The 144,179-nt window shown below is 31.1% G+C and overlaps 13 protein-coding genes across 22 annotated transcripts; 3 read left to right on the top strand and 10 right to left on the bottom strand.

Annotated features, from left to right (window-relative positions):
• Nucleotides 1-1,911: 1,911 nt before the first annotated feature.
• On the bottom strand, nt 1,912-3,658 carry LOC107945939 (VQ motif-containing protein 22). Its single transcript, XM_016880107.2, has one exon. The coding sequence runs from the start codon at nt 3,328-3,330 to the stop codon at nt 2,746-2,748; it is 585 nt and encodes a 194-aa protein (XP_016735596.2). The 5' UTR covers nt 3,331-3,658; the 3' UTR covers nt 1,912-2,745.
• A 22,316-nt stretch (nt 3,659-25,974) lies between these two features.
• On the top strand, nt 25,975-33,236 carry LOC107955986 (probable protein S-acyltransferase 19). The gene is made up of 9 exons (XM_041097446.1): nt 25,975-26,443; nt 28,344-28,457; nt 29,091-29,486; nt 30,205-30,273; nt 30,378-30,449; nt 30,550-30,678; nt 30,771-30,851; nt 31,119-31,319; nt 31,829-33,236. Exons 1-9 carry the CDS (start codon nt 26,399-26,401, stop codon nt 32,912-32,914), a joined length of 2,193 nt encoding a protein of 730 aa, XP_040953380.1. The 5' UTR covers nt 25,975-26,398; the 3' UTR covers nt 32,915-33,236.
• An 89-nt stretch (nt 33,237-33,325) lies between these two features.
• On the bottom strand, nt 33,326-37,421 carry LOC107953906 (glycosyltransferase BC10). The gene is made up of 2 exons (XM_016889349.2): nt 36,569-37,421; nt 33,326-34,176 (listed from the first exon to the last, which is right to left on the bottom strand). Exons 1-2 carry the CDS (start codon nt 37,109-37,111, stop codon nt 33,535-33,537), a joined length of 1,185 nt encoding a protein of 394 aa, XP_016744838.1. The 5' UTR covers nt 37,112-37,421; the 3' UTR covers nt 33,326-33,534.
• Nucleotides 37,422-48,814: 11,393 nt separating this feature from the next.
• Nucleotides 48,815-56,596, top strand: LOC107953907 (myosin-11). 2 transcript variants are annotated; one of them, XM_041097445.1, is made up of 7 exons: nt 48,815-48,966; nt 51,730-51,819; nt 51,963-55,196; nt 55,281-55,523; nt 55,600-55,758; nt 55,860-56,012; nt 56,094-56,596. In XM_041097445.1, exons 2-7 carry the CDS (start codon nt 51,736-51,738, stop codon nt 56,340-56,342), a joined length of 4,122 nt encoding a protein of 1,373 aa, XP_040953379.1. In that variant the 5' UTR covers nt 48,815-48,966; nt 51,730-51,735; the 3' UTR covers nt 56,343-56,596. The 2 variants fall into 2 exon arrangements, with proteins under 2 accessions (XP_040953379.1, XP_016744840.1); XM_016889351.2 differs by having other exon boundaries at nt 48,818-48,982.
• A 386-nt stretch (nt 56,597-56,982) lies between these two features.
• Nucleotides 56,983-60,837, bottom strand: LOC107953908 (uncharacterized). Its single transcript, XM_016889352.2, has 4 exons — nt 58,645-60,837; nt 57,854-58,055; nt 57,559-57,758; nt 56,983-57,473 (listed from the first exon to the last, which is right to left on the bottom strand). The coding sequence occupies exons 1-4, from the start codon at nt 60,431-60,433 to the stop codon at nt 57,418-57,420; spliced, it is 2,247 nt and encodes a 748-aa protein (XP_016744841.2). The 5' UTR covers nt 60,434-60,837; the 3' UTR covers nt 56,983-57,417.
• Nucleotides 60,838-68,062: 7,225 nt separating this feature from the next.
• Nucleotides 68,063-68,668, bottom strand: LOC107918269 (60S ribosomal protein L27-3). The gene has a single exon (XM_016847793.2). It carries the CDS (start codon nt 68,571-68,573, stop codon nt 68,166-68,168), a length of 408 nt encoding a protein of 135 aa, XP_016703282.2. The 5' UTR covers nt 68,574-68,668; the 3' UTR covers nt 68,063-68,165.
• Nucleotides 68,669-71,394: 2,726 nt separating this feature from the next.
• Nucleotides 71,395-72,234, bottom strand: LOC121219381 (cysteine-rich and transmembrane domain-containing protein WIH1). The gene is made up of 3 exons (XM_041097444.1): nt 71,985-72,234; nt 71,738-71,888; nt 71,395-71,627 (listed from the first exon to the last, which is right to left on the bottom strand). Exons 1-3 carry the CDS (start codon nt 72,022-72,024, stop codon nt 71,582-71,584), a joined length of 237 nt encoding a protein of 78 aa, XP_040953378.1. The 5' UTR covers nt 72,025-72,234; the 3' UTR covers nt 71,395-71,581.
• A 1,875-nt stretch (nt 72,235-74,109) lies between these two features.
• Nucleotides 74,110-80,472, bottom strand: LOC107919862 (protein PAT1 homolog 1). Its single transcript, XM_041097443.1, has 6 exons — nt 80,108-80,472; nt 79,669-79,820; nt 78,134-78,190; nt 77,533-77,605; nt 74,669-76,701; nt 74,110-74,542 (listed from the first exon to the last, which is right to left on the bottom strand). The coding sequence occupies exons 1-6, from the start codon at nt 80,157-80,159 to the stop codon at nt 74,477-74,479; spliced, it is 2,433 nt and encodes an 810-aa protein (XP_040953377.1). The 5' UTR covers nt 80,160-80,472; the 3' UTR covers nt 74,110-74,476.
• Nucleotides 80,473-83,301: 2,829 nt separating this feature from the next.
• LOC107920534 (carnosine N-methyltransferase) lies at nt 83,302-91,432 on the bottom strand. Of its 5 annotated transcripts, none has more exons than XM_016850284.2 (18): nt 91,224-91,432; nt 90,049-90,121; nt 89,156-89,199; nt 88,819-88,861; nt 88,519-88,728; nt 88,276-88,398; nt 87,356-87,427; nt 87,059-87,103; nt 86,845-86,924; nt 86,465-86,529; nt 86,313-86,379; nt 86,064-86,177; nt 85,596-85,669; nt 85,053-85,150; nt 84,905-84,979; nt 84,249-84,317; nt 84,088-84,141; nt 83,302-83,672 (listed from the first exon to the last, which is right to left on the bottom strand). In XM_016850284.2, the coding sequence occupies exons 1-18, from the start codon at nt 91,319-91,321 to the stop codon at nt 83,616-83,618; spliced, it is 1,461 nt and encodes a 486-aa protein (XP_016705773.2). In that variant the 5' UTR covers nt 91,322-91,432; the 3' UTR covers nt 83,302-83,615. The 5 variants fall into 5 exon arrangements, with proteins under 5 accessions (XP_016705773.2, XP_016705775.2, XP_016705774.2 ...); XM_016850286.2 differs by having other exon boundaries at nt 84,905-84,964; XM_016850285.2 differs by having other exon boundaries at nt 88,276-88,392.
• Nucleotides 91,433-93,893: 2,461 nt separating this feature from the next.
• Nucleotides 93,894-100,335, bottom strand: LOC121219380 (tobamovirus multiplication protein 1). Of its 3 annotated transcripts, none has more exons than XM_041097438.1 (13): nt 99,909-100,335; nt 98,832-98,882; nt 98,367-98,400; nt 97,680-97,766; nt 97,520-97,571; nt 96,795-96,972; nt 96,624-96,716; nt 95,964-96,024; nt 95,471-95,535; nt 95,252-95,326; nt 94,834-94,909; nt 94,531-94,697; nt 93,894-94,331 (listed from the first exon to the last, which is right to left on the bottom strand). In XM_041097438.1, the coding sequence occupies exons 1-13, from the start codon at nt 99,996-99,998 to the stop codon at nt 94,308-94,310; spliced, it is 1,053 nt and encodes a 350-aa protein (XP_040953372.1). In that variant the 5' UTR covers nt 99,999-100,335; the 3' UTR covers nt 93,894-94,307. The 3 variants fall into 3 exon arrangements, with proteins under 3 accessions (XP_040953372.1, XP_040953373.1, XP_040953374.1); XM_041097439.1 differs by having other exon boundaries at nt 96,882-96,972; nt 99,909-100,298; XM_041097440.1 differs by lacking the exon at nt 96,624-96,716 and having other exon boundaries at nt 96,882-96,972; nt 99,909-100,298.
• A 7,770-nt stretch (nt 100,336-108,105) lies between these two features.
• On the bottom strand, nt 108,106-111,299 carry LOC121219379 (GDSL esterase/lipase At4g10955). 2 transcript variants are annotated; one of them, XM_041097437.1, is made up of 3 exons: nt 110,788-111,299; nt 108,871-109,898; nt 108,106-108,674 (listed from the first exon to the last, which is right to left on the bottom strand). In XM_041097437.1, exons 1-2 carry the CDS (start codon nt 110,991-110,993, stop codon nt 108,881-108,883), a joined length of 1,224 nt encoding a protein of 407 aa, XP_040953371.1. In that variant the 5' UTR covers nt 110,994-111,299; the 3' UTR covers nt 108,106-108,674; nt 108,871-108,880. The 2 variants fall into 2 exon arrangements, with proteins under 2 accessions (XP_040953371.1, XP_040953370.1); XM_041097436.1 differs by having other exon boundaries at nt 108,106-109,898.
• An 849-nt stretch (nt 111,300-112,148) lies between these two features.
• LOC121219378 (uncharacterized) lies at nt 112,149-115,806 on the top strand. Of its 2 annotated transcripts, XM_041097435.1 has the most exons (4): nt 112,218-112,621; nt 114,768-114,839; nt 114,940-115,052; nt 115,409-115,806. In XM_041097435.1, the coding sequence occupies exons 1-4, from the start codon at nt 112,417-112,419 to the stop codon at nt 115,424-115,426; spliced, it is 408 nt and encodes a 135-aa protein (XP_040953369.1). In that variant the 5' UTR covers nt 112,218-112,416; the 3' UTR covers nt 115,427-115,806. The 2 variants fall into 2 exon arrangements, with proteins under 2 accessions (XP_040953368.1, XP_040953369.1); XM_041097434.1 differs by lacking the exon at nt 115,409-115,806 and having other exon boundaries at nt 112,149-112,621; nt 114,940-115,352.
• Nucleotides 115,807-116,295: 489 nt separating this feature from the next.
• Nucleotides 116,296-119,991, bottom strand: LOC107918786 (cytochrome b561 domain-containing protein At2g30890). Its single transcript, XM_016848373.2, has 4 exons — nt 119,402-119,991; nt 119,158-119,322; nt 117,363-117,511; nt 116,296-117,003 (listed from the first exon to the last, which is right to left on the bottom strand). The coding sequence occupies exons 1-4, from the start codon at nt 119,504-119,506 to the stop codon at nt 116,721-116,723; spliced, it is 702 nt and encodes a 233-aa protein (XP_016703862.2). The 5' UTR covers nt 119,507-119,991; the 3' UTR covers nt 116,296-116,720.
• Nucleotides 119,992-144,179: the final 24,188 nt, after the last annotated feature.

The following is a 144,179-nucleotide window of genomic DNA, read 5'->3' as shown; positions in this document are numbered from 1 at the left end:
TTGAATTTTGTTTAAAAAAATTAAAAGGATTAAGAGAGTAATTAACTCATTAAAATAAAAAAGGTCATCGCCCTTGCCTACCTCCTTCAGGTTCGCCTCTATCTATAATTACCAACACTTGTTAGGTCGTTCTTTAATCGAAATCTCAAAGGCAAATCTTGTAGGTGGAGAGTTTTGTCTCTCATTTAAGAGTTGGGTCCGATTCAGTTTCTGATTTAGCAAGAATAAAGCCAAGAATTTTGTTTAGGGGTGAAATAAAATTATAAAATTTTGGGAGCCAAAGCTGAAAGTATTATGTTAAAAAATACTTAAATTAAACTATTTATTTTTTAGATGGACCAGAATTTAAATTTTTTAATTCAATTAAAGACTTAAAATACTTAAATTTAATGTTTTATTTTTTAGATTATGCCTTGAACTATCAAATATCGAAAAATCTAAAAAAACCACTACAATTTTAATATATCATCTCTTGTAAATATTAAAATAAATAAATATATATATATTTAAAATTTCAATTAACATTGATTTCGCGTATATATAAAATTGACTTTATAAATTCTATATTTTCTGCCATGGGTCCCATTAAACAGCTTACATTCAGCCCCTCTGCTCAAACTATTTCACACTCATTGTTGGTCTTTTTCTTTCCCTATCAATTGTGGAACTCCTTCATCTACCTCTTCTTCTTTTTCTTTTTTTTTTTATAAAGATAAATTTAGTTGTTAATATTTATATCTTTTTATCAATTTAATCCTTATTCTTTTTTTAAGTTAAATTTAGCACCAACTTTTATAAAGGAGTCAAATTTGACTATCAATATTTTAAAAAGAGTCGAATTATTGTTTCTTTAACGAAAATATTGACTAAGACATTTAACTTTTAAACATAGCAGCTCGTATGACAGTTCACGTAAACTTCATACCATTTTTTAAAAATTCGTGAGCATTTTATAATTTGTTTTTGAATTTTTGAATATTTTTATAATTTTTTAAATTGTTTGTTAATCTGACATATAAGGCAAATAGTGTCAAATCAACATAAAGTACACATGGGCTGTTACGTAGGTTATCATGCCAACATTATTAAAAAATCTAATGTTTTAGTCACCATTTTTGTTAAAAAAATTTATTTGGCTCTTTCTTTGATAGGTTAATTTTCAAATTTAGCTAAAAAAAGAAGAAGAACCAAATTGATAAAAGATTAAACGTTCAGGGGATAAATTTTCATTACACCTTTTTTTTCATTTTTTTTATTCGCACTAATTATGCTGAAACATTTATAATTTTTTAATTTGATAAGCAAAACAATTAATTTTCCATATTCACCTCCACCTTTCATGGCCTTTAATTCCATCAATTTATAATCCAATATTTAACCATGTTGAAGCTTTAGATTATTATCTTAAAGAAAAGAGAGAAAATTACCGATTTTTTTCCAAAAGAAATGAAATTAATTATAAATTTCATCTATTTAATTTATCAAAATTTGATCATAGTACTTTATAACAACGGAAAATTTAGTTCATTTCGATAACACTATTATTCTTCTTTATTAAATTATTGACCTAAAAATCAATATAATCATTTATATGTAATAAAATAGCAACAACAAAAAAAAGCAACAATTCAAGTTTGTGTTTACTAATAATTGGACTAATATATTATATTAGTTCTTGTAAAATACAAGAATCAATTTCTAATAAAATAAAATAAAGAGACTAACTTCTCAATTTTTATAAAAAATAAATATTAAAATTATACCATTCTAAAAACAAGAATCCATCCCATAAAAATGATAAAATTTGTAATATTCGAATCTTAAATATTAAATATCCACATTCATTTAATTAATTTACTGCTGTAATTAAAAAAAAAACAAATCCAAGAGTATCTAACATAAAGAAAAACATTAAAGAAAGAAAGATGCAATAAACAAAATAAATAATACATTGGTCAATTTTTGTCGTTAAGACAAGTCAGTACTTAACTTTTTCTTTTTGCATTTACGTCCCTCTGAAAGTCAGAAAACATGTCTGACCAAAAAAAAACTTAACTACTAAATTGGCCCACAAAATATATTGCATTCTGCATTTAGACACCTAAATTTTCATTTATCAAAAGCAGTACCTAAACAATTAATTTCTTTTTATTTATTCATAAAGTGTACAAATCCAATAAAAACATTTCACACATCACGTTCTTATTGGTCGATATCGTGTTTTAGGGTAAAATGAGATTAAATTGGTTGAAGGAAGGCCAACTCTTTCTGAAGAAATCTTTGTAGTGTCATCTATCCAGAGCTGACAGGCCTCTCAACGAATCAGTATTATCCTTTAGTTGAGCCAAGGTTTTATCTCCTAATTCTGTAAAGAATTCGAGTGCCTGAAGTGACAGTTTCAAACAGAGTTGGAGCGCCTTATCGAAATGGACCATGCTTGATGCATAACCACCTAACAAGGGAACGTGATCATCTTGGGTTTAAACCCTAGCAACTGATCATCGGGTTGTGCATTGCGCTCGATCCAACAAGATGCTTTAGCTCTATTTAGGAGACAAAATCTTAACTTGATTCGAGGAAATACTAATACGTTGAGAGGTCAATCAACTTCGGATGAACAATACTTCGAATACTTCTTTAAAAGAAGTCAGCCTCCCTTTACCAAAATTACTAATTTAAGTATATTACCTAATTAAAAAAAGTATAACTTGAGGATCAATTTTCCAATTCAGCCAAAAAAGAATCTCAAAACATGAATGAAGTGTTACTCGTGTTCTCATTAGAGGAACCGGTTCTAGAAGGAGGAACCTGCGATGAACCACCCTCTGCAACGAACGGTTCAGACCCATGTTCCATGTCCAGTCTAGGATTATTCCCCCCAAGTCTTGAAAACATGTACGCCTGGTTTTGATGTTGCATTAATTGAAGCTGTTGTTGTTGTTGTAGCTGAAACCCGGCCGGAGGAACTGTAAGAGAACCGGGGTTAATAGCATTCGGTTGACGTAAACCGAACCCGAAATCCTGTCCACCAAGGTGAACCGAGTCCGATGCAAAGCGTACTGCGCTCGGACCGCCGGTGAACTGTTGAACCATGGCTCGGAAATTCGTCGGGTCGGTGTTAAGCAAAGTCGTAGGGGTTCGCCTTGAAGCCCTTGATCGTTTCCGAGCTGGTTTCCCAACTCGGCCTTCAGGACTCAAATGACCACCGCTTGAAGTGGCTGTCACGGTGGCAACGACGGTGGCGTCGTGGCCTTGTTCGTCGAATGATACTTGTTCTTGGTTGGAAAGATTTTGGTAGTAAAAATGAGACCAATCAGTGGGACTTGACATGGGGCCAAAAATAATGAGGAAATGGGTTTTTTTTTTGTGGGTGTAGGGTGGTTGAGAGAAGTGAAGGGGAAGATTGGAAGAAGAGAGGGTGATATTTATGGTATTTATGGTGGTCTACACGGCGGTCAAAGGCGGAATATTAGGAAAAATCGTGGCCATTAAATTTATTGAGTTAGATACTTGAAAGCAACAGCATGTGGGGTATGGCGGAAAATGAAAAAGAGTGTTTGGCGGATTTGCGTGGGATTTGGAAGAAAGACATGTATATGTGAAAGGTGTTTGAAAGTAATTTCGAGTTAGATTCGAAAAAAAAACTGGATCTTAATTTTGTAATTACCGAGCTTTTGATTCTTAATATATATTTGAATAAATTACAATATGACTAAATTATTAATAAGTTTATATTTTAGTTATTCAACTTTAAAAAGTTACAAAATTGTCATTGAACTATTCCAAAGTTTTCATTTGAGTCAATGGGCTAATAAAATCGTCGTTGTATGGTATTCTCTATTCACATTATTTGCACTAATGAAAAGCACTCTTTCCTCTTCTCTTTTACAGTTTTTTTTTATGAAACAACTTTTAACAGTACGAGTCTGTGAACCAAAAGCTAAATAACTTTCTTCTCTAAGCTTCAACACTAATTGTCAGATCAACTTTGATCTAAGATATGTTGTTCTACTTGTCAATGGGTATTAATATATTGTACCGATTAATCGTCGTTTGGAGCTCATTAACTGCACCTTTTTAAAAAAACTTAACAGCCCAATAACTAGAACAAAAGCTTTCGAATAATTCAGTGACTTAAATGAAACTTTTGAATATTTTGGTGACTATTTTGTAACTTTTAAAGTTGAATGACCAAAACGTAAACTTACTAATAGTTTAGTGACCTTGAGTGTAGTTTACCTTACATATTTTTATATTGTTAATTACATTGTTGCCCTCAAATATATATTATTAACCTTAAGCTTAGTTATTTAGTCGAGCTCGAGTTTGAGCTTAAATACATTCAAGCTTAATTAAACTCTAGTTCCAACTTTAGTATGAAAATTGATAAGCAAGCTTAATCAAACTCACTATTGAATAGCTCGATTATATCTCAAGTCAAGCATGAGTTTAAATATAGATGTTCAATCTAGCTTAAGATGAATATCGAATTTTGAAATTCCAAGTCTAACTCAAGCTCGACTTAGCTCACTTACACCCCTAATACATAAATGGTTTACGGCTAGTTTGGCATTATGGTTATGGCTGAAAAGTTTTTTTAAAATGTCAAAAGGTACAGCGTTGCTGTAAAAAAATTATAGTAGAAAATTAAAATGATCATCTTAAACATGTTGTTAGAAACTAAAAGAATAATTTAATTTAGCTGACATTTAAATAATTTAATATATATTTATATCTAAAATATACATTTTTTAAATAGTATAAATTATTATTATAAATTATTTGTAAAATTAATGATACATAAAATATTTTAAATTTTAAATATAATAATTATCATTTAAGCAAATTAACATAATGATATTTGTAAATAATATTTAAATAATTTAATATAATAATACATAAAATATAAAATTAAACTAAATCAACCACTTTAAACCATTGATTTATAAGTGATTTTCTATCTTTTAAAAATATATATTTAAACTTTTTAATTAACCCAAAAATAAATGAAAATAATATGACCATATATAATTTTCACCTATATTTTTTTTTTGTTTTTGTTTACTTTAGTACCTGAATTTGGTAATTAAGATTATTTTGGCCTCTGTACTTAGATTCCATCAAGATTTAAAGATGTGACAAGTGTTTTTAGAGCATGATTGGATTAGTTAGTTGGATTGAAAATTGATCGATGTGTTGATCCAAACAAAAAGGTTGAATTGATTGAACCGGAAGATTGTACCATGTGACACAATCTTAAAGTGTCACGTTATCAAACTTTTATATTTTTAAATCTAGGAACTAATATAATTTTAGTTGTCAAATTTAAATACCAAAGTGGATGTGGGGCTAAAAATAAATCATCCCTTGATTTAAAGAAACATGCTTATGGTTTGTTTTGTAGTTGGTGGACGTTGATGACTTTAAAGTCATTCAAAGATTCCTTTTATTATGAGGAAACTCTCTACTACCTTCTCGGTTTTTAAATAACAATATTAATTGGAAAAAAGTAAAAAATAGAAAATACACATTATTTTAATAATTTGAGAAAAAAATTATATGCACAGTTTATATTAAACATAATTTCTGATATATTAAGATCCATATTATTATATTTTAAGAAAAAAAACGTGTCAATATTTTAAGATTGTTTGTGGAATAAAAATATATACCATCGGTATTCCAAATACTCACTCATTTAATAATAGTAGAGATAAATCAAAACTCACGAGTTTGAATTATTTTACCAAAACTAAATAAGATTCACGATGTAACATCAAAATCTTCTCTCTCCCTCTCTCTCTATATATATAATTGAGGGAGGAGAATGGAGTTTTTTAGTATCAAACTTTATTTCTCATGTTTACAACATAATACTACTGCTATTGGGTCAAGAGGTTGTTGGCCAAAATCTATATATTTGTAAACTTTATCAAATTCGAATTATATAATATAAAATTAGATTATGTCACATGGATCGTTTTAAAGATTTTATATAAACTATGAAAACATATATAAATACCTTCGTGTTGTTTGTTAAAAAGGGTATTTTAGACTTTTTTTTAATTAATATTTGATTGACTTATGATGTCCTTTCAACCAAAAGCTTTATATTTAGTTCGATTATAACACATCTATTATGTGTGTGAACAAAAATGTAACAAATTATGCTTTAGTTGGTAATGTTGATATTTTAAAAATCATACTATCTTAAATTTAAATCAAATCATAAATGTATGTTTCAAGTTTTTGTTTTAAAAGAAAAAACCCGTAAACGCAATCTCATTAATAGCTTTTTTAACTTTATAAAAGGAATCGAGTTTTTGGTAATTTTACAACTGTATTGGAACTTGATTGATAAGTGATATCAACTCAATTGAACACTTAAAACAATAGTATAAGGTTAATATATGCTCAAACTCCTTGTATTCTTTGCATATTTAAAATTTAATCCCTCTATTTTTATTTTCAAGAATTCATTCTTATACTTTTCAGGTTCCGAAATTCAAGTCCAATTATTAACTCTATTTTTTTATTAAATTAACTGATATGACATTTTGAAATTAAAAAACAACACATTTGATAGCCATGTAATCCAAAAGATAGTGTCGTAATGACTTGAATTTAGTATAAAAACTTCACGGTATTAACAATTAGATTTACATTTTTAAATTCAAACAGCAGATAAATTAATTTATTTGAAATAAAAATAAAAGATTAAATTAAAATTTAAATGGATGAACAACACATAGATGGTATAAACTATTACAGACAATTAAGTACTAAGAACAGAATTAAAACATCTTTAATTCCCAATTTTATCTTCGTTTCTTATCATTTTGAGGTTATAAAATTGGACAAGTTTTTATAATTTATGTATTCTAATCTTTTCGAATTTATCTCTTTTATAAGGGATAATATAGTTGTTGGTCCCTGAACTTAGTAATTAGGTCCACTTTGATACTTAAGTTTTTTTTGTTCACTTTAGTACTTGAACTTGGCAACCAAATTTATCTTGGCCCCTGAACTTGGATTCCGTCAAGATTTAATGATGTAATTAGTATTCTTTGAACATAACTAGATTAGTTGGTCGGACTAGTATATTGGTCCAAATGAAGGGGTTGAATCAATTGAATATGAAACTGTTTAAAATCGGTAAAAATCGAAAACTAAGACAAAAATCAGTAGTTGAATTGGTTTAATAATTTCTTTTGATTTTTACGAATTTGTAATTATTTATTTCATTATTGTTGGTCTAGCAATTGAACCAACCAAACCGATTAAATTAGGAACTAGTGGTCTCACCGGTTAACCACTAGTCCGATTATTAAAACACTGTATACGGCACTGTAAGATTGTACCATGTTAACACCTGAAAATTCATAATTTTTTTAATTTTCAAATGATGTGGCAAAATTTTAAAATGTCACATCATCAAACTTTTATAATTTTTAAGTTCAGGTTCAAAAACCAAATGAATTTATAGTTACTAAGTTTCGGGCAAAATATTATATTATCCATAAATATAATTATATTAATTGAAAATCACAAAAACAGTACTTTTAAATTATTATAAACAAAATTAATCATCATAAGTCAGATATAAACATAACCTACATGGATCGGATTAATTTTTTTAATATTTTTATCACATGATGAAAATTAAATCAAAATAAATCTAAACATAACCTACATGGATCGGATTAATTTTTTCATCAATCAAAATTTTAGATAATTAATTAGTTTAACGATTAAAAATACAAAAGAATAATCAATTTATCATTGTTTACCACGTTTTCAATTTCTTTTTCCTCCCCAACTTGCGATGATTGAGGGCATTAATTTTACTTTTATCAATTTTGTAAGCTTGTTAGGTATATTGAAATACTAGTTTTTCATAGGAAAGAAAAGTTCATTTTTATTATATGAAAAAAGGTAAATTACACTTAAGGTCACTAAACTATTAGTAAGTTTTTCTTTTTAGTCACTCAATTTCAAAAGGTTAGAAATAGTCATTGAATTATTTAAAAGATTTCATTTAAGTTATTAAATTATTCGAAAGTTTTTATTTAAGTTACTAGGCTATTAAATTTTTTTTTAAAGTCCAACAATCGACAACTAATTTTTGTTTATCAAAACAAAAACTGGAGTCGCCACCGACCCTTTATTGAGGTGTGATCGGCTCACCTTAAAAACGATTTTGGTCTGCAAAATTTGAGAAAACAGGTTCGGGAGTCAGTTAGCATGAGGAAGGGTTAGCACCTCGTAACGCCCAAAATTGGTACCGAATTGATTATTTAATGTCTTAGTGTCAAAAGTTTGAAAAGTTTTTGAAATACGATCCTTGTATTTAAAAATTTGTATAAATCAAATTAAAACCCTCTTATTTAGGGAATATTCGATTGTTTAATTCAGATGAAGAAATCGAGACTCAATACGTTAGAGTACAATTTCTCAAAATTCCCAAACTTTGAATATTACCTTTTTTTATAGGAAAATTTTCATCTTAAGAAAACTATATGCCATACCCAATACATTAGGACACAACATGTTGAATTCCCGAAAATGATTTTTATTTATGCGTTTTGAAAAAATATTCTTGATTATTTAGGGTTAACAAGGAAAATTGGAACCCAATACGTTAGGGCTCAATCTTCTCGAAAATCCCAAATATCGAATATTACATTTTGAACAAAAATGGTTTTAATGCTTTAATGAAATCAAACATATTTTCCTTTTTAGAAAAAAAAAAGACAAAATGTTAATATACAACATAAAACAAATACTTTAATATGAATTATATATGTATATGTATTTACAAAATATGTATATATATAAGTACAATATATAAGTAAATTTGAAAATATGTGTATACATATATTAAAACACATATATAAGTATACATATAAAAAAAGAAAAGGAATGAAATATATAAAACAAAAAAACTTATAATAATTTGTAAAAGAAAATATGTATATATATATTACAGTTTTGAAAAAAAATATATATACATAAAAATTTGAAAGATATACATATATATAAGTTTGCAATAAATAATATTAAAGAAATCTATATAAATTATACATAAAACGATTTCAAATAAATAATAAATATAAAAACCTAAAATAAATGATGATAAAAGAGTTTTTTTATATAAATAAATAAATAAAATGGAATGAGGATGAGGATGGGGCTGAAATGGAATTAAAATCCGGGGTATCAATTAAAAAATTATAAAAATAATAAAACAAAATAAGGATTAAAGCAAACGCGCGACTGAATAATAGGGACCAAATAGGAAATTGTTCCCAATTTTAAAACGACACCGTTTCAGGTGTTTTTCTTTCAAAACAGTATAAGGACAAAATTAAAAAAAATGAAAATTTGTCGCAAAAAAACAAAAGATAGGACCCAATTGTAACCAGCCCAAAAGCAGAATGATTAAAGGCGCAAATAGCCCCTTTTATCCAAAAACACGTGGATCTTAGGCGGTTCGGGTCGGGTCGGTCCGATCCAAGTCAAAACGCGCCGTTTTGGGCACATGGGAGTTGAGTGAAACGGCGTCGTTTCACTAGGCTATTTAAGCTAAACTTTCTTCAAAAATTTTCATTTTCTTTCTTCTTTTAAAAAAAAACTTTGAAAAACACTCTCCATCCTCCCCCTCTTCTCTGGGCTCTGGCCTAAGGTCCGATCATCGGTCACCGCGCCAACCATCGGTCACCGACGCCAGCGCCGTTGTATACGGCCATCGGGAAACTGAAAAGTTTCTCTCTTTTTTTCGATGCAAACCTTGGGCCACCGAACACTCCGGCGACGGCGAAATAGGTAAAAAAGGCCTCCTTTTTTATTTTTTATATATTATTTTGAGATAAAAAAGAAATAAAAAAAAAATAAAAGAACTAAAGTATCACCTTAAAATTTATTTTCGAATATATGTTTTTCTTTTTTTTATTTCTCCACACTCTTTTACAAATTTAAATCGACCTTACATAGCCGAAAATCAGAGAGAGAAACAATCAAAATCAAATCTATATCTTTTCCATTATTCCCTCGTATTTTCCTATTATTTTTCTATCTCTCTCTTGTTGGTGGTTGTTTCTGTTGCTGTTATTTGTTGCAGGAGCCAGCTGGAGGAGAACGTGTGCAACGTGCGCGGAGTGGGTGCTACGACTGAGGCGCGCAAAGGGGCGGCAGTTGCGGCGCCAGTTTGCTGCCACTGCTTAGGGTTTCTGTTGTGTTGTGTTTTTTTTGGGATAAGTTTAGGTTAATATTTGGGCCATTTTGGGTTTTAGGTTTAGTTGGGCCTGTTTATTATTTTATTTGATGTTTATTTATTTGGGCCCGGGCATATTTGGGCTTGTACAGCTGCTCATCTTTGCTCGTTGTCGTGTAACGGGAACAGAGTAAAGACTAAAAGACTCAACTGTGCCCAGTCCTACCGAGCCTCGTTCTAACCCACTGCATGTTCAAAGGTATAGGAACTAGTGCTTCAATCTACTCTACTGTAATGTCAGGTAGATAAGATTTGTACCTTGTAGCTTCTCAAAAGAACAAAATTTGCTATCTTTAGTCTGCTCCTTTGCAACTTCAGAGAGATAAGACTTGTAGCTTCAACTTGTTCTGCTGCAACTTTAAAGATAAGTCTGATGCGATCTGCTATACTGCAACTTCAGAGAGATAAGATATGTGGTTTTAATCCACTCCATTACAACTTCAAGGAGATAGGACTGGTTACTTCTGTCTGCTCCACTACTACTTCAGGGAAATAAGACTTGTTTCTTCAACCTACTTCGCTGTCGTTACAGGAAGACAAGATCTGCTACTTTCAACCTACTCCACTACTGCACAGGGAGATAAGGCTGCTATTTTCGATCTACTTCACTGCCAATACAGAAAGACAAGATCTGCTATATTTGATCTACTTCGCTGCCAATACAGGAAGACAAGATTCGTTATCTTTGATCTACTTCACTACCAATATAGGAAGACAAGATCTGCTATCTTTGATCTACTTCATGCCAATACAGGAAGACAAGATCCGTTATCTTCGATTTACTTCACTACCAATATAAGAAGACAAGATTCGGTATCTTCGATCTACTTTACTACCAATATAAGAAGACAAAATCTACTATCTTTGATCTACTTCGCTACCAATATAGGAAGACAAGATCTGCTACCTTTGATCTACTTCGCTGCCAATACAGGAAGACAAGATCTATTTTCTTCGATCTACTTCGCTACCAATATAGGAAGACAAGATCTGCTATCTTTGATCTACTTCGCTGCCAATACAAGAAGACAAGATCTATTTTCTTCGATCTACTTCGCTACCAATATAGGAAGATAAGATCTGCTATCTTTGATCTACTTCGCTGTCAATACAGGAATACAATATCTGTTATCTTCGATCAACTTCACTATCAATATAGGAAGACAAGATCTACTATATTTGATCTATTTCGGTGCCAATACAGGAAGACAATATATGTTATCTTCGATCTATTTTACTACCAATATAGGAAGACAAGATCTGCTATCTTTGATCTACTTCGCTACCAATACAGGAAGACAAGATCTGTTATCTTTGATCTACTTCGCTGCCAATACAGGAAGACAAGATCTGCTATCTTTGATTTACTTCGCTGCCAATATAGGAAGACAATATCTGTTATATTCGATCTACTTCGCTACCAATATAGGAAGATAAGATCTACTATCTTTGATCTACTTCACTGCCAGAACAGGAAGACAAGATCTGTTATTTTCAACCCGCTCTACTGCTGCTCAAGGAGATAAGGCTTTATGATTTCACTGATCCGTTCTCTTGGGAACATGACCTGTATGATTTATTTTATGAACCTAATTATGCCTAGAGATTAGGATGTCATTATCAGAATGAATCAAATGCTCCTAACTAGATGTGTATGAATGACATTTGAATGCAATGTCATGAAAATTATTTATTAATGTTGAAGTTGTTATTACTCATTATTCATTAAGGCTTCCCTTGTGACAACAATGCTTCGATAAAACTCGAAAATTCTTAATCTAGACTTTTTCTTCCTAGATATTTCCAACCTTTAAACTCGATGAATTCTAAACAATAGTCTTGTTTCATGTTATTGTATTATTTAGAAACTTCTAGAGTAATATGCAAAACTTCTTTTGTGAAAGTTTTATTAGTCCCATTAATCATTATTCTAATGCAACATACTTGCAAAAAGATCATAACGATGGATAAAATAGAATTAATTTGAGAGCATATCTTGAAATGAATAAATTATCAAATATATTAAGAATAAAAGAGAAATTGATTGGGAACACGTATCTTGAAAAATAATGAAGTATTCCAAGAACAACAAATTCAAAATAAATAGTATGGAGACTAGGTGCCCCAGATATCGCAGCCTGAACTTTTCTGTACAAACTTTCTGAAGACCATTCTGAGTTTAACATGTGTTTAAGATATCTACAGTACTTTGTCGATGCCCCAAGATGTCGCTTACCCTTTCCTGTTGATTCAAGTATAGCAAGACCACTGCATGCCCCATTCTGATCAGTATTTGAGCTGCTCTGATAATTTCAAGTGCCATTTTGATCAACATTTGAGCCGCCCTTTTCGGGTTTTAAACTCAAATCCCCTTTGGTCTCAAGACACCCTTTGCGGGTTTTCACATTGGCCTCTCTATTTCCTTTTTTTTTAGACTTAAAGTGTCATTTGTAGGTTTTCACCTTGGTCTCCTTTTTTAGGAAAAGTACTTCTTAACTAAATCTAAGTTTACAGGGTCTGGAAAATCTTTACCATCCATCTCACTCAAGATTAAAGCTTCCCCAGAAAAGACTTTCTTTACAACATATGGACCATCCCAATTTGGCATTCATTTTCCTCTAAAATCCTTTTTTATAGGAAGGATATTTTTCAACACTAGCTCCCCATTGTGAAATTCTCTGGGACGAACCTTTGGATGTTCATCTTAGGATAAAATCCAACTAAAATGCAGATAAATGGCAATTCGACTTCAATGAGCAAAGCTATGATAAGTCAAAGAGAAAGACATTGCCCAGTAAAGAATTTTTACTGCATCGTTCATAACATTAATTTTAAACATACTGTAAATTTTTGACATCATGCTGTTATTCAGATGTCAGTGCTTAACCCAATCATATCTTGGTATGACCATGTGAAGACGTCATTGAATTCTTGGGGTAACTCAATAAGGTCTCACTTCGTCTTTGTAGTCATGTCAATTCTAATCTTCACCAAGCTCACAGTTTCTAATGATTCCTTGTGAGGTAGGATCTGTCTATCCTCTTATTCTACCATCCTCAACAAGTCTGGAGATAAGCTACAATCTATGTCATCTTCAAAGTCATGAGATCCCTTTAAACACATGTCTCAAAAGGAGTTCTGAGTCTGTAGCTGCGTCACTCATGTCATTGATATCTGGGAACCCATAGTAAGTACCAAAGAATATACAAAAGAATGTATGAGTTTGTGAATAATTATTTGTACAATATGGTTATGAATGAAAGAATGATGTGGAAGAAAATCCAAAAGAATGAATAATTATTCGAAAAGAATGAAAGAATATTGGCTCAAAAATGAATGCAAAGATGTATTTTTTTTAGAGTAATGACGTTCAGACATGAGCCTATTTCACAAATGAATTCTTATTGCCTCTAGGCTAAAAGTAACAAGTGTATTTTGAACATTACTCTAAGCAAGCTTTAAAGACTACAGAAATTTCTTCTGCAATCTAATTATTTAAAACACTCCCAAATTTATAATGGTTAACATCTAACAAGGTCCCTTCTTCAGTTGTGTCTCTATGTATGGCATTGATGTGAACGTTTCCTACCATTTCTTCATACATTGCATTCACTTCATTATCAATCATGACTGGGTAGCGGATTTTCTGCACTAGATGAGTCATCAAACTTGACAACACCCATATTGATGAGTCTTTCAACTAGTTTTTTGAAGGCAGTGTAATTCTCTATTGAGTGCCCTTGTAATTCTCGCATGGTAGTCACATTGTGCGTTCGCATCATACAATTTGGGATACAGAGGTTGTAGATGTTCCATATGAAAAGGGGAAACTACATGTGCATCAAACAAATTTTGATACAATTTCCTATACGATATTGGGATTGGTATAAACTGGAACTTCTTAGTCTTCATGTCGGAATCTTGCCTTGATGAATTTTGTTGATTACCAACCACATTTCTTGGTTGACTCACAGTAATTGATTTAGAGTAACCCGTGTTATGCACCTCATTTTCTCTTCTCCTTGAGACTGTCCTCTTGTTACTCTCTTCTGCATCAATTTTCCCACTTATTATAGCATTTTTTATCATTTCACCATTCATAACTATGTCAGAAAAGCTTTTTGTAGCACTTTCTAACATATACGTAATGAATGGGGCTTTCAGCGTATTGACAAAGAGCACTGTTGTTTTTCTTTCCAATAGCGGCGGCTGAACATGAACGGCCACCTCTCTCCACCTCTGTGCATACTGCCTAAAGCTTTCATTCGATTTTTTTCCAAGTTCTGTAAGGTGATTCTATCAGGAACCATTTCTGATACATGACTGTACTGCCTCATAAAAACATGTGCCAAATCCCTCCAAGAACTAATCTTGGTACGGCTTAATTGATTATACCATTTAGATGCTGCCCCTGCGAGGCTATCTTGGAAACAATGTATCAATAGCTGGTCGTTGTTAACATATCCAGTCATCCGCCTGCAGAACATAGTGATATGAGCTTCTGGGCAATTGGTCCCATTGTACTTTTTGAATTCTGGCATTTTAAACTTGTGAGGGAGTACCAAATTCGAGACTAAACTCAGATCTTTAGCGTCAATCCCACGATAGTTTTCAGTGACTTCCATTGCCTTAAACCTCTCTTCGAGCCATTTGCACCTTTCTTCTAATTGTTTTGGCAATTTTTCCTTCATTTTTTATTTTTCAGCCACTTCATCGAAGTCAAGAGTAGCAGAGTTAGCAGGGTTGTTTCCGGGGTTAGAGCCTGATCCAGCCTGGAAGTTTGAAGCACCGGTCTGAAACTACTGAGGCCTGATTGTGACAGAAGATTTGTGCAGGTATACTTCAGCTTGGGTCTGCACATGCGGATGAGTAAAGCCTGGAGGATAGAGAGGTTCATCATCGTTTCCCTCTTCGACATTAGCCCTTTCCCTTATCACCTCCCCCAGTCAACAATTGGGTCAACTTAGCCATCATATCCTTTTGGGATTCCAGTATCTTCTCTGACATATCCTGTTGATTTTTTTCTAACCGCTCCTGTACTTGTAGCTGAAGTCGGTCTTGCATTTCCTTCTGGTACTGTTCGAGCTTTTCCAATCTCTGATCCATGTCTTTAGTCTTTGCTCGAGTGCCGTCACAGTGTTTGGTTGGTTGGTTGGTTTCTAGGTTAACTGAGCAATGATTTTAATTAATTAGGATCTTTTAATGGTGTTTAATGCATATGATGTAATGTAATGCAAATGCATGAAATGAATGCAAAAAGAGACGTTGATTCTGGTTCAATTCTTTACTAGAAAAACTTCACTAGAAAACAAATCTCTTTACACAAAGCGGATATATATAACTTCGCCCTCGTACTCCAAGCGAAGACATTGACCATTCAGATATTAATATGCATCTCGCAAATTTTAGCTCATTTTTGTTTAATCTAGGTCGTAACTCCTTGCTCACTCATGCTCATGAACTTCTTTAAAAAGGCTGGGATGTTTGAAGACTATTGAATAATCTTTGCTAACTTGAATCTTCAGGAAACGCAGCAAGGTCGTATACTGCTCTTGTTACACTTCTCGCATCACATTTTCTTGGACTATATTCAGACAACCGTATTGACTTCCAGTTTATCAAGAAATCCGTTTTCAATGACAAGCTCTCTATTTAGCAACCAAACGTGAATCAACACCTCTATGATGAAAGGCCATGCAGTCAAAATGTCATGCAGCCAAAACAAAACACAACAAGTTAGTATCAGGTATAAACATAGAATCCAATACAATCAAGAATTAATAAAACACCTATTCGGGTATCTACTAGGGTTCAGTGTAGTTCTACCTAGGGTGAGTTCTAAAGGTTCACTATATGAGGTTTGGCTTCTAGAGAAAAGGTACCCGAACCAGCAGATTTCTCGATCCTCACCCATTATAGGCTCATATGGACCGAGTTCAGTTCAGAGGAATACATTTCCCTATGGCTGCACGGAGATGAAAATCTCACGAATATATAGGTACGGATGTATCCCGAAGGCGGTCCACTATCCTGCACGAAGGTAAAAACCTCACGAATGACTAGTTTCTCGCTCCCACTTAGAGGGGTAAAATTGACCAACCTATGCAATGCAAAATGCAAATACTCATTAACATATTTGGACCAACCAAACAAACATATTATGATCAAAATCATGAAAATAACGCATAAGGGGGAATCGTGATTTTAAAACAAATTTTGATTTCCCGACTGAAAGACAACAATTAATCAATTTACGGCTCGACTCTCTAACCAATCCCCAGTGGAGTCGCCAAGATGTCGAAACCATTTTTTTTATAAACAAAAATTAGTCGTCGACTTTAAAAAACAAAAACTGGAGTCGCCACCGACCCTTTATTGAGGTGTGATCGGCTCACCTTAAAAATGATATTGGTCTGCAAAATTTAAGAAAACAGGTTCGGGAGTCAGTTACACACGAGGAAGGGTTAGCACCCTCGTAACGCTCAAAATTGATACCGAATTGATTATTTAATGTCTTAGTGTCAAAGTTTGAAAAGATTTTAAAATACGATCCTTGTATTTAAAAACTTGTATAAATCAAATTAAAACCCTCTTATTTAGGGAATATTCGATTGTTTAAGTCAGATGAAGAAATCGAGACTCAATATGTTAGAGTACAATTTCTCAAAATTCCCAAACTTTGAATATTACCTTTTTTTATAGGAAAATTTTCATCTCAAGAAAACAATATGTCATACCCAATACATTAGGACACAACATATTGAATTCCCGAAAATAATTTTTATTTATGCGTTTTGAAAAAATATTCTCGATTATTTAGGGTTAACAAGGAAAATTAGAACCCAATACATTAGGGCTCAATCTTCTCGAAAATCCCAAATATCGAATATTACATTTTGAACAAAAATGGTTTTAATGCTTTAATGAAATCAAACATATTTTCCTTTTTATAAAAAAAATGACAAAATGTTAATATGCAACATAAAACAAATACTTTGATATGAATTATATATGTATATGTATTTACAAAATATGTATATATATAAGTACAATATATAAGTAAATTTGAAAATATGTGTATGCATATATTAAAACACATATATAAGTAAACATATAAAAAAAGAAAAGGAATGAAATATATAAAACAAAAAAACTTATAATAATTTCTAAAAAAAAAAAATGTATATATATTACAGTTTTGAAAATATATATATATACATAAAAATTTGAAAGATATACATATATATAAGTTTGTAATAAATAATATATAAAAGAAATCTAAATAAATTATACATAAAACGATTTCAAGTAAATAATAAATATAAAAACCTAAAATAAATGATGATAAAAGAGTTTTTTTATATAAATAAATAAATTAAATGGAATGAGGATGAGGATGAGGATGTGGCTGAAATGGAATTAAAATCCAGGGTATCAATTAAAAAATTATAAAAATAATAAAACAAAATAAGGATTAAAGCAAACGCGCGAATGAATAATAGGAACCAAATAGGAAATTGTTCCCAATTTCAAAACGACACCGTTTCAGATGTTTTTCTTTCAAAATAGTATAAGGACAAAATTTAAAAAAATGAAAATTTGTGGCAAAAAAACAAAAGATAGGACCCAATTGTAACTAGCCTCAAAAGCAGAAGGACTAGGGGCGCAAATAGCCCATTTTGTCCAAAAAAACGCGGATCCTAGGCGATTCGGGTCGGGTCGTCCAATCCAAGTTAAAACGGTACCGTTTTGGGCACATGGGAGTTGAGTGAAACGGCGTCGTTTCACTAGGCTATTTAAGCCAAACTTTCTTCAAAAATTTTCATTTTCTTCATTCTTTAAAAAAAAACTTTGAAAAACACTCTCCATCCTCCCCCTCTTCTCCGGGCTCCGGCCTAAGGTCCGGTCATCGGTCACCGCGCCGACCGCAAGTCACCGGTGCCGTCGTATACGGCGATCGGGAAACTGAAAAGTTTCTCTTTTTTTTTGATGCAAACTTGGGCCTACGAACACTCCGGCGACGGCGAAATAGGTAAAAAATGCCTCCTTTTTTATTTTTATATATTATTTCAAGATAAAAAAAAGAAATAAAACAAAAATAAAAGAACTAAAGTATCACCTTAAAATTTATTTTCGAATATATATTTTTCTTTTCTTTTTTTATTTCTCCCCACTTTTTTACAAATTTAAATTGACCTTATATAGCCGAAAATCCGAGAGAAAAACAATCAAAATCAAATCTATATCTTTTCCTTTATTCCCCCGTATTTTCCTATTATTTTTCTATATCTTTCTTGTTGCGTGGTTGTTTCTGTTGCTGTTGTTTGTTGCAGGAGCCAGCTGGAGGAGAACGTGTGCGACATGCGCGGAGTGGGTGCTACAACGGAGGCGTGTAAAGGGGCGGCAGTTGTGGCGCCAATTTGCTTCCACTACTTAGGGTTTCTGCTGTGTTGTGTTTTTTTGGGGGGGCTAAGTTTGGGTTAATATTTGGGCCATTTTGGGTTTTAGGTTTAGTTGGGCCTGTTTATTGTTTTATTTGATGTTTATTTATTTGGGCCGGGGCATATTTGGGCTTGTACACCAACTAGCGAGCTCCAAGTGATGATTCAACAATTGGTATAGTGGATTAGTGCCCATCGACAAGTAGAAGAACATACCTTAGATTTAAGTCGATTTGACGGTTAATATTGAATATAAAAAATGATAACTGTTTGGATTTTAGTTTGTAAATTCATGACGTTCAGAGTTATTTTTTGAAAAAAACTGAACTGTAGACAAGATGAAGAATGAGAGTTTTTGATTGGCGTAAGCAGTGCAAATAGAAAAGACTACCTAACAACGATTTTAATAGCTGAATGACTTAAATGAAAACTTTCAAATAGTTCAATGACCATTTTATAAATTTTCTAAAGTTCAAAGACTAAAATATAAGCTTACTAATAATTTAGCAATATTTGCGTTTTAAGATCTTTAATTAATATTTAATAATAAAAAATACATTTTAATCCCATTTTTAAAGTTAAAAAAAATTCACCACCAATTTACGACCATTTTACCAATAAAGGCTCATTTCCAACTTTATTTACAAAAATGAACTACTTTTTTCATTATTTACCGGAATGGGCCGAAAACATTAAAACGCGTCCTTGAGGGAGTGATTTGCCATGTCAACACAAAACGTGCCGACGTGGACGCGCTTTGCTGACGTGGCAAAATCGCTCTTTTAGGGACGCGTTTTAGCCTGTGCTTTTGACCCCCAACGGTCATTTAAAATTTTGACCGTTGGGGGGTCTAACAGTAAAAAGAATAAAAATAAAACCCCCCTCATATTTTTTTCACACAAACATTTCTTCCAAAATTCTCAAAAAAGCTCTCAAATCTCACCCTAAATTTCTCAAAGCTCTCTTTAATTAAATATTTCCTTTAATTTTTTTTCTAAATTAGTATTAATTTTTTTATAATTTCAAAAACATTTGATCGTGTTAGCAATGGTCAGGGAATTAATTCATCTCGATCATAAATATATCTCCGTCAAACAAATGAAAATGGTAAGGGTTAATTTTAATTTTTGAATATTATTTAATTTTTTTTCATTTATGTAATTTTAATTAATTTTTATTTTATAATTTTTTATAACAGCCTTTAGATCGGGTGTTAGAATGTTATATTCGTAATATGTCTGGTCCTTCATCACCGTTGATAGAAAATTACTTGAGGGAACGGGTTTTTGGCACATGGCCAATATAGGCCGGGATGCAAGTTGGATCAAAAACTCATCAGCGCATTCATAGAGAGGTGGAGACTCGAGACGCACACATTCCATCTTCCATCAGAGAGTGTACTATCACTTTGGAGGACGTGTAGTTACAATTGGGATTGCCGGTGGATGAGTCCATACTCACCGGGTCCGTTCAATCTGCTGATTGGGGAGCCATATGCTACGATCTTTTGGGTACGATTTCGAATAATATTTACGGAGGTCAGATCGAGATGGGTTAGTTATGAGACACATTCCCGAAGCCGAGGAATGATTCGACTGAAGTTGAAATAATACAATATGCTCAGGCATACATTCTTAAGATCATTGGAGGTTATCTGATGCCGAATTTGTCACGAAACCTCGTACATTTGAGGTGGCTGCTGAAACTCGTTGATTTTAGAGCAACTGACGAACTTAGTTGGGGGTCTGCCGTGTTGGCAACATTGTACCAGGAGATGTGCAGGGCGACGATACCAAATAAAGCCAAAATCGAGGGTTATCTATCACTACTATAATCATTGGCTCGGTTTCGCTTTCCATTTTTACGTCTTCGAGTGAACCACTCATATACATTCCCACTTATAATGAGGTAAAATTTATATTAGTTTTTACAATTATTACATAGATTTAAAAAAATAATTTTATGCTAAAAATTTATTTAATTAGGTGGAACTATTCGGCAAGTTATATTGGAATACCTACTGCAAGTTATATAGAAGATATACGACTTCTATTAGACCAACGGTCAGAAGCGCATGTAAGTATTAAAGTCATATTTCTCACCCAATTTTCAAATAGTTTTTGATTGGTGGACGCATTTTAATGTTTTCGGCCCATTCTAGTAAATAATAAAAAAAAGTGACTCATTTCTATAAATAAAGTTGGAAATAAATTTTTATTAGTAAAATGGTTCCAATTTACCTAATGAATGACGTCACTAAGTGCAAATATTATGAAAGCCTTTACGTCATCTAAGTTAATTTCCTCTTAAAAAATGGGTTTTTTGGTTTGAAAAAACTGAGCTTAAGAAAAGAAGCTAATCACGTAATTAAAGAATATAATAAAAAATTTATTAGCAAAGATGGTAATTATTAATTAACCTAACCTTGTTTTGACGGCCATCATTTTAAAGAATATAATAAAAAATATTAGCAACCAAGGGGCTAGTTTTTAGGGTGGTCTTAGATGGACGGTGCGTTTACTTACGGTTAGTGTAAAAATAGTAGTGGCGATAAGATTAGATACTGTAACGATACTATAGCGTGTGACAAAAAGTAAGTTAAACGCACCGCACCCCACCGCCCATCCATCCAAACAAACTCTTATTCATTTTAATAAGTAGTTAGACAGTAAAAATATTATGAAAGTTTTTATATTAGGAGTTAGATCGAATTTTGTTTTAAGTATTCAAAAAATAGGTAATCTTTATACATTAGATCAAAACGCATATCAGTTATTTGTATTAAAAAATTCATCAAATTTTACTATTAAAAATTGACAAAATAATTAAACAGTGATACGTGGTGTGTTACATGTACTTAGTGTTGATGTACAAAGACCAATTTTTAACAGTAGAAGTGGGTGAAGACTGTTTGATATAACATATAATGACAAATTTGCTCATTTTTAGTAGAGTGAGCAAAATACAATTTAAATCATAGTATATGGGTCTCTATTGTACTTTGATTGTAATTAAGCTTGTATAAATTGAATCATATTATTTTCTGTGAAAAAAAATCCAACTAAAGGCTAATTTAAAATTATTGTTAAAAAATGTTTTTGAAAAGTGTTGAGCAAAAAGTGATTTTGAGGAATTTTTATGTGTTTAATATTGTTGTAAAAAAAATATTGTGAAAATTCAAAATTTTCATTTTAAAGATGGTCTTACAAAGTAAAAAAAATAAATTAATTTAAATAATAATTAATTCATTAATACTTCGATATATAAAATATAAATAATTAATATAAATTATTTTAAAATTTAATTTGAATATATAAATTATATTTTAAATATTAAGGCTACGATAAACATAACTTTAGTAAATTAATAAAAATTTCATAAGTGGTGGAATAATTAACTCAATTGCAATGTATCCTTATTTTTCTCTGTTATTATTATTGTTATCGTTATTATCATTATTTCCACGACACTTTATTTTTATTTTGGTATTAATAAATATTTAAATTATATTACAAAACAAATATAATAAAACAATTTATGATAACTTATTAATATTATGATTATAAAATAATAAATTTTAAATGCATTTTAATTAATTAATATAAATTATTTATATATTTTAATTTAAATATATAAATCATATTTATAATTTATAATTTATAATAAATATAAATAGGGGACAAATTTATAATTTGACACTCAAATTGACTTTCAAAACTTTAAAAACTATAACTCTTTAATTTTTTTTTATTTGAAGTAAAATCTCAATTCAAAAACATGATTTTGTTCGAAAAGCCATTCACCATTATTGTTAGCTTAAATTTGTGATTTAGAGACGACTGAGTCTTAACTCGGTTGGCATTAATATTATTGTCAGTGCAGGAGGACGTAAGTTCGAGCATACTGAAATGCGTTTAAGAGTTGGAATGATTTATGAATAAGGTTGAGCAAAACTCGATTCAACTCAAAAAAATTGAAAAGAGTTTTAAATTTTGAGTTAATCGAATGGAGTTATTCGAGTTATTTGAATTATTCGAGTTAACTTGAATAACTTGATTCGAGTTTCGAGTTCAAGTTGAGTTGAATTTCACAATTCGAATAATTTGAATAATAGATTGGTGTAAATACCTTTTTGGTCCCTGTCAACTTTAAAAATAACTAAATTGGTCTCTCTTTCAACAAAAATTATAAAAAAATTAAAAATAATTTTCAAAAACCAAAATATTTAAAAAAATCAAATTTTATATTTTTAAAAAATTATAAAAATTCTAAAAAACTATATAAAAATTTTAAATTTTAAAAAATTCTAAAATAATAATTTTGAGAACCTAATTAATGATTCAAATTTATCATACTCAATTATCTTATTATTATTTTGCTTTGAATTTTTTTCAAATTTATGTGCTCTAACATAGAACTAGTTATACTGTAACAATATTTTTATTTAACACATTTAATTTTTTAAATTTAACTCGAGCAATTTCACTTGATTCGACTCCATTCGAATTTCATTTCACTCGACTCGATTTGAAAAAATTTCAAGTTGAATTAGGATGATAAAATAAGACTCGTGAACTCGATTAACTCAGAATTTTTCACTCAATTTAATAGAACATTTACCCTTAATTATTAGTAATTTTAAAAATTATATTCATACACTTCTAAAACTCAATATGAAATGAAGTTGAAGTAGTGGAAGATGAAACCTTGGACATGGTCCACTTTAACTTGGTACATGAATTTGTTTGTTTGGACTTTATTTTTGGTTGGATTTTAATTGGATTTAACTAACATTAATATTGGGTTTGGGCCATTCTAAATAAATAATATTTGGTTAAGGAAAAAACAAAAATTGTTCTATTCTAACATTTAGTTAAAAAGTGTAGATTATAATATTGGTATTTGTTGATGATGTGCACTTAAACAATTAATATTATCTGTAAGTGATACTTTTTAGGAATTTTTTTTAATTTTTAAACATCAAATAGTATAATAAGAGGCCTGAAATGACCATTTAGTACTAGGATAAGTTTCTACTTTATTTTCCAAACAATTTAATTTAATATATATATATTCTCATTCATACATTTTAAGCAGGATATTAAAATTAAATTAATAGTTTTTTTCTTATATTTATATTTATATTTAATTTATTTTTTATTAAAAATTTAATTTAGTATATTTTAATTCAAATCTTTTAGCTTCATCTCTGCACAAAACAACTCAATTAGAAGATATTTAAAATTATTTAAATTTTAAATAAATATTACTATAAAAGTGTTTTTATCTTTCAATATATTTATATAAATTTCATAAAAAAAATTTAACCCATAATAAATCTAAAAAAAAAAAGCTTACACACATGGAGTAATCTTTATTATATTTACATTTACATATTCAAATTGCTACGTGATATTCATTTATCCCTTTTTTTTCTTTTTGGTGAAAAGAATAGTCAATACAATACTTAGATTAAACTACTAAAACTTAATGGATTCTCTGCAAACAACTGTAGACCTTCATTCCTGTTAAAAGTTAATTTAGCGATGTGATCAACTTTTGTATTCTTTTCTTGAGGAATATGTGACATTTTTCATTGATCCATTTTTGATAATATTATATTCGAATTCGTCTAATAAATGCAGAATTAAAAGACTTTGAGAAAGCTACTTGAATGGCGTGAATAATCTCCATGCTATCTGTCGGAATCGGCTCTTTGTCCCAACTTCTGTTATGAAGAACCGTCAAGTCATCTAGGATACCCCATAACTCAACATTAAAAATAGAACAAAGTCCCAATCTCCTATTAAACCCAATTATCGTGATGATCCCTCAACATTTATCCCCATTTTCAACACTTGTTAAACAACATTAGTTCAAATTCTATTCTTTTAAATAAAAATAAAAATTTGAAATAATGAAATATCAATATTAATGCAATTAACACATGAATCAAGTAGCAATGTATGAACAAAATTATAAGCCAATAATAGCAAATATTAGTTGACTGGTCTAAACTCTATTCTTTTTATTATTGATAATCATGGAAGGGACAGTTTTGTCTATATTCATGCTTTATTTATATATTTTATTATTATTTTTGTGAATTAAAGGAATTTTGGTATATTCTTCTTTAGTACTTAATTAATGTATAATAATTATTAGGTGACCCAAATTTTAATTCTATATATATAAGTTTAACGGCCTAAATTGATTTTATTTGGTGTGCTAATAAAATAACTTCTTTTGTGAAAGACTTTGTCATAGGCTAGGTTGTCACTTCTATTTTATACATTTTCTTTAAATTACCAAATCTAACCTTTTTTTTTTAAAGAAAAGTAAAATAAATAACTAGAGAGTATTATTAAATTTGTTAGTGGTACCTAAATTATATCCAAATTTTAAATCGGTTCTTTTTAATTGAATTTCAAAAGTATTGGTATCGTATTAATTAGTTTCTTTCATCAATTTAACATGAATTTTGTCATATCGGTTTGGATTCGACAAAAAAAAATTTAAAAAATATGTTAAAAAATTTTAAATACGTATATACTTACTATATGGATAGTTTGGATTTGATTTATTTAAAAAAAGAATCAGACAATGACATTAAAAATTATAAGGGTATTCTTTTTGTATTTTTTAATACTTGTGATCCAATATATATATATATGATAATTACAAATATGTTTTAAATATGCTACATGCCAAAATCCGAGCTAACATTTAACATTCAAGCTGATGAGTAGAATGATAAAGTAATTTAATTGATGTAATAATGATATTTTAAGGATTCAATTAAAATATTTTGAAGTGAGAATACTATTTTAGAATTTAAACTATGACATCATATGCAATTAACCCTAAAATATAATATATATATATATAAAGCAAAACTATATTGTAATTAAGAGAAAATTATATATTTCTACAAAAAGGAGAGGTAAATTTATATAAATGTAAGTATCAGTAAATACAATTATAATAAAAAATTAATTGGGTACTGGCTGACCGGATTGATTGAATTAATTTCTTTTTAAATTTTCAATTAAATTTAATAAATTGTTTGTATAATCAAATAAAAAATTGATGATTTCATTTTTTTAATTAAATTATAAAATGATTTAACCAATTCAAACAATCTAATTCTGAAAACAATTTCATAAATTACATATGATTTAATATATATAATTTCTATCTGAAAATGGAATATTTTTTAATTTTATTAAAATGGGGAAAAGTTAAGAAAAAAATTGATTTCAGTTTTATTACCCAAGGCTGCAGATTTTCTCTCCCCTTTCTTTTTGTGTCAACGATTTTCTCTTTTGTCAATTTCTGCTTTTTTTTTATAAATTTTATTTTTCCAACAGTTTTTCACATTCTCTACTTTTTCTTCAATCTTCTTCTATCTTATGACCCTTTCTCCCTAAATGTTTTCCCTCTTATGGCTTTCATCTGATTTTCACATACTAACTTTGACTTCCCACTGCTAACACATTACTAACATTAATTTTATTTTTCTGGGTTTTTAATTTGGTGTTTGGGTTTCAAAGAGGGAAACCCCATTTCTTTCTCTTTGCTTCTTCCGAAGCTTTTTTCTAATGGGAGTTTGTCACTAGGTTATTTGTTTTTTGTAGTTAGGGTTTTCGGTTTTCTGGGTAGGTGTGAATTTTGCAGAGGATTTATGATGAGGAAGCATGGATGGCAATTACCTGCTCATACCTTTCAAGTAATGGGTCTTTTTTTTTTTTTTTAGCTTTGTGATGCAAAAATATGCTTAAAATTTCTATTTGATCCATGTTTGCTCACTGGGTTTTTAGTTCTTAGCTGTTTGCTGCTGAATTTCATGTGGGTTGCTCTCGATTTAATGATTTTCATCCTATTTAGTGATGAAATTTAGTGTTGAAATATGCTTTTTTAAGTGTAATTTTTGTTTCTTGTATGTTGAATTAGCATTGACTTTCTTCAACCTGATGGGTTAGCATAGCTCTTTGTACTGTGTAGTACTGTAATTTTGAACTAATAGACTGAGGAGGGTTCGATTTTTATGAATTCAAAGTCCGGGTTTTTGTAGTTCAGTACGGTCCATTCAGTTTTAGTAATGTTCTAGTTATTAATTGTATGGATGAGGAAAGAATAAAACTATTCTCATTATTATTCAAATGAAAGATTCTGGATTCTACAGTTCTGGTTCGTTCTTTAGAGTTGCTTATGGTCTTGAATTAGACTATAATGCTTAAGAAAAAGTAGAAGAAATGTTTCCTTTTCTTCTTCATACCTGAGAAGCCATCTGCATTGTTGAGTTCTGTTGCTAGCTAGAGTTGATTTTCGAAGAATATCCTCATAAACGGTTGATCTGGTCGAGGGTAAAAGAAGGTTCGGTTTATTAGGAACATTAGTTTTTAAAGCTGGTTTTGGAAGGACTAAAATGTGGTTGGGCCACCAAAAGGTTCCAAACTTTTTCTTGCTTCTCGAAATCTGTCTCCATATGGGTAGAAGTGCCATGGAGGCTCTTTTACTAGGAGTCAGATTGCATTTTTGTCCTCTCTACTAAAAAAATGGGTAAATTAGTTCTTATACGTTATATCAAAGAGCAAATTGGTCATTCTATTAAAAGTTTCATCCATTTCTATTGTAAAAAATTGGTCCATGTAAGTCAGCATGAGGCACACGTTGCACGCCATGTGTCACTGATTGGTTATTCCGTCAGCTATGCTAGTTTTTAACTGTACAAATTGATGAAAATTTTTAACAGAAAGAACCAATTTGCCCTTTGATCTAACGTGTAGGGACTAATTTGCCCTTTTTTTGAGTGAGGTAAAATGCAATCTGACTCCTAGTACAATGGCCTCCATGGTACTTTACCTCTCTATATGTTAACTCGGTGAAGGGGGGCCATCTCTGAATTAGGCATACTTCAATTTATGGAGTAAGAAACTTTAGGAGAGGAAGCTGTATACAGCACCTTGAGAATGACTGTTGGGGTATCTCCATTTTGAAAGTTCTACATGTCTTGGTGGTTTATTGTGAACGTTATCTCTAAGCCTAATCTGAGAGGATAAGAATGAGGTTCAATCCATGTGTGATTCTCAAACTAATCCTACTTTCTGTCAGTTACTTTCAACTTTCACAACATGTTTATTAAACAAGTATCTGAGTTGGGTACACTTCAATAGTTTTATCCAATCACACTGATCAGAGTAAGAAGAAGACAAATTAAGGCACATTTTTGGTAAAACAAGTGTCACTATCCTAGAGGTTCAGAGGTAAACATGTTTTTTAGGTTTAAAATAGATAAATCTTGGAGGGACGCTTCATTGGTATAAAAAAATCCCTTGGGGGTATTGAACTATTTGTCTGATTCTAATCCATAGGTCTGACCGGTACGGTACTCAATGATTAACATTCTTCTAGGATGAATTCATTCATTGGGTTTTGAGATGATCTTCATGCTTTAACTTTTTTAAAAATTCAAATCTTTATGTATTAAATAATCTGTCTTTTCATGTGTGTGTGTGATAACCTTTGTTTTGCAACCACATGCAAATGGCACCTATAAGTAACTCTTTCTGATTACTTTCATATAATTATATTTGATTGAAATTGATAACCTCTTTTTTTCTTGATAGGTTGTTGCAATTACTGTGTTCTGCTTGTTAGTGGTTGCATTTTATGCTTTCTTCGCTCCTTTCGTTGGAGGGCGCATCTGGGAATATGTTCTGGTTGGAACTTACTCACTGGTGGTATGTGAATTTCATTTGTTATATTTATATTAGGGCTACAAAAAATCATTTATTTCTTATTTTTTTGCATGAAAGACCTATGCAGATTTCAATTTAGAAAACCTTTAATGCCTGCTTCCATGTTAAGATCTAAGTACAAATAATTTTTTGCAGCAATAATTTTTGCTTTCAATCTGCATAAAGTAATCTACAACGGTAAAAGTACTATGAGGGCCCCTGTAATAGGAGTCAGATTGCATTTGCCCCCTCTACTAAAAAAATGAGCAAATTAGTCCCTGTACGTTAGATCAAAGAGCAAACTAATCCTTTCAGTTAAAATTTTCATCCACTTCTACTGTTAAAAACTGGTGTGACTGATGGAATAACAAGACAGTTACACATGGCACGTAACGTGTACCTCATGTTGATGTACAAAGGCCAGTTTTTAACAGTAGAAATGGATGAAAATTTTAATAGAATGGCCAATTTGCTCTTTGATCTAACATATGAGGACTAATTTGCTCATTTTTTGAGTAAAGGGAGCAAAATGCAATCCAACTCCTAATACAAGGGCCTCCATAGTACTTTTACCAATCCACAACCATAACCATTGAGTCTTATGTCACTACCATTGTTCTTTTGATTGCAATGCAGGCACTCCTAGTTTTTATACTTTATGTTCGGTGTACTGCAATTAACCCTGCTGATCCTGGTATCATGTCAAAGTTTATTGGTGGATCAAACAAATTTGAAAAGCATGGGTTATCAGTGAAGGATTTACCTAGAAAATATGATGAGTTCGGCAGTGGACTGCATTCATCGCCATCAACAGTTTCTAGAAGTTCCAGGGCAGCACCGAACTCAAGTATGAAAGGTTCGGTGGAAGATCCTGGAACAATAGACGCTCCGGCAGAGTATACAAGCAGGAAATCTTGTTGCATTGGAGGAATCTTTTGTGCTTTATTTGTTCATGAAGATTGTCGCAAGCAGGAAGCGGCTGCCGAGCAAGGCAGTGAAGATGCTTTGTATTGTACGTTGTGCAAGGCTGAGGTATTCTGGAACCTATTTGGCTACCCTTTTTATTATGTTATATCAGCTTTAATTTTCATCATTTTTAGTAATTTTATGTCCATGGTGTCCTAAACATTTCCTGCAATAAATTTGGAAACTTGCTTTTATTATCTTTGTTCTAATGCAATTACGAGGGTAGGGTAACATGCTTGATAACATTATTGAGTCAGAATTAATGTTCCCGAGATCAAATAAAGGGAAAAATACACTACTTTTTCATTAGCATGTTCATAGTTTTTTTTGTCATAACTACTTTGAGTTTCCATCTCCAACACTTCAAGCTGCCTCAGTCATTTTCATGATAGATGATGTATACCTTGTCCGGCCTGCGTCACCTCTAGTCCGCTATTTTCTACTATGTTTTCTTCACTACTCCCTGGATTTTCATATGACATGCTTAGCACTAATCTTATCATCCCTTGCAAGTCCACGTGACTGCTGGCTATGACTTATGTTTGCATCTGTCAATGCTACTGCCGGATGCGTTGTAAGGCAACAGTGAAAGTAATGCAGATTGAAGAAAATTGAACACCATTAACTGAATATATGGATTCCAACAATTAAAACCAATAAAATTGTATGGGATCACTTGAATGTTATATACAAACATTTTACTGATCAGGATTTGAAAGGTTGGCAGTACCTTAATATGGCGTATGGCTTTCTTTCTCACTTCTGAATGATCTCCACAATGCAGGTGCGCAAGTTTAGTAAACATTGTAGAAGCTGTGATAAATGTGTTGATGGTTTTGATCATCACTGCCGGGTAACTATTTTCAACTTGTTTCGTGTTCTTTAGTCATAATTGTTTGTGACATAAGCTGTTTATTTGTATGTGGAAATTAATCTCCATCTCATATGTGGCTGCAGTGGTTAAACAATTGTGTAGGACACAAAAATTATGTTACATTCATCTCTCTGATGGCCGTCAGTATTGTTTGGGTATGTTTTCTAGTTGGTTGTTTGTTATATAAAAGTCGTACTTCCCAATTCATGATGATGCTTCTCTCCCTCAATCCCACCCTCCCTCTCCATCATTCAGTTAGTTATGGAAGCCGGTGTCGGTATTGCTGTCCTAGTTCGTTGCTTTGTTAACAAGAAGGGCATGGAGACTGAGATTATTGATAGGCTTGGAAATGGTTTTTCCCGGGCTCCATTTGCAACAGTAGTGGTACATTCCCTTACTAAATGCTTTGAAGATGATGTGTAATTTGTGTTTTTGTATTATCACAAGTATCTAAGTTGGATCCAAAAATTTTGTAGGCCGTATGTACTGCAGTTTCTGTCCTGGCTTGTGTACCTCTGGGTGAACTTTTCTTCTTCCACATTATACTAATTAGAAAGGTTAGTTTCCGAGAAATGAAGCATTATTGTTCTTTTATGGTGAGCTAGTTTCTAGCTTTAAGATGATGAAATTTGAAGATGAGCTAGTTTCTAGCTATAAGATGATGAAATTTGAAGATATTCACATTCATAGCTAGAATTGCTGTAATTTTTGAATTTTGTACATTTTGGTAACCAGATATACTGAATAAGGTAAATAGAGTTGTCTCTCATATGAGCAAGCACTAAGGCAATTTTTGTGGCAATCCTTTTGACATTTGGAATCAGGGTATTACAACCTATGAATATGTTGTGGCAATGAGAGTGATGAGTGAAGCGCCTGCTGGAGCATCCGTGGATGAGGAGCTGCCCAATGTGGTGTACTCTCCGTCTGGATCAGCTACAACCGGCATGAGTGGTGGAAGTTCGCTTGGCCTTCAGTACAAGGGGGCATGGTGTACCCCTCCTAGAGTTTTTGTGGATTACCAGGTAATTAATCCTGCATGTCGCCTTTTGAATCTATGTTCTCCAGTTGTTGCGTATTTTTTTAGTATAAAACTGGGTAAAAGTATTATGAAGGCCCTTGTACTAGGAGTGGGATTGCATTTTACCCTCTTCACTTAAAAATGAGCAAAGTTGCTCCTGTACCTTAGATCAAAGAGTAAATCTATCATTCTATTAAAAATTTTATCCATTTCTACTGTTAAAAATTGGCTCTTGTACGTCAGCATGAGGTACATGTGGCACATCGCGTGTCACTATTTGGTTATTCTGTTAGTCATGCCAGTTTTTAACAGTAAAAATAGATGAAGATATTAACAAAAAGAATCTAATGTACATGGACTAAATTACTCATTTTTTTAGTAAAGGGGGCAAAATGCAATATGACACCTAGTACAAGGGTCTCTACGATATTTTTACCCATAAAACTGATGATTTTGTTTTTTGAGAATATAAAACTGATGATTTTAAACCCCTGTTGGACGTGGATACATCAGGATGAAGTTGTGCCTCATTTGGAGCCTGGAATGCTTCCGTCGACTGTTGACCCGGATGCAGCTGGTTTTGCAGAAAGAGAGAATAAGGGGCCTAAAAGGCCGGTTCGTATTAGTGCGTGGAAGCTGGCAAAGTTAGATTCTACTGATGCTATGAGAGCAGCAGCCAGAGCAAGAGCATCCTCATCTGTTCTTCGGCCTGTTGATAATCGTCGTATGGGAGATCCTGAACATAGTTCCAGTGGCAACATGAGCATTAGAAGTAGTGTTAGCACAGATACGGGTTTAAATAAAGAGGTAAAGCATGACCAGCGATTATCGCCACTAGGAAACTCTTTTGCTCCGAGTCAAGGTAGCCGTGATGAGTACGAGACGGGAACTCAAAGCGTAAGTAGCTTCAGCAGTCCAAGCCATATTCACGAGTCGGTCTCACTTAGCCCATTACCTCAAACTCAAGGTGGTCGTTTTAATATAGCTACCTCAGCTCCTGCCATTCCAGATCGTACCTTTATGTCTAATCCTTCATTTCCTGTTATCAACAATCCCATCGGACCTGGTCCATCAGTTCCCGATGATAGGGTAATGCATAGGGGTGCAACCGTTGATCCATTGTTGCTTTCTGCTCCTGCTGCTTCTCTTCTTAGAGACGTCAAAAGGACTTCGGTTATATGGGATCAAGAAGCCGGTAGGTACGTATCAGTCCCCGTTTCTGCAACCGATGCTCGGAATAGATCGTCTATACAAACGGGTTTGCCAAATCCTAGTGGTGAAACTAGCATGCAGGGTAGAAGGATTGGTTTTCCGCAGCAGGAGTCGTCTTTGCAAGCAAGGGGTCCGGCACAACAGGCAGAGAAGCTACTGTATACAGGAGACTCTATTTTCTTTGGCGGCCCACTTTCAAGTGTTCCGGTTAGGGATAGTTTGAGAAACGATAAGGGTTCCGGTTTGAGGGAAGCTCAAGAAAGAGTAGGTCTGAACTTGCCTCGAGAATCTAGATTCAAAAGGGACTCGGTCTCGAACCAACTTCCTGTATTTGTCCCTGGAGGCTTTGAAAACAATTCTGCTGCATCTGTTTCCGGTTTTAAGTAGATTTCAGTCCAACTCCTAACGAAGTTTCTGCACATTTTTCCCCTTGAATCAAAGGGCAACAGAGATCGAAAAAGCCTCTTGTCTGAGATGCTTGTTCACTGGAACCTTGCAATTTTGATATGTTGCTGACTAGATTATTGCATGGTTCAAGTGGTCTCTTCCCGAATGATCCGAAAAAGCTCGAGATTATTTATTTTCAGTTGGATTTTTGTATCGTCACTTGTAAGATAATTTTCAAGATTTATGGTTGATGGTTAGAAACATTTGTTGACATTACTGCTATTTATGATCATGCTTCAATCACAAGAAACAACATTGTCAATGCCAGCTCTCAAATTATACCCCCATGAAAGCATATTTTTCGAGGGAAACACATTGGGGTTTTTTAATTTTTGTAATCACTTGGGACCATTTTTGCAAAATCAAAAGATACAACTCATCTATTATCCTTCAAAATTTTTGCAACAAAGCAATTTTGTGTCCTGAACCTATCTGTACATATGAACCAAAGTTAAGAGATCAAAAATTGGATAACAATGGTAGGAGCCTGTAAAAATCTAAAATTAAATGATTACTCAATGGGGAGGAAAGGAATTTCAATCATTGCCTGATTTAATCTCTCAAAAGTTCATCACAGTCGAGCTGAGGTTGAGCAAAGGCTCCAATGCACTCGGAGCAAATTTTCGAGCAAAGAGATAACATACCGATGTTAGCTCATCGTTATACGAACAAAGCGTTCCGTTATTCCTTATGGATTGTATAAAACCTTCTGTGACATTAACTCCCTCATATTTTGCTGGATGAGGGCCTCCCATTGACCAATCGACCCAGGTTATGGTCCGATTTGCATTCAATGATCCGTGGAACATGTTCAGGTAAGTTGGAATGTAATGCTCATCAGGATAGCATGCGGGCTTACAATACTTCTTGAAAAGGTTGTAGTACTTGGTGTCTGAGACAATGTATGTTGCAACTGAACGTTGCATCTCGAACCATTGGGATCCTTTTCGCCATTGATAGAGCTTAATGTGAGGAAGCATCTTACGGTTGTACCGACCACGACCATAGCGGGTTGGATCATCGTATGATTCAACGAAACTGTAGGTAGAACCAATGAGATACTTGTAGACAGTTGGGAAGTTATAGACTGGGATGCAGCTCTCGGAAAGAAGAATGAATCGCTCGTTTGAGAAGTCGAGCAGTGCATTGGCCAATAACCGCCTCTCTGCATCGGCAAGTAAAAAGGACCCCCATTCCACACGCTAAACAAAAGAAAATCGGCACGTCAAATAAATAAATAGTTATATCACTTTGATCAACCAAAAACATTACTTCCTAACAATAATACGGCAGCAAAAACAGTTGTTCAAGAAAAAAAAAGAGGCAGTTGAATAGAAACAAGTGGCCTAAGAAGATAACAAATACATGGTTAGAAAGCAATCATGTCATATGGTCATATGTCAGTGCGGGTAAGAACAGATAGTTATACCTTCCTTGACCTAGGAACAAAAAGTTGCATCAGGATGATGGGTAAAAGTATCATGGAGCCTTTGTACTAGGAATTAGATTGCATTGTACCCTTTTATTAAAAAATGAGCAAATTAATTAATGGACATTAGATTAAAAAATAAACTGACACTTTTTATTAAAAATTTCATCCATTTTTGTTGTTAAAAATTGGTGTGACTAACAGAATAACCAAATAGTTACAAGCAACGTACCTCATTTTGACAAATAGGGATAGATTAACAATAGGAATGGATGAAATTTTTAACAAGAGGACCAGTTTGCTTTTTTATTTAACGCACAAGTACTAATTAGCCCTTTTTTGAGTTGAGGGGGCAAAATAAAATGCCTCCATGATACTTTTACCCGGTGTGATGCTACATGCTTTAACCAGTGGAATAAATACACTATGTTCATGTTTACATTGAGTTTTACTCCTTTGTTTCCCATCACCATGGCAGAATAAATTAAGAAACGGCATAAGCTTTGGCACTGAGAGGATGGAATAGGGATGAGATGAGATGAGAAAAAAAAGAATGAAGGGAAGAAAAGGAGAGTGAAGATTGACCAAAAAACATGAAAGGCCATGAAACACCAAGAAAATTAAGAATTAAGGAAAATCGGCCAATTCAATTCGATAAGGTAGTCTCAAATACCCAACATGGAAGGCCCCATGTCACCTTATATACAATTAGAAGAGGCTATTAAGTTTCATCCCCTATATTATGTTTTGAAAGAATAAAAAGGATTTTTCTTGTTTCATGACAAAGGTTTAAAGATTTTGATAGACCTTACTCTAGGAAGTTTGAACATGACAGATCATGAAATGTTTACAACAAACTCCAAAGGGGTAAAAGTATCATGGAGACCCATGTACTAAGAGTCAGATTGCATTTTGCCCTCTTTACTTAAAAAATAGCTAAATCAATCCTTTTAAGTGAGATCAAAGAGAAAATTGGTTCTTTCTGTTAAAAATTTCTTTCATTTCTATTGTTAAAAATTGATATGGCTGACAAAATAACTAAACTGTTACATTTGGCATACCACGTATACTTTACGCTGACATATAGGGACCAATTTTTAACGGTAAAACTGGATGTAATTTTTAACAGAAAGACTAGCTTGCTCTTTGACCTTACGTACAGGAACTAATTTGCCCATTTTTTGAGTAGAAGGGGCAATAAGCAATCCGACTCTCAATACAGGGGCCTCCATGGTACTTTTACCACTCCAATGCATATTTCCGCATCCAAACTCTTAAAATGGCTCTAGAGGTTTATATTTGCAATAAACAAACAGGTTCAAGTACATCTGAAAATAAAATGGAAGTAAAGCTTTTAAATTTTTTTACTTTGAAGATGTAGGAAAGGAATAACACTCGTGTATTTTAATAGTTTCTATAGAATAAAAAATACCTTATGGAATATGTAGATAGCTTTATAATCCTTACAACATCTTCAGTCTTTATTATGCATGGCATTTAACCATTGTTTAAATCTCAACAACTCCCTAAAAAGCATCAAATTTCCATCTAAAATCCCAAAGAACACCTCTTACTAACAACAATAATTGAATCTCCTAGCCCCTCATGGTTCTCTAACAATATTGAGTTGCCTCTACCAAGTAAATAGCATACTATTCCAAGTTTATTGGTGAAAGGAAGGAACACTCAACTTTGGGTATGAATTCATTGGTTTTTTTGTATGACCAAGGTAGCTTTTATGTCCATTTTACAGTCTAAGAAGACTAATCCTTTTAAGGTTGGTGATTATCCCTCACAATAATATCATTTCCCTACCTCCATGAGTTTCCCTAAGTTTCAATGAAGAATAATTTATTAGGTCTTTTTATGACCAAGGTACCCTTCATGTAAGTTCTACGCTTCATGAAAATTAATTCTTTCAGAATTCTTGACTACCTTCCCAACAATGTAAGCTGCCTAAGTTTCCCTAAGTTCCGGTTAAGACTAATTCATTGGTCCTTTGATATTTAACAAAATGACAATTTCCCTAAGTTTCAATCAAGCACACAGCTAGAGTTCTTCAATGTTTACCAAAAAAACTCAAGAATCCATCAATCAAAACCATGATGCAGTACAATGAACATAAAAATGAACTAGGGATGAAAATGAAAACTTTGAAAAAGTACCTGACTAGGGATCTGTCTTCCATAGAAAGGAGAGCTAGTAGAGACATTAAGGTAATAATCAGGAGGTGTATGTAGATAAATAGAGAAAAAGATTTCATGGTCCTTAAAGAACCTCTCCCATAAAGGCATGAAAGGCAAAGGACCTCTAGTAAGGAACATGAAAGCCACCTTTGGTACCCTTGGAAATGGGTACTCTTTTTTATAAGGCATCATTGAAGCTCTCCAAAACAACTCATCATCTGATAATTTATGTGTTAAATTCATTGGATGAATAAAAGCATCCATTGAAAGGTAATCAATCTCTGGGCATGGGGCTTGAGTTTGATTGCAGTTGGCTTTGTTACTCGATACTTGAAATGAAGTGACCGTCGAAGTTGAAAAAAGCTGTGCTTGAGAAGAGAAATAAGTATTTATATGAGCACTGGTGGCTAATCCGATGATGATTCCAGCGACGAAGACAACCAAAAACGACAGAACTTGAACTAGTTTAAGCAAACCAGTGTACTTCTCAGCATCTTCTTTATCTCCTCTACCTCTCGCCATGGTTTTCGATTTTTCACACTGGAATTTTCACAAACAGATTGGATCCCCCCACCTTTTTTTTTTCTTCAACCACCCAAATCAAAATTTTCAGAAAAAAAAAAACAAGAGATCACCACCAATTCAATAAAAACCCAAATACAATCACAAGCAAACAATGAATCAAATCGACTTAGATCCAAAAACACATCATTTTCAACATGAAAAAAAAATTCAAAATTCTTGAAAATGATGATTCTTGTTAAGACCAGTAAAGAGGGAAATGAAAACGATGGGTTTTTTTTTTTTTTTTTTTACTTCTGATTTTGATTTTCTGGTGTTGATTGAAAGTACTTTGGGCTATTAATTAGCCCAAATCCAATTAAAATATATTAATTTTCATTATCGACAATGCCGTATAATTTTCATGAAGTTTGAAAGGGAAAGACTATGAGATTGACGAGTAAAAGGCCGAACAGAACATTGTTGTATGACCATTAACTGGTCGTGTCCACTAATGTCCATAAAACAGCGTTAATGGATTTGTCTTGGTCGATCAGCCCAAGAATCCCAGGAAACTGGTTTCCGAAATTGAAGGAACATCATTTTCTGTCATGGGATTCGATTTAGAAATTAAATTCGTGAAAGAAAATGAGATTCCCAGCATAATGTTTGTATCGGATCGAATCCACCCGTTTAACTGAAAATTGGTCGAGCAATTAGTTTGGAGAATAATACTAAATTGATTTAATTAAAAATTGATAGAGACCGATTGATCGAGTTAAAAAATCAATTGAAACGAATTTTTTTATCTTTTAATTTTTTAATTATTTTTAATCGAATCAATTAAATCAACGAATTGATAACTTGACTAATTTGACTACTAATTCTATTTTAAAAACATTCATTTCAGCTCGTTTAATTCAATTAATTCATAGAAGAAATTTGATAATTTAAATTTTTATTAAAAAACTTTTTTTATCTTATTTGATTTATTAGAGGCGTTATTCATGTCCTAATTTCGTAAAAAAAATGTTCTACTTTCTTAAATATATCATTTTCAGCTCATTTCTTTAAAATTATTGATGTTAAATAATAATACGTGACATGTCTTGTTTTTATTGGTAAATTTTTATTTTTGAGTAAATTAAGACAAAAATAATAGTTTAAATACCAAAGCGGAAAAAAAATATTAGGGTAAACTACACCTCAAGGTCACAAAATTGTAAGTTACTAAATAGTCATCAAATTATTCGATAATTTTGATTCAAGTCATTAAACTATTCGAAATTTTTCATTTAAGTCATTGGTACCACAAAATATAGAAAAAATAAAACTTTACAGATACCACATTAAAAAAAGTGTCAAAGTTAAGTATCAAATGATATATTAAACTTAAATATTATGAATATATTATAGATAAAAAAGTTCAATTAAACTTCTGAGTCAAATTAAATATTAAAATATCTAAACTCAATTGATTTGATAGCTCAAACTGTCGAGTTCGAATTAAATTTAACAATAATCAATTTAATTTTAATTTTTTTCAAATCTACCTCAAATATTAATATAAATATTTCATTTTCCGTAACCACAACCGTTTTCCTTTAAATTGCTTGCTATGATATATAGCATTTAAGTGGGCTCTTTTTAATACCAGCCCATCCAATAAAAGGCTTAAACAAGGGGCTTTGGTACATAAATTTGTTTATTATATTACACATTAAATTGAACTTTTACATGAATTAATGTAGTAATTGCAAATTTACGAAAATTTACATTTTTTTTCTACAGAATAAATTATTGTATTAAACTCTGATTTAAAATTTTAAGGGTAAAAATGAAAAAAAATGATCAATTTGCTCTTTAATTTAATGTATAAGGATTAATTTATCACTTTTTTAAATAAATGGGACAAAATGTAATTTGACTCTAGTCATAGAAGCCCTTATACTGGAGTTGGATTGCATTTTACCCCTTTACTCAAAAAATAGAAAAATTAGTTTCAGCATATTAAATCAAAGAGTAAATTGATCCTTTCTATTAAAACTTCCATCAATTCCTATTGTTAAAAACTAATCTATATACATCAGCATGAGGTACATATGACACACCACTTGTTACTGTCAAATTATTTTATCAATTTTTAACAATATAAATAAATATTTTTATAAAAAAATAATTTATTTTTAAATTTAATGTATATATATACATTTTAATCTCGACATATTCTAAAAAATTTCCATAATACTTACCTTGACAAACTATACCGTCCTGTTCTATCTCTACCGAACACATTAAATCACCCCCCAATCAAATACATTATTGACATCAATGGCACATTTGTGACCCTCTCTCTCTTTAGGTTCTTGCACTACAAAGAAGTTGACGTGACATGACTTTGAGTATAAGCAAATGCCTATATTATGGGTCAATTTTTTAGCCTATTTTGTTCACCCCACTAAGCAATTACCAATGAGAAAAGGTGGGGAAAAGGAAGAAAATAAGTTAGAGGTCCAAAATGAAAGTCGCTCGTTATATTCAATACATTGCAAACTTAATTATGAAGATAATTGTGGATAGTTGAAGATTAAATTTTAATTTAATTGGTACAGTTGTTATTATAATAATTTAAAAAATAAAGTTTAAATATTTTTTTTATTTTAATAATTTAAAAGATCATAAATAGTAATAAAATTTGTATAAAAAAAGATGGGGTGAAATGCTGGGTTATAATAATATCAATATCCCCATTATATTCTATCTATTGCTTTGGTTACACATCCTCATCATGAAGTTGATAGGTATAAGCAATTTGAGGATTTTTATTGGTAAGCTTGTCCTCATTAACATTTAATTTTAGAATTTTATTTTATTTTATTTTCATGACCAATATGTCACATTAGTAGCTGTGGGATCAATTGATCTAAAAAAATTTAAATAAAAAATATGAATTTATAAAAATTAACCTTTCTTTCTATTAAAACTTAAAAAAAAATCTCTAATCTTTTTATTTATTTATTCATTACATTTATTTTATATTTGCCTTATTATTTCTTACACATTGTCTGTAGAACTTTACAAAATAGGTGATGGAACTTTTAGGATTTATTGATTAATGTCTAAAAAATTAATATTGTAATTTTGTTTGTGATATATTAAGATTTCTATGTAATATTAAGTTTTTGTTGATAGAATGAATTTGATATATTTATTTGATATATGATTCTTAATGTATTGATTAGGTAATAAATTTTAGAATTTAGGCAGACTCGCCTTTAAAATAGAAAATTTTGCATTTAAACCCTTAAAAAATTTTAAAATTTTAAATTAGTAAAGGTAAATTTCACTTTAATCTCTTAAAATGATAAAATTTTGATTTAGTCCTTTAAAAATTATAAAAATATAAGCTATTCAAATGGTGAAATTACATTTTTACTATCGTAAAAATTACAATTTAATTTCGGTCCCCTAAAAAAATTTCTAGCTTTGTCCCTAAATGTTTTATCTTATACTTGAAATATTGCATTCTTATGACATTAAAAAAAATAATTGCATTATTTTCATTTTTGTGGATTTTATATGTTGGGTTCGTGAAATTTTTATGTGTTTACTTACTAAATTAATATAACTTAGTTTTATATATATATATATATTTGTACATTCACTTTGTTTATATTATACATTAATTTATCAATGATTAATATATGAAGGGTTAACATCATGCACTAATTTATATTATATTTATAGACATTTTAATTCTTTAAAATTTGACCTATAATATTTTTTTTTGACTTCACATAAATACAAAATAACATACTAAATTTGATTAACATGAGTTATTAATTCATGAAATCTTGTATAAACATAAATATTATTTTAATCATCACTTATTAAAATATTTGAATATAGAGTCAATATACAATTGGTAAAAATACTATGGAGGTCCTTGTATTAAAAGTCATATTTCATTTTACCTTATCCCTAGTAAAAAAATTTGACAAATTATCTAATGTACATTAGATCAAAGAGTAAATTGATCATTCTGTTAAAAATTATCCCCTATACACTGGAATGAGCTATATGTGGCACATCACATATAACTATTTGATTATTCGTCAGCCACGCCAATTTTTAACAATAGAAATTGATGAAATTTTTAACATAAATGACTAGTTTATTTTTTATCTAACATACGATGACTAATTTGACCATTTATTTAGTAAATGAGGCAATATCTAATCTGACTCTTAGTACAAGGGTCTTCATGGTACTTTTACCTATACAATTTGTTATATGAGTTTGATTTTAACATTTAAATTTGTACTTGAGTTCTTTTGTCCCAATTTGGTTCCTGAATTTGGCGTCAATGTTCAATCTAGTATACTGACCAATCGAAAACATATGACTCAATGAATATCTGGCACATGTGTTCTAGTAAAAAAACATAAGTATAATTGAGATAAAAAAAATTCAAGCAAAAAAAACTTAAGTATCAAATTAAAGCCAAACTCAGATATTAAATAATATATTAATTCTAAAAATATACAAATTATCGAAAATTAGCCTTTGTGGTCGGCCAATTTTGGGGAGTGGGTGGTTTGGAAAATTTCCAAGTCATTTAAAATTAAAATTGAGAAGTTGAGTTGGCATTCGGCCGGCCATGAGTTAGGGTGAGTTTGGATGGGCAGTGCGTTTATCTGCGATTAGTGTAAAAATAGCGGTGGCGGTAAGATTAAATACTGTAGTGATAGTGTAGCGTGAGACAAAAAGTAAACTAAACGCACTGCACCGCACCCAATTGCCCATCCAAATCCACCCTTAGTCAAAAGTCAAGCTATTTTGGCCCTCATTTGCAATTTGCAAATACAATTAAATAGCACAAATCTTTACTTTAATTCCTTTCATTTTAATTTTTAACCCCCTTGGTATTTCACTCTACAAAGTCAAAGTAAAATTCTTCATATAATTATTATTGTAAGAAATTTATAACTATAATCAAATATTATATTTTATTAAGAAATCATTAATCAAATCGATAGACAACCAAATCAAATATATAATGGAATAAATTCAATATAAAATAATAATTTTGTCTCTCATCACATGATACATTTGATTATAACAATGATTCGCTATTTGTCCGAGAAAGATTCGATAAAAGTATAAGGTTTGAAAAATGAGTTTAAACAGAAAAGTTAGGTTCGTTTCAAAAATGGGTCGGGCTTCAACATTCAATGATCATGCTCGTTTCAGCCCATTTTATACTTTTATAATACATTTTTATTTATTCTATATGTTATGTAATTTACATCACATAAAATTAAATATATAATAATACAATATTATGTAAACATGTTAAAACATGTTAAAATCTTAAATTTTAATAAAAGAAAAATAATCTAAAATATTAAATATCAAATAATACAGGTAGCTTAAAACGTACTTGGATTAGACATTTACAAATATAGGTAAATTTAAGCAAAACTTTGAGCTCATGTTTTAAGTTGAGTCTAAGAAAACATAAAATGCACTAATATCATATATAGGCATGACCTGAACTCAATCCAACCTAACCCACATGCTCTAGAGAGATGATAAATATTGTTAATGCTTTTAAGGTTTGAACTGGAGAGTAAATGTTAATTGATAACTTAATAAAAGCATAAGTACTCCTTCATTAAACCATTTATTAAATGAACAATTTAATTTCGTAATTATAAATTTATATTTGATGTATTATTTTAAATTATATAATAAATTTATAAATATTTTGAATTTTAATTCTAGACCTGGAGTAATTTGTAGGAGTTGAAAGGCTGATTCATATATTTAATGAAAAAAGTTTCCAAAAATTTGTGTAATTAGAAGTCAAGATGTAAAGTGAACAAGTTGTATTGTCACACTAATAAATAATTCCAGCCGATCATTCAAATGTATGGAATTCAAAAGCTGCCTACATCTGACTCATAGGTTTGGTTCTCTCAACTATTATTTTTCTTCCTTTTTGGGTGCTAAAATAATTAGTCACTCTTTTTTCTAAAATATTTGAGAAAAAATATTCTAAAAAAATATAATTTACTTTACTGCCTTTTATAGATAAATAGAAATTTTATTATTACTAAAAATTTGTGCTTCTAGCGTGTGAAAGAAAAGTATAGAATTAAAAACAGTAAAGTATTTGGAGGTTGTATAATTAAAAAAATAGTAAATTAGTTATTAGATGTTAAATTAAAAAGTAAATTTATTTATTTTTTTAAAATTTATCCATTTGTACAGTTAAAAATTAGCATAGTTGACAAAATAACCAAATAATGACACGTGGCGTGCGATATGTATCTCATGTTAGCGTACAAGAACGAATTGTTAATAGTAAAAAACGGATGAAATTTTTAATAGAATAATCGATTTGCTCTTTGATCTACGTATAAAGACTAATTTGTCTATTTTCTTAATAGATAGATCAAAATGTAATCTAACTTCTGATATAAGGACTTTCATAATACTTTTACCGAAAAATAAGACATATATGAATACCATTTTGTTATTATTTCAAATCAATTTTTTGATTAAAATTTCGTATTGAAATTTAATTACTGAGACTAATGAGTCATTGTAGCCTGTATTTATTTATATTATTATTTTTTGTAATCATTATTATATAAAGCTGGGTGAGACAAATTTATAACTCAAAGATGACTCATATGACAAATTGCCGATGCTAAAGTCGGTGATTTGGTCCATTATTGCCAACTTAATAATAATTTTTAGAATCAGTTAGGGTATTGGTTCGTTGTTGTAGGTTGGACTAGTTTCTTCAATTTAATTAAATAAATTAATAAAAATTCTATAATACAAATTTTAAAAACTCGATTTAACTATCCAATTCAATTAATCTGTATTGGTTTAATGTCCCTCTTCAAATCGATTTTTGATCTAATCAGTTTAATCGATTGATTCAGTTTGGTTTAAACATCTTCACTTAAATCTCACCAAATAACGGTGTAAGAAAATATAAATAAAGAATAATATTGGAAACTTATTTTTGATCGAGTTTTTTTAATTGATATTATTTTTGTTGTAACAAATTGAAAGAAATAAGTTAAAATATGGTTAAATGTATAATTTCAGTGTAAAAGTAGGGAAGTGGTGCCTATAAAATATTCAAACAAGTTTATTAAAAAGCTAAAATCATTTTTATTAAGATACATCTTTTTTAAATGTTTCACCTCAAGACCTTTTTTTTATATTTTAGTTCAAGTTTTAATATTTTCATCAAGGATTGCTGAAGATTTCAAATTTTAATTATTTTCAATTGAGTGATACAAATTCATTTTAAATAGAATGAATTGAAGAGGAAATTTGGAAAAATTTTACTTTATTTTTGGACACCTTGCTATTTTGTAGCTATATTAGATTGATGGAGTAAAATTGAATTTGAAATCGAGTCAAATTGAATTTGACTCGCTAATAAGAGGTAAAAGAAAACTCTCTAAATGTTGTTTTTTCATTCCACGTGGCTCAAACTTGATACCTTGCCTATTGAGTATTTTATCGCTCTACCCAACATGCTAGATTTGTTCAAAGATTGGGCTATTTGTTCGAAATTTGGGTAGATTGGAACCAAAATATTAAATCCAAAAAAGGGATTTGAGTAAAAATATAGGCCTAAGGGTCAGGTTTAGGCTAGACCTGATTGTGGGCCGAGCCACCCATCAGGCTCAAAGACCTGCCCAAAAAGAAGGAAGATTTGAGCAAAAATATAGGCTTGATAAATGTGCTTGAACAAAAAATAAGGTTTGTTTTCTAAATGGATCGAGCCTCGGGTAGGATTTTTTGGCTCAACTCAGCTCTGATCAACCTAAACTTTCTTTTTGCTACTGTTTTGCTGCCATTTCATTGCTCTTTTGCTGTAATTTCGCTATTATATTGTTACTATTTTGTTGTTATTGTTTGTAACTATTGTTTTATTGTTAATTTTATTACTAGTTTAGAGGCATTTTCTTTGCTAGGTTACAACTATCTTAGTGTTATTTAAGTATAAAACTTTTTTTAAATGTATTTTCAATTTATTGGGAAATATTTATTTTAATGTTTTTAGTGCATTTGATGTATTATATTTTTTAAATTTGTTTTTATACAAAAATAATCTAAAAAAATTTAATACGGGCAAACCGAGTTGGACTTGAGTTTAGCATTTTTAATTTGAGTCAGGCTTGGGCAGAATTTTAGACCCATTATTCGAGTCGACTTGAATTTGACTCTACTCATTATGAGATCTAGTTCAGGCTCTTGGCCATGATTCAAGTTTATAATATGCCATATAAAAGTTAAATGGTACAATAATTTTTTGCTCTTGAACTTGGCAACTAGATTTATTTTGGTCATTAAATTTGAATTTTGTCAAAATTTGATGATGTGACTAGTGTCATTAGAACATGGCTAGATTGGTCAGACAGACTAATTATATTAAGAATCGACCATTATACTGGTCTAAACAAAGGAGTTGAATCACTTGAATAAAAAACTGTTCGAAATAAAAAAAAAACTTGGACAAAAATCAATAGTTGAATAGGTTGAACCGATTTAATAGTGTTTTATTTTTATGAATTTTTAATTATTTATTTAATTATTTTTTGTTTAACAGTTGAACTGATCAAACTGATTGAATCGAGAACCAGTGGTCTCATCAGTTCAACTATCGATCCAATTATCAAAACACTGTATGTAACACTTTAATATTGCACTACATCATCACTTGAGCATTTATATACATCTTTTTAATTTTCAAGTGATGATATAATATAATCTCAAAATATCACATCATCGAACTTTTATAAATTTCAAATTTAGAGATTAAAATGAAACTAATTGCTAAGTTCAGAGTGGATAAAAAATACAAGTACCAAAATAAATCTAGTTGCTAAGTCAAGGGTCAAATATTATATTATCCCAAAAGTGTTATAAATTAAATTAAGAAACATTTAAGCCGATCTAGGGATCGAAAAAGATTTTTTTTTGAATATATTATTTTGGGGTATAGATTTAAAATAAATAATAAACAAAAAGGGGAAATGTCTTCATCATCCAATGAAGGACAGAGTCAGTCGTTCACCTTCGGTTACCCAAATAAAACATAGAAGGGCGGTTTGGTCGGTCATCAATGGCCGCCAAGGTGAGACCAAAAAGAAACACACCCTTTTTCTATGTTGTTCAATGACCAATCAAACCTTCTTTATGTCTTAAACCTCCTCAACACCACTCCTTTTTTTTTAATTATCCATGAGTTATAAAATATTATCATTTTTTAGTTTTTATATAAAAATGTTATAATCAATAAATAAAAAAATTATCCATTTTTGGGTTTTCAATTTAGATTCATAAAAAAAATTAATAAGCTCTTGATAGGGGAAGCTAAAATTTTTTTTATGAGTAGAGATATTATCAATTTTTGAAGGTTAAAGTGTAAATTTATCACTCCTGACCTCAATCATGTTAGCAAAAGATACAATTCAAATCAAATATATTTCGATTATTTGTTAAATTTCATTCTATAATGCTTGATTTGTTTATAATTAATTGTGCATTAGATTTTGTTACACCTGTAATTCGAGTGAAAGAAAAATAAAAAAAATATTTTATGTCAAAAATATTTTTTTTGAAAAATTTTCAATAATGAATATAGGTGGAGTGGAAATGAATTTATGTTTTAATATTATTTAGTACTTGTTGAATTGTTGGATTTATAATTTATAATTGTTTTATTTAAAGATTATATAAAAGTATGAAAGATAAAATTGTCAAAATAATAATATTAATTATAATTTAAAATAATAATATTTCTGTGATCTCATAATTGAGTTGGTACAACTCAACCCAAATTCAATTTAAATAATAAAAAGATAATTTTTAAACTTACATTTAATTATAAAATATAAATAAAAATATATTTTTTAAAAATTTTTAACAGCAAAATGGACTTATTAGGTGGGTCAAGCTGACCCTTTTTTGGAACCAGGCCTCGGTTCACCTTGGCCTGACTCGACCCATGCACAACTCTACTGGCAGCCCGACTTAAAATAGGAAAATATCAGTGTGATCCCTTTAAAATTTATAAAAATATAAGTTAGTAAAAAGTCAAATTGTACTTTACCCCCTCAATATGATAAAATTTTAATTTAATCTTTTAAAAATTATAAAGATATAAGCTAATACAATGATGAAATTGCATTTTAATTTTCATAAAAATACATAACTCAAATTCCTCCCCAAAAATAATTTTCGACTTCGCCCTAGTTGAAAGGATTGCAATGTGATTTTTTTCTAGCAAGTACAATCACAAATACAAGTAATAAATAATGCACGTTCAAATAACTACAATTATAATTAAGCATTATAAAACGCAACGAACTAAAAATTGAAATATCTTTCGAGCTGGAGTAAATCTAGAGAGAGCCCAAAGGCGTAGATAAAAGGGTAGGGAGTGGACTTGGCCCCTAAAAATATTCACGAATAATTAAGAGAAGTAAATAAATAAATATTTTTTGAACATAATAAATAAATATTTTTAAAAATTGTGAATGATTAACATTTAATATCAAATTATTTATCATCTCTTTGTGATTTAATCGAGTAAATTAGATCTTTTTTATTTACTTTCATATGAGTGTACGTAGCATCATGATTTTTAATTTTTATTTTTTTATACAATGTTTAGAATTACCCATAGTCTCTCCCAACCCTTAAATAAGAGGATAATGTACTTCAGCGCATTTGAATCTACGTCCTTTTGCACTTACAGCAATGCCAATACCAACTACGCTAAGACTCATTCCATAGTAATTTGGATGTTGTTAATACAAAAGAAAATACAAACTATTAAATAGTGAATTAATAATGGTGAGATTTTTTATTGGATTTTTTGAGATTTACTAGCACCACATTAGCTAATGGTATTATGTGTTGTGGATTCTCACCTTAAATGCACTAACGTTATTTGCTTAATTCCAAGGTAATTAGATTTTGTTAACAACTACAAAATCTAAAAAAAAATCAAGATATTAATTTAACATTAATATATTTATTTATTAAAAATTAACCACTAATAACCATGAATTTAAATGATAAATCTCCACATATATAATTCTGTTTTGTGATTGGATAATTATAATATGATAAAATAAATGATAGGTTAAAAGAAAAGTTTAATAATTTAGAAAATAATTATAACATACTAAAGAAAAAAAAAGTTAAATAAATTGGTTATACTTTATTTATTAGGAAAAACCGTTTTTTAAGTAACAATACAAATAATACATATTCAAACAATGCGCATTAGAATTAATCATTAGAAAATAAAATTGGGATGGTAATCAAAATATTCGAACCTAAATCAATTGATATAGAGTGATTAAACTCGATGGTTGAATTGAATTATTTTAAATTTTTTAATAAATTATTTAATCAAACTGAATGAATTATTGAATTGACAAATCGGTGGTTTGGCTAATTCAACTGCTTCTGAAAACTTTAAAACAGAAAAGGTTTAAATAAAAATTCTATGACCTCAAATTATGTAAAAATTATTTAAATGAAAAAAATCAATATGGTCTGAAAAGTAATTAAGAAGAAATCTATGGGCGATATATTAAGTAAACGGCAGCGTTCCGACCCAGGTATTGTGGCATTGGCTGTTAAAAGTGTGGCCCACGTACGCTCTCACTTTATATACCAAAGATTCTCGCAAAATTTTCATCGAACGCCATCATTCTTCACCTTCTTTTTATTTCAGAAAAATAATTTCAAATTTTTTCAAAAAAAGAATTCGCCGTTTTTAGCAAATCGAAATTGAAGAATCACAGCAAAGCAAAGCAAATCCGGTAATTTTCTCAACAGGCAAGAAGATCAAATCTCTTTTTTAGTCCTTGCATGTATATATATCGATATATAGTATTACTTGTTACTGAATTTTTTGAATTTTCTGTTGTGGCTATGGAATTTATCTGCGTTTCGAACTTTTTAGGTAGGTATTTTGGTTGATGATTTTTTTTCTATCGAAATAGCGACTGTTTTTAATCCTTCTTCTATGTATATATATATCGATATAGTATCACTTGTTACTGAGTTTTTTTGCTTTTGAATTTTTTGTTGTGGCTACGGAATTTATTTGCGTTTTGAACTCTTTAGATCGGTATTTGGTTGATTTTATTTTCTATTTACTTGCTGGATTCGAGAAAGTGGAAAGAAAATATCGAAATAGCGACTGTTTTTAATCCTGCTTTCATGTATATATATCGATATAGTATCACTTCTTACCGAGGTTTTTGAATTTTGTGTTGTGGCTATGGGTTTTTATCTCTGTTTTGAACTTTTTAGATCGGTATTTAGTTGATGATTTTATTTTCTCTCCACTGGATTCGAGAAAGTGGAAAGAAAAGATCGAAATAGTGACTGTTTTCATCGTTTCTTTTTGACTGTTGATTTTGATCTTCACAAGATGATCGTCGTTGATCATTATCGCCGATTGCATCTATTTTGATCACTGTTTTTCTTTGCTGCTGTAATTTAATTAAATGAAATCTACAAATCGATGTTTAGTATAGTATTTTTATGTAAAATTATACACTGTTTTTTAGCTCCTTTTTTTCAGTGTGGCTTTGTTAGGTTAAAAGTCTTTTAGATCTCAAAGGTATCTGTAACGTATAGAATTCCTCTTAGTTGTCCAATTTTTCTTTTTAATATTTAATAAAAAATTAATAATATTAAAACTCCACTTACAAACAACTCCTTGTGTTGGTTGGTTGGTAGAAGATAAAAAAAACCCAAAAAGAAATAAAAGAAAGTCATTACTCTTTCAAAAATACATCTAATATCATATTATTATATAATTTGATATTTTATATATTTTAAATTAGTTTGCTATTAGTTTAAAACTTAATCAAAGATATCGTAATTAGACACTATAATGAAAATATCCTTAAATAGCATATCTTTTATAGAATAAAAAATATATATATGCAGAATAACATTCAAAGCTAAACCTTTATAGTTTTTAAGGTACTTCACTATTTATCCAAAACTTTATTTGTTATTTATATTATTATTTTTATAAAATATTTATTACAAGATTCTGTTTTATCATGATCTAATTTTTAAAATATTAATGGTAAAATTTAAAACTTTACGAGCTTAGGTTATCATTAGTGATAACTAAGATTTACTAATTACCATCCAAAAATTGGAAAGGAGGCAATAGGGTGAATGATGAGAGAGGTTTTCCTAGAATTACAATTTTTGCTGTCTCGCCTTTATATAAAAAAATATTTATTTTTCTAATTAAGGTAAAATTTAAAAAAATCTATAATTGATGGAAAAATTGATTTTATTGAGAAATGGGAATTTAGTAGGGTCCCACAAAGTTATTTCATCTCACATGATTGGTACAATGAAAACAAAATCATCTGTCTATGCGTTGGAAAGTTACAAATGAATACAATAAAACAAAAATGAAAACGATAATTAGAAGACAAAAAGAAAGAAAAAAACATTTTTATGTTAATTTTAGCCAGCTAGGATCTCGAGCCATTCAAATTCTTAATTGTCCTTTTAATCCATTTATATTTAGAAAAAAAAATTTAATTGCTGATATTATTTTTCTTTTAATTTAGAAAAAGAAGATTGAAATCCACCTTACTAAAACTACAAACGACATGCATTTTATATTTCAGCATGTAATTCACATAAAATGTCATGACTTAATTTGAATAACTGCTCTCTTAATTTTTTAGCCATTTAGTATTTGAGTTTGATATTTTCTTTACAATATAGTATTTAATTTTTTTTCAGTATGTTATCTGTATTTGGAAAATAAATACATTTTAGTACCTATAAGTAATAGTATTAACTTTTTAGTGTTTAATTTCGGTTTAGATGGTTGGTTTGATGAAAGTTAATTGCTAATATTATTAGATTTAAATTTTAATGATTTTGTTAATAAAATAAATCTAGTGTTAAATTTAAATTTGTTTATTTTTGTATTTAATTTGTCAAATAATTGATTTTTTCGGGTTTTAAGGTTAGTTTGATTAAAGTTAATTACTAATACTATTAATTTATTTATTATTAACCCTAAAACCTAAATTAAATACTAAATAGTTAATACTGTAATTTTCAACTACCAAAATGTATAAAATTTGCCAATATAGTATTTCATTGGAACAAAAATTGTCAAAGCCAGATACTATATTTTTTTATGTCAATCACTTAAACATAAACACAACAAATTATTAAACACATTAAAATTTTAAACATGAATGAAATCCATATATCACACTTGTGAGCTAATTCATGTTATTTGTGTTTATACAAGTCATGTTTATCACATTGTTTTATTGTTTATTAAACCATAAGTTACATGACGTTAGTAACGTAACATCAGCAGAGGGCACATATTTCTTAGAATAGAAGAATAGAATCTGAGAGTTTTATTTGTTTTCTCTTTCTTATGGGTAATGGGACTATGAGAACTATATTTGCTTCTAATATGATTTTATTCAATTTAACATGTCAATGAAACTCGGTCATTTCTAGATGATTAGATATATATTTTTTCAATTTTGAATTGTGAACTCCAATGATCACAGGCGAACATGGAAGGAGACAACCTAGTAAGTAGTGAAACCCCAGTGACGAAAGCTGTTGAGGACACTGAAATTATTGCCGATGCGGTTAAGGTATTTGCATATCTCTACTTTCTGCAATTTTTATCAGTTTTATCTATTGAATACCGTTTAACTGAAAGCAATTCAGTCACCGTATTACACTCTTGAGTGTTTGAGGTTCACAATTAGTTTATAATAATGGTAAAAAATTACAGGCCTCAAATGGAGACTTGCCGCTAGTAGAAAAGGAAGAAACCACCCTGGATGGAGAATTCATTAAAGTAGAGAAGGAAGCAGTAGAGATGAAAGATGGTTCTAATCCGGCTAATCCTGCTTCTAACCAAGACAATGAATCGACCATCGAAAGAAGCTTGAGCAATCCTGGTAGAGAACTACTTGAAGCTCAAGAAAAGACGAAAGAACTCGAGCTTGAATTGGAAAGAGTGGTTGGAGCGTTAAAGCTTTCTGAATCAGAAAACAGAAAATTGAAGGATGACGTTGTGCTTGCTAAGGAGAAGTTGGATGAAGTGGGGAAAAAGTATGAAGAACTCGATCTCAATCATAAGAAATTGCAAGAACAGATCATTGAAGCTGAGCAGAGATACAGTTTACAGCTAAGCAATTTGCAAGAGGCTTTGCAAGCTCAAGAGACGAAACAGAAGGAACTCACTGAAGTAAAAGAAGCATTTGATGGTCTCAATATTGAGATCGAAAACTCGAGAAAGAGGATGCAAGAGTTGGAGCAAGATCTGCAGAGTTCCGTTGAAGAGGCTCGGAAGTTTGAAGAACTGCACAAACAAAGTGGTTCACATGCTGAGTCTGAGACACAGAGGGCTTTGGAGTTAGAGAAATTGCTTGAAACTGTGAAACTTAGTGCAAAAGAAATGGAAGATCAGATGGCTTCATTGAGGGAAGAAGTCAAGGGACTCTACGAGAAAGTTGCTGAAAACCAGAAAGTCGAGGCAGCACTTCAAAGCACAACAGCTGAACTTTCTGCTGCTCAAGAGGAGTTGGCGCTTTCGAAATCACTGGTGTCAGACTTGGAACAAAGACTTAGTTCAAAGGAAGCTCTTATAAATGAGCTGACTGAAGAGTTGGAACAGAAAAAAGCTTCAGAATCCAAGGCAATGGAAGATATCTCAATTCTTGAAATTACTTTTGCTGCAACTAAAGAAGATCTTCAAGCTAAGGTTTCCGAGTTGGAAGATATCAAGTTGAAACTGGAAGAGGAAGTCAAAGCAAGGGAATTGGTTGAAGCCACACTGAAGGATCAAGAAGTCAATGTTTCGATTGCACAAGAAGAATTAAGTAAAGTTCTAAATGAAAAAGAAGCTTTGGAAACAGCCATTGCAGATCTTAACAGTAATGCAGCATTGTCGAAGGAGCTGTGCAACGAACTTGAAGAAAAATTGAAGCTTTCAGATGAGAATTTCAGTAAAACCAATTCTCTATTGTCCCAGGCTTTGTCTAATAATGAAGAGCTTGAACAGAAACTGAAATCTCTTGAAGAGCTACATAATGAATCCGGAGCTGCTGCAGCAACTGCTACTCAAAAGAATCTTGAACTGGAGGATATACTTCAGGCTTCAAATGAAGCTGCAGAAGATGCAAAATCGAAACTGAGGGAGCTTGAGGCACGTTTTATAGCAGCCGAGCAAAGGAATGTGGAGCTTGAACAACAGTTGAATTTGGTAGAGTTAAAAGGCTTTGAATCCGAGAAAGAACTGAAGGAATCTTCAGAGAAAATATCTGAACTTACCAACAAGTTGGGGGAGGTCATGGAAGAAAAGAATCAGCTGAACAATCAAATGCAGGAATATCAGGAGAAGATAAATCAGCTCGAATCAGCTCTAAATCAGTCAACAACACAGAACTTGGAGCTCGCGGAAGAGTTGAAGGTTGCTTTAGAGAGAAGTGCTCACCATGAGGACAGAGCTAATATGAGTCATCAACGCAGCCTTGAACTAGAGGATCTGTTCCAGACATCTCATTCCAAATTAGAGGGTACTGACAAAAAGGTCAATGAGTTGGAGTTGTTACTTGAAGCAGAGAAGTACAGGATTCAGGAACTCGAGGAACAGATAAGCAATTTAGAAAAGAAATGTGGAGATGCAGAAGGCGAGTCTGTTATGTACTCTGATAAGGTATCCAAACTCTCTTCTGAACTTGAGGCATTCCAAGCTAGAACATCGAGCCTTGAAATTGCACTACAAATGGCCAATGAGAAGGAAAAGGAATTGACAGAGTGCTTAAATTTGGCAACAGATGAGAAGAAAAAGCTAGAAGAGACATCGCAAAGCTCCAATGAAAAGCTTGCGGAAGCTGAAAATCTGGTGGAAATCTTGAGAAGTGATTTAAATCTGACACAACAGAAACTGGAAAGCATTGAGAATGATCTTACGGCTGTTGGTTTGAGAGAAAGTGAGGTTATGGAAAAGCTCAAATCTGCTGAAGAGCAACTAGAGGAACACGTTAGAGTATTAGAGGAAGCTAAGGCGAGAAACTCAGAGCTCCAGTCATTGCATGAAACTTTAACAAGGGATTCAGAACTTAAACTCCGAGAAGTAATGGAAAATTTCAACAGCAAGGATTCTGAAACAAAATCTCTGTTCGAGAAATTGAAAACATTTGAAGATCAGATAAAGGTGTATGAAGAACAAGTTGCTCAAGCAGCTGGACAGTCTGCGTCTTCAAAAGAAGAAATGGATCAGAGCTTACAGAAATTGGCTTCTCTAGAAAGCACAAATGAACAACTCAAAAGCAAGATATCGGAGTTCGAAAATAAAGCTCTTCAGTCTTCCTCAGAGAATGAACTTTTGGTTCAGACAAACATTCAGTTGAAGGGCAGAATTGATGAGCTTAAAGAATTGCTTAATTCAGCTCTTTCTGAGAAGGAATCAACTGATCAAGAGACTGCTTCTCATATGAGCACGATTAAAGAATTATCTGACCAGCATACGAAGGCCTCAGAACTTCGAGCAGAAGCCGAATCACGAATTGTGGAAGCAGAAGCTCAATTACACGAAGCTATTGAGAAATACTCAAAGAAAGAATCAGAATCCAACAATCTGATTGAAAAGTTGAATGCGCTTGAAGTCCAAATTAAAACATACGAAGAACAAGCTCATGAAGCATCCACAATTGCTGTATCCCGACAAGTAGAGGTTGAAGAGACTCTTTCCAAATTAAAGCAGCTTGAAAGCTTTGTCGAGGAACTGCAAACCAAGTCGGCACACTTTGAAAAGGAGAGTGGAGGACTTGCTGAGGCAAATTTTAAGCTTACTCAGGAACTAGCCGAATACGAGTCAAAACTCGGTGATTTGGAAGGCAAATTGACCGTAGCCTTGACCGAGAAGGATGAAACAGCTGAACAACTTCACATTTCGAAGAAAGCTATCGAAGATTTAACACAGAAGATTACTTCTGAAGGGCAGAGTTTACAATCTCAGGTTTGTTGAAAATTAGTATAATGGTTTTTTTCTATTGCGAGTTCGATTTATAAAATTGGTTTCTTATTCTTTTTAATGTTACAGATTTCTTCACTAATGGAGGAGAATAACTTGCTCAACGAAACACATCAGAACACAAAGAAAGAACTTCAATCTGTAATATCACAGCTTGAAGAACAATTGAAAAACGAAAAAGAAAATGAAGAATCTCTAAAATCAGAGATTAACAATCTCAAGGCTGAGATTGCGGAGAGTTCCTTACTGCAAACTCATGTCAAAAAACTTGAAGAACAGTTGGTGACGGTTGAAGCTCAATTGAAAGAAGAGGTGCACTATAGTCTGTTAATAAAGAAGGATACTGATCTTTGACAAGTTTTCTAATAATTCGGTTTCTTGCTCGTAGGTTGAAAGTGTTAAGACAGCCGCCTCTGTAAGAGAAGCTGAATTAACTTCGAAATTAGAGGATCATGCACAAAAGATTAGTGATAGAGATGTTATCAATGAACAAGTGGTTCAACTTCAACGAGAATTACAACTTGCTGAAACAACGATCACTCAACAGGTTCGACATTTATAAAAAAGAATAGACATTTTTTTCGATCATTTTGCCATATGATGAATTGATGAATAACACCAAGTTCCAAAATCAACTTTTGTCAACAGAAGGATGCAGATTCTCAGAAAGAGATGGATCAAGAAGCAGCTTTAAAACATTCCATCGAAGAGCTCGAAGCCAAAAACAAAGAAGCATTACACCTCAAGAAACAAGTCAAAGAGTTGGAAGATAAATTGCAAGAAGCTGAAGCTAAAATGAAGGTCAGTTCATATTCAAGATCATTTTCTCTACATTTTCTTGAGAAAGTATTAAGTTGCTTACCGCCAAATCATGTGTTGCAGGTTGCGAGCAGTGCAGCCGAAGCAAAGGATACTGTAGAGGTGAATTCCAGAGATACTGATGGATTAACATTTTCAACACCAACAAAACGAAAGAGTAAGAAAAAGTCGGAAGCCGCTTCTGTACAAGTTGCTTCCTCTTCTTCATCAGCTACCCATACTGAGGCTTCTCCTTTGACTAACTTAAAGTTCGTTTTCGGAGTAGCCCTCGTGTCAGCGATCATTGGTGTTATTCTTGGAAAGCGTTATTAATTTAGGGTTTTTTTCCCCTTCCTTTTTGTGTTTGATTTTACTACGTTGCTGATTTTTGTTTTCTTTGCATTTTCCTTCTTTAAGTTATGAAGCAGAATAGAAAAGCTTTATTGCTCGGGTTTTGAGGTTCGGTTGGGGAACTTGTTTTCATTCTTTCCCTTGCCCGCTTTGTCAAAAACAGTCAGTTTTATGCATATCGATATTTAAGTTTGTATGCTGTAAAATTGAATTGGATTGATCATGTTTCTGGTTTATATCTCCTATCAAAACTCTATAAACCATAACTATGTCGGCTCTTCATTTTCCCTAAAGTATCTGAAACCTATATCCATCTCATGGACACGGGTATGCAGTATGATTCTCCAAATATAGGGAAAGAAGTAAAAAATATCAAACACTCACCTCTCGAGTCTGAGTAAGATCAAAACCTATCATTTTCTCAGGGAAGAAACTTACGAAGCATTCTTAAATAAACTTCATGTAACCGATTAACAATCGTTAAATGCAAATTAAAGCTATGATTGCAACTGGAAGCAAGAAATTTTAGCCAGGGCTTAGTACAACATTCCGGTTGGTTAATATTCAAATCCCTAATTTTAGCAGTGCCTCTGAAAGGAAAAATTGACCCAACCTAAACAAATTGCACAAACGACGATTCTCATGTGAAGTTTGTATTAAGACTTCGAAACTTGCTTAATAATTATTGCAACAGGTAACTATTTGAAGGAGCAACCATGAATTACAACCACATTTTTCTACAAAGAGCAATCTCTGACACTGTACAGCTTTGCTCCTTCTCGGTCTGTATGCAAAAGCGGACTAGACTTTAAAGTAGTAGTTTCAACTTTACAGGAGAAAATTTTCCTAAATCCATACTATTTATTCCGAGCACTCGAGCAAAATTTTCTTTTTTCTCAATTTCTCCTTGACTAGCTATGACATAATTGGCAAGAACTACTAATTCTACTATGGAAAAAGCATTTTAACTACGAAGTTCACGTGACGGAGGAAATAATAATCAGCAATCTAAAGTAGGTGAGAATTGAACCGGTTTTGATGCACCATAGCATTGTCTTCATATCTCCTCCTTGACCCCCTTCAATCCATTGAAAATATCTAAATCCGTAAACCCTGCACATGGACCACGTGTATAAGTTTACTTCATCTCCGAAAACTTCTATATACTAGGAAATATAACACAGAAAACTATACTTACTTGTACTCAAGAAGTCTTCGGCTTCATCACCTGGGGGTGTTAAAGTTGTTCTGTTACCAACAGGGGGATCAAGTGACTTCCAATCTGAACTCTCAAGATTGTCCGGAGATACCTCATTATCGGCAATCCAATCTTCAAGAATATCTTTGTTGTTAAATGCAAGGGGATCCAGGGAATCCTTTTCTTGTTTTTGAAGAACCCTGCAAAAGAAATTAGTGGAAACTCAAAATTTTATCACGACCCTGTTATTGTGGACTTCCTAAAGATTGAAGTTAGGTTTGGTGTTTTGACTTACATTTGTCTCAGATATAAGTTGTATTGAACAAAGACGAGATCGCTAAGCCTTTGACGCTCGAGAAAATTTCTTGTGTTGTGTATTTCTTCGATGGATATCTTGCTTGGTTTATACCCAATTGAACTGCAAGTTTGACTGAGAATGCGGATGGCCAAACGTTGCAAATTCGGGCAACCTCCACCGTATATAGACCACCATTCACCTAATAATATGATGAATATGACAGACAATGCGATAAGATCACCATTGTAGCTTAGATACGTATCTCTCTCCTACACTTTTAATCATTAATTCCGAAGTAAAAATATATAATAGTTCGAAAAACGGCAGATTAGTTTTCTTATAAAGCACATCGTAAATCTATGAAAATCATACCGTAACTTTCTTCAGGATGAAAAGATAACAAATGAAAACTAAGGAGTAGTTCCTAAAGTTCGTTAAAAGTATCATGGAGGCCCCTGTACTAGAAGTCAAATTGCATTTTGCCCCTTTCACTAAAAAAAAGGGGGCAAATTAGTCCATGAACATTAAATTAAAGAGTAAATCAGGCCTTTTTGTTGAAAATTCATCCATTTGTACTGTTAATAGTAGAAATAGATGGAATTTTAACAGAAGGACCAGTTTGCTCTTTGACCTAATATACAGGAACTAATTTGCCAAATTTTTTAGTAGAGGGGGCAAAATACAATCCAACTCTTAGTACAGGGGTCTCCACGGTATTTTTACCCCTAAAGTTCTAAATAAGCACGAAATAGCAATATGGCAGTTCCGATCTATGCAAGGATACTTACCGGGAAGTAAATTATCTCGGGCTCTGACTGCCATTGGCCTTCCTAGATCTCCCGTAGCACTCTTGTATAAATTTATTTCTCTAACAACTTGGTCCTGGATGTTCGTATCAGGAACTAACCTCTCTATGCTATCAAATACGGATGATAGGATATCATTGTGTATATGTTCCTCGGTATTGTAGAAAAGTTTCGGGTTAAGGAAGAAACCCGCAGCGTAAAGAGGGAGATGCCGTTGTTGTTCCCATCTATTATCTATAATATTCCAATAGACCATATAATCATCTTGCTTGACAAGTTCTTTCTTAATCGTTTCTTTTGCTCTGTAAATCCCGGCATAAACATATCCCATTGCGGATCGTTTCTTGCTACCAACTATTTCTAGGACTCGTAACAGGGGATATGTTATACGAGCAATCAACATACATGAATTCCAAAACGACCTATTGTTAACAATATCCGACATTGCTTGACCCCCAGGTTTCTTTGCATACGGACACTCGAGCCAATCCTGAGAATTAACCATAGCTTGTAAATTTAGCTTGAGATCAGCCATTTTTTTCAACGTTGAAAAGTTCGTAGCAAAACAAGTAAGTGCTGGTTCCACAACGTCATTCCCAGAAGTAAATTTTCTCATCATATTCAAAACCGAACTCTGATTGTAGATGAATCTTGTCAGAGATTTAGCTTGTTCGATTGTTTCGTTTATCCACTCGAGGTTACTGAAATCTTGAAGCATCAAATCGACACAATGTGCTAAACAAGGAGCCCAATAAAGAGAAGGAAATGATTCCATCAACCTTTTCCCGGTAAAAAGGTATGGCTCTTCACAATTAGTGATTACTTGCACAACTTTCTCGGATCCTACTTCTTCGATCACTTGTTTAAGCAATTCAAACAAATAATCTGCAGAATAAAAAGCATGTGATGCATCCACGGATTTCATAAACACAGTTGCTTGAGGACAATAAACCAAAAAACTTAACAAAACTCTCCCATTTTTTGTTCTACATTGCTCAACTATAATCGAACACCCTGTCTTCCCCCACATTGCTTTATTCCTATCGATATCATCCTTTACTTCCTCAATTACATTCTTCAATATCCATCCCCGAAGATCGTGACAAGACGGCGGTACAACCCCAGATCCTCCAGAAGCAATAGCATCAATCATCGGTTGGAAACAAACCGAGTTCACCACATCCAAATTAACCCCAATATCATACAAGAATCTCCCTATGGCCATATGAGTCGGATTATCTCCCCCATTTGGAACCAATGCAAGATCGGTTTTCACACAAGGATAGTTACTTTCAATCAAATTCCAATCCCGACCCCGACCTCGTTTCCTACCTCTACCAACTTTACTAACCACATTAGAATCACCTTCCAAAGTGTTCAAAACCGAAATCGGTTTAATCCCAAAGTTCATATCATCATGAGAACCCAAATTTTCGACCTCACCACCGATATTCGGATTACTACTACTACTACCACAAGCTAGTAATTTCGGAATCAATTTTTGTTTCTTATCTTGTTTAACTAAAATCCCATTCAAACTTTCTTGCATAACGGACCTAACCCCTTGAGGAACTTGTTCACAAATTGGTCCCTGACCTTTTCGACCTGCTAAATGTTCTTTAAACCTATGAATCCCACCCCCTTTAAACAATTTCCCACAATACATACATTTAATTTGTAATCTTTCACCATTTTTAAACACTTCACAATGGTTCCAAGCAGGATCTTGTTTTTGCCTTGTAATTGATATAGGAACCAAATTCAACTCCATTCAGAAAAACCCTTTTTACAGCATTAAGAAAAGCATATACCCTTTACTCAAAACAGTAAAATTTAGCTGAAATTATAAGAACTTACTTGATTTTTTTTCTGGGTTTTTGGTGGTTCATCTGATTATGTGAACCAATTGAACCAGTTGTTTTGAACCCAAATTAGTTTTGAAGGGGTTTGAGGTTGAGGTTTCAATGGAAGATTTTAACAGCTTTGTTTGTTCTAAAAGGGATTTTTATTTTTTGGATTAACAAAAAAAGATTAAGGCTTTTTTGGGTATAATTGGTTTAGATGTTAATGGCGATTGGTCGGAGTCAGACCGGGTAATTTGATCTGGTCATCGCCAACGCCAACGAAGAAAACTTTTTTTAAAAAAAAATTGGGAAAATAAGGTTTTATTTTTTAAAATTAAGGAAATAAGTTAAAATGGAAGTTTTATTTTCTTTTTTCTATCAATTATTACTTAAATTGTGTTTAATTATAAATACTTTTAAAAAATATTTTACCTAGTATATTTAAAAATAGGGTAAATTGCTCTCAAGGTCACTAAACTATTTAGTAAGTTTATATTTTGGTCATTCAACTTTAAAAAGTTATAGAATAGTCATTAAACTATTCAAAAGTTTCCATTTAAGTCACTGAACTATTCATTTTTTTATTTAAGTCATTTGGCTGTTAAATTTTTCTTTTTAATTCCAATTAGCAAGCTCAAAGCGATGATTCAACGATCGATATGGTGGATCAGTACCCATCAATGAGTAGAAGAACATCAATGTTAGATATCAAAAAAGAAAGTTGTTTGGATTTCGGATTGCAAATTCATGATGTTCAAAGTTGTTTCATAAAAAAAATTGAACTGTAGAAGAGAAGGAGAATGAGAATTTTCAATTATTGGAGACGGTATAAACAAAGAAAACCATACAACAACTATTTTAACAACTCAGTGACTTAAATGAAAACTTTCGAATAGTTTAGTAACCATTTGTAATTTATTAAAGTTGAGTGATCAAAACTTATACTTATTAATAGCTTAGTGGCCTTAGGTGTAGTTTACCTATTTTATTATAAATTATCATTTAAATTTGTTTAATCATATATACTTCTAAAAACATTTGTACCTAGTATTTTTTATTAAATTTAAAAATAAAATATTAATAATTTTGTTTCACTTTTTTTAAGAAAAAATAAAAAGAATACATTTATGTTTTTTTCTTTTCTCTTATTTCATTTTATTAATGAGGTAGAATTAATGCCCTTAATTAGCTGAAATGTCAGTTAACCTAGGCTCTATGATAAAACTTAAAACATAAGCTTGGTAATTTTTAAATATATTAAAATATTAAAATATTAATCTAAAAATATTGTTTAATATTTTTTAAACAGTAAAATCTACTTTCTAAAATTGTTGCCTTAGCCTCAAGCTTAAGCTTGAATTTTTTTTAAAATTAATACTTAAACCCGACTAATTTACCTATAAAGGTCCATTTCCAAGTATATTTATGAAAATGAACTAATTTTTGCGTTATTTACCGAAAAGGGCCGATTTTGGCAAAACGCGTCCACATAGGAGCGTTTTAGGGTGAAATTTCCAGTAAATTGAGCCTCTGGGGAGCGTTTTTGCCATGTCAGCACAAAACGCGCTGACGTGGACGCGCTTTGCTGACATGACAAAAATGCTCCCCCAGTGGCACGTTTTGCTCTGTGTTTTGTCCCAACAATTATTTTTTGATCGTTGGGGGTCCAACGGTAAAAGAAAAAAAGAAGGATAAAAACCCCATCCCTCCTATTATTTCACACAAAATTTAGCAAAAAACTCTCAAATTTCTCCCTAAATTTCTCAAAGCTCTCAAATTTCTCCTTAAATTTCTCAAAGCTCTCTTTAATTAATTATTTCCTTTAATTTTCTTTCTAAATTAGTATTATTTTTTTATAGTTTTAAAAATATTTGATCGTGTTAGCAATGACCGGGGACTTAATTTATCTCGATCATAAACATATTCCCGTCAAACAAATGAAAATGGTAAGTGTTAATTTTAATTTTTGAATATTATTTAATATTTTTTTCATTTATGTAATTTTAATTAATTTGTACTTTATATTTTTTATAACAGTCTGTAGATCAGGTGTTACAATGTTATATTCGTAATATGGCTGGTCCTCCATCACCGTTTATAGAAAATTACTTGAGGGAAGCGGGTTTTTGGCACGTGGCCACTATAGGTCGGGGGTGCAAGTTGGACTCGAAACTCATCAACGCGTTAATAGAGAGGTGGAGACCCGAGACACACACATTTCATCTTCCATGTGGAGAGTGTACCATCACTTTGGAGGACGTGCAATTACAATTGGGGTTGCCGGTGGATGGGTCCGCACTCACTGGGTCCATTCAATTTGCTAATTGGGGAGTCGTATGCTATGAACTTTTGGGTACGATTTCAGATAATATTTACGGAGGTCGGATCGAAATGGGCTGGTTACGAGACACATTCCCGGAGCCGAGGAATGATTCAACTAAAGTAGAAAGAATATGATATGCTCAGGCATACATCCTTGAGATGATTGAAGGTTATTTGATGCCGGACTTATCACGAAACCTCGTACATCTAAAGTGGCTGTTGGAACTCTTTGATTTTAGAGCAGCTGGCGAATTTAGTTAGGGTTCTACCGTGTTGGCAACATTGTACCGGGAGATGTGCAGGGCGACGCCACCAAATAAAGCCAAAATCAGAGGTTGTCTATCACTACTACAATCATGGGCTCGGTTTCGCTTTCCATTTTTACAACCTCGAGTGAACCACCCATATACATTCTCACTCATAACGAGGTAAAATTTTTATTTGATTTTACAAGTATTATATAGATTTAAAATAAAATTGTATGCTAAAAATTTATTTAATTAGGTGGAACCATCCAGCGAGTTATGTTGGAATACCTACCGCTCTTGAAGATATACGGCTTCTATTAGACCAACAGTCGGAAGCGCAAGTAAGTATTAAATAATATATATACATAAAATAGTCGTTTCATATTTAGTATTTAGTATTATGTATATAACTAATATTTTTATCACGTTCATATAGTTTTAATGGACACCATACGAGGATCCGACAATTCGGATAATAGTTACAGATGAATTCTTTCAAAATCTAAACATTTGACATGTTAAAGTCCCATTGGTTAACTATGCTATTGTCGAGATGCATCGGACGGATAGAGTGTTGCGGCAATTTAGATTTTGACAACCGATTTTCGAGGCACCTGAGGTGCTCGATAAAGAGCACAAAATTGACTTATGGTAAACGAATACAAATTCGCCAGTATTCTTCTCGGATTATATCAAAATTTTAAAAATCGATATGATCATATACCTATTCGCGAACTAATCATCGTCCTAGAGTTAGCGTGCGCGCCAGATTACATGTCATAGTTTAGGATCCATGGCAAACCATATTTGTTATCGGAAGAGCAGAGGCGTCAGCAAATCTGTGTCGAAAAGGAACGACGGGGCCCTTTAAATCTAAGGAGAAGGGATAACGGCACGGGCCCATCAACAGTGCCCACACAATTACCGAGCCCAACACCTCAACCGATAACACCTACAGCACAGCCCCTTCAGATTATGCCAAGTGCATATCCTAGCCCTTATATGTATTCTAACCCTTATATGTTTCCTTTTTCCCAATCCTATGCCAGGTTGGAATACATGTCCAGGTGCATCTTCTTTCCTGATGACTCTAACTCAACCGACGATATATAGGTCATCGTCACCAGAGGGGTTAAACGAGGCACCGTCGGGGAGCTCATCTCATTACCAATCCCTATCGCCTTATGGGATTCAAATATCTCCGCCGTGGGTGATGCAAACACCTCCACATTCTTTATTCTATCAAGTTAGATCATCCTCCCAACACCCACAACTGGGGCAACCACAACCCCCACCGAAATCTGAACCAATGAGGAATCCAGCGTGTAATCGTCGACCACCCCCATGTGGCACTGATTCCGATCGGCACATACATTGATTTTTTAATATATTTGTAAAAATTATTTTTATATTGTTTTATTTAATAAAATAAAATTTATTTTTAATATTTTAATAGTAAATTATTTTTATATTTTAATAAAATAGAAGTTCTTTTGAATAAGGCGCAATAGAAATAATGCAACATAGTTTCATTATAGCAATTATCAACTATTTCGGTTTGGACATGATCGAATTGTAAGACCTGGGTTCCTACACTATCCGCACAACTTCTGTTGGTTCGTTCTTTCTCGGATATCCATATTATTACGTATTTTACTCGAGCAAGGTCGACCTTTTGGTTTGCGACGCAATTCTCTATCCGGTAACAACTTAAACGGAGTAAGCGATACAGACGACCACTTACGTTTATTTGGGACTAGTGGAATACGTGTCTCCACACATTGTACATGTATTCTATTTTGTACACTTTGTCGACATATCTAATGGATTCAAACGGAGATTCTGACAAGTTGCAATTGCATGAGCGCATGACTAACAAAGTGCGTCAAACGTCCCACCATTGTAAGTCCTATTTACCAGGTGTACACAATATTGCCCGCTGATAATATATTGGCTTGGTCTGTCAAACTCCATTACACGAAACCATAGGTTGTCGCGATTGTAACACATTGTGTGCATGGTGTTGGCCCGCGCATTCGCCTTGTTAATTTCTTGCAATACCTTCCAAAACCATACATAACCTCCCTGCATTTGGCCTTTATAAGTCGCTGCTCACTTTGGAAATAGTGCCGCCACACAAAAATATGTCTCTCGCACAACCGAGGTTATCGGCAAATGACGCGTTCCTTTTAGAACAGAATTTATACACTCAGCTAGGTTTGTGGTCATATGACCATATTGTAGGTCGTCATCATATGCTTGTGTCCACTGTTCGAAAGGTATGTTATAAAGGTAGTTTGCGCCTTGATCGTTAACTGAACGCAAAATCCCCAACATCTCATGAAAATGATCTTTATTGATCTCGTACCCTGCCAATATAACTTGATAGCGAAAATTACATCCACTATTCCATTCAGAATAAATTGAATATTAAAAACGAAATTATATTAATAGAGATTAAATACACATGTAAGTTACTTGTTGTTGTTCAGTGGTAGATCGATATTACCTGTAGTAGTTGGACGCAACGTGCTTTAGACAATACGAATGGTGTATACGATCCCATAGGCTTCCCTATCGCTCAATTGCGGCTAGTATTCCAGTGCCTCGATCCGATATAATGCAGATATCAGATTGGGGGCATACATGCCTCTTTAACCTAGAAAGAAAGAAATCTCAGTCATCACCTGACTCCCCCGGTGTTATTGCAAACGCAATTGGAAGGATTCTCCCACCGCCATCCTGTGCCACAGCTAGCAATAGCCTATGGGTATATCTACCATACATAAATGTACCGCCAATTTGTACCAATGGCTTACAGTATACAAATGCATCCCGACATTGCTTAAAACTCTAGAACAGACGTTTGAACACTTGGCATCCACGGAGCAATCAGTTGTTGTAGTACGCAGGGATCGTTTCAAGGTCTGTTATGCAACCTGAGATGTACCTCTCTGGCACCTGACACCACTGTCACACCTCATTATATGAAGCGTCTCACCCACTATGCATCTTTTCCAACGCCTTCTGCTTAGCTATCCAAGCCTTGTGGTAAGAAAGCGTATACCTTAATTGGCTATGAATATTGGCAATTAAGACCGACATAGAAGTCCTAGGATCCGCCTTCATCATCGGTTGTATTAAGCTAGCTATCATACTTGAATCCATCTTGGGATGATCTTGTGAAACACCTATCAACGAAGTACGTTAAATAATGCAACATTAAGTAATAACATTATTATTCAAAAACCCTAAACACCCAGTGATACTGTACCGGCAACACATGTATGTGGAAAAAATAGAAAGACAACTCAAGTAGAATTAAATTCATTTAGTTTTTGAATTAGTAGTTCAAATATCTAAAGATATAAAGTCAGTGAGGGTGAAATGTGTAGTTTAGGGTGAAATTGAAATAATAAAAATGAAAATTTTCGCTAAGTCATGACATTAATTATGAAATATACTCTTTTATGGTGGATACAATGACCTTTAGATATCTTTCTAATTTGGTAGTTTATGAAAATTTAACATACATCTAATAATTGTTGTTACAATTTTTATATGAATCATTATATAGTGAAATTTTATATTAAAATCCTTGAAGGATTTAAAATGTTGGAAGCATCTAGAAATCCCAAGAAATTTGTTAAATATATTTGCATCAATGTTTATTGATTTGATTTGAACATGTGTATTTTTATAGAATGATCAAGATCAATGTTTGCTAAGATTATGGTTGAGACTTTTGAAGAGATTAAAATTTGTTTCCCAAGATTATTCTGGTATTCAAGACTTAATGCGTAGAATATGGGATATTATGTAATGTTGTCACGAGGAGAGTAAATATGTGTTACTCTTTTTCCTTTAACAGATGTTTTGTCTCACTGAGTTTTTATCTTAATAAAATTTTAATGAGGCACATTATTTATCAATGAACATTCAATGAGGAGTTTTATAAATATTTTATTATTAAATAAATGGCCATCAAGATCAAGATGAATTTAATATATATTGAGACTAATGTTTGTTAAAAGTAGAGTTCTATTTTCTTTATTCCTTTTATGTCTATACATGTAAATTTTGGACACTGAAGTTCATTTCCTTCTTCAATTTTTTTTTCTTTTATTATTATGACAACATTATAATCCCATTTGTGAAAATTTTTATTTTTCAATTAGTATATAGAATATTTATCAATAATAACAATAATAAAATGAGATAAAAATAAAGCCAGTTAAAATTTCCAATACATTCATAATAACAACAATAATTTACTTTATTCTTTCTTTTTACATTTTCCTTTATAGTTTTAACCTTTTATTTTTTTTATACATGATGTATTATCATGCGAAGAACTTCAACACCTCTTAAATAATATTTCAATTTCCTAATCCTGATTATAATTATCACATAAAAGTTTTAGATTAAGAACAGAAAATGTATTACATAATAATTTAAGTAAAAATATTATGAAATTTTTATATTAATAATTATATTATATTTTACTTCTTTTATTTAAAAAATAATAAATTAATTTTTATGCACTAATTCAAATAATAAATTAATCATTTCTATTAAAAAAATTTCATTCGACTGGCAACTACCCGTACCGACGACCCAACCTCCATCTTCACCCCCTTTACGTCGGCCTTCTCCCCCTCATCCGTTTTCCACCAAATATTTCTCTTATTTGTTCAGCCATTGGTACTTTGTTTTCACAACCCGTGTCGATTCGATTTCTGAAGCCAACAATGGCATGTTCTCTCGAGGCGTTGGTGACTAATTTTATCTTCACTTAGTTTCATGAGACTACGTCCGTAATCAGAATGCAGCTCACTAACAAATCAATTAACAATTATAAAATATATATACAAACATTAAATTATTTAATTCTCCATCTTCCATAGATCTATGAAACAAAAAACTTGAAATCAATAAACCACTCAGATAATTATATGAATTTGTAACAGAAACGAGAAAAATCAATAAGAAACCCAGAAAATATCTCATTGCACAACAGACTCAAAATTCAAATCCAAAATGTTAAAGAAACTACATAAAAAGCTTTAACACCATTAGAATGAACCATTCAAAACCTAAGTTTAGTAAAGAACCACCTGTTCTTCCCCGTCTTGAACCTCTCTTGAAACCTCTCTTTAGTGGCCTTACAAGCCGCCACTTTCTTGTCCTTGGTCTGAAGAGCATCGGCGTTGACCACGTCTTTCAAATCCACGTCGAGGGTGTAGCGCGTGGGCATCAGGTGCTGGTAATTCACTAGCTTGACGAAGCATTTCACGCGCGATTTCTTCGCCGTTTTCTTGGCCGAGTCCTTGCGGATGACTTTGCTCGGGTACTTCTTTATCCCGGCAACCAAACAATGGCCGTAAGGGCGGTCGCGTGTGCCTTCGTCGAAGGACCTAACGATCACAGCTTTGCGACCGGCGTATCGGCCTTGGAGGACGATCACGGCCTTGTTCGGTTTTAGAAACTTCACCATTGCGACGACAGCGGCGGCGATGGATGTGATTGTCGAAAATGATAAACTTGAAATTGAGGTGTATATATAATAGTACGAGTGACTGAAAACCCTAGCGCTTTATTGATGAATATTAGTGGGCTTCTTTTATGAATAAATTTGGGCCTTATTTGGATTTTGGACCTTTACCCAAAATTTTAAAGCTAAATTACTATTTTGGTCTTAACCAATAACTCCAAAATTGGGACTAAACTTTTTTTTTAGTAGCATACTTATTTGTGAATGTGAAATAATAATAATAATAATAATATCTTTAAAGGGACCTTGTATCTTATCTGCTTTACTTAAAAAATAACATATTAATCCCTATATGTTAGATAAAATAATAAATTAATCTTTCCGTTACAAATTTTATCTATTTTTATGGTTAAAAATTTGGATATAGCTGACAGAATGACCACGCGTAACTTAATGTTAATATTAAAAAAATCATTTTTAGCAGTAAAAATAAATGTAATTTTAATAGAATGATCATTTTATTTTTTGATCTAATATTCAAAAATTAATTTGTTCAGTTTTGAGTAAATGGAGTAAAATGTATTATGCTCCTTGTCATTATGATGCATTTACTTCTTTTTTACATATTGTTGTATCTCTAACAAAACAATCTATAAAAGAACCATTGACCCATAAAAATCCATGCTTCGAAGTTGGAAAAAAAACACGTGTTAGACCGGTGTCATCTCCAAAAGAAGAAAATGTGTTGCATGTAGGAGTTTAAATGAACGATGCTTAAACAAACAAAGCTTTATTCATGTTTGTTTATTTTTTTCTTTTAAAGTTGTTCATGTTCGAATTTGTGTTCATTAAAAATTTCAACATCATGTTTCGAATTCGGTTTGTTTATTATTTAATATATTGAAGCTCGATTTATTTAACATTCGCAAATATACTAAACATACATGTTCATAATCAATAAAAAAAACAATTATTTTCATAAAATATATATATTATCTTTAAATAAACAAATCTATAAACAATAGAAATTTATATTTTTTGGAAACTAGTTGGAATGTATTCTTATTTATTAATAACCCGAAGCTGCAAATGCTTATAAAAAAGCATTTGTAACTAATCGGATAGGCGATTTTGGTTTATTTTAGAAACCTTAGGTTTTTATTAGATAATGGGAAGTTTCAAATTTCAAAATTTGTTCAAAATATTTAATAACTTGATTTATAACAATGAGGTTAATTTTTTATTTGTTATTTTATGTGCCTCTTTATTATTTGTCAGCACAGTTACTAAATCTACGCAATTTCCTCTTCATATATGGTTACTTGATGCCATGGAGAGGCCTACTCTTATTTTGGCTCTTATGCGTGCTGTCATTAGACCTGATCATGGGTCTGGCCACCCAGCCAGGCCCGAAGGTCTGCCCGAAATGTGGGAGAGTTTGAGCAAAAATATAGGCCTGAAAAATGGGTCTGGACAAAAAAATAAGACCCGTTTAAAAAATGGGCCGGGCCTTGAGTAAGGCAAGCCCGGGCTCGAATTCACTAAAGGATAAAAAAAATCTGCTCTTTTTTTTAATGTTATTTTCTTATTGTTTTCTCCCTATTTTGTTATCATTTTACTATTATGTTGCTATTATTTTATTGTTATTGTTTGGATATTGTATAAAACTTATTTTATTGTTAATTTTTTTATCATTTTAGAGATATTTGCTTGTTAAGTTGCATTTATCTTAGTGTTATTTAAGTCTACATATTTTTAAAAATTTATTTTCAATTTGTTGGAAAAATATTTATTTTGATGTTTTTAATATTTTTGATGTATTATATATATTTAAAACTTATATAAAAATAATATAAAAAATTAATACGAGCGGGCCAGGCCCAGATTTTAGCATTTTTATCTAGGTCAGGCTTGAGCAAAATTTTAGACCTATTTTTCGGGTCGGGCCCAGACCTAGTAAACGGGCCTAAAATTTTATTTGAACTCGGCCCTGCCCGACCCTTTAGCACCTCTAGCTGTCATTATGGTAGCTGTGAGAATTTTTCTTGTAGCCCACCTTCTTCATTTTATAGTTACACCTTATATAATGAATCTTATACCTTTGATAGATATAGTAACAATATTAGTAGGAGCTATCTTAGCACTTGCTCAAAAAGATATTAAGAGGGTTTAGCCTATCCTACAATATCCCAATTGAATTATGTGATGTTAATTTTAGGTATGAGATCTTATCAAACCATTTTATTTCATTTCATTACTTATTCGAAAACATTATTAATTTTAACATCTGGATTCTAATCGATTATTCATGAGAATCAAATACACTTTTATTCAAACGCAATTATTTAATAAATAGATCATGAATATTAGATAGAGATATTAGTATATTAGGTATCATTGGAAGTGGATAAGATCTTATGACTTCGATCCTAATTAAAAATAAATAAATTGTTTAAAGAAAAGCATTTTATAATATTTTTAACTTTGTTTTAATTAATTTTCAATGTATGATCTAATCATATTTGCTCTTTTTGATATAATACCTAAAACTAGACATAGCCTCCCCAACTCGCGCACTCGAACCCATGCCCCTGCATTGAGGACAATATCCATGCCAATCGAACAACCAAATGATATTTTATCTTTTAAAAATGGTATTAAATACTTTATTAAAAAAAGGATAGACACAGATAATGTTTTATTGGATTCTATGCCTTCAATTATATGAGAATGGAAGATACGTCTGGAAATAAATATGGAGGTGGAAAACAATAATACTTGATTGAAAAGAAGTGTGACAAAACAACCACCATAGAAAAAATAATGATACAACAACATAAATTTATTCAAAACATAAATACATGGGTAGATTAACCTAAAAAAGTCATCATCGTCCCCAGTTATACTATCAAATCTGAATCTGTAAAAATCAATAAAAACAAACCCATAATTTCTATAAAACAATGGAAACTAATACATAAACTCCAATGGAAAGAACAAAAATAAAAGCTTCAAAAGCATGCATCCAGAACGCAACAACAGCAAAGGGCAGCACAACTGCAATTCAAACGTTTCAATTTCATCAGTATACATATAAATATATAAAAGAAAAAGAAGATTTCATTGTGTTTATATGTATGTATGTATAGGTATTAGGTAGTACTTACCATCCTTTCCAGAATCCATCACCTCTGGACTTGGTTTCGACAGCAGCCGGATTTTGCTGACTGTACTCGTCTTTGGTCATCGGGTAACCGGCCGGCGGTGCTGTCACGTAGGGTCCTGGCGCCGTGGAGGGTGGTGGTGGTGCGTATGCAGCTGTTTGATCATTAAACAAGTACTAAACCACATTAATATTTCTGGGTTTTTCATGTAAGCAATATAAGAAAGGAAAGATTGAAGAAGAGAACCGACCTGCAGATGATTGACTGAAGTGTTGCTGGTTGTGATTCATGGCTGAAAATTTAAGCTGAAAAAAGGAGACTTGTATATTATGTTCCGAAAGGAAGGAGATGGTTGAGAATGTGTAAAAGAATGAATGATGAAGATGAAGGGGTTTGATGGATATATATAGAGAGAGAGGGGAATAGGGAAAGACGGTTTCTTAGAAACCCAACTTTCCTTTCTCTTTCTGAATACCGGTTGGCGGCCCGCACCGCGTGGCAGGTGGAGCCTAAGACCTGGATATATACATATATAAAATAATAATTCTTTATTTTTAAAATTTTAAAATTTAAGTATAATGGTAACCCTCTTAAATTTATTTTATCAAATTCAAGTTTATTAAGAGCTAGTTTAGTATCGTTTTTAAAAAATATTGTGGAAAAGTGATTTTTAGAAATACTTTTTAAAATTTTAGTTTAAGATTTGAGTGCTTAGCATTACTGAAGTGTTTTTGAGAAATAAAATGTTGATTTTAAACATGGTATTATCAATAACAAATATGTATTTAAATAATGTTCAAATTAGTTAATATTATAATATATGAAATATAATTTTTAAATATTTTTAAACAATAAATATTAATTATTTATAAAATTTAATTAGAATATATAAATTATATTTTAAATAATTAAATATAATCATTAAATATTTTTAATTAGATATTAACACACTTATATTATTTAAAAAACATTTATTTATTTTTAATTAATAATTTTAACATTTTTGTAATTAAACACCAAGAAGAAAAAATAGAAAGTACCATGTTTTTAAAAGAGTGAAAAAATAATTAAGTGAAAAAGTAGTTTTTCCTTTTCTGCTTTTGAAAAGGAAGAAGTTTTAGCCAAAAACAGTTTGATTAATGTAGCTTTTTTTCTAAAAGTATTTTTTTAAGCATTTAAGTGAATTTTTTTATTATTTTAAAATGTCCAAGACCTACTAGGTTCCAAGTAAATACAGAATTAAGCAATATCAAATTGGATATATTAATATATTATTTACGAAATATCAAACTCCTTATCACTTAACCGGATAAAATGTTATGTACGGATATATTAATATATCATATTTAAAAAATTAATTTATTACTAGAGTAAACATATCAATAGTATGGTTTAGACTTATAATATATTATATTATATTTTAACTAATTTTATGTGTATATAATTATTCAAAATTAATGGAGTAGGAAAATAATAAGTCATGTTCTTAAAATTTTCAAAGTTTTATTATTATTTTCTACACATTAATTAAAGAAAAAATAAAGTGGTGACATGCTATCTCCGCGTATGAGACCTAACTTTGCTGTCGTGTACCTTCCAGTCATTTTCTTTATTAATTAAATATCTTTGCATTTGGATTATAGGATACGATTTTTACATTTTAATTTTGTTTTTAAAAATATTAATATTTTAATTATTTTTTCCCACAGAGAAGTAACCATTTTTTGGATAAATATATTAACTTAAAAGAGGTAAAATGCTTTTTTTGGTAAAACAAAATTTAGTCCCTGAACTTGGTATATTTCTCTCTAGTTTATGGACCAAAATGAAAAGAATGACTAAAGTTAAGGACTAAATGTTGTTTTATTTTTTTTATTTGTATAACGCGTGTTGTTTCATTGTGAAGTAAAAGAATCAATTGGTCAAAGATACGTGTCCAACCCATTCATATGTTTCCTCACGCATATTACTTACTTCATTAATATTTATGTTTTGTGATTCACAATTAAAAAGAAAACATATAAAGCTCCATACCTATGTGTTCTCAGGGTTTTTGGGCACGTGTACTTGCTCAACAGGGAGACTTTTTGAGGATGGAATATACGTATATAAAAGAAATATTTATTTATTTATATTATTAGGATAAATTATAGTAATCAACTTGACATCTTTTAAAATCGACATAATAATAATAATTTAAGCTCCATCCAATTTCCCTGGTAATTTCTGTCTAGTTTTTTAAGTGAATGGGTTATAGAGAAAAAAAAAACTTAATACTTAAATTTTTTATAATTGAGACTAAATTAGCATAAAGTTAAAATTGTGGCACATGAAAGAAATCAAATTCCAAAATAAACAAATAAGCAGCAGCAGAATCAAAGGAACATTTTCAGTATATTTAAACAGCAAATGTTCAATTATTACAAGATTCTGTTTTGCTCAAAGAAGAATCCCTTGGCTCCCTCAGTTCCCAACAAATAGAATTTTAAAAAGATTGCATCACCATTCATCATAAATCAATCTCCTTCACAAACTAACATAATGAAATGAAACAGTATATATTATATATATAAACATAAAACTTTAAAAAAAAAGAAAAAAGAAAATTCCAATTCCATTCCCAAGGTCCTGTACATATTCTTCTTCTAAAACCCACTAAAGCTTTCCCAACTTTGGCATTTGAAATGTTTCAATCAACATAGCAACCATTATAATAATCATAAAAAAGCTTCAACTTTTCATTCATTCACTCACCACTAATTCCCCCCTTTGCCATTGCCATTCTTGGATTCTCCCTCCTTGAAATTCCTTTTTTTTTAAAAAAAAAGAAAGAAAATGATAAAATAAAAAATAAAAAAAGGGGTGCCATTCAAACAAGAACCCAAAGTGTAAAAGACCTCTAAAACCTTTTTTTCTTTTAGGTTAGCCCCTTACTGATTCAGAGTTTATTTGGCTATTACTTCCGGCAGGCGAGTTGGATCCGTTATCCGGGACAGAACATTGCGAGAAGTCCATTAAAAGCTTTCTTTGAGCTTCATTGGTGTGAGGGAGACTAGCACGTAAGAGCTCGCAAGGCATTTCACGTCTTATAGCTTCTGAACCAATTACTTCTGTGGTTGGTAGAGACTGGTTGTGTATCGATTGTATTATCGACTCGTATTTGGTGACACAGTATTTGGTGAGGAGAGTGAAGAATTCATCAAACGATGCTCTCCAGAATGTGTAATGAGGCATTGGGAAATTTCCGGATGGATGAGTTAAGACTTGAGTGGCTCTTTCGAGAACGGATTTTAGAATAACTGAAGCACCATCACCGGCAGGGATTCCGAGGGGTCTGAACGGTGGTTGTTCTGAAGAACAAACAACAGCAACAAGGCAAGCACTAAGTGAACAGATATCCATGTTGTTGATAGATAGGGAAACGGTCTTTGCAAGGTCGGTAGTTGTTTCAGCTGCTTCGGGATCGGAAGAAAGACCGCCAAACAAGAATCTCAAGTGACGGAAAATGGCCATGCATACTATTCGAATAAGCTCACTTCCAGGGATGAGAAGTTTAAGGTACCTGGTGATGAGTTTACGACCCTTCGGAAGAGAAACGATCCTTAGGAACACAATGTCATCTTTGGGAGAACAGGTAACCGCATGTCCGCCTTTGCTAAGAGGATCAACGAGCTGAAGCGATTGTGCTAGACTTTCAAGCAGGATCTGCCGCCTCCGTCTAAGTTGAGCTCCACCATCTTGGGGCTGACTAGACAGTAAGAGCCTGTCAATATCATCAACATCGAAAAGAAGGCCAAGAGAATCTTCAACGGTGATCCTAGCTGCAAGCATCGGTTCCTGTTCTAGAGGCTTCTCGGTTTTCTGTTCAGAGCCCCCATCAACTAATGGAGGATCAATTTCAAGCAAAGGACGAGGTTTACGAATGGTAGGGATGGGGACTTTCCCAAGTGCATCAACATGAACATGCAAATGCTGCTCTCCACTACTGTTACGAGATCGAGAATGTGATTCCTTCAAGTGAGACGGGCAAAAAAGATGTTTAGCCCTGGATCCCGATGATCTTTTGGCAAGACAAGCTTGGTGGTAATAATCATCTACGTAAGGATCGTTACTATGTGTCGCAGCATGTTGCATCTTAAGAATACTCTCTATTTCTTCAGCAGTCATATGCTTGGACCGGAATTGTACCAACCCACTCTCGTTTTTCTGGCTACTGGTATCAGAACTTTGCTGAGAAAACCGCATGCTCTGCCTGTTTCTTGATGATTTCGTCCGTTGTTCCCTATGATCAGCCATTCCAAACATCATTTTATGCGAAGAAGGATGAGGATTATACAGCTGAGATTGTAACGCGGTCAAATGTGCCAAAGACGGTTGAATCGAATGGTGCAGCCTGTGTTGTTGCGGTGACATTAACTGTGGGGATATCAAGCCATTTTGATGAGGTATTTGATGTTGCAACATATGATGCAAAAGACCAGCATGATCTCCATGTAATAAACCGGAATTGTTTACCCAATGATTTTGCGATCTGCTACTAAAAGACAGGCCCGGAGATGTTAACTGAGACATATTACCACCATAATGCAATCCATGAGATAAACCAGCCAAACAGAGACTAGAGTTAGACAATGGAGAGAAGGGGGACTGAGATCCACTGGTAAGAGCTGGGATTTTTAGGTGAGTAGGTAAAGACTGTTCGCATCTGTTACCAGGAGGTGGGAAAGATGTGAAGGTTGATTTAGATCCAACTATCGGTTCACTTGAAAAGTGATGTGGCTGTGGTTGCTGCTGGGGATATGTGGAAGTTCTATACAAAGGTTTTGGTTCCAGGACAGGAGGAGCTGTAGAAAGAAGTGGTTGCGAGGACCATCCCTTGCCTTCTTGAACATCTTCTACATCGAACATATGCTGATCCATCCAATTTAGGTAGTCTCCATCTTGAGACCAATCAGCAGCAGATGAACCTGGAAGAATTTGTTCACAACTGTAACATAAGCTACTAAAAAGTATAAAGAAGCACCATTGACAGAAAAATCCTACAAATTCATTACTCAACTAAAGACAAGAACTTTATGTTAAAAAAAAAAAAGGAAATTGAATAAGAATACCAAACTCAAGTTGATCTTTTAGTTAACAGCCTTCACATAGAAAGATAAAGATTTGTTTGTGCGTGTGTATATAAACATATAGATATAGTGTGTGTATATAATAACAAACATTCACTTAAATCACCCATGAAACTGTGTCTGGATAACAAGAATATAAGTCAATTGGTTAAAGTACCTGGCAGGTCCCTATATTATAGGGATAAACTATACCATTAAAAAGAATCTAATAAGTCCAAACTGTAACAGAGTTAACATGTACTGTATAAAAAAATTTAGAAATTTATTTTTTCAAATGCAGTTCAATTCCAAACAAAGGATTTCATTTACAAAACCATAAAGACCTAAAAATATTAACTCTGTTAAACAGTAAATGTTAATTCTATTCCAATTTGACCTTATTTGATTCTTTTTAATAGTACAGGGACTAAATTGATCCATTTAATAGTAAAAAGACTAATTTGTTTAAAAGGACCTATCAAGTACATTCACTGTCAATTTATCTATAGATGGGGAAAGTACAAAATTTCAATTTAGTTCATGTTACTAAGTTATGATGGTGAGGAATGCTTGTTCTGGGGATTTTCAAGCGGAAAAATGGAACGAAATTATCACCCTGTTCATTCATTAGTAGCAATACAAAATTATAACTACAATAAGTGGCATACAATAAGGCTTAGTTCTACTCACTTTCCCTTGAAAAAGATCCCGATCGATCACCAATAACTCCTGGATTTCTTGGTCCTGTAACAACCCTATTCAACTGTAGAAGGAAGAGAAATACATTAAAATGCTACGACCATGAAGGGCAATGGTAAAAGTATCATGAAATTCCCTATATTAGGAGTCAGATTGTATTTTGTCCCCTTTACTCAAAATTTGAGCAAATTAGTCCATGTATGTTAGATCAAAGAGCAAACAGGACTTTTCTGTTAAAAAATTTCATCTATTTCTGCTGTTAAAAACTGATTTAGTTGATGGAATAACCAGACTGTTACCAGTGGTGTGCCACATGAGACCAGTTTTAACAGTAAAAATAGATGGAATTTCTAATAGGACCGTTTGCTATTTGATCTAATGTGCGGGGACCAATTTGCCCTTTTTTTGAATGAAGGGGAAAAAATCCAATCCAACGCCTAGTACAAGGGCCTTCATGGTACTTTACCAAAGGACAATACACAAATAAAAACAAAAAATAGTAGCAAGAGAACAAAAGAAAGTAAACAAATGTGTGAGTATGGAGAATTATGAAATTTCATGAATGCTAAGTTAGATGGATTGAGGGACTGACCTTTGCAAAAGTACTAGCCAGATCATCCATGTCAGACAATGATCCTAAACCTACAAGCTGAAAATGAATAACAGGAAAATTAGAACTGAAAATAGTCATATTTCACAATCCAGAAATATCGAAAGTCGAAACAAGATTTGTGTTTAATAGATGACGGACTATTGCAAATAATGAAATCAATATGCATAAGCGCAGAAATTAATGGCATAAATTTCTTCAAAAACAAAATGAAACAGAAAGCTAATATTAACTGCTTCATCATCCAAAACAATATATATATAAAGCTTTAGTTTATGAGCACATCTTTCTTTCTTCGGATATCTCTTGTTAAAAATTAAAGGAACTATTTCTTTTATCACATAGTACCCTTAATTTTGAATTCCAACATAAAGTAATGTGTATATGAAGTAGTATTCGTCGAAAATAAATATCAAGAGTAGGATCTTTTCATGCATGTTCTCAGATTGATAACACCTTTACAAAAGGGGAACTTCAAATGGATAGAATATTGGTACAAGTACCATGGAGGCCACTGTACTAGGGATCTGATTGCATTTTACCCCCTCTACAAAAAAAAGGGCAAATTAATCCCTTCATGTTAGTTCAAAGAGCAAATTGGTCCTATTGAAAATTTCATCCATTTCTACTATTAAAAACTGGTCCTTGTACATCAGCATGAAATTTGTCCATTTTTTATACTACAAATGGATGAAATTTTTAATGAAAATGACTAATATGCTCTTTGAACTAATATATAGAGACTAATTTGCCAATTTTTTTGAGTAGACGGAACAAAATGTTATCTGACTTCTAGTATAGGGGCCCCCATGATATTTTTACCATAGAATATCAACTCACCTCCAAACCAAAAAAACTCCATTCGAGCAAAAGTATTTGGAACATAAGCCAATTGCGAAAGTGTAAACTGTCTTACAACATTACATAAGTACACTAATCAAACTTCTTATTAAACTTTGTAAAACTTTAAATTCGAAAATAACCAGGGAATAAAATACACTTAAAGTTCAAAATGTGTTTAACAACATAGACTAAAACACAAATGATAAGTACAAAATTGAAGGCCAACAAACTCGACGATGATGTTTAAGGCCTAATCAAACTCCAATGTAAATAACAATTTAAGGTCATAACATAGGATTTTTCATATCATGGAATGAAAAAGTAGCAGCATCTACAAAGTAATGTGGAAGTAACATTAAAAATGCCATAGAGGCCCCTTTAATAGTAATTAGATTGCATTTTTCCCCTTGTTCAAAAAAAATGATAGGTTAGATATAAAAACAAATTGATCTTTTTGTTAAAAATTCCATCCATTTTTACCGTTAAAACTGGTCTCTGTACGACATACATGTGGCAATTATATCTAGTTATTCTGTCAGACATGCAAAGGACTAAACTGCTCTTTAATCTAATGTAGATGTAGAAAGACTAATTTGCTCGCTTTTTGAGTAGGGGGCAAAATGCAATCTGACTTGAGGGCTGCACAATGTGTAACCAAAGGAATAAAATCTCACCTCTCCTCTATCAAACAAATGGTACTCATCATCTTTAGTGGATGCAAACACAGGAGAATCCTCTTCACCATCTTCTAAACCCCCCAAGTCCACTTCTGCCACAGCATTTTGACCAAAAAATTGGTACTGGGATGCATCAAAAAGAGCATTATCTGCAAAAAAATAAAACCATAAAAAAATAGCAATTAAACAATATAAGCCGATGAATTGATACAATACATCGCAACAAACCATCAAAAAAACAAAACCCTACAATTAAACTAACAAAACCGAAATTTTTAATTTTTTTTAAAGAAAGGTAAATCAGTAATCTAGCAAAGACAATAAAGCTATAACGTTTGGTAGCTGAGAAAAAAAAGTAAAGATCCAAACTTTTCATGAAAATTAATTTTCTTTCGCATCATAAAAACAAAAACAAAATTGAAAAAAATTAAAAAACCTGAGGAAGCTTGAGAGAAGCTGCTGGGAAGTTTACCATCGGATCTCTCCATATTTACAAAAAAAAAACAACCTAAAAAGAAAACCCTAAATACAGCAGCAGCAACAGAAGAAGAAAAAGAATATGAAAGTTTATAATTTGGGGGAATTTTTGTTTTGAATTAAGATGGAGACATGACGAGGGAGAGTGGCAAGTGATGTAAATAAAGGAGGATTAAGAGGGGTTTTTTTTTATTTAAGGAAGGGAAGTTAGAAGGAAAAAAATGAAGAAAAGAAAAAAAGAAAAATCCCTCTCAGTCTCTGAGAGAGAGACGGAGGAGATGAAAGAGAAAAACTGGAAATTAATAAAAAGGAGGGTTTGGTTTCTTCTCTCTTTTTTTCCTTTTGGTTTCCTTTATTAAAAAAATATTAAATAAAAATTTAGTAGTATTTTTTTGGCAATTATATTTATAATTTATATGGTTATATAAATCATAACAAATAACTAATATTATATACTCATAACTACAAAAGGAATATAAATATATATAAACAAATAAAATGCAAAATCAAATTGGTACTATTTGTAATAAACAAAGAGTCGAAAAAAATTAATCAAAAATTTTCCATCACATTCATACATATTGAGACTAAAGGACTCAGATATCGCAATTGCGTATGTTCTATTTCTTATGTACCCATAGGTGCTATATTGGATTTGAATCAGCTTTCGGATTAATCTATCTTGATTGACTGCCTCCATTATGTTGTTGCTAGCAAATACCACTATTTTTTATTTTGGATCTTCCAAATCATTTCCGCAGGAGATCCGGACCCATTTTTTTCTGATCCTTCGGAGATTAGAATCAACTTAAATAAATCATGTGTGGGTTGTCTTGAGATTTATTTCGACTTAAATCTTATTATATGTGAATCCTCCTTTGAGTTATTGTGGTCTAGTTTTAGATATATTTTGGTGTTTGGTTGTGTTTAATGTTATTAAAGTTGGACTAAAATAATGATCAAACCAATTAGATGAAGAATCAGATGATATACAATTCAAGCACTTAAAACTGATAAAAAAAATTTTTTTGAACAAAACTCTTGATTATAACCAATAAACTAATTTTATTAAAAATTTTATGAATTTTTTAATCAAATCGATTTGATTTTTAAAATTATGCTTGATAATAATTAATTTTAATTCTAGTGAATTTGAATGTATATTATTTATAATTATAATTTTACTTATAAATAAACATTGTATATTTAAAATATTCATACATTTATATCGTATTTATATAAATTTTTATGTTAATATTCATGTTTTATAATTCTTTCAAATCTATAAACATAGAAAGGTTAATAAACCGAATTAATAGTATTTATATTTAATTTTAATTCTAAAATTTTGATATTTTTAAAAATAAAGAATTAAAATAATTGGTAGCTAAACAAACTTGAATGAGATGAATTGCGTTTTGTGTTTTCATACACTGACTGACACGTGTTGACACTGAGAAAATGACTGATTGAGATTGCTACATTCAACAAACAAACAAAATAAATATATACGAAAACAAAATAAATTACAAAAAATTAAAAGTTATATTCTTTTTTTTTTAAAATTATTACAGAGAATATTCCAAGTTACTAAAATCTAGAATTTTAAGTGAAAAAATATTAGATATAATGTAAGGAATACATATTGGAATTTCAAGATTTTTAAGATTTATATTTTAATAAAAGAAAATTAAATTGAATAAATGATGCTTTTGCAACAAAGAAGAATAACTTTTCCGTTGAATTTTTTATTATTATTAAAAATCAGTAAATTTAAATTGTTTTTTTATACATTAAAAAACGTTAGGCATGGACCAAATTTAAATTTTAATGAAATTTATTATTGTACTTATATCATAGGGGCACGTAAAAAGAATAGGAAATAAATTTTATTTGGGTTTAAACAAATATAGTAAACTTGTTTATAAAGTAATTATAAAGTCAAAACATGCCTAATCTAATTGATTACCAAATGGCTTATCTTTATGTTTAAGTTGCCAAAAATTAAAAAAGTGTTAATTACATCATTTTCAAAGGGTTTATTTGACACATAATGTCCATTGTTTTTCGTTATTTTCCTTTTCATTCAAATTTTTAGATTCTATTTAGACAAACAAAATTAAGTCAAAGATTATAATTCTAATAACATTAATATTACTTTAAAAATTTTATAAAAATTTTAAAACATTTTTTTAATGAAATAACATGAAAGCTACCGCATCATTCAAATCAATTCATTATGCCTTTTATTTATGCTAAAAATACTCGTAAACCCTACTCAAATTTTTTCATAATTAGTTTAGCAATAAAAGGAGAATTTTAGTAGCAATATCCGAAAACCACTTTCAAGATTATTATGTATAATAATTTAACTTTCATTTTAATGTTTGAAAATGATAAAGAACTCTTTTATTATTACAAATGAACATTCAAGACTTTCGTCTTTATCCTATCATCCAAATATTAAAAAAGTATTGAGACCAATTTGACTTATCAAATTAATTACTCTGATAACAAAAACATCTTATTGGTTTATTTAACTTTCTTATCAAAGATTTCCATCTTCACTTTTCCCACCTTTCATGCCAAAATAGTACTAGCAACCTACTTGGAAGAGACTCGAACTCATTTCAGCTCAATTTTAGCTTGTAATACTTGACTCGAACAACTCACGAGCTTTATTGAGCTTTTCATTTTTAATATTATTAAATTACATTATTGCCCTTAAAATATATTATTAACTCTAAGCTTAATTATTGAGCCAAGCTCAAACTTGAATATGAAAATTGATAAACAAGCTTAATCAAGCTCGAGCTCGAGTAATTCAATTATATCTCCTACCAAGCTCAAACTTAAAAGTAGATATTCAATCGAGCTCGAACCAAGTATCGAACTTCAAATCTCGAGTTCAGCTTGAGCTTGAACTTGCCAGTATTTAAGCTCAGGTCGGCTTAGTTACACCCCTAGTACTTGGTATACACATCTATTTAAGCTAAGTTATCCAAATTCTTAGGTGAATATCAAATATATCAATATGTCATCAATCGAACCATGAGTAGAGTTAATAAAAGATTTGTTATCAAGTCTTCAGGTCAAACTAGTCCTGGGCTACCTCTTCCCCTTATCAAATATATATTTACTCAAACAACAATGTATCTCCAACACATGTATATTCGAACTTTTTAAAGTTTTCCCAATCATACACGTCCAGATAAATGTAAAATGAAAACTTGGGTTAACATCAACTCTTAAGTTGTAACCACAGGAAATAAAATTTTGGTTCAAAACAGAATATGCTGATTGCATAAATCTATATAATTATTCAAAGAACTGATTATGTTTTGTAATAATCCAAACTAACAAGAAAATCTCAGGGGAAATTAAGTCTTATATATAAAAAATATCCAAATGAGGAATAAAACCTGAGAGTATGTTTAAGAGAGGAATGCATATCATCTTCTTGCATGCTATGTCGTAGTTGTTCTTTTCTTTCGCATTGTCCAGAATGCAGCATGGTAATGGTTCTGCAAAGAATATCATAATCAGGAAGTTAAAATTTTAGGACACAACATTTAACTGTACAAATAGCATTATCTGTGATGGCGGCTAAGCGCAAAGCTTGGGTATAATGTTTTTTGGTGTCTTTGATTGATGTTATAATGAACAGGCTAACGACATGTAAGAATAGGAAAATGGGCATGGATGAACTATTTGATTAGCAAAACCAAGGTAAAATGGCTCTTGGTGTCTTTGATTGACATATATAATCAACCGGCGAAGTACATGCGAGTCATGGGCAAACACAGTGATGAACATTTTGATTATGAACATAATATGGAATCACCAAAGGAAGAAGAGCACCATTTCCATTTAGATTTAATAAGATAGAATGTGACACCTGGAATGAGAATTAGTGGAGAACAAGGTTAAAACACTTACTTGCATCATGGATCGAGGATTTGTAGTATACGTTGTTTCAATGGTCTGTTCTTTCTGCAGTCATGAATATGACGGTATGATTGAATACATGGCTTGCCAAAAATTAAAGGGAAAAAAATTTATGGGACATATAAGAACAAAAAGGGTGTACAAAATATTACCTCTAACTTGAATCCGTAGTGAAAAGCAATCTTCTTTACATCTTCCAAACTCAACTCAATTGACATATCCTAAAATGCAAATAAAGGGAGAAAAAGGTAAGGGAGGGAGATAGAATAGTAAGGGGCACGGTAGCAAACTGGACATCTGTCTTTACAAGCTAATTGAGCTTGACTCGAGAAAACACGAACTCCAGTTAAGTTGAGCTTGATTTCTCAAAGGAGCCAAGCTGAGCTTTATTTCTCAAGGGAGCCAAGTTTGAGTATCCTAATTCATGGCTTAAGTTGCCTAACTCCTAACTTGAGTTGCTCGTGAGCCTAATTGAGTTATTTATTTATTATTTTAATACATCTTTTTATTATTTTTAATTAGTGAAGAAAATTTTCAATTTGAGCTCATATTCATGCACAAATAATCAAGTTTGAGACGGAGCATGAGAATCAAGCTCTTTTTTCACTAGGTTAACAAACCTATTGAACAAGCTCAAGTAGTTTGGTTTTTATCTGAAATCGAGCCTTTTCAAGTCAAGCTTGAGACCGAGCTTCTTACTGCTTAGGCTTCACTCAATTACACCCCTTAAAGTGAGGTGAGTGGAGCAAAACATTAAGATCAGCCAATAAAATTGCTTTGGCATAGAAGTGCTCAGAATACGACTTACGTCTTCCTGCCCGTACATGTCTGCAAAGTGATACAATAGAGGTCCAAAGTTTATCCAAACCTGCCATCCAACCAACTGTTTAATCATTAAACCAACTCAAAGCAATGTTAAAGATAAAATGAATAAAACAGTGTTAAGGGTAACTCACACCACCCTCCTTCAAAATTCTTGATATGATTTCAATGTACTCAATGATGTTGTGCGCTGTGTCAATAAAGAAACAAGTCACAACAGCATCCCAGACTCCTGCAGACAGCATAAATACACTCCATAAGGTTTTACAATCCGATATACATTTGCGGGACGGCTAATATGCACATACGTACATCCATATATATATGTATGTGCCAACAACTTAAAAACTGCACTCCTATTGTGGAATGTAGCCAACCCACAAGAACCTCCCCCATTGAAGGATTAGTGCCATCATTGGATAAGTAACAACAAGAAGATAGATTGCAAACCTAAAGGATCATTGTCAGCCACAAAGCGGCTGGTACTCTGCTACCATTTCAATCAGTTTTAAGGAAAGTAGTCCTACCGCACCTTGGCCTTAAAGGTATGTGTTCTACTTTATATATACTACTATTCTAGCTAGTGTAATTAATAAATAAGGAGCATACAGTATAACATTATAGTCAATAGACAAAAATTACAATATGCAGGGAATAAGAAGCGCCAGTAACTTTACCAATCTGGCTGGAATCATTATAGACTTCAACAAAATCCCCACCACACATAGAAAATCCTTCAGTAATCCCTGCACTGCCAGCAACCAGAAAAGCCAATGGCAACTTAGCAATGAAATTCACGTAAATATTATGAAACAAAGAACCTCAATGAAATCGACATAAGTTTTATAAGCAGCAAGACAAAGATTTGTCCATTAAGTTTTTCATAGGCTGATAGGTTTTACACAATAAACTAAGCCTTTGATATTCATAGACTCTATTATATAAGATCATTACCACTAGGAGTTTCATAAAGAAAAAAAAAACTAAAAATAAATCAATAATGGACCATCAAGGCAAAATGCTTCTCCTAAGCTCTGGAGTTGACTTGGAAGGTATATCGCACGGAACAGGTTCAAGAAAAGTAAATTACATAAACCTGTAAAGCATTTATAGGGAAACCACAGAAGTAAACAATGGCTTAATACCTCGCTGGATGAATATCTGGTATTAAAACAGGACGAAGTTGATCATTGTCTGAAAGTGAATTGCAATTGCTGTGGATCCAAGGATATATTGTCCATTGTCCAGTTGTTTCAGTACTGGAAAATGAGATAGAACAAATAAATTTTATGGCTCTTGGGATTTGGGAAAAGGAATAGGATAGATTTAGCAGAACACGCATCTTTACAAAGGGATTCTAGTTTGCATAAATGCACTGGAGGTAAAGTTCTTACTGATTAAGAATAAAACTTGAACATATCATCATGTAGTACGAAAATTCATTTCCTTGGCTTATGAAACCTGTTACATGAAATGAGAAATCTCAAAAGAACAATCATAGCCTCCGTCCAGTCAAAGAAGTAACGGTTTGACATAAAATACATACCAAGGCATGAAATCTCTAGGGCTAGCCGCCCAAGTCCAGCACCAGGAACTAAACATGCAGGAGGGCTGCACAACAAAATATATGGTTTCACTACAATAGTAAAACAAAACAGTTACATAACACAACATAACAAAATACAGTTACAAAAAATATGGTTTTCTTATCAGTCATATTAGATTCGTATACAAGCAGGACGCTCACGGTCTATCTGGATTCTAATCCCAAAATTACCGCAATATGAGTGGTTTGCTACACTTGAAAAAAATGCGTTTTCTAACCAAATTGAAAAATAATGCTATCATCCTAATCATTAGACAAGTGAAAAGAAAATTCAGTGTATATAAGGACAAAGTCCAAAGTAACACATTAAAGATTCGTACCTCTCTTTGGAGCGATTAGGAAATTGAGCATCAAGTTCTTCAAGAATTGGCTTATAGCACTGATTTCGTTCTTTTTCTCCCTGCAATAAAGTAATAGTTCCACGTTTATCAAAAGAACATACAAAAATGAACTTATACAAGTTTGTCCAGAAACCATCCATGGTGACTCGAAACTTGAGAACCATTCAAAATAAAATATAAAAAAAAACAGTACCTCTGCTGCCCAGTCTCTTACAATATTTCTTATTATGCAACGCACCTGAAGAAATAAATGAAGCAGACATGAATTACAACATTTTTTTTTTGCAAGTTTAAACAACGAAACATATTTCATGCTAAAAATTCCAAACCAAAATTCTAACTAAGACAGCAAAGAGTAAATTAGGACAAATCTATATTATTATAAGACCTTCGTGCAATACTTAAAGAGATAAAACTAATGGATATGCTTAGGACTAACAATTTAATTCAACATTAACACTTAACAGCAAGAGCATGAACACCAACAAACCTTATCAACATCAACCAATGGAACATTTAACTGCAATGATGGATCCAACCAGTCATGTGGAGATGAAAATGCCTGAATTTAAAAACAGATAGGCAGAGATAATTAGAAAAGAACGGCAAACAGAAAATAGTTTGAATATCACACTTCAAAAAATTAGAGACAACGATGACAAAAGTGCACAGATAACTTGCTTCAGAATCTGCCAATACAAGAATGAAAGGGAAAAGCATTTTAAAAAAGAAAAAAAAATCTTTTCATAAGACTCTTCAATGAGGGGCCCCATGCAGCCCTAATCATTTCGCATATATCCAGCCTCAACATGTCTGCAAATAGTAGTTAAGAAATTCTATTAACTTCTCTCTAGAAAGGGAAACTTCCTATCAATGATCTCCAAAGTTGTGTCTGTATAAACACTTGTATGCATCCCATGAATGCATTTTGATCAAACAGACAGTAACTATTCCAAACAAGAACCACAGTTTATACACATATCTTACAACACAAGATCAAATAAGAAGAAAAAGGAGGGGAAGGGATGAGGGACACAGATAGAAAAACATAAAGTTCCCTACTCCTAAATGTCATAGAAATATGTAACTATAAAAATTAGGGAAAGCAATTATTTTTCTCTTGGTTTGGGGTAATGGGGAATAGAATCCCACTCTTTGAATGGGGAATTATTAACCCACAAGTTGAGCCAAATGCTTGGTTGCAGAAAGAAATCATGATAGACCAGAAGATGCCACCCCTAACTTTCATTTGTATTTGGTAAAAATGCAACACCTAGTTAACTAAGAACTTGTTGAATCTTTAAGCACTTTTTACAAATAAAAGAACTAAATTTTCATCCAGCCAACATCCAACATATCATTTGTCTTGGTGAAAGATAAAAACAGCATGTAAAGAATAAAATGTATTACATTCCCATTAGAATCAGCGACATCGTTGCTGCAACATTCAGCTATCTCATTTTTATTTTCCACTTCTCCAGCACCGCTTCCAAAGATAGGCTCATGTTGCTGTTCGCTTTTCACCTCCTGCAGCTATCTACAAAAGTCAAATTTCTAAATGAAAAGAAATAAATCAAGAACCAATCAAATGGTGGAGTTTTGATATTTATTATACAATTAAATATATTTCACAAAAAACTGGTGAGTGGGCACCTCTGTTGTTGGATTGCTCATTATGTTGCTTTTTTCCTGAGAACAAGCTTGAGCATGGTTGGAACAACACATTCTTCCGCTGGTTGATACAGACTGACAAGAGGAAGCATTTCTCTCCTCAGAATGGCAATGCCCATGTTCAAAGTTTTCTAGGTGTGGATCCTTGCAACCATCCACATCCTGGCTCATATCTAAAGGAGGTTCAAATGCCTGTCAAACAGATTTTAATAATTATAGCCTTTTGAGTATATTATCTTCCAATACAAACTAGTGGAGAAACAGAAATGTACTCTGACACACCTGAAGCATGGTAAATATGAAATACGAATTCAAAGAAATACACCTGCACCAACAAATGTGAGAAATTATAATTTGTTAAGATGTCAAAACCATACTTTAGTTGAGATACACAACACAACAGTTTTATTTTCCTTGAAAGGTTTAATTAGGAATATAGTTAATGCACTTCTACAAATTGTTTAAAAGAAGCAAATCTAGTCTGTGTACTTCAACAAAAGTTTCAGTTAGGTCAAACATAAGTCTCAAGTTAAGATTTAGGACCTGTTCTAAGTTAAGGCAGCATAAACTGGGAACCAGAAATTAAACCACAAATAAAAGCAAGGAAATAGAAATTTACCTTCTTAGATTTTTGAACTTAGAAGGATAGTGGGGCAACAAAGCCTGAAAAAAAACAAACAAATTGAGGACATAATAAAGCAAGGATAATAAAGGTAACCATTTAAGAGCAGAACAATTTGGCACAAAAAGTTCCTATCACACTGAAGATCTTGCAGAAAAGAAGAATATTTAAATGACTGCATCCTTGTAGATAAGGCCAGTACATTTCCAAGCAACATTACATATAAAGTATGATGAAGTAAATAGCAAAACACCCTATCGGAATACTGAGAAAGAAAATAGACATAACTGGACAAGAATCTCAATTTCCAGTTTTCTTTCGTTGGGTTAAAAAATGCCCTTTGCTTCCACCCTTCCTAACAGCAGCAACTAAGACAACAGCTAAGTCCAATTTGCTTCATAGCAATAGGTAGGCACATTTTTTTTTCTAAAAGCATGTAATTAGTCTCAGTTATGGTTAGATAGAATGTTACACCAAGCTATCTCAAGCACTTTTCTCAGGTTCTGAAGTCTGAATCAGGGAGGCACGTTTATAAAATGTCTCGGAATGGAAAATTCTTGCATCCATCTTTATAGTTGCCTAACTGTGAAGCACACCAGAAAAAGATTTATTAATGTCAAGTTCAATAAAATTCCCTCACTGTTTTGCTTTAGATTCGAAGGTAACCTTAATAACTAAAAAGACCCATTCCTGGCATTGAGCATATATTTAAAAAAAAACCTAAATTTAGGTTCCTCATTTTCTCTAACTATAACCACTAATCATCATAATGAACACGGTCTTGAGCATGTTATAGTGGTAAAAGATCATAGCCAACTGTATACAAATTTCCTCAGATCAGTTGCAGGCAAAAGTAACTTTTTAGAGATTAGTCAAGCAAGAGAGAGCACCTTGTGAGCAGGCGGAAGCTTCTTAAATGATTTTTCATATCTTCTGACATCCTCTTCAGCAGCCTCTGGATAACTGCATAAATTATCCATGCAAGAAAGGGGAAATATCATTGATAATTGAAACAGGGTTGGCACTTGGCATGGAAAGTTAGAAACTGTCTATTGCTAGAGATAATTGCTAAGTTAGCACCATATGGAATAACCGAACCCTTTTCCTCATTTAAGGTAAGATCATTCCTTTTAATACTTGCTTTAGCTACAGAAACAAAATGGAACGAAGTGCATTTGAAATATAAAAGCACATACTATTTTTGCAAAAGTAAAAGCTCTTTGTCAGCAGAAATTAGCATGACTTGTTGCTTTTCATTTTAACCACTGCTACTCTACGGATTGGCGGTTCACAGCATTCCTTAGTTTTATACAAAACAATTATACCTAAGTATAACATTTCAGTCATGTTTAATCAAATACTTTCTGTTTTTTTGAAGCAACAACAAGAAAATAACAAATAGCTAGTAACAAGCAAAATCAACAACCAAAGAGAGGCTAAACTAAGCATAGTATTCACAACCAAAAGCACATTTAAAATAATTGACGGCAGACTATAACCAAGTAACAACAACAGAATTTGTACATAAAATATAATAACTAGAAATCTAATACTATTTTCGACAGGGAGGATGAATCAATAACAGCATATGTAATATTTTTAACTCAACCATTAAATTAGAACATTTTCTTTCTATTTTTTCCCTCTCTTTCCTTCCTTCCAAACAGAGTGTAAATATGCATACAAATGTAATAAAAAAAAACATGAACTTAGAAGAAGAAAAATACTTCAAGCACGATAATCAACAATATCTTATACTTCACTTCAAACTCTTTAAAGTACCGAAAATTTGTCCACATTAGCTTAACCTTCAAATTTAAAATTTAATTTTAAGTTTATACATCGCAGTATACTATATTCAACTTCAATGGAACTGCAGCAGAAATTAATTTTATTTATAAAAAAAAACCTAAAAAATCATCGTTTCTCATTATACCTTTTCCTTTTAAAAAAATGAATCTACTCAAAATGATTCAGAAATCATGCGAGACTACAAAGAAAACTCATAATAATAAAAACAATAAATTCAAAAAAAAAGAGAGCAAAATCGAAAAAAAGAACGTACTTGAGATAAGCACTGATAATACGGCGAAGGGATTTGACTTCAAGTGCTTCTTCAAGCTTCCTTTGACGACGTCGTTCTTCGTCTTCTTCAATCTCCATTGCCCTCTTTCTTTTTTCCCTTTTGCTGCTTCTTTTTCTCACTGATCGCCAATAAAAAAAATGAATTTTAATTTTTTTTAAATGTTGCTTTTGATAATAAAGCCCTAATGTGTACTGTGTAGTAGTGTAAGCGTACGACTGTTTTACTGTGAAAATAAAGTCAAAAGTGAAATTTTTTTTCCCCTTTTAGCCTAGATAAGATATTTGTTTTAATTTTGCTTCTTTTTATAATTCCTTTTTACAACTGTTATTTTGTTATATTTTCATTATTTAATTAAGTTTATTTTATATATAAATTTATATTTTACATTGTTATTTATAAAACAAATACAACATAAATATATTTTTTTATTTAAATATATTTATTATAAAATATTATAGTGCAATTCTCATTTAACAATCAAAATTTATTTTATAATACGAAAATATTATGTAATAATCAATGTCGTATAAAAATTTAATAATAAATAATGTTGGAAAAATATGGATATCACATATATAATAAATATAATTACATGTTATTATTTACTATCATAAACTAATAGTTCAAATTAAAAGTGATCTAATTTGGTTTAGTTTTATTGGGCTTTAGTTATTAGTCCCCAAATTACACATATAGATAACTAATCTAATATGCCATCTTTAGAAAAGAGAGTCATTTTCTCTAAATTACTTATATGATAATTTAGAAGATCTAAAGATTTAAGAAATTGATGAATTCAAGCACGCTTCCGCATCTAGTTTTGTTCTTGATTTATTATTGATGATTTGACATGACAGATCCTAGTTTATGGTTTGTTAAGTTTTATATCAGATATTAGTTTACGGTTCTAACAAATAATCTTTAATTAAAACTTAATTTAAATTACATATATTACATATATGATAGTACATATTGACACATTAGAGTTGTAAGAGATAAATGAAGCTAAGCATTATTTAAACAAATGCCCATATTTATATAATTAAAATATTCACATTTTTATACTAGGTTAAAATATTTATAAATCTTTGTATATTCGTAAATTTGAAATTTAGTCCATGTACTAGTGTTTTTGAGTTAGTCCTACTTTTAGATACCAAAATTCAAGTTCAATTATTATCATTATTAAAATTTTTTTGTTAAATTCATGTTCATTGTAAGTCATTTTTTACATGAATACCGAATATTTTTTATTTAAAAATGTGACATCAACAAAATCGACAATAAAAATTAACAATTGGACTTGATTTTTAAATCTGAAAAGTAGAGAGACTAAATTCTTGAAAATAAAAGTACAGGGACTAAACTCTAAATCTGTGAAGAGTACGTAGATTTATGGCATATTTTAACCTTTATACTACAAAACATTTATTTATTATTAATATATTTATAATTGTAATAAATATCTATTATTAAAATATTAATATTGAAATATTTTTTAATATTATATGAAAAATATTATTAAAAAAACATTATTAAAATAAAATTAAAATATTAAATAATTTATTAAAATAATAAATTATATTAATAATTTATTATATGATTAGATATAGATAATTAAATATGTATGTTTAATGATATTGAAAATTATATTATTTATTAATTTTAAATATTTTTAAAAATAAAAATTTATTATTAATATAATAATATTAAAAGGGTAAGTCATTTTACAAAAAAAAAAGATTTATTTTCTATTGGCTAAGTTATTTTGTATGAAACAAACACAGGAAAATATAAAAAATATTTTTCGGAAACCATTTTCAAAGAAACAAATGGATCCTTCATTTTAAAACTGAGTAATTAAAGATAATTAATCTAAGATTATTTATATTTTTTATTTGTACATAAATTTAATAGATATAATAATAAATTAAATCTTTAATATTTATATATTGGATCAAATTGGTTTTGAGTATAAAAAAATTATTTGAAAAAATATATAAATTTTTAAAAAATCTACAAAATCCAAAAAGTATATAAAAAAAACTTTTGCTTCAAGTACATATAACTATGCAGAATGTGTTAACTTTTAGGACTAAAAATGTTATTATATCAATTAAAATTATGTAAAAATGATGAAAAACATTAGTATTGTGATTAATTGTCTTTAGATGCTCATTTATGTAATTGTAAGGGATTAAATTATTCTGATTTTATTTAAAAGAACCGATTTGCTTAATATCAAAATTGAGGAAAACTGGAAAGATTTTTTATGTTTTTAATGTTATCGTGAGTAGACAAAATTATACTCCGTATTGAATTGCTTTTACTTTATAATTGCTCCGCCACGTGGTTGTAATTGTATAGACCCGAATTTGGATTGAATTGCATATGTATATATTAAAACCAAAAAAATTTTGACTAAATTTGAACTCAACTCTAATCAAATCTCATTTTACAGAGCCAACTCTCCCAAAACTCTTTTTTTCTCTCATTCAGAATTAATGTGTTTAATCAATTGTACATAATTTTAATTTAAAAAGTTGGATGACCAAAAATAAAAAAATCGAATAATTGAGTGATCATTTTGTAACTTTTAATAATTAGATCACTAAAAAAATACTAATAATTGGTTCACTACCAATCTAGTTTACATTAAAAAACATCTGCCAATTCATTAGCAATCACAAAGAGTCAAATAAATTGTTCAAAAGCTTATATGTTCAACTGTTTCTAACAAAAAAACCTCGGTATGCATTTACAACACAATGCTTTAAGAATCATATATCCTACAACAACAACAACAACAACAAAAAAGAACCAAACATCTATCTTGTTTCTATAACACTCATGTATCACCTATATATATATATAATATGTTTCAAATGATGTCAAACTATGGTGATTTATTAAAAACAGGGTCATTTAAATCTGTAATCCACTGATTAGTTCAGTTAATGGCGACTGCTGTACATCGCAAAAACTCCCATCCCCTTTTTCATCCTTGGAGCTAGGCCAGCAGAGAAACATGGTGTTTTTTAGTTGATTTGAATAAATATGTGCTTAATTCGGACTTGTTCTTGACACCTGCAATATAGAAGCAAAACCCGGTATCGGGTTTGTCATTGTTCATTTGAACATCATAGATTTCAACCATAACCTATGCGAGTATTTAGAATTTTGAGTGATTAAATAATGAATACTCTTGAAAATTCATCGATCCATAGCTGAATATTATGCTGGCATATTTAGAAGTTAACAGCAAATGACAACGGATTTTCGATACCTGCTTTTCCGAACTTGTTGCGGTCGGGCAGTACTGATGATGATGCCTTCCTGCCGATCCATAACTAATAAAAGTTATTGCTCTTGGCTGCACTTGCCTATTACTTGTAGACGGGGCTGGTAGCTCTCTCATGAACCATAGTCCAAAAGCGAAGGGGACCGATGATCCTGCCGATTGAGGTTAAACATTAACTCTATACATTTTAAGAAACTATCTCATTAAATATTTAATTCAAAATGTAGACCGTTTACTACATCAAAAATCGTAAATATAAACCCGATCTTCAAACACTGAATGAAATACCTAAAACATGGTGCAAAATAAGAAGAATCGGTGCTTTTACGCCATTAATCTTCTCCGGATTCCAATGATGAAAAAGCTGCCAACAGAAAGAAAAATATTAGGTCTATAAGAAAGACCACATGCCTAATTCGGGAAAACAGAAAGAAATCTTAACAAAGTAAACTACACTCAAGGTCACAAAATTATTAGTAAGTTTATGTTTAGTCACTCTATTTAAAAAATTACAAAATGATCACTAAATTATTTGAAAGTTTTCATTTAAATCACTAAACTATTTAAAACTTTTCATTTAAGTCACTGAGCTATTAAGTTTTTTTTTTAGTAACCAAAATGTAAACTTACTAAAAATTTAATGATCTTGGGTGTAATTTACCCAATCTTAGCATCATGTCGAGGTCTTAAGATATCAAGTACTTACAAGAACATCCGTGAAAAGAGCTATTAAAGAACTCGATGTGAAACACAAGACCGAGACAACTGCTAAACCAACCACCTGCAAAATGAGACAAGCTTCTAGAATTTATCGAAATTACTTTACCCCCAAGTTTCTAATGACGTGTTTTTAGCATGCTTAAGGGATAAGAAATCGAGAATACCAAAAAGAAGGCTAAATGAAGAACAGCTAGCAAGTGCAAACCTTTCGCATTTCAGATGAAGCTTTCTCGGACCGAACTCTCCTCAATTTAGAAAATAGAAGGAAACCTGAAAAACAATAAAAGAAATATATTCAAGATAAAAACAAAAAGACTTGTTTCGGAAAAGTTTGATGCAACTGTTAAAGATCTTGTCTCAATACACTTTGTTTGGTAATTTCAATATAACTTGACTAGCTCTATGTTGAGTGTGAATATTGAATACCAATATATGTCCGACATAGATATGATTACTTTTTCAAAGTTTTCCTGTGTATTTAGAGAGTCCATAAAGGGTCATATCCTTAAACTCATATCGGAATATGTGTTAATCCGTGTGCTTTAAGAAAAACGAAGAATCAATATGAATTCCAAAGAAAAAGTTCTTAAAACCATTAACCAATGCAATATTACCCATATCCAAGGGGGAAAATAACAAACGCTGAAAAGCTCGAGTCCATACATATCATTAGGAAAAAAAAAGAAGTCATTTCTCACCATAGCAACCGAAAGCTACACCCATTAGAAGCACCAACGTGGCAAGAAAATCTATATACACCTGCACAAGAATTGCTGTTACAGACCAATAACTAATAATCACATTGAAAATATAGAAGGTTATATTCTCCTAACTATATAATTTAGTCCCAATGAATTGTAACAATTAGACGATTTGGCATTCACAATTTCAATCTTATGCATTCACCATTTGCTATTTTGCTCTGATACCATCCAGAATAGTTTTATATTAGATTAAAATGTGTCATAAATCCCTATTCTTTCAAAAACTGGAATTTGGTCCTTATACTTTTATTTTTAAAATTTCAATCCCTTTACTTTTCAGATTTCAAAATTCAAATCCAATTGTTAACACCTAAATTCGAGTTTATTACAACGTTATTCTTTTAGTTACATGGATACAGAGTGAGTATTTTTTTTATTTTAAAATGTCACACCAACAAATTTAACGAAAAACTTTTAACAATGTTAACAATTAGACTTGAATTTTGAAATCTGAAAAATAAAGAGACTAAATTCCTAAAAATAAAAGTATAGGAATTAAATTTCAAATTTGGAAAGAGAACAGAGGCTTATGACATATTTTAACCTTTATATTATAATCACCATATAATAATTAGGGAGTAATTTGATCCATACCCGAGCGAATACTAACGAATTACTAGGATTCTTCTGTTCAATCCGGATTATTGCAGCAAAGGCAATTATTAAAAGGACATTGAGCACAATGACCTGGTGGAAGAAGGAAAATAAAAATAAACCTACTGACCATAAGATTGGATTGTAAATAGAACTTATTTGTACTCGTACCACAATAACGAATTTTTGCCTGCTACCAACTCGAATACCTTGGAACGAGCAACATTTCCGACAAATATCAATGTTTGACAAGCCTACCTTGGTCTTCGAAGTTTCCAACAAAGGCTTTCGACTACTATTTTCTTCATCACCATCCTCTTCATCATTTGCCTGATGGCAAAGGTCGGCCCTATAAAATCATTGCCCATAAAAGCGTACATGTACCTTATAAATTACACTACACTATTTCCTGGCTAGACGCCTCATATCTAAACAGCAATTACTAGCACATCCTTCAAAAACTTTCGAAGAACAACATGATATTTTTCAAATTCTCATGCAAAATCAACGGTAAAAGTACCATGGAGACTCCTCTACTAGAAGTCAATTTGCATTTTTCCCCTTTTACTCAAAAAATGAGCAAATTAGCCCCTATATGTTAGATCAAAAGCAAACTGGTCCTTTTGTTAAACTATTACATATTGGCCTCTGTATGTCAGTATGAGGTACACGTGCCACACCATGTGTTACTATTTGGTTATTCCGTGAACCACCCCAGATTTTAACAGTACAAATGGATAAAAATTTTAACAAAAAGGATCAATGTGCTCGTTCATCTAACATATAGAGGGGTAAAATGCAATTTGACTCCTAGTACAAGGGCCACTTTGGTACTTTTACCCAAAATCAACATGCCAGCATATTAAAAATAATAATTAAGACACGGTCTGACTTACCAGAAAGATAGTAGAAGAAGAAATGCAGCCAAAAACAGAATCTTGGGCAAGGCTGCAGTAACGTTTTCACCATTAAACCATGGGAAGATCTCGTTAAAACAGCTATAGAAACAAGTACTAAAGGTAAATATAAATTGTTGTTCACTTGAGAGAAACGTACCCATTAGAACAAAGCCACACACATTAGACCAGCAAAGCCACCTTTTGCATGTGGCAACAACCATGCACAAAAAATAAATGAAATAACCTGTCAGAAGACAAAAGAAAATCCAAAGAAAATTATCTGATGCAGAAAAAAAAACATTTAGACACGCCTGCATGTTATAGTTTTGTAAATTCAGAACCAAGGAAACCGGTTTGGAATTTCTTTAGATCACATTGAAGGTAACAAATCTTTCAATGTTCCACATGAAAGTATAGGATAAAGTCCCTTTCCCGGGATCAAAAAGATCGAAACAGAACAATTTTGAAAGGCCGACACACTGAGACACTTGAAAACAAGAAGACATAGAGGGGATCTTGGAGCTTGGAACTCGAGAAATTGTTAGGTTGGCCAACATAGATTAGCTCTTCTTGATGAATCCTGGTTGGAATGAATAATTGGCATTGCAAAATATGCTAGTACGAATTAAGAAATAAACATATTCATAATAATCATCCCGTAAGTTCATGTTCTTCGTCTTAGAAGAGCTCCTATATATATCATTTCATAGGTCACTTCTTGTTCAAGGAAAAGTCGCACGTTATATCGTGGCTTCAAAACTATGAATGCGATATCATTTCCAAAACACTAGATATAAATTACAATTAGATCCATGCCTCTCGAGATCTTTTGTCTTACTCTTACCACAATTAGAAGAGCCGATCATGAGATGAAGAACCTGCAATTAGCATTTTGCTCCATTAGTATAGTTTCATTGAGACAAAAAAGAATAATAGCATCGAGTTCCTTTTCAAAAAAAAGTTTCATAGTTTATCAATTTACACGAATTAGAATCATAAACATAACTATAAGTGAATTTCGTGCTTTTATACAACAATCTTAAGTGAAAAGATGTGAAAGTTGAGCTATACAATATGTAAGAAACAACTTGATACAAATGAGCTATGTTACTCGGGCTCAAGTGCGAGTATTAAATACAAGTAAGCATTGTTAAGTACTATGACATAACATACATATATCACATCTGCACTCTTACATAAGAGTTCCTCCTATGTACACTAGGAAGTGGGAACCCGAAGTTTATTAAGCCGAGGTGAGCAAACTAAGAACCACATGAACAAGTAAACATGGAACAACACATAAACTTACTTTTTGACGTGTCCACCCAACTCGTTGATTCCGTAGGTGAATCCTACAAAGCTGGTTAAACAAAGGTTACAAATACATGTCAAAACATTTCTGATACATATAATTAAGAAAAACAAACTCGAAATATGGATTTGTAATGCTTTTTAAGCTATGCAAGGAAATTAAATCAAGTTAATTATATATGTATCTGACACGGTTGCTTCAAGGAAAACAAAGAATCGAAGCAGTAGCTAAAGGTTTATATCGGCTCACTCTTCTTCTTCTTTTTTTTACATTTTAACAAATAGAAAAGATTCAATCAAACCCGAGATTTAAGAAAAAATCAACACAAAGAAGGGCCAAAAGGTTAAAGTTCCTAGGAGATCCCTGCATTATAAGAACTATATCAAATTAGTCCCTCTATTATCAAATGGATCAATTTAGTCCCTATACTATTAAAAAGAATCAAATAAGTCCAAATTGCAACAGAGATAACATTTACTGTATTAAATTTTTCTTGAAAATTCTTTTTTTTTCAATTGCAGATCAATTCCAAACAAATTATTTCATTTAAAAAACATAAAAACTTTTTAAAAAATCATCTCAGTTAAACAGTAAATGTTAACTCTATTCCAATTTGGCCTTATTTGATATTTTTTAATAGTATAGGGACTAAATTGATTCATTTAATAATAGAGGGACTAATTTGATACAGTCCCTATAATACAGGGATCTTTCACCAGGGCCAAAATCATCACTAATTAATGCAAAACTTTGAAAAGGCATAAATTTTTCAACAGTATATATTAGGACAGAATCAGCCATTCAATTGATTGATTTGGTTCTAAAGCTAAAACGTACTGAAAAAACTAAAATCTTAAAGCAATGCCTATATGCGATTCAATAAGTTTCTATGATTTTTTATTTCCAACATTTTCTCGGGAAGCAAACAGAAACCCAGATTTCCCAATCAAAAAACATTACAAAATCCCCCATTAAATACAGAAATCAAAACCCATATTCACTAATTACCATAAAAAAAAAGCCAAGTGCATTAACAGAACATAAACAATTAAAAAAAATAAGCAGAAAACAAACCTGGAAAAAGGCAATAAATGCTAGAACAACATCAAGGCAAATCAAAGCAATATTTACAAAGAGAAGATTGAAAGGGTAACACTTAATCATTGCTTAGATTACACAAAGAAACGAATTCCTTTTTTTCCCTTCTTTCTTTGTTTTCTTTGAACCCCAAAAGGAAAAGAAGTTAGAAAAACAAAGGAGGGGAAGATATGTAGGAAACTGAATCCCAAAAATAACTCTCTCTTTTTTAATATCAGATTTCACTATTTCAGAGCCTCAAAAAAAACACACACACGCACAGAGTGGAAGACAAAAGGGAGAAAGACACAGGCTTTGAGGTTTTTATTTGGTGGTGGGGGGGAGGTTGGATCGTGAAAATTTGTGTTGAATTAAAGCATTTGCCAGTGATTAGCACAGTAAAGTAGCAATAAATACGGTGATAATTAGATGTACGGTCATATTAGGACAGGATTTATATGTATATACTGTCTGGTCGGATATTCGGTTCTTTGACTGTGTTTGATTCGCTAGTATAATTATGGTTAAATTTTGCTATTAGTCCTTGTATTATGCTTAAATTTTAGATTTAGTCTTTATATTTTAATTTGATCAAATTTAATCACTATATTTTTTTTGAATTTTAAATTTTCAGTCATAACTTAAATAGTAGCAGGAAAATTCAGTTAGTTACATCTGACATTTTGAACACTAAAATCAAACTTAAATACCAAAATGAATAGTAAAATTGAATTTAAGTACCAAATAATATTAAGATTATAAATGTTGTACATGGTTAGGGGTGTAGCTAGGGGAGCTGGCAGGGGCTCGGCCTCCCTAAAATAGAAAATTTTTTATTTAGGTCCTTTAAATTTTAAAAAAAATTAAATTAGTAAAGGTAAAATTGCACTTTGACCCCTTAAAATGATAAAAAATTAATTTAATCCTTTAAAAATTATAAAGATATAGGCTATTAAAATAGTGAAATTTTATTTTTACTATTATAAAAATTACAATTTAGTTTCGACCCTAAATTTTTTTTTCTTAACTTCACCCTTGTACATGATGTACTTGAGTATTTAGTAAATTTAAATTTCAATAGTTAAAATGTAGATTCAATTTGTATGGTTATTGTTGAAGCAATTTGGAATTCTTTTATATGTTTTTTAAAGGATAAATTATACTCAAAGTTATTAAATTATTATTAAGTTTAAGTTTTAGACACTAAACTTCAAAAAGTTACAAAATCATCACTAAACAATTCGAAAGTTTTCAGTTAAATCACTGAAGTATTTCAAAGTTTTTATTATGGTTACTGGACTGTTAAGTTTTTTTTTTTAAGTTCAACTAGAAAGCTTCAAGTAATGATCTGATAATCAGTATAGTGTATTAATACCCATCGACGAGTAGAAAAACATACATTAGATCCAAATTGATCAGGCGATTAGTGTTGGAGATCAGAGAAGAAAGTTATTTGGATTTTGGTTTGTTTCATGAATAAAAATGAACTATAGAAAAGAGAGCTTTCGATTAGTGTAGATGGTACGAATAGAGAAGGCCAATATAGTAGCAATTTTAATAGCCCAATTACTTAGATGAAAACTTTCGCATAGTTCAATAACTATTTTGTAACTTTTTGAAGTCGAATGACCAAAACATAAACTTACTAATAGTTTAGTAACCTTTAGTGTAATTTACCTAAGAAATAATAATATAAAAATCTTGGGGTTCGTAGGCCAAACTTCACCATAACATATATATTAATTAGAGAGAATGATTTTTTTGGCCTTTCAACTTTACGATAAAAATCATTTTAGTCTTTCATTTAATTTTTCACCTCATTTAATATTGAATTTGCATTGTTTGCCACTTTACCTCAAAATAGATGAAAAAGTTAACATTTGTCAATGTTGCTGACATGGCATGCACGTGCATGACAACATTAGCAATCAATTACTTTTTATAATTTTTAAAATATTAATTATTTTTTACTTTTTTAATATTTTTTAGTTTTAAAATAATTTTTTGAATTTTAAAATTATTACTTGTCACATGGTATCCATGTAACGATCCACGTCAGCAAAGTTAACAAACTTAAAATTTTTCATCTATTTTGGGATGGTTTGACAAATAACGCAAGTTTTAAAGTTGAAAGAATGAAAAATTAAATAGAGGATTAATTTTTTTTTAAAATTAGAGCATCAAAAAAGTTATTATACCTATTAATTATTAAGTAAAAAATCAACCATCATAAAAAAAAATAAAAAATAAAATCAAAATGCTTCAACATAAAGTAATAAAAAAGAATTGAGCTTTGAGGTGTGACTTAAGTTGTACGCGGCGGGCATGAAAATACAAAATTAAAGCCACGTTTCATTTTCAGAATCAAATTAATTAAATAATTATAAAGTGATAGGGATTGTATTATTTAATTTGCTTCATCTATTTTTAATTATTACTTTAAAAAAATAAAAAAAATTCCTATTTGCTCTACTTTTCATTTTTAATTGAGATCCGAACTTAAATAATTCTCATATTAGAGTTTAATTTCTTTTGTCCAAGTTAATCTTGATTTTGGTCATTGTTCTTATATTGGGACCTGAACTAGGTAATTGTTTCACATCCCGAACTTGATAATTATTCTCACATTAAGGTCTAAACTTTAAGGTTTTCAAGGAATCATTAGAGACTGGCTTGGATAAAAAAAAGTTTAGGTCCTAATGTGGGAACAATTGTTAAGTTCAAAAACTAGCTTTGAAAAAAAAATGTCCAAGGGTCTAACTTGGACCAAAAACAAAATTTAAACCCCAATATAAGAATAATTGTCAAATTCATACCTCAAATAATGATTCAATATAACAACGGGTAAGATTTTGCTGCAACAAAATAACAACTAATTGAGGTTACGAGACTTCAATATCTCAAATTTGATTCTCACTTTATTTAAATTATTTTAATTTCGTTTTAGAGACTGTATTTTATAATATTTTATTTCAATTATAGTTGATTTGCACATGTATTATTTATAATTGTAATTAAAAAAAAGACAGCTAATTAATTGCCAAAATATAGTATACAAGCAGGTGCTTGTCTCTGATCTTGGTCAACTAATCTACTGATTATAAAATATTTAATTTCGGGATAAGTTAATTAAATTCAGAGTTGAATATATGTTGCCATATTAAAAAAAACTTTGTATAAAAAAAAACTTTGATAAAATAAAAAATATATATTATTTTTATACTTTATGCTGCATTGAATTGTAATTTGTGAATTTTCAAACTTGATGCAATTTTTAATAAAATTTGGGTAATGAATTTATTTATCAGCTTTCAATAAAATAAAAATAAAAATAAAAATATATTTTAATTTTATAAAATAAAAATATTAATTTATTTTATATATAAATTTAAATGCTTTTTTGAATATTATCTCCCTATTTTGACGTGAGTGATTAAATTGATATTTAAAAAGATAAATTTTTATAACATAAGATATTTTTTATTATCGATAATCGAACTAAAAAAATCTTCATATATAAGGTAGCTTCAAAAATATATAAAAAAGTTTTATTCACAATTTAACTCTTAAATTATACATATTTTCTCATTTTAGTACATATTTTTATCTAATTCAATATTTAGATTGTCATTTTTCTCACAATTTATGACATCATACGTCATTTTTATTGGATGATATTAAAATTTTTAAAATAGATAACGACAAATAATTTAAGTACCAAAATGAATTTAAAAAATGTAAATACCAAAACGAAAAAGAAAAAAGAAGGTTAAAAGTAAAACCATGTATAAAGCCTTAAAAAATATTAATATTTCTATTAAAGAAATTAAAATCCTCATGTTTATTATTATGCAAGGTTTTGATAGGTGTCCATCACAATATTTTAACACGTCCCATCTAACTTTTTCGTGGGAGATAATAATGCTATCTTTAAAAATTTTACAGAAAAACGTTTATTGTTAGAAGTGATTTTTTGACTTGTTACGGTTAACCTTTTCCAACATTTTGAAATTATATTTCATATCCAGTGGTAGAAATTTCTTATAAGTTGAAGATACTTTGGGTAGAGGTTTTCATTTTTCGAGCAAATTGTTTTTATAATTAGATTTGCGTAAGGAGGCTTGTTGATGCTAAAAATTTGAAATTTAAAAATCGACCCAGAAAAGTAAATTAGTTCAAGTAAGTAACGTCGTTTTAATTTGGATAATGAGTACTTATTTTTTATGTATAATGTTTTTGTTTTAAACATGTGAAACAAGTTATTTGGGCGAAGATGAGTAGACGAATTAGAGCCGTTATTTATTACGACGGTTAATTTTGTGACACCGATATTGGGTTCATTTTTGTATCAGCTCAATTTGTAGAATTGGATTTCAATCGGAGCATAAAATTGAATGAGCTTAGGTTAAGAATTAGAAGGAAAGTGTCGACTTTAAGCCGGAGGAGAATTACGAGCTTGAAATATAAATATCTAATGTCACTAAACCCTATTAGATATGATATATTTGAGGTCAAAGGTGACATGGATGTTTAGGTGATGCTTGATAGGCACTTCTCTAGTGAAAATGTTATACTAGAGTTATATGCCCACTTTGTCGATCTTGAGGAAAGTGGTCCGAGTTCAAAATAGAGTAAATCAGGAATAAGAAGCAAAAAGTCCAACCACACTGTTGTGTAGTGGTTTCACTGCGTTGTTACAAAGCTCCTATCAAGAAATGTCGAAATCATCAATAGGAAGACATTCTTCGGTTTCAGCCGCCGATTTCAACTCTAGCGTACAACCAAGGTTAATTGGTAACTCGAACTTAGAGACCCAAACACGACATTCTGTGAGTGCTTTCGATTTCAACTTCCCAACGTCGATGTTCTATGTTAGAAACACTTATGCGGGTATGTCATCAAGTTACACTAGTGGCCAATCCACAAATAGTTTTGGTTTTAATGTGTGGTTCACAAGAATGAGTGATGTACTCCCTACAACCTACACTGACGAAGGGACATCCAACCTTTGACATGCAGCTGGGGTTGATAAGGAAGAGGAAGCAGGAAATGAATAAGAAGTTGGGAACGAAGAGGGAGCTAAAAACAATGATGATCTAATCTGGGAGCACGGATCGGGTGGTTTGGAAATTGCATTATTTTATGAACCAGAGGTTGTTCCTACTGAACCAAAAAGGAGTAGTTTTGACGATGAAGGTCCAGACAATGCTGTAACCCATCTCAGATTTTACGACATATGCACCTCCACCCCACATGCTTAATGTAGACCTTAATGTTGAAGGTGAGTTAGAATTTTTAGAACTTTCTCATAAAAGACTGGACCATGCGAGTTTTTCTACAAGTTTCGATAATTTACAAGTTGGAATGGAGTTTTCCTTCAAAGATGTCTTGTTGCTATAGTGAAGCGGTATAGCATAAAGCATGGGGTAAACTTCCATGTTATAAAATCTCGAACCGAAAAATATGAGGCCACGTGCGCAATGCGTGATAGCAGATGCCCATGAAAAATCATGGCATCTGTGAGAAAGAAGATAGGGTTATGGACAATAAAGAAATATAACACTACACATACTTATGTTGTTGTAGGTACGCCATAGAATCATTTGAAATTGGATTCTGACCTGATCTCTAACATTGTCTTACGTATTTTGAAATACTTGTGTTGTTGCCAGTATGTCACAAGATCATCCAAAATTAGATTCTAACATGATCTCTGACATTATCTTACTTATGGTGAAAGCGAGCCCTAGGATTCTGGTGTTGATTTTGATTGCCAATATTCGTAACTAGTAAGACCACACTATGTCACACTACATGGCATGGGTTGCATAATTGAAGGTTTTGAAAAAGATGCATAACAGGTGAGATAAATCGTATAATGATTCGTGGCAACGGTAAAAGGTACTAAATCAGTACATACCAGGTATCGTCATTGATCTACAAATAGAACATGCATATCATGGCAATTGAATAGTCAAGAGAAAAGAATTTTCCATTTTTTTGGACATTCAAGCCACACGTCTATCCGAAAAAACACATGTTCGAATTCAATTTAGGGTTTATTATTATAAATATCACAAATTGGCACCACCACCAACCTTTAATTTATTTACATTGTCTAAAACTAATTAGTAGGATTAATATAATTTTTAACCCTTAATTTCAGCAATTAAACCTATTTTGGTATTTGTATTTTTTTTTGTTTATAATGATATCTAAGCTTAATATTTTTGTCCATTTTAGTAATTTGAACTTATATTTTGTAAAAGTGTGATAACGTGGTTCTTTGAGATTCTGCCATGTTATCACTTGGAAGTTAAAAAAATTATAATATTTTTAATTTTTAGATTATATATATATTATTTTTAGATGATGACATGGCATAATTTTAAAGTGCCATGTTATATCGATTTTTCACTTTACTTTTTATTATGCTTTCTTTTGTAATAAGTTTTCAAAGTAACTTCTTTTTTATTTTAATTTTGAGATTATCTTAAATAACTTTTTGATTATTTTAATTTTGTGATTTAAATAAATTTAATTTGATATTTTTTGGTGAAAAGTTAATTTGATATTTCAATATTTTGAGCTGCATATTATTTGATTTGATTTCTTTATTATTTTATTAAATGTTAAAGTTAAATCAAAATAGTGATTCAATATTAAAGTGGGAATAGTTGTAAGTTCAAATATCAAAGTGGGTTAGAAAAAAAATTACAATAATTAAAATGTAGGAATGTTCAAATAGTAGGTTCGAGTATTCGAACCGAACTATCATTAATCAAATTACTCGAAAATTTGAAATCCGTAACCATTAACCAATTAAGTTTTTTTAAAATTAACCGAATTTAATTAATAAAAAAAATTCACGGTGGTGTAACTAAAAAATGAACTTGAGCTAACGAGGATGACTAAATTAAAAAAAGAAATTCAAGTGACCAAAGCAGGAACCCATTAAAACTTGAGTGACTATATGATAAATGTACCCAAAGTTAATTGTTGTGAAAAAAAATCGTGCTTAAAAACCGTTAATTGAACTTTGTTCAAAGATTCGTTAATTATTTTATTATTATTATTACTTTATCTTATGGATTTAGATACCTGAAAATAGAACTTACCATAAATATATTATAATCTTTAAATGCAAACTACAAACTTTGGAATATACATTGAATTGCTAAAATTATAAATGAAAAATCTTGGTAAAAAATAACTTTTTATATTGAATAAATTTTCTTTCTAAAAGAATCAGAATAATTTAATCATTATTAATTTAAAATTTGAGTATATAACAATAATTAATTACAACATTAATATTTTTTCGTCAATTTAACATAATTTAAATTGATATATAAATTTAACCTTTAAAATTTGCACGTTTTTGTATTTATATATATTTCAATTTTTTAAAACATTCTTTTTGAACTTTTGAATTTTTAAAAATTTTATACATTTTTTTCGAATAATTTCTTTTAGAATCAAGATCAAATTGATAGAATATGTAACTATTAAGGGCTTAATTTGTTATTATATCAATCAAAATTATGCACAATTGACAAAACACATTAATTATGGTGATTCGTTGTCCTTAGTTGCTCACTTTTGAAATTGATATAGTTTAAATTACTCCAATTTTTTTAGAGGGACCAATTCACTTAATGTCGAAATTGAGAGGTGTTTTTACCAAACAAAATTACACGATAATAAGGCTTTGGTCATTGGTAATAATAATTGGTACAATAATAACTTTAACCTTCAAAGTTTACACATTTCTGTCTCTCTCTATATATTTGAAGTTATTGTTGTTTTTTTAACATATTGACTTTTTAAAATTTAAAAGTTTTATACATTTTATTCAGATTTTTTTAATCGTGACTAAATTGATAAAATATGTAAACACTAAGAGTTTAACATGTAATTGATGAAAATTTATTCACTTTCGAAATCGCCAAGGATTAAACAGTCCTGATTTTTTAGAGGGATGAATTTGCTTAATATTGAAATTGAGAGGGATTAGAGAACAAAAATTTGACATAATAATAAAGGTTTGGTAAGAAAGGAGTTCTTATTATGGAACGAATCTGGTTTTGTTAATAAAAACATCATTTTCAGCATCTTTTCTTCATGTCCTATGACTAGGCTCTTGTCGTTACCTGCAGACATATATATCCAATGAATTGGAAACTTCCATATATATATGTATATATGTGTATATATATATATACAGCGATGGTTACATGATTTTCATGAAACAATAACAATGGGGAAGAAGAAGGTAACTCAGCCGGCAACGGCATCTTTAAAAACATCCAAGAACGAGAAGCAACTTCACCGGCTGGTAAAAGTTTTAAGGCCTAAGGTTTACATTACAGACAGCTCGAGTTTCAAGCAGCTTGTTCAAGAGCTAACTGGATATCAGACCCGAACTACCAATATACCTGAAGAAGTTGAAAAGGTCCCAAACATGGAAAACATCGAAATAGCTTCCACTGCTATGGATTCCCCGTTCTGTATGTTCGATTCATTTGAGCAAGCATTTCAGCCAGAAGTAATAAACCAGGAAAGTGCCCTGACGGAGGTGGCTGATCCTGACATCTCGATGTTTAATCATGTGCCTTTATCGACAAGCCAACTACAGACAAACTGGATAGATTACCAGAATCTCGAGTCATGGCTTTTTGATGCCAATGATCACGAGCCGTCATGGCATACAGGTTGCTCCCTAATCGAACCGGAGGCCGGCCTATTCGACTACATTGATTGCTGCATGTATAGTCAAATGTGAATTAACAATGAAAGCACATAGAAAATGAATATATCTATATATTTCCAGGAAATGGGGTATACATTTGTTGATATCGATGAACAAGAGAAACCAGTAAAGCCGATATATCGAAAAACATGCACACATATTATTGTAAAAAGACCAGAAACAATCTATAAAAACCAAATCATTTGCCTTTTGTTCTTTATCTTGGCCTTTTCGTGACTTGCGAAGCCGGGAGGCTGTATAAGGACTTCAATTGCCTGCTTATCAATTTGCTCTTATTTATAGCAAGCTGAAGATCCAAGTCATCCGACCACCATTGCTCCAAACCGTGAGCTTCGAGAAACTTTTGTTTCCCTTTCGACATCACAAACAACTTCGCTGCAACTTGACCGTTTGTAGGACCGGTGTTCTCTTTGTTCGCCTCATTTTCCTCAGTTTTTCCTCCGGGATCGGTATAGTGGCAACAGATATAATCACTATTGTTTACATATAAATGAGGCACCCATTGTTTCAATCCCATAGAAGCTTTATCCCCATATATATTGCCTAACCAACTCTTTAAAGAGTTATCTTTGATCTCTTCATCACAGTCAGCTTGAGGTTCACTACTCGAAGGAAGCATCGATTTAAGTCTTTTCCAAGCAAAACCTGCTTTTTCTCCGATATTTCTTAAGCTCATAGCTATTGAAATTGAGGGCGGGTTAAACAAATGAGCATCGACGTATATCCCATCTTTAGCCAATGCTTTTCCCACTTGTAAAGCAAAACCAGCTCCCAAAGAATGACCTGCAATACAGACATTGCTACTACCGTACCTTCCAGCAACTGTTCTTAATGCTTCCAATGCACCTTTAAATCGAACAGAACCTTTCAAGCTTTCCCAAGCTAGAAACCGAAGATCATCCTCAATATCTCGTCTAATAGTTGGACCTTTGAGTAAAGTTCCACGAAGTACTAAAATGGCTTTCGGTGCTCCACTAGGCCTAATGAGCACAAAATCAGCCAAGGCTGCCGATTGATCCCATTCTAATACTGCTCCGAATATGGATCCGTCCCTTTCATCGATCAACGTTTGTGTCAACTTGTACTTGAAAGTCATCCACCATTTCGGTGCAAGAGCGGTTTCGACAGTTCTATTCTCTTGTCTGTCCAATTCAAGCAAATAAACTGCTTGTATGAAACAAGCAATTACCGATCTCTTATAGTTTGTATCTTTCCTGCAAATTATGAATCATATTCATTAACATAACAAACAGATTATACAAAATTATGCCTTTTTTAGAACTAGATATATGGTACAAACATATACATATCATGGTTTCATTCAAAGACAGCTAGGATTTGTGCTCGATCGAACATAAAATAGTTCCTTCTTCAACAGAGGAAAAGGGAGGGAGGGCAGGAAGCCCCCTAAAATGGCAATTTGCTTCTTTAGACTCAGAAATTTATAAAATCTTAAATTAATATATGGTAAAACTATAGTTTAGCTCCCAAAAGATGCAAGAATTTCAATTTAGTCCTCCAAAAGACCATAAAAATATAAGCTAATACAAGTGTGAAATTGCATTTCATTAAAAAGATAAGTTGATCTCGGCCCGCACCTGTTGTTCAATAATCAACTAGATCTCAAATTTCAAAACAACCCTTTTTCATAGCTTTGAGATGTTAATTAAAAATTGAAAATTCAAAACCCTAAAACTTTGCATCAAAATCCAGGTACTGCAATAATGTAATCGAGATCATTCTTTAGTTTTCCCTAATCACTCAGATTAGTACCATAAAGGCTAAAATTTCACCCAGTACTGCTCACCTTCAGAAAATCATTAAAAATTTGAGGAAAAAATCACAAAGATTTGGATAAAAACGGAAATGGGTATCTTAAAATCAAGCATTTAAAACACAATTTATTTACCAAAATTGCATGTTAGCAAAAAAATAATTAAAACTACACATTAGAACACAAGAACCTTGTTGACTTACCAAAAACAAAAAATGAAAAGAAAAAGCACAGAATTAGATTAAAAAAAAAGGAAATGGGTAATCTTAAATCAAGCATATAAACTTCATTAAATCAACCAAAAATGAAAAAATCGTTGAATTACTTACCAACTAGAATTGATAAGGTCTCTCCAATTAGGCTTAGCTACATTACGAGGACCAGATACATGAAATGCATATGGATGTGCTTCTTCTTCTTCTTTTTCATTTTCTTTTTGTTCTTTTTGTTCTTTTTCTTCCACCACCACCGCCATTGCTCCTCCTTTTTCCTCCAAAGCTACCACCACCACCTCCTCTACTCCACGCTTCGCCATTAATATCTAAAAAAAAAGCTTTCCAAAAGAATATAAACTAAAAAATATATATTGCTTCTTCTTGAAATTAGCTTGATTTCTTTTGCATGGAACAAGAAAAGAGAAAGCTTAAACGATGGGTTTTTTTCTGGGGGGGGGGTTTCCTTCTTTGGTTGTGTGAAGTGTTTTTGCTTGAAAGCTAAGGCTTATAATAATTCATTTTTAAATTTAAAAGAAAAAAGAGAGAAGAATTTTGAGTAATTTGAAACGCCTGGATTTGTAGAGAGATCTATAACGGTCATATTTCTTTCGTGATGTCGGTTTTCTTTTTTGGATTACAGTTGGATAATGATTTAATTAATGTAATGCTCATAATTCTCTAACTTAATTCAGCCGTGGTGACTTAAATTCAGTTCGGTTCTACTGAGTGTCCAACGCATGAATTACATCGGAAATTGATTAAAGTATCAGCTCAAAATTATGTCCGGCTCCGTGATTATCTCTTTTAATAATATTATTTTCAAATTTACGTTATTTTTTTAGGAGGTTAATGTGCCTTATCATTAATAATAATATTAAATAATTAAAAAGTAATCATGAGAATAATTTCTAAATATAAATATAAATATCAGAATAATTATCGAATAAATCTAACAAAGCACACAATATTATTAACCAATGTTTATTTTAAAAATATGTTTTTATAGCTTCAATTGAATAATGTAAATAATCTAGCATTACCTTAATGTTTATTTCTTTCTACTTTGTAAAATAATGTGCTTTTAGCTATTTACTTAGTTGGCTGAAAATAGAGATATAGATTATTATTTTTAAGATCCAATTTACCCCTCAATCTTTCTATTTTCTAATTTTTAAAATTTATTTTTTTACTTTTAATTCCATAAATTCAGTTTGTTGTTTGATTTAAAAAATAAAATCAATTTGATAATTTTATTACTCAAATTTTATTAAAATTGAATGTGTTAGCAATTGGACATCAATTTTTAAATTAAATCAAATTTAAAAAAAAATCACATATTCAAATTTTAGTGAAAATCCATTAACAAGTTTATCAACTTTAATTTTCAAATAAAATAAGTAGAAAAATTAAATTATCGAAAATAAAAAATAGAGACTAAATTTTAAAAATTTCAAGTATTATAGGGATTAGAGGCAAAATTAAACCTATTATTAACTACTTGTGCGGTTGTGCCACCACGCATAGGAGGGGGGGATAGCCACCACGCATCACGTAAGGGCCTCTCATATGAACATGTGGAGGACATCACTCTCCAACAAAACCAAAACTTGAAAGCTCAGGCAACTCAAAGCAAAATTCAGTCTTTAGTCTCAACATTAACAAAGATTAAAATGAAATCCCTGCTTCAGAGATTGATCGGTTGATCCCCAAAACCATCAATATATAAAAAAAAAAACTTTGGTTATGGCTTTGTATTTCATGGCTACTTCACTTAATCCAAAACCCTGTTCAAATTCTAATATTATTGTTGTTCCTCCATTGCTTTACTCAAAACCCAAACACCGTTTCAAGCTCATCTCTTCTTCTTCTTCTTCTTGCGGTAAAGCTTTTGCTCAATCTGAAGGAAAAGAAGGGGGAGTTAAAGAGGAAGACCCTCCCGCTTTCTCTGGTATCAATTTACTTCTTTAATTCTTTAGCTTAAGTTGAAAAGTTCCTTGTTTTCTGGTTTAATTTTGCTGGGGTTTGATTGGATTTACATAATATGTGATTGGAAGAAACCATGTTTTGTTAATGTTTGGTTTAATGGGTTTGCTATTTAGAACTTGATTCAACTTGAGTCTCTTTTGCCTAAGCATATGAAGGTTCCTTTTCATATATATATATTGAATTGTAAAGCATATATACCCTTTTCTCCCTTGTCAAAGCAGTCATGTCTTGATTGAATTTCTAGGATGTTATACTATGGTAGAAAGAAAACTAAATTGATGGATAGATTTTTGGTTTTGTGCTTGAAATCCTATATATATATGTTACAATACAGAATATGGGTGGTTTTCTGCTTGAAATCCTATATATATGTTACAATACAGAATATGGGGGTGGCATGTAATCGCTATTTACACGGTAAGGGGTGCGGAAAGTCGTTAAGATGAGGACGGGTCACACGTTAGAAGGTAGTAGAGCCACTAGGAGCGGTGGTTTCAAGGGTCTCGTAAGTTTAGAGAGTTTTTTTCGAGAGAAAATCTGCAAAGTTTTCGTAGGCCTCTTCTAGGGGTGAAGTCATTCTGCAAAGTTTTTGTCCTTTAGGGGTGAAGTAAAAAGAGTGAAATTAGGTTTTATATTTTTATGAAAGTTAGAATGTAATTTTATTATTTTAATAATTTATATCTTCATAATTTTTAAAAGATTAATTCTTTTTGGATTGGTAACATGACGTCTATAGAAGAAGAGAAACTTACTTATTTTCCAAGGTTTTGCATGGAGCTTAACGGAAACTATTAATATATCAATTTGCTGGGCAAAACAGTTTCATGCTACTCACGCATGGGATCCATCCAAAGAACCAATTGTGGAGTCTGAATGATAGTTAAGAAAAGCATTTGACTAAGTTAGTAGGTATGGTATTATAGTTTTTTAAGTTTAGTTAGGCTTTTCAACAACAATAAAAAAAGATTAAATTAAAATTTTATCATTTGCTAAATTAAAATCTTGTAAAATTTAAAAGGTCAAAATGAAATTTTACATTTTAGGAGGCTAGAGCCCTTGTCAACCCTTCTGATGCCGCACCTAGCCTTCTTGAGTTCTCCTTATTCTTATAATGGAGAGTGTTTATTGTTCTTGTGAAGGAGAGAGCTTTTATAGAGGAGGAGCTTTGACATGGGTTCCAACGCATATGGTGTAGGGAGAGCATTTGTTTTTTTTATTAAACTGATTTAATCGACTATAATCCATAAAACCTGACTTGATCAAATTAAAGCTTAAGAACCGGCATTCGGTTCATTTGGTAACCAACTTTAGTTATTGGTCTTGAATATTATATATTATAAATTATAAATATATTAAATTAAGTTTGTTTTTTTATCTGTGGGTGTGAAAATAAAAAAACCAATAACCGATCAAAATAGATGTTCAAGCCGAACTCATAACTGAAAAAATTGTACAAACTGCCCAAACCAAAATTGACTAAGGGTGAGTTTGGATGGGTGGTGTGTTTATCTGCGGTTAGTGTAAAAACAGCGGTGGCGGTGAGATTAGATACTGTAGCGATACTGTAGCGTGAGACAAAAAATAAACTAAACGCACCGCACTCAGTCGCTCATCCAAACCCATCATAAGCCGATTGAGTTGGTTTAATCAATTTTAAACTAAAATTACTCTCCTTGTAGGATGGCTGTAGAGGTAGAGGTGCTTTATTAATATGTGACGAGGTGACTTGATAGTAGGTGCGAGAATGAGTATAACAGTATAGCCTTTCTTCTTGTGATGGAAAGAGCTTTTATAGTAGAAGAGCTTTAACATAGGTCCTACTGGAATGATGTAGGGTGACTATAGAGGTACAGGAGCTACTACTTCATTAGTATGTGACAAGGTGACTTGATAGTAGCGCGTGGGAGTGGATATAACAATATAAAAAATAAATGATGATATTGAACATAAAGTTATCGCCATGAATAGCTATATGTTTGCTCTCCATGCCTCGTACTTCTTTACTATTTGTCATGGCATCAGCTCATGGTGTTGATATTTTTAAACATCTATTGAGATTCAATAAATCATTAGATCGTTGATTTCGTGTATCGACATTTTTTGTTAAGGTTCATTGTCTTCCACACGCACACAGCTCGATCTTTTGGACCAGCTAAGTTCAACGAGCTCCACTGCCGACGGTACGTCGATCTTATCCCTAGTAAATGCAACTTGCAAGGCCTAGATTGAGCAACAGTACGATTTTCGAGTTTGTGACTGATTTGTTTCTTTTACGACCAGGGTATGAGAGTGACGGTAGGTCTGGGAAACTCACGATTCGTGAGCAGCTCGTGCGGTTAGTCGGTGATAGAGACGATGACTTTACTATTCCATTGGGCAAAAACTTGAAGAAGGTTAGTCCAAAGTTTTTAACCATCTCACAGAAGAGAAATATCAGGAGACAGGCATATTTGAATGAAGTTTCTCAGAGAAATGATTCGGTTTTCTTTGCAACGATCGGAGCATTCGTGCTTGTTCCGCCGCTTATAATATTAGGGATTGCTATATTAACAGGTTATGTCCAGCTTTTTCCTTGATATACATACACATTCTCAAAGTAAATAGAAATATCGAGGTTAGACGGACCCGAACTTATGTTCAGCTTGTTATTGCCGTTTCTTTTCGTTTTCGTTATTGCATGATCGGTTTACTCACGAAATTGAGTCCTCCTTGTTGGTTCCGTTGTTAAGAGCTTATTCATAATTTGTAGTTATTCCTACATGGATGAGTATGACATGAAACGAGCATCTCATCGAACACATTCATAGTTCTCCGAGGCTTAGAATCATATATGCTTGCAAATTCTTTGAAACGGAGAGGGATTACGGGAACATCGACCGAAGTAGGAATGCTTGCAGATGAAACAGAGGGGGATTACTGGAACATCGACATGTTAATAACTTAGGTGAAGATAGGCTGTCTGAACGGTATATACGAAGATGCCGGCATCTTTTGCTGCTAATACAAGTTCATGTTGCATATATACTATTCTATGGTACTGCAAATGACTTAAAAATACCTCCAAAATGGAAGTACCAAGTTTAATTTTCCACTCCAAAACTTAACTATGATCAAAGTATTAATAGGAAAATCAAAATGATTAAATTCTGCTATTAGTCTCTGTACTCTATGTAAGTTGTGGATTTAGTTCCTATATTTTAATTTGATCAATTTCAGTATCTGTACTTTTTGAATTTGTTAAATTTAGTCCATGTACTTTTTTTAATTTTAAAATTTTAGTCCTGAACAAACGGTAGCAGTTATATATGTTTGGTTAAATTCTACAATTAGCGTAGTAAAGTTACAAATTTGATCCATATTATCCAATTGGATAATTCTTAATCACTATATTTTCTGAATTTAGAAATTCTATTCTTAATCACAGTTGTTGAATTCATTAACTAGTTTTTTGTGAGTAATATGTAGAAATAACAAATTACTCATCAAACTTTGAAAATAGCAAAACTTAATAAATATAATAGCTACCATAATCTTGACCAAATTAAAGCAAAAGGGCTAAATACATAATTTATGCATTTTATAAAGACTAATATCAGAATTTAACCAATCAAATCTTGCATGTCAAACCAATCTGATTGAAAATTCCTGCTAGTGGAGTAATATATGATTTTTTTTCTCTAATATTTCCTTTTGCAGAAAATATTGACTTAATGCATAAGAGTATCATATACTTCTCATGACCATAGCATAATCTGAAAGTTCACTAGAAGAATATTTTGTTTATTTTAGGTTTTTTCATTAGTTTTGAAATCATAGCAGATGAGATTTTCAAAAGCATCATAAGAAACTTTTAGACTGATTTATGGATTGTGGATGACCCCATTTTATGGTTTTTGAAACTGTTGCCATCTTTTTGCTTTGTTCAAACATTTGAGCATGTTTTTGTTCCAACACCAACAAAAGATTGATCCAACATTTGAACATGTTTTTTTTTTCTAACACCAACAAAAAATGAAATGTCTTAGTAAATTTAAGTCACATTGTAACCCTTTTTTGTTTCTTCAATAATGCTCTCCTTTTTCATTACCAATTGAACCGTGTTCTTCACTAGGTCTCACTGGTACACCTTGGTTTTGTATATGCACCCATTTGTCTTGAAACAAGTAAATCAACACAATCACAGTGATCTCAACTGTAAAAGCTATGGTCCAAAGCTTTGTACTCTTTGATGTCTTGTCATAATATGCTCCCAATCCAGTGTATATGCTGATTACACCTAAAATACACACTGTAGTTCCCAGTAACCAGTGTGCAAAAAACCAGACAGTTCTTCCCTTACATCCCCTGCAAAGAGAAAGAGTCTTTTACGTGTTATAAAAAAACCTAGTAAACCGATCACCGTTCTACCATGGAAGCCCCTCTATTAAGAGATGAATAGCATTTTACCTCCTTCACTCAAGAAACGGGTAAATTAGTCTCTGTGCATTAGATCAAAAAGCAAATTGATCATTCTGTTAAAAATTTCATCTATTTTTGCTGTTGAAAATTGATTATTCTGTCAACCACGCCAGTTTTCAATAGTATAGAGACTAATTTACTCATTATTTGAATAGAAGGAGAAAAATCCAATCTGACTCTAATATAAGAGCCTCCAAAATATTTTTACCTATTCATTCGAATATGGGGTCGGGGTTCGAGTTTACCTCCATGGACGTAAAACTCCGGTTAAGGCTTGTAACCATATGATGCCATATAAAGCTACACCTAATCTTTGATGATGATTGTTGAAGGAATTGTTGAAGTTTTTTATTGACATAATTGCTCCTGTTGTAGCAAGAAGTACTGAAAGTATCTGCCATACATGAAAATAAAAATGCTGGATATTTCTTGGTATCAAAATCCGGATAATATAACTTTCATGTGAAGATAGCTTGTTTTTTTAGCTTCTGATCTGTGATAATATCAATGCAAAAACCCCACATAATGAAAGATCTAAGACTTTTTATTTGTATAAAACCATTGTACTTTTCTTGCTTCTCAAGAATTCATGATAATCCCCAATGTTATTTTATATTATATATATACACAGGGAGAAAGAGTTTTGGCTTTAGTTAAATTGATTCATGTATTTACTTTAAAACATGATATGATATTTAACGAATTTGTGAATCGATCTCTTTTGTCCAATGCTATAATTTTTCATGTAGAGATAACATTAGGAAAGTGAAAGAATACAATGTAATTAACGTTTATATATATATATTTGTCAATTTCAACTTTATTCTTTTTTTTAGCTAAATTTAATTATTAATCTTTTAAAAAGAGTTTAATTGCTTTTTTTTCAACGAAACCATACGACAGTCCGCATGTAGTTAATGTTAACATGACATTATTTATTTTATATGTTATATCAACATATAATTTAAAAATTAAAAAGAAAATAAAAATTCAAAAAAATAGCATGTAATACATATGGGTTATCATTAGAGGTGTCTATGGGCCGGGCCGGGTACGGGCTGGGCCTAAAAAAATTTTGACCTGTCTCCTAGGCCCGGGCCCGGTCCCGACCCAAAATATGGGCCTGGAATTTTGTCCAGGCCTGGCCCAGGAATAAAATCCTAAGCCCAAGCTCGGCCCATTTTTTAATAAACACCAAAAAATAATTTTAAAAATAAAAAATAAAAATAAAAGTATTTTAAAAATATTTTAAAATTAAAATTAAAAAATAAAAATATATTTTTATTAAATTCGGGCCGGGCCAAAAAGTGGTGCCCGAGGCCCGGCCAGTTTTCTAAACGGCCCTCGTTTTTTTGCCCAAACCCATATTTCGGGCCTATATTTTTACCCGAACCCTCCCATATTTCGGGTGGGCCGTCAGGCCGCCTGGCCCATGGACACCTCTAGTTATCATGTTGACTGTCATGTTTAAAAATTTAATATTTTAGTCAACATTTTCGTTAAAAAATAACAATTCAACTCTTTTTGAAAGATTGATTGTCAAATTTGAATTTTTTAAAGGGTTGAGGGTCAACTTTAGCTCAAAAAAAGAATAAAGGTCAAATTGACAAAAAAAATGTAAATATTGAGGGCTAAATTTGACATTATGCCAAAAATAAATTATAACCTATATAGGGTATGTAGTTTTTGGTTAAACTATGCTATAGACCCCTGTACTCTTCATACATTTGGAATTTAGTTTTTCTACTTTTATTTTAAGAAATTTAATCCCTCTACTTTTTAAATTTAACAATACAAGTCAAATTGTTAACACCGTTAAAATTTTTTAGTTAAATTCAACTTCATTACAACATCATTTTTCTTACTTCATGGCTATCAATTCAGTATTTGTTTAATCTAAAATGACACACCAATAAATTTAATAGAATACATTTAACGGTATCAATTATTAAACCTAAATTTTAAAAATTAAAAAAGTAAGGGACTAAATTCCAAATCTACAAAGAGTAGAGGAATTTTTCGGTAAAGAGATGAACTTGCCTGTGAAACTGCGTGAACATAGAAAAGAATTTTAAGCTTTCTTCCACATTCTTCTCCATTTGACATTCTAATAGCAAGTATCCCAATAGGCATTAAAAGCCCCATTGATGCCCAAAGGAGGAATCCATGCAGTGTAATCTCAAACATCAGTTTATGACTGATCACCTGTTTGGAAAAACAAAACACAGATCGGTAATGAAAAAACAATGTAATAAAACTCCATCAAAGGACACGAATCCAATACCTTTTTAATGTTGTCATTGTTGTCTTCATCAATTGAGCTTACAAACGATGGGACGAGTAGTATGAACATGGTGAAAGAAACCAGTTTCCCTGCAGGAACTTGCATTGTTCTTCAAGCGAAAAGCTAAAGAAAAACACAGATGAGGTATGGTGGTGTGTTAGAAAAAAAAAACAGCAATAACAAGTGTTGGCAATGGTGTAATTATAAGATGACAGGCTTATAAGCTTAGACCAGAGACCAGCATACTCAAATGCATAGTACTCAACTCTTCTTTTTTTTCACAGAGAATTATCAATAACTTTTTTTCCTTTTCTTTTTCCAATATATAAGCACCCCATTTCAAAAGAAAAAGGTCTTTTTCGAAATGAATAAGATTTTACATATTCTTTGTGGAATAAATTTCAAAAGCTGATTCTTCAGTATATACATGCAAATATACAGGTGAATGTATCTAAGAAGTAACCTCTACTATTAAATTCATCAATTTAGTCTTTATACTACTTAAAAAATATTATGTACTCTTTGTAAACGAAGCCTTTTATTTGGAATTGAACTGCAATTGAAAAAAAGATTCAAGATATTTTTTATACAATAAATGTTAATTCTGTTGCAATTTAGGCTTATTTGGTTCTTTTTAATAGTATACGAGTTAAATTGATTCATTTAATAATATAGGATTTAGGGTTTAGAGGATTAATTTGATATAATCCCTATAATACAGGGACTTCCTAAACACTTTAACCCAATATATAAGCATCCCATTTCAAAAGAAAAACACCTTTTAGAAATCAACATGACTTTACATTTTCTTTTTGGAATAAGTTTTAAAAAAGCTGATGTTTAGCTTTCTCAATAGAATTCCTTTTAGTTGAAAAGATTCACGTATAGATATGTATGTTAAAAGTACATTGTACTGAATTAAAATCATTTTTTCTATTATTAAATTAATTAATTTAATTTCCGCACTATTAAAAATAATTAAATAAATTTGAATTGTAATAGAATTAACATTTATTGTATAAAAAATATTTTAAAAATTATTACTTTTCAATTATAATTCAATTCTAAATAAAAAAAAATATGTATAGAACCATACAAAGTTTAAAAATATTAACCCGCCCCGCTATAAGTAAATGATATTTTAAAAAGAAGTAAAATTAAATCTATTTTAAATTTATTTGATTGTTTGGAATTATGGATTAAATCAATTTATTTAATACTAAAATAACTAATTTGATGGAATTCTGGTATACATTCACCTATATATATATATCTATTGTTGCATGGAGGTGGATGGTTTGAGGCAAAAAACAAGTTGTGATTGGTGTGAGCCAAAGAAAGAAAGTGGTGGGGGGAATTGAATAGATTGAAACTTCAACCATGTGGGGTTCTTTTTTCTTTTCTTCTAGACTAGCTTTTTGGGCGGTTGTTGTTGCAGACGGTGGAATATAAGGGTTAATATAACATTTTAGTCCCTAAATTTTGCAATTTTTCTCAACTTGGTCCCTGATATTTTTACATTGGTCCCAAAACTTGATAAGTTTTACAATTTGATCCCTAAATTTGAATTCCGTTAAGATGTGATGATGTGGAACTTTGAGATTATGCCATACCACCATCTGGAAACTTTAGAAATTTGATATAAAATCTAAAAAAAATTAAAAAATGTATAAATTTTGTATTTTTAAAAGGAATTAGTGATAATATGGTATAATCTTAGAATGCCACATTATTATACCTTAAAAGAAATCCAAGTTCAAAGACCAAATTGAGAAAAAGCTATCAAGTTCCAAGACTAATGTAGACTAAAAGAAAAGTTTAAGAACTAATGTAGAAAATATTGTTAAGTTCAAGGGCTAAATGTTATATTATCCCGAATCAAAAGGGGAAAATGGGATGTCAGTATAAAGTGGAAATTGGCAGCGTACACTAACCATTATCAAACACTATTTTCTGCTTCCCACTACTTTAAATGGACCGTATAGTTTAATACCAAATACATTACACTGTTACACCAACTCCCAATAGTATATATGATAGGCTTAAACATTTAATCCAACGGGGTAACACTGACTAAGAGATGATAAACCATTGTGTCAAATCTCATTGGTTAGACAAAGGCAATAGTTGTTAATTTTCTTTACCATTAATTCAGCCAACTTGTGTTAGAAAATATTGACCATATTGCAAAATGTAACGAGGGAAATTGGGTTTGTTTTGTTTCCATTGATGCTTACAAATTCCAAAAGCAAATTTGTGTTGTATATATATATATATATATTGGGAGACAAGTTGAGGAAGACAGCTTAGGTTATAGCAGGCTTTTTCGGTTTGTGGGAAATCTTTGAGCTATGGTGCAAAAGCTGCATGTGGATTGTGGTCTTATTCATCTCATCAAATACTGCTCTCTATGGTCCATTCCTTTATTATTACGGATAAATAGATATTTAGTCTTTGAATTTGGTAACTTTATTTATTGGGTCTTTAATCTTTTTTTGTTCACATTAACCCCAAAATTTTTGTAACTTTTTTTCAATTCTAGGTTATCATGTGGCACAATCTTTATTGTATAAAATAATTTGGTTGGATCCGAAATCGACATTTTGTAAAGGTAAGGCGTTTTTAGGAAACTATCTTAAGAATAGTTATCTTCCCTCCATGTGCAGAAGGATTAAGAAATACTATTTCAAGGATATAATGCCTTTACTTGAATAGAATAATTCATATTGCATTACTAATTGTTTTAAATCAGAAAGAGATCTAGAGACACAAGAAAGAAAAAATATAATTTTAATGGTGTCATTCTCTTAGAACCCAATTCCATTGTATCAATTCTCATTTTCCGTGTCTATATATAAAGTACCAAGAGGTACTTATGTGCCTCTTTAAAAGTACATAACCTTTTCTTTAAAAAAGTTTACGATTAATTACATAGAGACACTTCTCTTCAATTACCTTATTTCTTTTTTTTATTAGATTTATACATTTATATATTTATATATAACTTTAGTAGAATATATTTTATTTGAAAAATACTTTATATAATATATATTATAATATATTATATACAAGTGCCATGCATTATACCGATCTAAGCTCAAAAATCAAAATTAAGAAAAAAAAAACTACCAAAATATGGGATTAATGTGGATCAAATAAAGATCAATGATGAAAGAGGAAAAAATTAGTAAGTTCATAAATTAAATATTACTTTTTCCTTATTAATGTTTCTATTTTCTTGGTAATCTAACGAATTTTTGAATTCCCTCGCAACTCTATTGCAGTCTACAAATATACATGTTTCATATAATTGTATTCATTTTCTTACTTGGTCCCTAAAATTTTTTTTCACATTAGTCTTAAAAACTTTATAATTTTTTCAATTTGGTCCTTAAAATTTTCTCAATTTTAAGTAATGGTATGATACAATCTCAGAATGTCATATTATCATACCTTAAAAGAATCTAAGTTCAGGAACCAAATTGAGAAAGTTTATCTAATTCCAGGATTAATGTTGGCCAAATAAACATTTAAGAACTAAAGTGAAAATTATTAAATTCAGGGACTAAATATTACATTATCCGTTATTATTATTTCTATTTTCTTCGTAATCTAATGAATGTTTGAATTCCTTCACAACTTTTATTACATTCTACAAATGTATATGTTTGATATGATATTATATTATATATATATATAAGTTTTTTCTTAAATTTTTTTAATATATTATCGGAGAGTCATTGAATTTTCTTCAATTTTGAAACAGTTTACAAATATGATCACAAATATAATTATAATTGTAAATAATATATATTTCAATAATTATAATTAGAATAAAATTAATACAAACTTCAACCATAATCATACTGAAAATTAAAATATATCAAGATTTGTATTAGAATAAATTTGAATAAAACCACACATAGCGTGGCTGAAATCTAAAATAAATTTGGAATAGAACTCATATATAACATTTATATATGGTGAGACTCGAACTTAGAACATCAATTCCACACATGTTAAAATATACTATATTATGGGGTAAAATATACTAGTAGTCAGTCAACTATTAGTAAATTTCTTTTTTAGTCACCCAACTATTAGTAAATTTCTTTTTTGGTCACCTAACTATGAAATGTTACAAAATGGTCACTCAACTATTCAATTTTTTTTATCTTTTTCTTTATCACCCAACTATCTTGAATTTTTAGGTGTTTCTATTTATATGTTAGTCAACTACTAGTATAGTTTATCTTATATTATAACTAGTATTGATTTGGTTTTAAAAATTGTCCTCCTAATGATTTTGTTGCTATTTACTTACCCAAAGATCTTAATCTTTGCTTCCTCTTTTTATCAAGAGAAAAAATATGAAAAAAAAAACACATAAAAATAAAACATACAAAGAAAAAGGACTAGTTGTTAATAGTATTGCAAAAATCTACATATAATGAGTTTGCTTTTTATCATTCAACTTTGGATCCATCTTTGGTTTTCAAAAAGGAAAAAAAGAAAAAGAAAAAGCAAGTGGCATGACATACAGCCATTGGCTTCATTGTTTTTGTATTATTATCATTACATTTTTTAATATTTTTAGAATATGTGTTACTCAAAAAAAAATTATTTTTATATTTATAGGTTCTAATTATATTTGTTTTTTTTGACATAATATCTAGAATTACTCATAGTTTCTCCTCAACTCATAAATAGAAAGATAATGCGCTTAAGCGCACTTAAACCCACACCCCCTGCATTAACAACAATGTTCATGCCAATCGAATTAAGATTCAATAGGCCTTTTTCAAATTATTTATATATTATTAATATTGCATTTTAATTTTATTGAATTATTGATTTAAGGTTTAAAATTCAAAGTTTAATCTATTTGAATGATTTTTTTTTTACAAATTTATCTTTTAAAAAAACTCAAATTTGTTCAGCTCTCTTAAAGGATTTTGATAAGGAACTATTAAGTTCATGATGAAAGAAAAGAATTGTCATCAACATATGATTAATTTTCAACTTGTTTCTTTGATTAATTATGGTAACAAAGACTTGAAGTGGTGATTGTAAGTCATAACTATATCTTAATTGAAATTGATTATGAGTAGTTTATGCATGGTTGGCTTGATTGAAGGAAAATTAAGTCCAACCTAGGTACTATTAATTAATGTCGGGATAATATATTATTTGATATTTCAGTTCAGTTTTAATGTTTAATTTTGTATTTGAATTTTTTTTGTCTCAATTTGGTACCTGAGTTTGGTTTTAATGTTCACTTTGGTACCTAGGTTTTTCCAATTTGATACTTGAGTTTTTTTTTGTCTCAATTAAGTAGCAAAGTAGAATTAAGTTGTATATTTTTATAAGAGCTAAAATGTAATTTTATCATTTTAATAGCTTATATATTTATAATTATTTAAAACACAGATATTAAGTTGTATATAATTTATAAAAGTTAAAATGCAAATTTACTATTTTAATAGTTTATATCTTTATAATCTTTTAAATGATTTAAATAAAAATTTTATGATTTTTGCTTCAATGTTCAATTTGTTATCATAGTTTTTTTTCTCAATCAAGCCATTTAGTTTGAGTACAAAATTAAACATTGAAGGCAAACTTAGATATCAGTAAAAAAAAAAAACTTGGATAACAAATTAAAAATTAAAACCAAAGCGGTTGCTAAGGACACTTGAAAGTTCTTTGTGCAAGAAGAATACTGGGCAGTTTTTCTTAAGAAACCTCTTGGAGTGGATAAAGGTGAACTTGAGGAATTGTGGGTGAATAGAAATAAATGAGGTTCCTTGGCTTACTCTTTTTGGTCTCCTAGTATGGGGCATATGGAAGAATAATTTTTTTTTTATTTTTCAAGGCATATCCTGAAACTGTATAGAAATTATCAAGACATCCGTTTGTTGGGCGATACAATACAACATTGCACATGGATGGGATCAAAGTAGAGTGCGAATTTTGATTATGATAGTGCTAGGAAATTAGGTTAGTTAAGTTTTATTCACAAAAAGAAATAGTATATTAACTCATTAATCTATTCAATTTTGTGTCCATCATAACAATTTAAAGCTCTCACATGTGACTCAACAATATGGCTCTTTTTGTCCAACCCATAATCAACTTTAAAGAACAAAAATATCATGACCCATTTTTGCAAAATATATTTAGATGAAGCGTAAACTTAAAATTAATGAAATTAATAATATGCTGTAAATGAATATAAAATTGGATTAATAATCTGTAAAATATTTAATTAACGAGTTTATAATTGAATTTGATAATAAAATGAAAAAAAAATTCCCATTATTTATAATGATTTCTTAAATATCTTTGGTTGACAAATTGTGTTTGAAGCATAATCAAGTGCATGTATGGTTTAGGGTTTTTCATTTGATTGAACTCACTAACCATCATATTATTTTTCCTAAAGAATGTGTTGATTTGATGTATTGTCATTTTACATTCATTCATGAGTTGGAAAGTAGATATAAAAGCCAATATAGTTGAAAAATTCGTTTAAATGATTAAATTATATAATTTTATAAGTTAATTTTAAAATAAACCCAAAGAGATTTGAATAGATTAAAATATTAATTTATTAAAAAGATTTTTTTGAATTGAATTTTCATTTTAATACTCCAAAAGACTTCAATACAATTTAATTATTATATACTAATTTTAAAAATCATAATTACAATCCATATTAAATAGATTTAAAATGAGCATCTTAATTCGATTGATATTATTGCTGCAACAATATGAAAAACGTGATTTCAAACACATTTAAATGTGTTATATTGTCTGCTTTAGGAATTGTATTAAAAAAATCTTAAAACTCAAACGATTTAAATATATATATATTATGAAAATATTATTTCATATTTTTATTTATACATTTTCATAAATTAATTAGAATTTCAAAATGATTGCAAGTATAAATAATACACACTTAAATAATCATAATTAGAATTAACCATTACAAAGAACGATCCGATTGATAACTGAAATATATCTATACTTATACCAGAATAAATATGTATAAAGCTCACAATAATCGGATTTAAGTGAAAATAAAATCTTAATTGAAAACTCACACGTCACGAACTTGAACACTTTTAAAATCGAACATAATAAATAACCCGACACTGGAACAAGTGTAACAATGCGAGTTCGATTTTCCACTCCGCTCAAAATAGCTAAAGTGGGCTATCCTTAGGGTAAGGCTTTTGAACCCAAAATGCCAAGACCAAGGTTTTGGGCTTGTAAAACTGAAATGGATTTTTTCATTTTTGGGCTCTTGTTGGATTTTTCGTTTTGACTTGAAACTCTCATATTCGATATATTCAGATATTAGTATGATAAATGAAAAAACTTTAAGATTATCTTATTTGATACATATTCATATTTGACATTTTTTTAAGAAAAATTGAAGGTGATTGAACTTAGGGTGTTTAATTGATCATTTCGATTAATACTTGAATTGAACTATCATTAATCGAATTAATAACAAAAATTAAAACTCTTAATCGTTACCCGAACTGATTTTTTTTAAAAATTCATTAACCAAAACTGAATTTAGTACATGTTTATTTGTCTTTTAGATCAAACAAATTTAAATGTTTTTTTTTAGTTCAAAGAAGTATAAAAAAGACAAAAAAAAATTCACACAATAACAACACTACATTAAATATATAACATTAAAAACATAATAGCTTAGTGCTTTTGTTAACATTTTATTTTATTTTTATAATATTTTTTGGCCAATTATATTACAAGCCATAAGTCCATTTCATTTATATATTGGGATTATATATAATATATTTAACTTATAGATGTATAATGTTTATTTTTAATTTTATTTAATAGATTAATTTAATTAATTATTTGATTTTAAATTGAATTATCTGATAATTGAACTTTTATAATGTATTAACTCCAATTGAATTAATTTCGGTGGCTAATCAATTAACCGAATTAATTTGATTTTATCGATTAATTCGATTTAACTGAATTATGCATACCTCTACTTAAACTAATTAGATGCTGGTTGGAAAATAAAATTAAATTTTTAATCCCTTTTTTATTTCCGAATCGATCTCAAGTTGGTCATGTTATCCGCACTCCCAAAATTGGACGAGTGTGTAATACAAATACATATCAATATATGAATATTTATTTTATTATCATTCAAATATGTGTATAGACAACATTGAGGACCCTAATCTTTTACTCTTTAACATTTGAATTATTCTATTTGAGACCCTAATCTTACCACATTTTGGTCCTCCCATAATGGAAAATTATTTTGCTAAGAACAAATTATTAGCATTAAAGATAGGTATAATGACTTTTTTGGCCCTCTAATTTTACAAAAAAGTCATTCTAGCCCTTAATTTAATTTAATTTTTTTTGCCTTTTTAGCCCTTAAACTTGTATTTTTTTGTCAAATTACCCAAAAATAGATGAAAAAAAATTAACGTTTGTTAACTTTGCTGACATGGCATACACGTGGTTTGCCACATGGATGACATGTCAACATTTAATTAATTTTTAAATTTTAAAAAATATTTTTTATACTTTTTAAAATAATTTTAATGATTTTTAATTTTTAAAAATAAATTAAATGCCGATGTGTCATCCACATGTCAATTCACATGTATGTCATATAACACCCCTTACCCGAGTGAACTCGAGCAAATAATGTTACATTGAACATTGAACACACATTTACGATTTCAAACACTTTTAAATTGATCTTTTAACTGTGAATTTAATACCTTTTTAGACTTTCAAGAACATAATTAGACTATTAATAAAGGTTAATTGTAATCAAAGGCTTGGAATCAAGCTTTCTTCTTCGTCTTCTACTCTTTGGCTATCTCTTTGCCTTTGTCATCAACTTGTTGATCACTTCTCTTCTCTTTTTCTTCATTTCCATATCAAAGCATTCAAGATTTACTTATCAATTTATAATCAAATAACATATTTATGTTCTTTAAACAAAACTAACATGAAATTCATGAAAAACTTATTTTACTTAACTTCTTATGATCAAACCCTAATTCTTATTTTCTCTCTCCTCCAGACAACCACGAGTGTACTTCTCATGAAACTAAAATAGTTATTGGGTTTCTCTATTAATTTCACTAAAATTCATACAAAAAATTTTGGAGGAATTAAGTTTGGAAGGCTTAGAAATAGTGGAAAAGGACTAAAATGAAAGAAATGAAAAGTTTGTATTTTTCTTCTCTATGGTGGACGGTTCTAGTATGATGAAGATAATTTTTTCTCTTTTTTTCATCTTGTATTTTACCTACTTAACAATTAACCAAAAATAAAATGATTATGAATTATTCTAACCAATCAATATTTTCCGCAATTATATAATTTAAATATTGACCATTTAGTCTCTCAACTTTCTCTACAATACCATTCATGAGTCACACTTCCTTTTGGTAAAATTTCACCTCTAATCTCTCCTCCTTTTTCCTTCAATTCAATCTAATCATTCTATCTCTTAATTTTCTCACTTTTTCCCCAATACTTTTCACTCTCTTACAATTTAGTCAATACCCCGAATTTATTTCTCACAACATACGAGCCTTTTCAATTACCTTCAATATCTATGTTCATACTTGACTAACACTGGTAATTTCTATTTTATAACATTCTCAAATTCTAACATATTTACTCTCAATTTAACACTATTCCTAGCTCAGGCGTATTGAGGATGTTACATGCCACATCAATAAAGTAAAATAAATGTTAACTTTTCCATCAATTTTGGAGTAATTTGACAAAAAAATAAATTTAAGGGCTAAAAAATGTAAAAAATTAAATGGAGGGCTAAAATGACTTTTTTTTTATAAAGTTAGAGGGCCAAATAAGTTACTATACCTTAAAGATAAGAGGCACATTGCATTTTCAGGAAGAGAATTTAAGTTAAAACTTTTGAGATGACGTTATTAGAAAGTGCATCTATGAACCCCAAAATGATTAATCTTCATGGACTATAAAATAGACATAAAAGATATCTTAGTTCTAGAAAATAGGAAAAAAAATACAAAGTGGAAATGGTGAGAGAGTTGTATTTTAGTTTTATAGGTGGGAAATATGTTAGAAACATTCCAAAATTATAAGCAATCAATTTACTATGTTCAAACAATTGGAGGCTCTTCAATAAAAATAAAATAAAATTATGGGACACCTTGAAAATGAAAAATTGTTGCTTTAGTCCCTTCAAAATTTATAAAATCTTAAGTTAATATATGGTAAAATTATAGTTTGCCTCCCAAAAAAATGTTAAAATTTTGATTTAATCTATTCAAAAACCATAAAGATGTAAGCCAATGCAAGAGTGAAGTTGCATTTTAACTCATAAAAAATATATAAATTAATCTTAACCTCCCCCAAAAGAAATTATTTTGGCTTCACTCTTCACCCAAGATGTGGGTAAAAATATTATGTAACAAATTTATAAAATGTTAAAATAAAAATAAAAATAAAAATAGAATGTAGTTTTAGTTGAAATGATATATTAAATTTATAAAGATAATGAGGTCCCGTTAAATAATAATAATGAAGTCTCAGTTCAAATTTTATTATACATATATATTTTTCTATATAAAAATATAAAAAGATGATAATGACCTCAAAATAATATTAAAGTAAATAAAAATAAAAAATTTTTAGTAATTTCACAATTGAGTTAAAGCGGATGTAATAAATAAAATAAATTAAAAAAACACTTAAAATAAGTATATATATATATATATATATATATCACATGCATGATATGATTACATGAAATAAACATTATAAATGAAAGATACCTTACCATGTTAGAAACTTCCCAAAAAGTGTAAGCAATCAATTTACTGTGCTCGGAGACTCTCAAATAATATATATATAACATCTGTACAATTAATACGACTAATATTTTTACGATTCTATTGCCATAATATTAAATTAATTTGATGAAAATTAAAAATTTTTAGGGTTGAGTTTATTTCACTGAAAATGATTTTTAAAAAAATATTTTTTGTATTTTCTTGTGTTTGTTTCATGAAAAATAGTTTGATCAACGAATAAAAGAACTTTTTAATGGTGATTTTATTTTATATAAAAATTAACTTAAGTCAAGCTGAATATTATTATATTAATAATAAATTTGTATCATTTAAAATATTTAAAATTAATCAATATTAATATAAAATATTGTAATTTTTAATATTATTAAATATACATATTTAATTATCTATATCTAATTTATATTAATAATTTAATTTAATTTTAATAATAAAATATTAATGAAAAAAATTCAATATTAATATTTTAATAATAAGTTTTAAATTAAGCATTATTTATTATTAAGTTTATATATGACATTGATTATTAATAAAAATAAATTTAGATTGTTAAAAGGAGATTGCACTATAATATTTTGCAACAAATACATGCAAATAAAAAGTACATTTATGTTGTATTTGTTTTACAAAGAACAATGTAAAATATAAATTTATAGATATAAAATAAACTGAATTAAACAATGAAAAGATAAGAAAATATCAAATGTATGTTTATACAACTTTTATGAAATATTTTCAATAAATTTGCCAAACAAGAGAAAACATTTTACACATATTCATTCAAACAACAGAGAATATCATAAATCATTTAATAAAATTAATTTAATAGTTAGATTTAGGTACATGATAATGGCATGCAAGATTTGATACCATGAAATAAACATTATAAATGAAAAAGGAAAACAAAAGTTATGGAAAGAAGACAAACAGATACGAGTAGTGTTTCAAACTCTATTTAACATCATAAAATGCTTTTAACATGATTCTGGGCTTATAATAAAACACCAATTTTCGAATATTCAAATATTTCAGCAAATGCCCAAATGATTTTTGAGTTTTAATTTTGAATCATATTTTTTTCTTTTATTATTTTCTTAAAAAGCAAATATGATTTAGCTAAATTCCCACAAGGCGAGGAAGGGCATCTAAAAGTTTTTATATTTTTATTTTTTAAATTTTACAATTCAAGCTCAACTGTTAATACTGTTAAAATTTTATTATTAAATTTAAGATTATTACAATGTCATATTTTTAGTTGCATTACTATTAAGTGAGTTTTTTTTTATTATTTCTAAACGTTTCGCCAATAAATTTAACAAAAATGTTAATGGTGTTAACAATTGGATCTAAATTTTAAAATTTTAAAAATATCGAGGTTAAATTCTTTGAAATAAAAGTAAAGGGACTCAATTCCAAATTTGTAAAGAGTATAGGGAACTATGCCATATTTTAATCTTGTTATTATTATTAAGTACTACTCCTTTGGTTTAGTTTCAAAAAGTTATGCTTAATGTGTAGTATTATGAAATTTAATAAATCTGCTTGATTTGTATCAAATTTCACCAAATTTGATAACTTCTGTTAGATTTTTAGATTTAAAAAATTATAGTATCTTGAATTTTCTTTCACTAATTTTTAAATAATATATTTGCTTTTTACATTATAGAAAAAAATTACTCAATTCAAATAATTATATTTATAATTTTATAATTTGAAAATAAAATTAAAACAAATATATTTGATTATTAGTAGACTATAACATATGAATGAAAAAAATTTTATATGAAAATATATTTATTTAAATTTTATAAAAGAAAATTAAATTTGCTTTAATTGAAAAGATATTTGAAGTTTTTAAAAATTATACTCTTCTAAGTTCAAAATATCAATTAGGTTTTCATTTATAATTTTTATAAAAATATAAGGAATATTGTCAAATTTAGTCCTCAATGTTTACAATTTTTGCCAACTTGGCTCTTATTCTTTTCTTTTAGTTAAATTTGATATTTAACTTTTTTTAAAAATAGTTAAATTTGACAATCAATTTTTTAAAAAGAGTCAATTTGTTATTTTTAACAAAAATATAATTGAAACATTTAGTTTTTAAACATGACAACCAGTTTGACAATCCACATGTACTCTTCATATATTTTTTTAAATTTAATTTTCTTTAATATTTTTATAAATGTAAAATTGTTGGCGTGACATTTAGGACAAATAGTGTCATGTCAGCATGGAATACATGTGAACTGCCATACAAATTATCACACCAACATCCTTAAAGAATTAATGTTTTAGTTAGCATTTCTGTTAAAAAAATAATTTAACTCTTATTTTAAAGGTTAATAGCCAAATTTAGCTAATAAAAAAAAAGAGAGAATAAGAGTCATATTGACAAAAGATATGTTAAGGGCAAAATTTGACATTATGCCAAAATATAAAAAGGCAAAAACATCCTCTAATATATATATAGGGTAATTATTCGGTCTTGTAAGGAAGACTATCCGATATTTTCTTTATATTTACATATAATTAAAATAAAAATGACTATTAATATAATAAAATATTTTTTTAAATTGTGTATCCTTTAACAGATTAATTACGAGTCTCATTCGAATTTAGTTGAAAATAAAAATTGGACATACTCTCTCTTCGAGCTTGACCAATTACCAATTTATGAAAAAAACCAAAATAATAATACAAATAACATCAATTTAGACCCGCTTGTAGAATTTTTTTATTCCATTCACAGTGTGGGATAATTACCCATATATAATATTAGTGAATTTTCAATTTTATTAGATGACGACGTATGGGATACGACGCGAGCCAACCACGCAAATTTGGAACTGCCTTTGTAGAATCGCACAAATTGGTGAGTCCATGACTCATCATTCATTCATTTAAGTAATATTATATTTTTTTCAGAGATTTTTCAGTATTCACTACGGTAAAAATATTATGGAAGCTTTTATATTAAAAGTTAAATTGTATTTTATCCATTTATTAAAAAATAAATAAATTAGTCCCTATATGTTAGATTAAATAGTAAATTGATCATTTTGTTAAAAATTCTATCTATTTCTATTGTTAAAAATTAATCCTTTATGCTAAAATAAGGTATAACGTGGCATGCTACATGTAACCGTCTGGTTATTCCGTCATCCATGTCAATTGTTAACAATAAAAACGAAAATCCCAAAATTTAGGGGTTAGAATTCTTAGAATAAATAAAAATTAAAACATAGCAATATTGGTAAGAAGTCTAGTAGGAAGTCTTGAGAACTTAGGCTCAAGTCTTAAAATTTTGTTTTTATCTCTTTAAATTTTCATGTACATTTAGAACCTAGGAAATATGGTTTATGTATTTATTTGTGTGTGTTTTGAGCATGAAAGTGGGCACTAGCCCAGTGGTTAAAGGATTTTCCAACTTCTCCCTCGCACCCAAAGTTCTATCTTATTTTTTTGATGATTTTTAAACAAATGGGCTATTTGCCCATTAGCCCTCAAACTCTTCAAATCCTTTCCTAATTCTACTAAAATTCTCTATTTGTTATTTTATCAAATTAAAACCCTAACTCTCTCTATTTATACCCTAGTTTTCTCTCAAAATTCTCTGTTTCAAAATTTTTTAAGCCCTTAAGTTTTGCTGAAAAATATTCTTTAAAGTCTTTGGAAATTCAATCAAGTCCTCATCCATTGTTTTTCTCCAAATGGTTGAAACCTATGTCATTAGATCGTTGAATTTCTATCAAGATTGATAAGTATCTCGTTCTCTGTCAACTAGGATCTTTCAATTCTGGAAAATATTGTGTTTTGATAAAACTTTCAATCTGATTAAAAATCCTTAAACGTTTTGTTGAAAATCTTTACAAATATTGAAAATTTGCTCTTGATTCTTGTATTCTATCAATTGAAAGACCCTTGTAGGTGATTGGATCGAACTTGAACATGGGAGAGTTGTTTGAGGTCTCGAAAAAGTCAGGTGGGTGACTTTTTATGAAAAATAGGGTCAAAATTTGAAACTGCCTAGGTACACACGAGCGTGTGGCCCGTCCATTTGGGACACACAGATCCTCACATGGCAGTGTCCTCTATTTTCCCCTTACATTCGCGCTTCGCACATGGCCTGGAGGCTCACTCACAGCCTGGACACACAACCATGTAGGTCCTACACCTTTCCCCCTTCACGCGCACACGGCCTGAGTACACGCCTTTGTAGCTTCTGCTTCTGCACCTGCACCTCTTTGCTTCACACACGGCCTGCACACATGGCCGTATGGCCTCTGAAACCTAAAAATTACAATTTTGTCTAATCTTTACTTATTTTATGCAATTTAGTTCTTGATTAGGTTTTTAATGGCATCTAGAGAACTAGATTATACAATTAGATCCCGGATTAGGATAGAATAGATAAATACATTGATGAATGATTTTATTAATAAATTCGTGAATAATTTCATGATTATTGATAGAACATGACTGCTTAAGTATGACCATTTAAATCCATGATTGATAATGTTATGTTCATAATTATCGATGGAATATGATTGCTTGGGAATGATTATTTTAAGTCGTGATTGACTACGTTTATACTCATGATTATCAAAGATATATGATTGCTTAAGGAATGACTATTTTAATCCATGTATAACTATTTTAATACTAAATGTTATGTATATACCGAGTGAATGCTTCGCTCAATAATATGTTTCTACTATAAGACGGAATTTTGAATGATCACTGAACAATCAAACTATAAGATCTGCTGGTTTTGCATATGCATGGGGGGATTATGAAATGTGGTAGGTACGACAGTTTATATTGCATATATGTTATATGATCGTCCGCTGTGTATTCACACATTAGCAGATTCCAACTGCAGCTATATGTACCGAACATCCACGATTTTCTCTGACAACTTTCATCTGTGAGGAATTGTGGATCCTCAACCATACGATAGCTTGTCTGCACTTATACGTATAAGCGGAGTGAAAAGGTAGATGGGGTTCTGGGGAACTCCCTATTTGGAGAGTGGTCAAGGGTAGAATTTTCAAATGTCATATGATACGTTATACGACTGTTGCATGAACATACTTTGCATTCACATGAGAAACACATGATGGAACGTCCAAAATAATAAGTGTGCATAATTATGTTACACTATTAAATTTGTTAGTATGTTGATTGGTCTGCTGATCTAAAGTAATGAACACTAAATTATCGAACTGTTAGGATTTTTATGTAAGTATAATTATTATGATTGACTTGTATGTTAGAATATTGATTGGATTTATTGTAAAGGGTCTCCCACTGAGCCTGTTAAGCTCACTTCCTTATTTTCCATCTTTTCAGATAACCCAACGGACTAGGATGCGGACTTGACATGCGGAGAGTCTCGGCTTATTCTCACCAATGAATTATTGTTACGATTATCGTTTTATTTTATTAAAAAACTATGGTATGGGACAATTACTTTTAATCACATTAATTAGGATGCATGTTATTTATAGGTATTTATATAGACGGAATGGTTCATACTTAATATTACTTATTGACAATGATTTTAGAATGTGATTAATTTATTATACAAAGATTATTGATTAATTTTCCACTGCTAAGTTAATGTTAGTTTTTAATTGATTAATCTGAGATATTCGTTTTTATAAAACAAGTTTAGAATTGAGAATAGATTTGAAGAAAAGATAGGATCACTCCGGTGAGTAATGTGACCTCTTGGGCTCAGGTCTATAGTCTAGGCCGGGTTGAGGTGGTTAAAAATATATATTAAATTTTTAATAGAAAGTACCAATTTGCTCTTTAATCTAACGTGCCTAATTTTTTTAGTAAAGAAAGCAAAATACAACCCAACTCTTAATATAAGGACCTCCATGATACTTTTTACCTAATTATATTAAATTCCAATTAAATCTAAAATCAAGCTAAACTGAGTCTTTATATAAGGGACTACTCTTACATAGCTATTTTTTTATCCATAAAATTCAAATTTCAAACCTTAGTTAAGAGATATTAAACATGTAACAAATGTGGGTGTGCTGACACAATTTTCAATTAAATTTGTCTCAAAAAATAATAAGTTTGGTTTTTAAATGGTATAATGATAAATTTAATATTTATATCTTTTATCAATTTGGTCATTATTTTTTTAGTTAAATTTGGCTCTCAATATTTTAAAATAAATTGAATTTGACCATCAACCTTTTTAAAAAGAGTTAAATTGTTTTTTTAACGAAAATACTAATTAAGACGTTAAAGTTTTAAACATGATAATCCACATGTACTTAATAATAAATTTTTTTGAATTTTTATGAACTTTTATATATATTTTGGAATTTTTTATTTAATATTTATAGATTTAAAATTATTTTTATGTGACATATAAGACAAACAGTGTCATGTTAGCATGAAGTATACGTAGACTGGTACACGGATTGCCACGTCAACATCATTAAAAAAATGTTTTAGTCAACATCTCATTAAAGAGAATCAATTTTACTCTTTTTGAAAGGTTAATGGCCAAAATTAACTAAAAGAAATGAATGGAATTGGCAAGGGACTAATTTATCATTATACCTTTTAAAATAAATATGATTTGAGTTATTTGACCAATATTTTAAGGTGTAAATTTTAACTTTGAATTTAACTTTTGCAAACTAAACTTATTCTGCATACCATTATTTTATTATTACATATGCATCCCATGGTTAAAATTTTTAATATATTTATTTGAAAATTTTAAAAAATTATGTTTATATCATAAATTTTCTATCAAAGCCACACATTAATTAAACTATTATAAGCTCTTATTAAAAAAAATTCAAACTATTATAACGAGATTTATATTTGTGAAAATTTTGTAATTAATATAAACATCTCTCTGGAATACATGTTTGTTTATTTATTTTTGAATTTGTTAGGTTGATTAAGAATTTTAAAATTCTATTCGTGTTTGTTTATTTAAAATAACATGTGCTCTTATTTATTCGTTTAAGTTAACATTAAACGAATTTTCTTTTCAGCATATTTATGAATATAAGATCAAACTTGTCTGCAAACAATTATAAATCTAATCATGGATAATAAAAGTAAATATGCATATTTATTTATTTTAGATATAAAAAAAACACACAAGCAATAGTTGTAAAAGCCCATTTTGCCCGGGCCCATACCAATAAAATAACAAAACCCAATAAACCAAATAAATAAAGTCCAAAGTACAAAACCTAAATACAAATACCCAAAACCCAGTTACAACCAGACCCACTACCTAAACACTAAAAAACCAACACCAGCCCAAAACAGTGAAGCCCGATAGGCCCAAGTCTCCAAATTTTTTTTGGAAAGCCAGAAACCCTAGGGTTTCTGGCGCCGTTGCCCCATACACTGCTCCACTATAGCGGCCCCATACCCCCACGCGTCTGACACCATCTGCCGCTGCATGCTCCTCCTCCACTACCAGCACCTCCATGCCCTGCAAGATCAAGACAAAAAAACAGGATAGAATAATAGAAAAAGGATGTAAAAAGGGGTTATAAAACCCGAAATGAAGGCCTGAACAAGGGGGTTTTTTTTTCTTCTTTTTTGTTTATTTTTTTTCGGCATTTGAATACAAAAAACAGAAGTTAGAGTTTTAAAAAAAATACATAGATCTCAGTACTGAGATAGCAAGCATTCGGAAAAAAGGAAAGGCAAACGGAAAAGGTTACTTTTTTTTATATCCATTTTCTTTCGATTTCTATATACATATCTATACATTTTTAAAGTTAATATAAACCTAAAATCTATATATTCTAAGACCAAGAATAAATAACAAAAAAAATAAAAAATTTTACCTTTCCGCGGTGGCCGGCGCAGGCGCCGGCGAGCCTCCGGTGGCCGTCCGGTGACCCCCCCTTGGCCGGAAATCGCTCCGAGCTCCCCTCTCCTCTCTCCCTTTTCTTTTTTTTCCTTTCAGCTCTACAAATGGTTTTTTTTTGAATTTTTTTTGACTTTTATAGGGGGTCAAAACGCACCGTTTTGGACCCCCAGTTTAAACAAATAAAACGACGTCATTTTGAACACGGGTCGGGTCGACCCGACCCGCACCAGGGAGGATCCGCGTGTTTTTCTTTGGAAGGGCTAATTGCACTTTTAGCCCTTCCGCTTTTTTGGGAGTTTACAATCAAGGTTTTTTTATTTTTAATTTGGCTCCATGGTTTCGCCCCGAATTCATCTTGGTCCCCCATGCTGCGCAGCGTTTTAATACTTGGGTTTATTGCGCTTTTGACCCTCCAAGTTGCACGCGTGTTACAATTAAGTCCCTTTTCTTTGTTTTCATTTTAAATTGGTCCTACAACTTTGTTTTTAATTCAATTTTAATCCTTCTTTCGTTTATTTTTGTATCTTTATTAAATATCCTTATTATTTTTATATTATTAGTATTATTAGTATTACTATTATTATAATTATATACTAGTGTATATTTTTATTGCGTACGTGTATACACATATATTTTTTCGTATTTAATATTTTTCATTTCACTTTATTTTAATATTTTATTAATTTTATGTTCGTTTCTTTTATATTCCAATGTTATTATTATTATTATTATTATTATTATTATTATTATTATTATTATTAGTTTATGCTTTGTTATATATTTATATATTTATAATATGTATATATACGTACTTATACATACTTAAATATATTTTTCACATTTCATAATTCTTATATACTTACATATATTTATGCATATTTTACATCATATACATACTTATATATTCTTTATACTCTTAAAAATGCTTTTTGTATATTTCACATATTTTATAATTCACATACATATATTTTATATTATCATGATTTGTAAATATATAAATACACATTTACATTTTTATAATACTTACCGATTTTATATATATGTACATACTTATCTATGTTTTCATATTCTGTAATTTATATATATTTCTTATTTTATGGCTTTAAATTATACATGCATATATATATATATATATTTACATAATTGTATTTATTGTCATCATTGTTATTTGGTGTTTGTTTATTTATCCATGTACACTTGTGCTTTTTCTAAAATGTTAGTTCTATTTATTTATTTGTATGCTTTGTTTATGTAATCGTCTCGTCATTTCATTTTGCCTACTGTATTATTGTTACTCACTTTGCCTTGCTCACCTCGTCGTATTCGTTATTGTTTTTGTCAAGCATTAATACCAAGCATCAAAAGGAAAATTTTCTAAATAAGGCAATATTTCGCGTTTGGAAAATCGAGAAAACGTGCCCTAACGTGCTGGGTTTCGATTTCTCGTTCGACTAAATAGCCAAATATCCTCTTAAAGCTTCAAAGTGTGGTTTCATTAAACTATAAGGTGATCTTGGTTTCGATGATTTAGAGTATCGCGTCCTAACGTGCTGGATGTGATATTTCTTCGGAACAAGAGAATCATATATTCCAATTCACGTCATCAGAGTTTCTTTCAAGGATCGTATTTTTTTTAAAAAAACTCTTCAAATTTCCAATTTTCGACACTAAGACACTAATTAATCAACTAGGTACCAATTTTGGGCGTATCGAGGGTGCTAATCCTTCCTCGTGCGTAACCGACTCCCGAACTCATTTTTCTGAATTTCGTAGACCAAAATCGTTGTTTTAATAAAATTAAATCATTTATTAAAAACAACCACATTTTAAGGTGACCCGATCACACCTCGTCAAAAAGGGATTGGTGGCGACTCCTGTTTTCATTCTTTTTTCAAAATCCAAGTCGACCCCGTTTTCATCCAAAAAAATGGTGTCAACAGCTTGGCGACTCCACTGGGGACAATAAGAGAGTCAAGCCACGTGTTGATTATTTCTTGTCTTTTTGTCGAAAGTTGAAAATTCGATTTGAATTTACGATCCTTTCATTGCATCTCTTTTGTTTTGAGTTATATTTTTATCGTGTTCTGTATTTTATTTTATACCTCTGCACATTCCATTACATGACCGTTGGTCACACCTTTTAAGTGGGAGTGAGAAACTACGCCTTCGTGAGGTTTTCACCTCCGCATGGGATAGTGAATCGCTTCCGGGATACATCCGTACCTATGTCTTCGTGAGATCTTCATCTCCGCATGGCCATAGGGAAATGTATTCCCCTGAACTGAACTCGGTCCATATGAGCCTATAATGGGTGAGGATCGAGGAATCTGCTGGTTCAGGTACCCTTACTTTAGAACCAAACCACACATAGCGAGCCATAAGAACCCACCGAGATAGAGCTATTCCAGACCCTAGTGCTTACCGAATAGATGCTTTATTTATTATTGTTTACTTTAAATCCTAGCTCTAATTTGCTTTGTTTGTGATTGCATGGCATTTTCATTTCAAAAGAGGTGTCGATTCACGTTCAGTATAGATAGAAAGCTTATCATGGAAAAGAGGTTTCTTGATAAAGTAGAAGACAATGCAGCTGTACGATTATGGGCTGAGACGATGTGGAGAGAGAAAGGCGATAGTCTTGCAGAAGGGTACGTATCAGAGTTATGGGACTTCACCCGTATCAGCGTAATCCAAAATGATCTTCGAGAAATGAAGGAAATATGGGATCAATGGGACGACGGGACCAAGCAGATGTTTTACTGTGACTACGGGGACTTGCCTTACCTACTTGGTATCAAAGTGGATAAGCATTTATTCCGAGCCCTAGCCCAGTTTTGGAATCCTGCTTACAGTTGTTTCACTTTTGGAAAAGTGGACTTGGTTCCCACCGTGGAAGAATATACGACCCTGCTTCGGTGTCCAAAGATTCAAATTGACAAAGCCTATTCTAGAGCTGCTAGTGTCCCGACATTATTAAAAAAATTGATGAGCATTACAGGGATGAGCGAACAGTAGGTCGCTGCCCGGATCCAACAGAAAGGAGACAGTAAATGCGTTCCTTGGAAAAGCTTGCGAGATTTAGTATTAGTACACCCTGATGTGAAGAAAAGAGTGGATGTCTTCGCTCTAGGTATCTATGGATTGGTAATTTTCCCTAGAGCTTTAGGGCACGTAGATGAGGCCGTCTCTGATTTGTTCGATCGGCTTAGTAAAGGAGTCACGCCCATCCTGGCAATCTTAGCAGAAACCTTCAGATCTCTAAGCGCATGTCGAAGAGCAGGGGAGGGAAGGTTCATCGGATGCGCGCAGCTACTATTGGTGTGGTTCCATAGTCACTTTTGGAAGGTGGAAAATGTCTCCTATCGAGTCTTCTCAGAAGACTATTCTCCATTGAAGGAACAAGTTGCTACACCAAGACGAGACGACATCACGGAAGAAAAGTGGATGACGATTCTCCAAAATCTTCAGGAGGATGACGTTGAATGGAAAACTTCTTGGATGGTACCTGACGAGATCCTGTATCGATGTGGGGATTTCGACTGGGTCCCTTTACTCAGAATTTGGGGAGCTGTCGGTTATGCCCCTTTACTCGTATTAAGACAATATAGATCGAGACAGTTCATACCAGCAACACAAGGGCTGGCTCAATGTGAGTTTTCTTATAAGGATGAAAACTACAAGAGAAAAACTCGAGAAATATCTAACGCTTGGAAACAGGTTCACCGAATGAAAAGATTTACCGTAGGAGCGATGACAACTTCAGAATATTATGGGTGGTGGAGTAAAAGAGTCAATGACAACATCCCTAAGCCGAGGGAAGATTGCGTTCAGTCTATAGAAGAGCATCTACAAGTAGTTCCGTCAGAATTAGAGATCATCAAACGAGACTTTGAGAAAAGAAATTCTGAGTTGGGAAAGAGGATAGAACAGTTAGAAGAAGAAAGAGTGCATTTGGGATTAGACATCGATATCCACAAGCTAGAAGCCGAGAAATTAAGGAAGGGAAAGAACAAAGCTGAAGAGGATTTGGATAGTCTAAAAACAGATTACAAGAAGCTGCGATTGTCGATGAGAACTGTCGGTCTGGGTAAAACGTCAGAGCAGTGGCGACAAGAGATCAATGAGGAAAAGAATAGGGCCGATCAGTGGGAAAAGAAATTTCAAGATGCTCGAGCTCGAGAAAACGCTTTGGAAAGGAGTTTGTTAGAGTGCCGAAATGAGAAGGCGGGATTAAAGGCCAAGGTGGCAGAGCTAGAAAAGTCACTTCACTCGTACCGTAGTCGCAACTCCATGATCGAATTAAGAGCAAGCTTAAATAAGATCGAAGAACTGAAAGGAAAGGTAGAGGAGCTTGAGGACGCATTACACAATTCTGAGCTACGAATGGAGCTTCTTGAGAGGAGTAATGATCAATGGCAAGAGCAATTCCATCATTCTCAAAGGCAGATTAGAGATAGAGATTACGTTATGGGCGAAGCTGTGACTCAAGTGCGGGAAGTGGCTGATCATCTGCAAACATTAGCAGTTCAGGCCGATGTATTGAGTTTAAAATATGAGTCAGAATCAAGCCGAGGTCGAGATTTAGCTTGGCTTCTTAGGAAGGTTAAGGCTTTGGGTATAAAGGCGAAGCCGTATATGTAATTTATTTTATGTAAAGAAATTTGCTTTCTAGTTGAGTTTTCTAATGAAATTGAATTCGAATCAATGCCTCTTTTTTGCATTCATCTCATACATTTGCATTACATCTCATAAAATGACCCTAATAAAATTAAATTATGACAGTTACCTTGGAAACCAACGAAAATCTAATCAAATATCACTACGGTACTCGTCGCCAAACAAAAGCAATGGATCAAAGGTTGGAAAGATTGGAACAGTTGCAACGAGAGATGCAAGATCAGATGCATGAACGACTGGAAAAAATCCAGCAGGACATGTTAGAATCCCAGAACACTGTGATGAACCAATTAAAGCAGTTATTGGCTGGAGGAAATAACAAAGGAAAAGACCCCGTAGTTGATGCTGGGGAAGATCACGATGACCCTGTTTATCCTCCAAGTTTCACCCCAACTAACATCCAAGCACAACCAGAGGTGTACCCACAGAGGGTACCGGTTACCATTAGACCTCAATATCTGGCTGGTGCCTCAGTACCATTGCATTTTCAAATGGGCTCGGGTTCTAATCCCGGGGATAATCCCACTAATCCTATGGTCCCGGACCTCGATGACGTGGCAGAAACAGAAAAAACAAGAATGAACCTGCCAAAACAACTAGAGGACCAATGTAGATGGTTAGAGGAAAAATTTAGAGTCATGGAGAACATCGACTATCATCGCGGGGTTGACGCCAAGGATCTGAGTTTGGTCCCTGATTTAGTACTCCCACCTAAGTTCAAAATACCGGAATTCGAAAAATATAATGGGACTAGTTGTCCTGAAGCTCATATAACTATGTTCTGTCGAAGAATGACAGGATACGTCAACAACGATCAGCTGTTAATCCACTGCTTCTAGGACAGTTTGATCGGATCTACAGCCAAATGGTACAACCAACTGAGTCGTGCTAAAGTTAGTTCATGGAGAGACTTGGCGCAAGCTTTTATGAAGCAATACAGTCATGTAACGGATATAACACCCGATCGAATTACGTTACAAAACATGGAGAAAAAGCCTAGCGAGAATTTCAGGCAGTACGCCCAACGATGGAGAGAAGTGGCAACACAAGTCCAGCCACCCCTTTTGGAAAAAGAGGTCACCATGTTGTTTATCAACACTTTGAAAGCCCCGTTCATCAACCACATGTTGAGGAGTGCTACCAAGAGCTTCTCGGATATGGTAATGTCCGGTGAAATGATTGAGAACGCGGTAAGGAGCGGTAAGATTGACACGGGGGAAAACTTCAAAAAACCAGCCCCAAGGAAAAAAGAGGGTGAAGTAAACAACGTAAGCACATATAGCAAGAGCCATTCAAAACCGATTACTGTTGGCCCTCCAAAAATGATAACCACTAGTCA

Source organism: Gossypium hirsutum, chromosome D07, assembly GCF_007990345.1.
Source record: "Gossypium hirsutum isolate 1008001.06 chromosome D07, Gossypium_hirsutum_v2.1, whole genome shotgun sequence".
In the NCBI taxonomy this organism is placed as follows: Eukaryota; Viridiplantae; Streptophyta; class Magnoliopsida; order Malvales; family Malvaceae; genus Gossypium; species Gossypium hirsutum.
Note: the sequence above shows the minus strand (reverse complement) of the source record. Positions and strands in the feature narration are given on the sequence as shown.

Coding starts and splice junctions, on each gene's coding strand:
- LOC107945939 (XM_016880107.2), bottom strand. CDS start 3,330: ATGTCAAGTCCCACTGATTGGTCTCATTTTTACTACCAAAATCTTTCC.
- LOC107955986 (XM_041097446.1), top strand. CDS start 26,399: ATGATGAGGAAGCATGGATGGCAATTACCTGCTCATACCTTTCAA. Junction 30,274..30,377: donor GTTTTGATCATCACTGCCGG/GTAACTATTTTC, acceptor ATGTGGCTGCAG/TGGTTAAACAATTGTGTAGG. Junction 30,679..30,770: donor CTCCATTTGCAACAGTAGTG/GTACATTCCCTT, acceptor AAAATTTTGTAG/GCCGTATGTACTGCAGTTTC.
- LOC107953906 (XM_016889349.2), bottom strand. CDS start 37,111: ATGGCGAGAGGTAGAGGAGATAAAGAAGATGCTGAGAAGTACACTGGT. Junction 34,177..36,568: donor GAAGACAGATCCCTAGTCAG/GTACTTTTTCAA, acceptor TCTTTTGTTTAG/CGTGTGGAATGGGGGTCCTT.
- LOC107953907 (XM_041097445.1), top strand. CDS start 51,736: ATGGAAGGAGACAACCTAGTAAGTAGTGAAACCCCAGTGACGAAAGCT. Junction 51,820..51,962: donor TTATTGCCGATGCGGTTAAG/GTATTTGCATAT, acceptor AAAAAATTACAG/GCCTCAAATGGAGACTTGCC. Junction 55,197..55,280: donor GGCAGAGTTTACAATCTCAG/GTTTGTTGAAAA, acceptor TTAATGTTACAG/ATTTCTTCACTAATGGAGGA.
- LOC107953908 (XM_016889352.2), bottom strand. CDS start 60,433: ATGGAGTTGAATTTGGTTCCTATATCAATTACAAGGCAAAAACAAGAT. Junction 58,056..58,644: donor CCGAGATAATTTACTTCCCG/GTAAGTATCCTT, acceptor TCATATTATTAG/GTGAATGGTGGTCTATATAC. Junction 57,474..57,558: donor CGAAGACTTCTTGAGTACAA/GTAAGTATAGTT, acceptor GTCCATGTGCAG/GGTTTACGGATTTAGATATT.
- LOC107918269 (XM_016847793.2), bottom strand. CDS start 68,573: ATGGTGAAGTTTCTAAAACCGAACAAGGCCGTGATCGTCCTCCAAGGC.
- LOC121219381 (XM_041097444.1), bottom strand. CDS start 72,024: ATGAATCACAACCAGCAACACTTCAGTCAATCATCTGCAG. Junction 71,889..71,984: donor CTTCAGTCAATCATCTGCAG/GTCGGTTCTCTT, acceptor ATGATCAAACAG/CTGCATACGCACCACCACCA. Junction 71,628..71,737: donor GATGGATTCTGGAAAGGATG/GTAAGTACTACC, acceptor TTTGAATTGCAG/TTGTGCTGCCCTTTGCTGTT.
- LOC107919862 (XM_041097443.1), bottom strand. CDS start 80,159: ATGGAGAGATCCGATGGTAAACTTCCCAGCAGCTTCTCTCAAGCTTCC. Junction 76,702..77,532: donor GGGATCTTTTTCAAGGGAAA/GTGAGTAGAACT, acceptor AAATTCTTCCAG/GTTCATCTGCTGCTGATTGG. Junction 74,543..74,668: donor GCCAAATAAACTCTGAATCA/GTAAGGGGCTAA, acceptor TTAAAAAAAAAG/GAATTTCAAGGAGGGAGAAT.
- LOC107920534 (XM_016850284.2), bottom strand. CDS start 91,321: ATGGAGATTGAAGAAGACGAAGAACGACGTCGTCAAAGGAAGCTTGAA. Junction 87,104..87,355: donor CATTGGTTGATGTTGATAAG/GTTTGTTGGTGT, acceptor TTATTTCTTCAG/GTGCGTTGCATAATAAGAAA. Junction 84,980..85,052: donor GAATTTTGAAGGAGGGTGGT/GTGAGTTACCCT, acceptor ATGATTAAACAG/TTGGTTGGATGGCAGGTTTG.
- LOC121219380 (XM_041097438.1), bottom strand. CDS start 99,998: ATGATTAAGTGTTACCCTTTCAATCTTCTCTTTGTAAATATTGCTTTG. Junction 98,401..98,831: donor TTGGGTGGACACGTCAAAAA/GTAAGTTTATGT, acceptor TGCTAATTGCAG/GTTCTTCATCTCATGATCGG. Junction 94,910..95,251: donor CTCTTTTCACGGATGTTCTT/GTAAGTACTTGA, acceptor TTCTGTTGGCAG/CTTTTTCATCATTGGAATCC.
- LOC121219379 (XM_041097436.1), bottom strand. CDS start 110,993: ATGGCGAAGCGTGGAGTAGAGGAGGTGGTGGTGGTAGCTTTGGAGGAA. Junction 109,899..110,787: donor GACCTTATCAATTCTAGTTG/GTAAGTAATTCA, acceptor CATAATTTGCAG/GAAAGATACAAACTATAAGA.
- LOC121219378 (XM_041097434.1), top strand. CDS start 112,417: ATGGCTTTGTATTTCATGGCTACTTCACTTAATCCAAAACCCTGTTCA. Junction 112,622..114,767: donor AGACCCTCCCGCTTTCTCTG/GTATCAATTTAC, acceptor TTTTTTGTTAAG/GTTCATTGTCTTCCACACGC. Junction 114,840..114,939: donor AACGAGCTCCACTGCCGACG/GTACGTCGATCT, acceptor TTTTACGACCAG/GGTATGAGAGTGACGGTAGG.
- LOC107918786 (XM_016848373.2), bottom strand. CDS start 119,506: ATGCAAGTTCCTGCAGGGAAACTGGTTTCTTTCACCATGTTCATACTA. Junction 117,512..119,157: donor ATGTTCACGCAGTTTCACAG/GCAAGTTCATCT, acceptor CATGTATGGCAG/ATACTTTCAGTACTTCTTGC. Junction 117,004..117,362: donor GGAGTTTTACGTCCATGGAG/GTAAACTCGAAC, acceptor TTCTCTTTGCAG/GGGATGTAAGGGAAGAACTG.